Consider the following 144179-nt stretch of genomic DNA (forward strand, 5'->3'; position numbering starts at 1 on the left):
TGTGAGGCGACGGGAGCCGGCCGTCACCTGGCCGTCAGGTAGACGTTGTGCAGGTGTGAGTCATCACTAAGCCTGAGATTTATGAGAAGAATGAGCGGAACAGCTGTGAGCTGGCAGCGACAGTCGTAACACGCTCGTATAAAAGGACGGTGCTGAAAGGTGAAAAAGCAACAGTTAATCCTCCAGTCATTCCTGTGTTGATATGCCAGTACCTACATGTACAGCACAAACAAAATGATAATCTGACAGACGTTGGCTCCAAACCAACAATCTGATTCTACTTCTGGCTCCAACTGTCATACTGAAAGAACCTCAGAGTTTCCAAAAGGGAATCTCATTTGTTTCTGTGGTTAAGGTAATTAACACCTTTCCTGAAGGATCAAAAAGGCCCTAAATGACCAACGGCACTAAGTGACTAACAAAACTAATGACTCCCGTAACTAATTAATTTATATCTTGGATGAAAGTCCTATTTTGTTTGACCCACTCATCTCTCCAACCGCCTGCATCAATTATTTTTAGCAGGAAATATGGAAACCATATGTTTATACTGCCTACTTGTGCCTATAAATGGTGTCTCTGTGTGATCGGTTCAGGGCCTGTTCTGACAGAGTTCTGACAGAGCGTGTTTTGCAGATGGAAAAATCAAGGTGCATCTCACTTTTGTTGTAACAGAGTTTTTTGCAGTTAGCTGCGTCTTGTTCATTTATTGTTGTGAACAACAGATTTAGTGCTAACGTAACCCAAACCATGTGCAAGCCACCTAATAGTTCATACTACACTTTAAGTTAATGACAACAACTAACCCAAAATCTCAAGTACTCAGGGTGCAAAAATGGCACAATTCCCAGCGGCAAAAAACGATGCAATTCTCACAATTTAAGTAAATGTTTTTACAGAATTTATTCTGTGGTTTCAAATAGCACAAGTCTGAATTTGATTTGAGGGACCCAGGTTTGTCAGAGGAAGGTAAAACTGTAAATAAAAGCTGCATGGCCTACATGTGAACGGCCTCTAAAAACTCCTGCACACAGATTGAGGCTCCAAACATGAACATTTGACATAACAAGAACTGACAACCTCGTTATTAACATTCGTTCTGGCTGCAGGATCCTTATCTAACCTGTCACCTACTATGACATCACTTTTGGGGTTTGGCCAAAAGTGCCTAAACATGCTTGAAGAAAAGGTTCACATTGTGGTCAAAAAAGTAAAAGGATTATACGAACAATGAAACAGGTTATACCTGCTGTTATTGTTCATACTGGATCCCATCAGAAATCACTTGTTGTTTTCATATTATTTCTATTACGTCTGTTTTCAATCAGACTGGTTGTCGGCTTCTCTTAATGTCCCAAGGAGGCGTGTAAGAACTAGAAAACTGTTGGGATGTTCTTACCTCATTTATTTTCAAAGAATAAGGTTTGATTTCCTGTAGGGAGTAAAAGATGTGTCACTGCAGATTACTCACCGCTGCACACGTCCAAACTGAATATGTGGCAATGAAGGAAACGTGAGGGTGAATAATTCTCAACATCCCTCCTGTGAAATACCCTGCGGTGTTCTTCCTTGAGTTGTTTGTTTAACTGGAAACTAAAGAAGTGGTTTTGTTGCCAAAAGTATTTCACCATCTTTTATTAAACCTAACTAAGTATTTCACCATCTTTTTTAAATTAAACCATCTTTTATTAAACCTAACTAAGTATTTCACCATCTTTTATTAAACCTATCTAAGTATTTCACCATCTTTTATTAAACCTTACTAAGTATTTCACCATCTTTTTCTAAACATTACTAAAAAGAGAGAAAAGTTGTATTAGGATACGTTGTGTGATGACAGGAAGAGGCATTCTTTGTTCATGTTACAAACTACAACAGTTTAATAACCTTAAGAAACTTCACCTCTATAGAAACATACATTTAAAGGGCCAGGGTGGAGGATTTGGAGCCATCTAGTGGCGATGTTGTAGGTTGTATCCAACTTAAACTTCATTGGTGTGCCAAGAATGCAGAAGAACTCTGCAAAAGTCTCAATCTAGAGCCATTGTTTGTCCTTTCTGAGCTACTGTAAAGTCTCAGTAAAGAGATATACACACGTACATGTACACATGACACTTGAATAATATAATATACCTGCTTTAACACACTCTTATTTGTTTACTTTTTTACCATATTTTATTCTATATTTTTCATATTTCTATTTTTAAATTATGTATTTAGTATTGCACTGTTTTTTATTTACTGTACGCACCAATCAATCATCTAGCCCAATTCCTTGTATATGTAACGTACTTGGCAATAAACAGCTTCTGTTTCTGAAGTAGATATAAACGGCTCATTCTAAGATAACAAAAAGACAACGATTCAAATTTTTAGGTGGTCATACACTGAAGAAAACATACCTTTAACATCTCAATCTCCCACCCGGACTTTCTTGTTTCAGACATCATAGTCACCTGCTTCGTCTCGGAGGAGTGCGTGCTTCCCTGCAGTTTCCAGCCGGGCAGCGAGGAGACCATCGAGTGGTTCAGACAGGACGTGATGGTCTACAAGTTCAAGCGGGAAGATGGCGATGGGGACGATGGGGACGACGACGACGACGACAGCAGCGAAGAAGAGCACTTGGAGCACGAGAAGTTCGCCAGCGGAGTCTCCATTTTCCCTGACTTGATATCCCGCGGCAACGCCTCGCTGATCCTCAGGAGGATCGGCCTGAAGGACAGAGGAACGTACAGGTGTCACGTGACCACCTCGCAGGGCGAACACAACGCCAAGGTCATCATGAAGGTGCAAGGTGAGTTTATGACGATGGGAAAGCACTTTAGGATGCAGATGTTTGGTGCAGTTTGAATATTTGGTTTTCTTTAGTGTGAACGTGGTCATTGTGGTGTGAACTCAATCACTGAATACAGAAACAATCTCCTTCATAATTCTGCAAGATGATTTGCTAACACGTGTTGCATGGAGAACATACATCAGTTTATTTTTTTACTGATGTAACAGAAGGTGAAAAGTGGTTAAAACAGAGAAAAAGAGCAAACAAGCGTCTGCAAGGACAACCAAAAAAAACTTAGAGATGGCAACGGCGAAAGACAAATGCTGGAATGATCCCGTTTGAATTGTGCCATGATTTACACATATGACGTTTGTCAAATTTAAAAGATAATTTTGTGCATCAAGAAAGTCTCTTTTTGTAATAAAACAGTTGACGTATAAGACTGTAAAAATACGGTACTAGAAAGACGATACACCTAAAAAAGCTACGATACCTGTGTGTTAAGTACCAGGATGTTCTCTGAACAACGAGTGATATATATACCGGCTGATAAAAACAGTCTCTGGATAAAACACATCAGGTGAGATAACGTTGTATTTGTGTGTTACCTTAATTAGCTTGCTAGCTAGCAAGTCAAGCTAATGGCCGTGTTGGTGACGTACATTGTGAAAGACTAGAGATGTAGTTTAATTGATTTCACACAAACTAAATGATACGAGACTTTCTTTATGTTCAAAATGATCTTTTAAACTGACAAACATCATTTGTGTTAGTTGTTGACTGCACTACCCACATGGGACACAGGAAGGGGCGGGACTTCACCTCTTTATTTTAACAACAACTATGACAGTGCAGACTCCTTGTTTACTACCTGTCAGTCATTATTTATGACTGTGAGATCCAAGTGCAGTTATTAAAGTTATCATCTTCTCAGTCTGTTGGTTATAGGTGTGGTTTATAACAACGACAAACCCTCGTTGAGCAGCTCTGTTGTCTCAACTACAACAGAAGAGCAACAAACTCATGTTGTTTTACAGTGGAAGTCCTCAAAATTTCAAAATAAAAGTCCTGAATAGTACACTATTCCTCCTTTAGCTTAGTGGTGGTGACGTGAAGTCATGTGACTGTGGTAGAGTTTCTTTATAGCCTAACGTTATCCTTTACTTAACACTTCAAAAATCATAAAAGTGGTGTTCGTTTGTGGAGATTATCTTTATAAACAAAACCTCTAAATATCACAAACGCATAATCCACATATTTTTGAAGAGAGGAAACCAATGCGCTGCTAACTTCCTGTTGGCCTCCCCGCAGCAAACCATCAGCAAATGTTCGTATGCTAATGTGACCTCTGTGAGATGTCTCCTGGCTAAATGAACCTCTCGGAGCTGCTCAGACTGAAGGTAACAGCAGGTTTATTCCACATCTGCATTTATGGAAAAGGACAAAACGGTCATCTCTTGTGGACAACAGCGCATGCTCAGTCTAGTGGCAAATCCTCCGTCGCTATGAGGATTACCCATAATCCTTTGCTTCTACTACTCAATGCAGGTCCCAATTCACAACAGCAGGTGGCATAGTTTTCCCATTTAGCGGGATTTAACCTGAACCTTTTCAACTATGTTACACTAACAATAACTCCCTCCTTTTACTCTAAATATCAGGTGTGTAATTACTTCTAAATTACGTCAAGCCTCTCTGAAGTCCCTGCTATTATCTCCGTTCTCTCAGACGGCCCCTTTAAGAGGCTCTGAAGATGAAGGCTTTTAATTTAGTCAAGAATAAAGTGAAGTATTTCCAATGTTTGTAAGAACAGTGATGTTATGTGAACAGAGCTCTATTCTTATCGGTATGAGGCTGATGTCAGGCTATATTGGGCACTGGCACTTAGAGTCTGTCATCAGGGGCTGCTGGGAAGTATTTCAGCATGTTGAGCGTGTCTTTGTTTATGTGTGTGTGTGTGTGTGTGTGTGTGTGTGTGTGTGTGTGTGTGTGTGTGTGTGTGTGTGTGTGTGTGTGTGTGTGTTGGTGTAGCGCCCATCCGAGGCCTGTCTCTGGAGCTGTCCCGGCTGAGCGGCTACGAGGAGATGAAGTGCACTGTGGGTAACGTCTTCCCGGCGCCCCGTGTCAGCTGGGCGACCGAGCCGCCCACCTTTGAGGTCCTGCGACCCGTCACGCGCATGCTGGCCGACAAACAGGGTCTGTACACGGTGGACAGCCGCCTCAAGACGCTGGACGGGCAACCCAACCTCATCTACATCTGCAAGGTCACGACCTCCTTCGGGGGCCGGCCTGGAACGCCTCGTTCAGGGACAGAGGTAAACATACATTTCATTTAAGGGGGTGTTATGTAAAGGATGCTTGTCTGCAGGCAGGGCTGCAAAATAAAAAATATTGCACATCATTTTCCAAGTAAACTAAACATTTAATCCATATTTTTTATTTTAAACGATGCTGGAAGTGAACATAACATCAATTATTGATCAAGTATGAGGTTAATTAAAAAAAATAAGGTCTTGGAGATATCTTTCAAATGCTTTAATTTGTATGTGTTGATCTACTTACTGGAGAGAGTTTTCCTGTTTTCTCCTTCTTGTAGAAATAAAAGGAGCTGAAGGGAAAGACCTGACCATCCCCTGCTCCGCGCCTCCTTACCTGAACAAGCCCCTCCTCCACTGGAGCTTCTCCAACGGCGAGGACCCATCCCACATCCTCACCTACGACAGCCGGTTGGGGGACAGCGTCTCCACGCCGCCGTGGGACGACCACGTGGAGCTGGACGGCTTCAAGGTCCAGTTCGGGGACGGCTCCCTGCGGCTTATGGACCCCAAGCACGCCAAGCACACGGGCCGCTACACCTGCGTGTTCTCGCTGCCGCACAACACTCACACCGAACGCAACGACGTCATCATCGACGGACCTGTCGGTGAGGTCACAAACACAAAACACATTATCAAACAAATAGAGGGAAATAGAACGTTTGTAGGGGACTATTTTCAGGGGCGGATGAATCCACATTTGGTGCTCTAGTAAGTAATTAAGCTTAAAGATACTGTGAGGAGCTTCTAACTGGTCCTGAACCAGTCTCAGTTTAGTCCTGATCCTCTATAGACCTCCATCAGTAAACGAGACCATCAGAGAGAAGATCGTCTGTTTCTATAAAGTTATTCTTAAAGCTCGTCATCGGAGCCACCGGGTCGGATTCTGGAGAAACCAGATGAAATCATGAAGGTTCACCAGAAACTCCTTCAGACCAGACTCCAGCAGAGACCAGTCCATCGTGGACAGACCCAGATCCAGCAGAGACCAGTCTGAGAGCGGTTTTCTAAAGGGACTCTGGTGCTCAGAAACACTACCACTTCTGTCCACAGGGACCGCCAGAATCAACACCAAATAAAAGTTCCTCCTAGTAACTTTAAGATACAAAATGCTCTTCAGTAGGATCGATTCATTGTTGACAAAAGGAAAAATAAAGAATATCACCAGACATGATTGTAGCAACATTTATTTAAAGTTATGGGTGCTTGGAAGACTAAGACGAACACATTCAAAACTTAAAATAACAGTCAAAATGAATGCAAAATCTGTGAAGAAGAGATAAAAACTGGAGTGCAGTGCAGCTAGATGTAGCACCAAACATATATGCATTATATAACATGGAAATATAAAGATCACATGTTCACATTCACATAAAAAACAGCTGCTGTCACTTGTCATTTCCTGTTTAAAAAAATGTGTATTTTTGCTGATTAATGGGTATTTCTTTACCTGTGTGCAGATGAGCGGAGCACTTCAGAGGAGCCTTCCTATTGGTGGCTATTCGGTCTGGTGATTGCGGTGCTGGTCGTCGCTCTGGTCAGCATGCTGGCCTGCCTGAAGCTGAAAGGTAAACATGGACTCCAGCCGACGTGGACATTTACTAACAAAGAGAAGACCGCCTGACTGCACTGAGTTAGACAATTTACATAAACATAAATAATATATGAAGGGAGGGCAGAAACAGTCTGGGAGGTCTGGTTCTCATTGTTTATACACTTTACATGGAGGTCACTATGTGACATAAAAAGTTATTTAAGTTTTAAGGTCAACATGTTTGTTTGTTATTAAATTAAAATTACATGAAAAAGGCAATTCACCACTACTGTGGACACTATATCAGGAAAAGTCTTAATTCCTTTATGGTAAAAATGAACTGTTGAATGTTACAAAAATACAGCTTTTAAAAAAAAAAAAAAAAAAAGGAAAATGTCCAAAACTTTAAATAACAGTCAAAATGAATGCAAAATCTGTCAAGAAGAGATAAAAACTTGCAGAGCCACCAAATCCTTTAATTAGAAATAAATGCAGTTTTAGCACCAAACATATTCATATATAAAAAACATGTGCATAATATAAAAAAAATTTACCCTAGAAAGTAAAGTAAAGACCCTGCTTTCAAAATCAAACTCCAGTAAAATAACAGAAGTTTTATCAGCAAAATAAGCTTTACTTATCTAATGTGAAAATGTACTTTTTTATGCAGTAGAATGGTCCTCATTGTTACTTTAATATATAATTTATTACTACTGATGATCCTTATGAAATAAACTGAAGCCAACAGCTTAAGACTAATAAAGAAAATGTATTCTATGTATTTAAAACCATAAGAAAAGCATAAGTAGAAAGAACTGTTCTTATAAACTGGTGTGTGTGTATGTGGTGGGAAAAAGGGAATTTCTGCATAAAATATTAAAACCTGAGTGTAAAGTCAAGCTTCTCTGTCTCACAGTGAATGTTCAGAGTATTAAATCTTTATTATAATAAACATAGAACTACTTTTTCTTCCTGTAAATAATAAATAGAAAAGAAATATTCATAATACTGTAAAAGATAAATAAATATTGTATTATAATAATGAATATGACACCTGTTATAAAAGTACACGCCCACACAGGTCACAACAGTTTGCACTAATCACATCCGGGTCCCGCCTGGCATTCACCGGATTCAATTTAAGAAAATGTAGGCGGTCACTAAATGAGGGCGAGGCAAGAACATCGAGAAATAATTAAGAAGAAAAGATCAAAGAGTTTTTTTTAAGAATTTGTGATTCTTCAAATTTTTAAGACTGAACAGGTGCTTTTAATTAATGATTCTGTCTCTCTACATTTGTCCTCAGGAAGAACCTCAAAGCCCAGAACCGACCCCGAGCAGGTGACAGAGCTGCATTTAGTCAAAGGTTGGTCTTTAACTCTTTAAATATAACATGCACCTTCAAAACAGGACACTAGATGGAGCCACAGTTGTCCTCTTCTTCTAGTGAGGTAGAAAAAACTCTCAAGATGATGCAGTAAAATAAAAAAATAAAATAAAAACTACAGCCTTCAAAAAAAAGACAATTAAATCAATGAAAACCTCTCTTAAAAAAATAAAATAATAATTTAAACCTTCATGAAGGGAGGAAAAAACAGGTTTCTGCTCATGAAACTGCTTTATCGACTCACTTTAAGTCCTTATATTTAGCATGTATAAGCAGTGAAAACATCATTTATAAATTACCTACAATTATGTAACGATTATTTTCATTATCCACTAATCTGCTAGTCTGCTAAATGCCTGTAATGTAATGTAATGTAATCTGCCGATTATTTTGCTAGATTATCTTTTTGTCTTTAAAATGTCTGAAAAGAGTGAAAAGTGTGCAAGTTGATGTCTTTAAATGTCTTGTTTTGTCAAAAACCCAAAGATATTCTGTTTAATAATAAAAAAAATAGAGAAAAGCAGAAAATATCCATATATGAGGCTAAAAAAAGAATTTCCTGGCATTTTGATGATTAATCGATTAGTCGACTTATTATTGCAGCAGACGCTTTTTAATTGTTTATTTAAGGACAGTATTGGTTCGTTGAGTTACAACTACATTTGTGCGTTATAAACAATTTAATAAACTGCTTATTAATGCTGAATAGTGAGACTTAAGTAGTAAGTCTTGCTCTTTCAAATCTTAATTTTTTTTCTTGTTAAATTAATTATTCAACTGCATTTAGAAAAACATGTTTTAAACTGTGTTAGTTTTAGCTAATAGGAACCAATAAAATGGGAATTGATTGTAAATGATGCAAGCAGAGAAAAGTCAGAATTAGTTATTAAAGCTCGACTTTATTACCTTTGTTTCTTCATCCTCTCATCCAGAAACGTTCTCTCTCCCCTCACAGACTCGCCGGCCGACGCTAACCTGAACGAGAGCAGCCCGTTGACGGTCGGGGGAACCAACGGACAATCAGGCCTTTCAGACGGCTCTCAGTTAACCTGAGAACAAACAGAAACAACAAGACGACATCACCTGAGACTACCAACGCACTAAACAAACACACACACAGCTTCACACTGACGAGAAACAAACAGCGTCTTAGAAACTAATATATTTAAAAGTACTATTTTGTCATATTTGGGGGTTTTTTCTGAGGAACTACTTTTGTGATATTCCAGAGGAAACCCTGATAAACATGCTGCCGTGTAGAACATGCACTCTAAAAACTTCAGGGTCTCCATGGAAGGTTCGGGGACCAGAACATTGCAGCTATGAACCTGCTGTTGGTTCAGGAAGTCTTTAGGGAAACAAGAACCCTGAAGACGGATTCTGTTGAACCTTTAAAGCCTGGGACTGGGAAGGAACCGTTTTAAGAACTCATGATCAGTCATCACTTACCTGCTGAGTAGTTTTTTCTAAAGGCTAGTTTAAAGATCTGAGTTTAAAAAGCGGTGTTAAAAAACGTAAGGCAGGGTAAGGGTACCTTTAGGGTATCAAACAAAAAAAACAGTAGTATCGAAACTTCTCCAGTCAAACGATTCCTGCATTCTGTCCTTTTCGTACACATATAGGAAAAAAAATGCTATTTGCTTGGTTTTGCTTGCAGCTAACAGTGGTAACGATGGTCACAGTGCTAATGGAGCCGACAGTGCTAACAATGGTAACAATGGTAACAGTGCGGATGGTGCAAACAGTGTCAACATTGGTAACAGTGCTGACAGAGCAAACAGTGCTAACGTTGGTAACAGTGCTGATGGAGCAAACAGTGCTAACATTGGTAAAATGCAAACAGTGCTAACATTGGTAAAATGCTGACGGAGCTGACAGTGCTAACCATGGTAACAGTGCAAACGGAGCTTTCGGTGAAAACAATGTAACAGGGCTGGCAGAGCCGACAGTGGTAACCATTTTGGATTATCTGGCTCACCGCCCCTGAAAGGTCAGCACTGTCAAAACGGCAATCCACTAATAACTGTGTATATGCAGGTGTGACGAGGCCATTATTCAGACATGAGAATGTTTTTAATCTAATGTTTTAAGTTTTATGACACGGTTCTTTATAAGTAGTGGAGATGAAACAGGAATGAATACAAATGGACTTGTGGTTCCTGATTTAGTTGCTGTGGTTCAACAGTTCTTGGCACCATTTGGTAGAAAAGTGGAGATGCTGAGAACTAAAAGGCTGCCTCTTAAAGCTTGTGACTGTGAAGAAGAGCCTCTAAAATGTTTAAAACCAGGTGAGGATGTCGTCTTTTCTCCTGAGGCGACAGTCAATCATCACAAGAAGGGATTCAGTGTTCTGCTCTGAGACACAAACTGGATTTACAAAATAAAAGACTCCACGGTCGACAACCTTCACACTGCATTTAAACCTTCACTGAACTGAAAACATTCTGAAAAAAGGGTGAAGTTTCCTGCCTGGATTATAAAAACAAATGTGACTGAACAATACAGACAGAGACGTTTTACTTTATAAATATTGAATCTGCAGCAGACTGAAATAGTTTCTCTTTCTCTCTGCGCTACTGCACACACCTCTTAAACAAATGTGTCATAATTAATGTATTGTTATTAAAATGACTAATCACTGAAGGTTTGTGTCAGTGTGGTTTTTTCTTTTTACAAAATCTAAAGATCAAAGTCCGCTTACTGGCTTGTTTCTGGAGCTTTTAATCAAATCTCACAGCAGCAGATGACGTTGTCACATAGTTTTGCATTTTTGATGAAAATATCATCCAGAAACTCTGTTACAACTGACCAAAGTAAGATAAAAGCCTTAAAAAAAAAGGTTAGAAAATGGACCCTAGATAATATAATTTTATCAAAGTGCAGTTTCAAGATCAAAAATGTACTTTTGTGCTCAAACAGCAGCTGTTTTCTAGAAAAGTTCAGAGTGAGAAGTTGCATTAATGTAAAGATTTTAAAGGCTACCATCTCCGCAGTGGACTGGTCTCTCTTATTATTATGAAATGATCCATATTGGGATGGAACATTTTGCCATTCGCCCAGCCTTCGGATAAACATTTCCACTTGTTGACTTTTAAAGTTACTAAGAGGAACTTTAATTTAGTGTTGAGTATGGCGGTCGCAGAAGGTCAGCTGACTGCAGGGCTGATGAGAGAAAGGTTTCACTAATCGGGCCGACCAATCAACAAAGACAGGAAAACACAACAAAAATGAATGTAAAATCAGACAGGAAACAAGTGGAGAGTGAACTTACAAAATAAAAGCAGAAAGACTAAATGTGAATGAACAATGTGAAAGAAAAACAGGAAATCCTCTAAAGATGCAACACAGTCCAGTCAGCACAGACCCAAACTGCAAACAATCAGAGTTTCAGCAGTTTTGTTGAATTTTTCCTTTATAAACCCAATCCCCTCATAAACAAGATGTTAGATTTAGATCTTTGTGCTCATTGGAACGAGTTTAATGCTGGACGAGTGTTCAGTCATCAGTGAGTGATAAAACAAAATCCCTTATCTGTAGTAGGTGGAGCTTAGCTGGAAATTAAGAACAGTAAAAAAGATATCGAGCAACTAGTGAGTAATTGACTGCTGGCTATGAAGTATTATGAGATCAATGTAGGAGGAATTATGGGTAAATACATTTGGAAAATCCTCAGTTTGTCAATCATTTCCATTAAAATTTATGCAAAACAAAGTGGTTTAATTTGTCTTTAAATATGTACCAAGTATTTCACCATCTTTTACTAAATCTAACTAAGTATTTCTGTCACAGTTCTGCTTTCATACTCACCTCTCAGCCACTCCCACCTCACCAGCCTGTCACAGCTCTGCCCCTTCTCCACTGCCACTCTGGGTACATCCCAAGTCTCTTATTTTCTTGTCTCTTCGCTCCTCGATCCTCGCTTGAACCTGAAGTCGTTCTGCGCCGCCATATTGACGGCCGTCCCAAAGCTCTTATTTCGGCACCGAGGAGCCATGAGCGAGGATGATCCCGAAAATGCACAGTGTTTAGGAGAAACCATAATCATATTCTGGATTATTTAATAATGACATCACAATACGAATTTCAAAACATACAGACGTTAATAATTAATAAATAAGACAAACGCATTTCGCCGGTAGAAATCGGTCCTTATGAGCAGAACACAGAACACAGTATAAATACACAGAACACAGTATAAAAACACACAACACAGTATAAAAACACAGAACACAGTATAAATACACAGAACACAGTATAAATACACAGAACACAGTATAACTGCTCTTGGGTCCTATGTACAATCGTTACAATTTCACCATATTCCACTAAACCTAATTAAGTAGTTTAATTGCCTAAACCTATGAAAAGCCTTTGAAAAGACTGTACTCATCTAATGAGCGTAAATTGACATTTGTTGCTGGACTTTCACAGAAAAACATACAAAACATAAGTAACTGCTCTGTCCATTAGTCTGTCTGTCTGTCCTCAAAGCAGGAATCAGTGTCCTCCATTATTGATAAAGTTCAAATACAGGCTTTTCAAAATAAGAGTAGAGGAGACATCTGAAGTCTGACCTGCTGCATTTATTTGTATGTGAAAGTTGATTTTCCCATTCAGCAGCCTCCTTACGCTTGAAATCTGTAAATGTTTTGCTACATTTTGTAATCTTTAGAAGAATGTAACCTTTGTCCTTGTGGAAAAACGCTCACACTAACACACACCCTCTGACACACACACACACACACACACACACACACACACACACACACATACACACACCCACACCCTCAGAAACACACACACCAACTAAAGTCCTGTTCTAAAGTTAGAATGAGTCTCTCAGAAGCTTCAGCTGTTCCGTCTGACTCAAAGTAACTCTGACAGGCCGTCTTGTTTTTTTGGATTCTTGTCTTCTCAGGACGTGACGGGGGGATTTACCAGCCCGATGGCTTTGTGTAAACATGTGGTGTTTTTTGTGGTCTTGACCTTTCTGAGGACTTTTAACAGAGCAGGTGAGTGAGGCGTTCAAGTCCCATCTGTTCTTGATCTAAACTTCTCTCTACACATTTGTTTTTTAACTTGGTACTTCGGTACATTTTGGTTGTTTTTGTCAAAGTTTTCAGATCATTTATTGTGAAACTTTAGCTGCTACCTTGAAAACAAAGGAGGGGAATTGAGTTTACTTGTACTTTAACCTTTATGAAACACAGTGCTGTTGTGGAGGAGGAAATCACAGCACATTACTAGAGAGTGTATATAGGTGATCACCGCTAGAGATAAGTGAGAAAATGTGGTTTTTATGGGTGAATTAGCTCCTTTAACTGAAGCAGATTACTCAAAATCAACCAGAGTGGCCATGTTTGACCCTTGTGTATGGATAAAAAATGAAAAATTATGACAAAATGTAGAGAAGAGAAACACTAAAAGAATTCCATTGTGAAGCAGAAAGGCAAGAAAGTCATTGCCAATGGAATGTTGAAGAACCTGATCACATTCCTTCACAAACACCTGCTGAATGCTTTCGTTTTTGTTTCCCTGTAGTAAAAAAACAAAAGAAGATGTTTTACTTCTCACATCCAAACTAACCTGCCTCCTTCTCATCTCAAAGAGTGTTTCCATTTTGCTGACTTTTAAATGTTTTCTAAACTTTTCCTCCTTTAAATCTTCATGGACCAATTAAAAGCAGAGAGACACAGTTAGAGACAAGCCTGTGAACACAGCGAGTCAGATGTAGAGAGGTTAAGCACAGCCTCTTCCAGTTCACCACCATGGGAATATATGTACGGGAGTCAACGGCGAGAGAGAGATAAATACTGCTTTAATTGTGACATGAATTACACAAAGTCTGTTTGTCCATTTCAAATATAATTGTGCAGATCAAGAAAGGCTCAGTTTGTCGTAAAACTGTTGAAGTAAAATACGTAATAAGAACAATGACAAACCAAAAAGTGTCGTTGAGTTATTTTGAAGTTACCTAAGTGATGTTTGTGAAAGGATTTCTGTACTTATTTGTACATAGTTTCGTTGTTTACGTGCTTATTTTAAGCCCAAGTACCCATCATTACTATCATTATTATCATCATTTTTTTATTACTAATAATATTATTAATATTAATATTATTATCATTTTTATAATCATTATTATAACTAATATTATCATTATCAATATTAGTATTACTATTCTTTTTTCATCATTATTAATATTGCTATTTTTTTCACTTTCACTATTACTATTATCATCATTGTAACTATATTATTACTATTCCAATTATGATCACTATTAATATTCTTTTCATTATTATTATTTATTTTTTCTCCATTATTATTATTATTATTATTATTATTATTATTATTATTATTATTATTATTATTATTATTATTATTATCATCATCATTATGCTCCCACCAGATCACATTGTTCATTAACACAATTTATTGCTCTCTTATTATGCAGACGACACACAGCTATACAAACCAACGACTCCTTCTTCTCTACTGTCCTTGTCTTGTTAACTTATGTCTCATGTTCTTCAGTAAACAGACTTATTAGTGTGATATATATTTATATGGTCTCAAAAGTTAATAATCAGGCTTTTTCCCCTGAACTGAACCTTGATGGATGTCTCTTTCCCTGATGTTTTTACAGATGCTGTGGTCTGTGTTTTCATGGGGAGCTGCATCTTGCCGTGTAGTTTTACGTATGGAGAGGAAGTGGTCCTCCACTGGATTCAGGTGAAAACAGGAAACACTGTCCACTCCTACTACAACAACCAAGACCAGTTAGCCCGCCAGAACCAGGGCTTCAGAGACCGGACATCGCTGTTCAAGGACCAGATCTCCAGTGGAAACGCCTCGCTCCTACTGACAGGGGTGAAGATTCAGGACCAGGGCGACTACAAGTGCTACACCGGCACCAAGACTGGCAACAAAGATTTAATCATCAAGCTAAATGTGGACGGTATGAGAAACACACAGTAAATACAAAAAACACAAACAAATATCAAGAACTCATTACGTTTAAACATCCAGCTAATATTCTGACAGAGTACATATGTACATATCTTAACTTTACATATCAAACCTCCTTATATGAACCCAAACCAGGATCTTTTCCTAAACGTAATTCACAACATTAACCACATGTTTAAAACTGCGACCATAGGTCCTTATGACATGACAATGAAAACGAAGCAATAGATGCGTAAACCTGACACGCAAATGTCCTTAAAAGTGGCAGCTATTTCTATCCCTTCCAATGAGATTGTGTTCAGCCATCAGTTTAGGACAAACATGGCTTGGTTTCCATCTCGATGCAGTTCTCAGCTGTTGTGAAGCTCCAGTGTGCTCTTGGCTTGATTTAAGATTAAAGCAGGCTAAACTGTACCAGTGGAGTAACAGCATTATATTAATATATAACAAAAATAAAATATTGCATACCACTCCAAAGTGGTATTAAGTTAAGTGTGCTTTAAGTGTGAGTTAAGTGTTGCATTTGTCATTGTGCATGCTCCCTCAGTGACGTGTGGACGCATACTTAAGTGCCTAACTTTTCTTAAATTCAGTGAACTTGAGTTTCTCAAAACCTACTGAGCAGAAAACATGTATTTCAAAGCAACAGGTGAGGTACAGGACGTTTAACACGTTTCAAAGAATAAATACAAGATATGTGTTGTCAGATTGTTTCCTGTTGAGCTCTCTCAGCGGCCGGTCCTCCGGCTGATAACGTTTCACTCCCGGGGGAGGGAAGCCTGATATCCATTCAAGGCTGTGAGAATAAGGTCATCCAGTAGATAGGGGACACCTGCAAATGAAGCAAATCTCACCAGTTTTGTGAGAAACTTACTGTAACTATGCAAATAAAAAACATAGAGAGAATGTCTCCTGTGAAGAAGTTTGAAAAAAGTCTTCAAAGAGAAAGTAAAGAATCTCTGTGAGCGTCCACCCATTCGTCCACCACACTTTTCCTGAATTTATATATGCAGATAAACGTTACTAAACTCTCTAGAATGTTTTTATTTCATCCGTCTTGGTAAAAAAAAAAAATCTGACCTTTCTGAAAGTAAAAAGATAAATGTTGCATTTCTGCTTTGCTTTGTAAAAACGGAGGTAATGACCATGAGCAGCTATGGAAAAAACTAATTTAGTTTATATGAAGCCGAAACTAATCCTTGTACCCGATATAAGGTGATAAGAAACATCAGTGTGTGTGATCTGAATAAATTCCTCAGCTGTTTAAGGAGGCTGAAGTGCAAGTGCTGTAAAACTACTGCACTTATTCAGTCAAGGATGGATGCCGCCTGTTATATTTATAAAGTCATTGGCATATTTAAAAAAAAATGTTTGTGCAGATCCTAAAGGCGTCAGTGCAAAGAAAGGAATTAATTATAATTCATTATTAGTTCTGTTTGATTTGCAGGTAAATCTAAGCAGAAACAATGAAGCTAACAACACTTCAAAAACATTATTTTGCATCTTTTTTTGGACAGCTCCAGTTCATAAAGTCGACGTTCAGCAGGTAGAAAACAGGATCACCTGCAGCTCAGAGGGGATCTACCCTGAACCTGAGCTCACCTGGTCCACCAGACCTCCGTCCAACGTGATCCTGCAGAGCAACACCTCAGTCCAGCAGAATGAACAGCAGCTCTACAGCATCAGTAGTTCTCTGAGAGTTTCTGATCTGGACTACAGCTGCACCGTCAGCACTCCTAGAAACAACAGGAGAGCCACGTGGTTTAAACCAAGTAAGTGTTTTCTAAGAAGAAGAAGATTCTGAGAAAGAAATACCAGATATTTTATCTCCTCTTTTCATTTGTGTGTTTTCAGCTTCCATCACTGGCTCAGACACTGAAACAACAATCAACTGTACGTCCTCAAACACTCCTCTAACAGACCTCATCTGGAGGTTCAACCACAGTCAGATCATCCTGAAGCAGACCGGGACCGACAACACTGTCTCAGAGGAGTGGAGGCAGCAGGTGAAGAGTGTTTCTGAGTACGCAGCCTCACGCTAAAGGAGTTAACTTCAAATCAAGAGGGGATTTACACCTGTGAGCTCAGTAACGCTGAGGAGACATACGTAACCAACACCTTCCTGAGGATAGAGGAAAGTCCAGTAAAGGAGGCAAGAGGTGGGAACTTTATATTATCACTGTTATCATCTGTGATATCTGGTTTAAAACACCCCCATGTAAAAAGCTTATAGAGGGTAAGATCAATATGTTTGGTACAGTTTAGACCCTTTCTGTAATGAACTGACTTCCTGGGCTCAAACAGTTCCAGCTGCAGACATTCATTTGGAGGACTCTTTATCTTACAATGAATAACAACTAGGGGTTGAAAGAGCATCACCAGTTATTGTTTAGACAATGCAAGGTGATTGTTAGATTATTGCTAGGTGGTTGCTAAGCTATGCAGGTGTTTGTAAGGGGTTGTTAAGGTATGAGGGTGCTTTCAAGGGTCTCCCTAAAGGGTTGCTAGATGGATACTAAGGTATTTGGGTATTTTTAAGAGTTTCCCTCAGGGGTTGTAAGGTGGTAGCTAAGGTATGTGGGTATCTTTAAGGGTGTCCCAAAGGGTTTGCTAAGGTAAGTGGATGTTTGCAAGGGTGTCTCTAATGGATTGCTGGGTGCATGCACACACTCACACCTGACACACAGACCTGGACTCGGTTTATTCTAGTCGCCGTCCAAGGAGAGGAGAGACAATGTAAAAAAATTTAAATAAATGAAATCGTCAAAATAACTTTTTAATAAACGTTGCTACCAAACATTTGGATGCTTAGTAGTTGTCATTGCACTTGTGTAAGTTTGGTTTGAAGAAAGTTAAATTAACTAATTAAAGTGACTTTTTCTGTTTCAGACGCAGCAATTGTAGGCAGGGTGATTGGAGCCGTTGTCGTTTTGGCATTAATCGCAGCAGTCGGTATATATAAAAGGAGACAGAGGCAGTCAGGAGGAGAGGACTCTACAGCCGGTGACAGATCCAACGGTCCAAACTCTGTGTAAGTATGTCCTCTGTGTTGAATACAACAGCAGCTGCACTGTGGTGAACTCCTCATGAGTTATGAATTTGTCTTTTAATTCACTGCCAGTTTCATTTCCCAACATGCTGTAACTCATTTATTTAATCAATAACATTTTCACGTTTTAAAAGAGTTGAATATTATATATGCGTTTATTGGTAATAACGTATATTGAATTGGTAAGACAAAGACAAATTCACTCAATGCAACAATAAAAGTTCAATTAACCAGTTAAAATCTACCTTCACATTCTCATTACATTTGTCATAAAGATGAGCTAAACAAGTCAACACAGTTGTGGTGATGATATGAGAGATTATTTGGAGTTTCTGCACTGAATTGCATTTCATCTTGTCTACAGACCAATGGAAGAAATGTCAACAAATGGAGGAGGACCAAGTAACAGCGATCCACTCCTTAGAGAGGAGGCCACTACGACCCCCTGAAGTGTGACCGAGTTTAAATGAATGTGAACAAGCAGCCAAAGAGATCTGGAGCCAAACGAAGAGACAAACATCTCCACTGGGAAAATGAAGGAAGTGAATGAAGGACACTTTGGACCAAGACTGTGCACTACACTGCCTCCTCACTTAACTTACTATGTGCAGCGTTGCTTCCAGCTGGAGGTCATTTATGGACAAGTGGTTTTATTTGGTTTAAGAAACAGAAATGAAGGCTGTTACCGCTGTTTATGGGTCCATCCCAAGTCTCTTAATAACATCCCCGTTTCCCTCACTTGCGTCTTAGTCCCTCCCACCAGGGATGCATGGAGAGACGCAAGGAAACCATGTGAGGAGAGAGGAAACAAGGAAATGTGTTTTAAGAGACATGAGACGTCCTTTCCTCTGTAGCGTCATGTGAAGCCACGTCTGTTTCTGATGACGGCGGCCTCTGATCACAGCTGATCAGCTGACAGTCGGCTTTAACAGCTGGAGAGACTTTTGATTTTAGATTTTTCACTGTACTAATATTAATAATGACACAAAGTAATTATCATTGCCAGAGTATAAATGTATTTCTCTCTGCAGCCTGTTACCTGTTCGGCTGCAGCGTCCAATCAAATAACTGATGAACAATGAGGGGGCGTGTCGGCCCTCACAACACTTCCTGGTAGGAAGCTCTGATGCATCCTCGCTCATGGCTCCTCAGAGATCCCTCCTCACTCCTCAGAGCTGAAATAAGAGCTTTGGGACGGCCGTCAATATGGCGGCGCAGAACGACTTCAGGTTCAATCGAGGACCGAAGAGAGAGGAGATGACAACAATGACGATTCTTGAACTTGCTGCCTCTCACCTTATCATTTTGTCTTGTTTTGTGATAATAAATCCTATGGATTTGATTGTTTTAAATGTGTCTGCTGTGGTTGATCTGGTTCAATAGTAGATTCTTGTTCACCTAGAACGGCCGCCTAAGGGTGGGGTGTAACAAATGGGGGCTCGTCCGGGATCTGGACCTCCATGGGGGGAGGTAAAGGTGTTGTTGTCTGGGTCTAGTGGCCTTTGTTTGAGTGTGGCGGTTGTCCTTTTTGTTAGATCATTGTGGTTGTCTGTGCTTGTTTAATTGTGCGTTTGACTGGGTGACTGTTTCACCATCTTGAAGTTTTGAGCACCTTGACTCGGTAGCCTCCTGGTAGGTTTGAAGACTCTGCCAATTTGTGGTTTTGCCTTTCTTACCTTTGCTGGTAATCCTGAGTGGGTTACGCTTCAGTGAATTGCAATTGGCTACATCTTTGGTCTTCAGGGATTCATTGAGTTCAGCATTTAAAGTTGCCTCCAGCTTGGGGATACTGAAGACTAGCTCGGTTAGTTAGCCATCTTGACAGGCAAGTCAGGGTCTGGGTGCCTCTCAACAGCTTGTTTCCCTGTTTTCTTAATGCACATTGCACAGGAACTTGTTTGAGACTCTTTATGATTCATCATTTTATGTTGTGTAGCTGTGATAAATACCTTTGTAGTAATTTTGGTTTGTGACCTTTGGTTTGTGGTAACTGCCCTCCACATTTGTTGGGTAACTTCTGGGTTGCTGAAAATACTTTTAATAGCAATAAAAATATATATATATTTTCTCCATGTTTTTAGTGACAAAATGTTAGGGTACAAAAACCATAACTCAATAAATAACTAATAACACCATCAAACTTCCTCAGTTGATTACTGATAAATTTGGATCATAAATGTTGTTTTACTGCGGAGAATTTTCAGCTTTCACTTCCACATGAACTGCTACTACCTGGAGGTCAGAGCAGAACAAACAGCATTAATGGAGCTGCTTCATAAAACACTATTGATTAAATAAAGACATGAAGGCACAAATACATTCTTATATTGGAGCAAGAATGGAAGTGAAGTAGTTTTTTTTTCTTTCTGTATAAATGTGTACTTTTTAGTAACAAAAGTCTAGCTCATTGTTTATTTCATAAATCATATTTATTTAATTCTGTGTTGATTTTTTGGTATCTAATTGAAAATATTTTGGGGTTGATGGCAGTGAAATTAATGGATTTGTTCATAAGGGTTTGAGAAGGTTTTGTTTTTGTCTTTACTAGTGTTGCAATGTGGAAAGTTTTCATGGAAAATCATTTTCTCAGGCTGTAATTCATATGCAGATAAAAACAAACCCTTTATCATGTTCAGACATCATCCACTCATTTGCCAAATAAATCTGTAATTTTTCATCAAATACATACAGTGTGAAACTTGTCGTGTGGTGAATTAGCTAGCTAGCAACTTAACCAACGGGGGAAATTTAAGCCGACAACGTGGGCCGTGAGCAAACTTATGTTTTAAACCTATTTATAGAATAAATGTTTTTCGATAAAGAACGATTAGAAATAGATGAATTAGCTCCAGCTCAACCAAGCTACATCCCACATGGTAACAGCTGGTTAACAACAACTAGCAGAAGGTGTTAAATTACAAGCTATGTACTTTTTTTTAGGTGTCTGTCTATCTGGTGGTAGTGTTGGCTGCACATGTGATGGAGAACGTCTCTGTATGCAGACGATGTCATTCTGTTGAATTCCTATTTAATGGGATGCAGCTTTTTATGTGCATTTCACCCCAAATAATTTAGTTAGAATGTCAAACTTTTGAATCATCTTGTGAAACATCTCTATTTGTACAAGATGGCCGACTTTTCATCAGGTCAACATCTTAATGTGTCCCCTTCTTTGGTTTCTGACCAAACATCTGCAGAACTAATCACATCCCATCAGCCTCAGCTGGACTTTACTTTATAAAGAGGTTCAGAATATAAACTGTTCTTCAGTAAGGAGTCTCCTCTCAGGTGTTAGAACATCATGAGCACATCTGGTTCTGTGCTTTAGATCATAGTTAAAGATTACCAAGACTGGACAGTAGATGGAGTCAGAGGATAACTGCTCTCCGTCTCCTCAGTTACCCTCTTCATCAATCTTTACAGCACGAAGAAAGGAAAGCATCTGTTTCTCTTTGTTACTACTTTACTGTTGTTCTGGTTTGTGTATAAACCTCCTCTGCATGTTTACAGGTCTGTTACTGTTCAATTAAAATCATATGTTGGCAAAAATAGAGATGTAACCCCTCTGTATGTCCTGATAAAGCCTCGTACCAGTGACACAACCTTTATTATGAGAGGACGAAATAGAAGAACACAAACAAGAAGAACGACAACAAAACAACACAAAGAAAAAGAAAAACATGATCTAGAAGAAGAAGAAGAAAAAAATGAAGAGCAATAACAACAACAGGAAGCACACTTGATATTTAGAGATAACTGGTCAGACCAGTCGGGTGTTGTCGTCATATCCGCTTTGAATTCATACGCATAACATAACATGACATCGACGGAGTCAATTAAACATCAGGATGACCTGGACCAAGTGTGTGGTGTTTGTGGTGGTCCTGAGCTTTCTGCAGAGTCGTGCAAAAGGAGGTGAGTGTGTCTTTTATGCCTGTTTAGACTGGAATAAGATCAGACATGTTTAATCCTGGTGCATTGTGCTGTCATGGTAACTTATTAACCAGAGAAATGAGGCAAACGAGGACACATAATAAATGAAGAAAGAGAAAGAGAGTAGAGTGAAGTCAACTCCACTGACCTGAATGTGAAATATGTCTTTAACAGAGTGAATCAAAAACAACATGAAAACGTTTTAAAACAAAAGAGACATTAGACGCTGACAACACGGCAGCTAAAAAAAGCTTAACTTAAATATTATTAATATTCGTTTCATTCTAGAATAATATTTTCTTCCAAAATACATCAAGTTCTTACTGTATAATTGTCCATTAGGTTTAATAAAAACATGTAATATCCACAAAAGTATACTAAAAACCTTTAAATTGTATAAAATGTCAAAGATACAAAATAAATCTTGGATTACGTTTCGTCATTGAGAATCAGATATAGAGAACTACTTGTAGGAATCAAGATGTCTATAGTAAAATAAATCTGCTTTGAATAGGAAATGAGTGGAAGGATTATTTTTGTCATCAAACTGGAATCCTGCAAAACTCGTCTGGACACATTCTCACATTCTCTCTCACACACACACACACACACACACACACACACAGTAGTGAAACCTGAGTCACACATTTTTTCCACTAGTAGTTAATCAAAGCCTCTGGTACAGCCTGTATCTGTATACTGGTTCGTGTTTTAAATTCTTGATTGATGATTTCCTGGTTACTGAAGAATGTTCCATACTTTAAACTATACTTTTAGTATCACCATATCTGACCAGCAGACCCTTTAAACTGTACTTGTAGTATCACCATAACTGACTGACGTGCTACCTACCATGCTTGTACATCCTCAGTGGCATTAAAACAACCTTGGAGTCGAGACTTAAACTGGACCAGTTTCTCTCGAGAAATACTAGAGCGTTTGACTTTTTCATCAAAAGTTCATGTTGAACGTTTTTGAAACTATATTTGATTGTCATTATTTTGAGTGTGATAGTAGAGGGAATGATAATTGAATTATTTATCCTCAAATGATTATGGTGCGTTGTCTTTAAAGACAACTCACTTGGATTCTTCTGTCATTCTCCCTGAACTGAACTTGGACTGACGTCTCTTCACCTGATGTGTTACAGATGCTGAGGTGTCCTGTGTTTTCACGCGGAGCTGCATTTTAGAGGAAAGTCCAGGAAAGGAGGCAAGAGGTGGGAACTTTATATTATCACTGTTCATCTTTAAGGGCGTCCCAAAGGGGTTGCTAAGGTATTAGAGTGCTTTCAAGGGTCTCCCCAAAAGGTGGCAAGGTGGTTGCTAAGGAATGCATGTGTTTGCAAGGGTGTCGGTAAGGTGTGGCTAAGGTATGTGGGTACTTTCAAGGATTTCCCAAAAAGGTTGCTAGATGGATGCTTAGGTATCTTTAAGGGCGTCCCAAAGTGGTTGCTAAAGTATTTGGATGTTTGCAAGGGTGTCTCTAATGGATTGCTGGGTGCATCCACACACAGACCTTGGCTCAGCTTATTCTAGTTGCCGTCATGGTATCCAGGGAGAGGAGAGACAATGTAAAAAAATAAATTAAAAAAAAGCGGCAAAATAACTTTAATAAACTGTGATAAAGTCAATTTTAATTGTTACAAAACATTTCTATGCTAAGTAGTTGTCATTGCACTTGTGTAAGTTTGGTTTGAAGAAAGTAAAATGAACTGATTAAAGTGAATTTTTCTGTTTCAGATAATGTTATAGCAATTGCAGGCGGGGTGATTGGAGTCGTTGTCGTTTTCGCATTAATCCTAGTAGCAGTCTGTATATGTAAATGGCTGACAGGAGGAGGGACCACTACAGGACGATCAAGTCCAAACTCTGTGTAAGTATGTCCTCTGTGTTGAATACAACAGCAGCTGCACTGTGGTGAACTCCTCATGAGTTATGACTTTTAATTAATTCATTTAGTTAGTTTAATTTCCCCAAATCATTTTTGGGACATGACATGCTGTACTTTATTTATTTAATCAATAACATTTAGAAATGTATGGCTGCATTAATAATGTGTTTTGACAAGAGTTGATATTGTTACATGTAATGAAGTGATTTTGATTGGTAAGACAAAGACAAATTTACTCAATGCAACAATAACAGTTTATTTCTCAAATTAACCAGTTAAAATCTACCTTAACATTCTCATTACATTTGTCATAAAGATGAGCTAAACAAGTCAACACAGTTGTGGTGATGATATGAGAGATTATTTGGAGTTTCTGCACTGAATTACATTTCATCTTGTCTACAGACCACTACGACCACTACGACCCCCTGAAGTGTGACCGAGTTTAAATGAATGTGTCATATGTATAAAAGCACACATACAAATCTCAAACACAGTATATTTTGTCTATGCCTTCACATCACACTATCACTGTGCACATTGCGGTAAATGATTATAAGTTCTCTTAGAAGGTCAAATACTCCGGACAGGGCATTCTAGTGCCTGGCCGTACGATGGAAAAGAACAGAGACACTTAAAGAAGGAATGAGCTTTTACTGCAGAGAAACCAGATAACAGAGGCCCTTTTTACGACCAACTGATGAGACCCTCAGAAAGTCTAAAAGTCTAAACCAAGAGCCGCCTCTCTCTTTTTTGGACCTATCATATTCAACTCATAAAACATATATAACATGATGCGCACTCTGTATAAGCGCCTTTTAGTAGCTGAACTTCTCAGTACTGCTAGGCCCGTGCACGTATAACTGCTGGGCGATATACTCCTGTTATCCTACAATAAATGTCACATTTGTTTTAAGACGAATCTGGTGTAGAAGTCTCTCTTGTTTTCCACTCAACAAATGTGAACAAGCAGCCAAAGAGATCTGGAGCCAAACGAAGAGACAAACATCTCCACTGGGAAAATGAAGGAAGTGAATGAAGGACACTTTGGACCAAGACTGTGCACTACACTGCCTCCTCACTTAACTTACTATGTGCAGCGTTGCTTCCAGCTGGAGGTCATTTATGATCTACTGGTTTTTATTTGGTGCTAAGAAACAGAAATGAAGGTCAAATACTTGTGTGTCGTTTGCAGCTAAACGTTGTGTTTTCTCATTCATGCTTTTGGGGATGTGCTGTTACATTTATGTATTTCAACTTTTATTATTGTGTGTTTTTGTGTCCCGGGTTTTTTGCTTTTTTTCACACTTTGTTACTTTTTTAGTCATGTATATTTGATTTGTTTCGGTGCTTTGATGGATAAAGAACATAGACACAGTGCCACATTTCAATCACATTTTCAGTTTGAAACTAAATTTCAATAGTGGCAAGTTAATAAAAAAAACTGAAATGCTTGTTAAAGTTGCAAAAGTCGGCAAATTGCTCAACAAAAGATATGATAACAGGTTTATAAAGTAAACAAAATATATAAATGTTGCATGGGGTCAATTCTTTTTTTGTGTCATGTTTTCATAAATGCTATGTTTAAATATGCAAATTAGGCATTATTTTATTAAATATGTGCTAATATACAAACTAATTCAGAACAGAAATCTGAATCATTGGATAAGCCAGGTTCCAAATCTTATTTTCATTTTGTTGACATACTAGAGCCAAAGGTTTTTACAGAGGAAATTCATAATATATTTTTCTGTCACTCCATAAATCAGAAAAATACTGTCAACACTCGTAAAAAAAGACTATTTTTTGTGGTGAGAGACCCTCTCTCTCACCACACTCTCCCTCACTCATCTAATCAGCTTCATGCAGTGCACCTGTCTGCCACACCCACCTCATCAGCACAATCCCTCTCACCTGCTCACTCTGCTGCACCTCCACCCTGCAGTATAAATCCCCCACTCATTCACACGCGCAAGGCCAGATCGTTCGTTGTTTTCATGCTACACTTTCCAGCAATTTCCCGTGGACTGATTTCCCGTTGCCGACCCTGCCTGTCTGGACTTCCCTGCCTTGCCTGTGCCCCGGTCAACATCTCAGCCTTCTGTCCCAGACCACGGTATTCCTACCTTGCCTGTGCCCTGTTCCTGCCGACTCCTGACCCGTCGGCGTCCCCGCCGACTCCTGGTTCAGCAGCTCCCGGCCGACTCCTGGTTCAGCAGCTCCCGGCCGACTCCTGGTTCAGCAGTTCCGGCCGACTCCTGTCCCGTCGGCGTTCCGCCGGTGTTCCGGCCGACTCCTGTTCCGGCCGACTCCTGACCCGTCGGCGTTCCTGCCGGCTCCTGACTCATCGGCGCTCCTGCCGACTCCTGTTCCGTTGGCACCCCGTCAGACTCCTGTTCCGTCGGCGCCCCTTCCGACTCCTGTCCAGTCAGCGTTCCAGCCGATTCCTGTCCAGTCGACGTTCTGGCCGACTCCTGACCCGTCGGCATTCCTGCCGTCTCCTGACTCATCGGCGCTCCTGCCGACTCCTGTCCCGTCGGCGGTCCCCGGCAGACTCCTGTCCCGTCGGCGTTCCTGCCGACTCCTGACCCGTCGGCGTCCCCGCCGACTCCTGGTTCAGCAGCTCCCGGCCGACTCCTGGTTCAGCAGTTCCGGCCGACTCCTGTCCCGTCGGCGTCCCGTCGGCGTTCCGTCGGCGTTCCGTCGGCGTTCCGGCCGACTCCTGTCCCGTCGGCGTTCCGGCCGACTCCTGTCCCGTCGGCGTTCCGGCCGACTCCTGTCCCGTCGGCGTTCCGGCCGACTCCTGACCCGTCGGCGTTCCTGCCGGCTCCTGACTCATCGGCGCTCCTGCCGACTCCTGTTCCGTTGGCACCCCGTCAGACTCCTGTTCCGTCGGCGCCCCTTCCGACTCCTGTCCAGTCGGCGTTCCGGCCGATTCCTGTCCAGTCGGCGTTCTGGCCGACTCCTGACCCGTCGGCATTCCTGCCGTCTCCTGACTCATCGGCGCTCCTGCCGACTCCTGTCCCGTCGGCGTTCCGGCAGACTCCTGTCCCGTCGGCGTTCCTGCCGACTCCTGACCCGTCGGCGTCCCCGCCGACTCCTGGTTCAGCAGCTCCCGGCCGACTCCTGGTTCAGCAGTTCCGGCCGACTCCTGTCCCGTCGGCGTTCCGGCCGACTCCTGTCCCGTCGGCGTTCCGGCCGACTCCTGACCCGGCCGGCGTTCCTGCCGGCTCCTGTCCCGTCGGCGTTCCGGCCGACTCCTGTCCCGTCGGCGTTCCGGCCGACTCCTGACCCATCGGCGTTCCTGCCGGCTCCTGACTCATCGGCGCTCCTGCCGACTCCTGTTCCGTTGGGCACTCCTGTTCCCCGTCCGACTCCTGACCAGTCGGCATGGCCAGTCGGCGCGGCCGATTCCTGTCCAGTCCTCCCGACTCCTGGACCCGTCGGTCTCCGACTCTCCTGCCGACTCCTGTCCCGTCGGCGTTCCGGCAGACTCCTGTCCCGTCGGCGTTCCTGCCGACTCCTGACCCGTCGGCGTCCCCGCCGACTCCTGGTTCAGCAGCTCCCGGCCGACTCCTGGTTCAGCAGTTCCGGCCGACTCCTGTCCCGGTCGGTCTCCGTCGGCGGCCGTTCCTGTCCCGTCCGGCGTTCCGGCCGACTCCTGTCCCGTCGGCGTTCCTGCCGGCTCCTGACTCATCGGCGCTCCTGCCGACTCCTGTTCCGTTGGCACCCCGTCAGACTCCTGTTCCGTCGGCGCCCCTTCCGACTCCTGTCCAGTCGGTGTTCCAGCCGATTCCTGTCCAGTCGGCGTTCCGGCCGACTCCTGACCCGTCGGCATTCCTGCCGACTCCTGACCCGTCGGCATTCCTGCCGACTCCTGACCCTTCAGCGTCCCCGCCGACTCCTGGTTCAGCAGCTCCCGGCCGACTCCTGGTTCAGCAGCTCCCGGCCGACTCCTGGTTCAGCAGTTCTGGCAGACTCCTGTCCCGTCGGCGTTCCTGCCGGCTCCTGACTCATCGGCGCTCCTGCCGACTCCTGTTCCGTTGGCACCCCGTCAGACTCCTGTTCCGTCGGCGCCCCTTCCGACTCCTGTCCAGTCGGCGTTCCAGCCGATTCCTGTCCAGTCGGCGTTCCGGCCGACTCCTGACCCGTCGGCATTCCTGCCATCTCCTGACCCTTCAGCGTTCCTGCCGACTCCTGACCCATCGGATCCCCAGCATGTTTAATCCTGGTGCATTGTGCTGTCATGGTAACTTATTAACCAGAGAAATGAGGCAGACAAGGACGTATAATAAATTAAGAAAGAGAGTAGAGTGAAGTCAACTTCATTGTCCTAAAGGTGAAATTTGTCTTAAACAGAGTGCATCAAAACAATGAAAATATCTGAAAACAAAAGAGAATTTATATCTGCTGTAAATAGGAAATTAGTGTACACACACACACACACACACACACACACACACACACCCTCAGACACACACACACCAACTAAAGTCCTATTCTAAAGTCACTCAGAAGCTTCAGCTGTTCCGTGTGACTCAAAGTAACTCTGACAGGCTGTCTTGTTTTTTTGGATTCTTCAGTCTTCTCAGGACGTGACGGGGGGATTTACCAGCCCGATGGCTTTGTGTAAACATGTCGTGTTTTTTGTGGTCTTGACCTTTCTGAGGACTTTTAACAGAGCAGGTGAGTGAGGCGTTCAAGTCCCATCTGTTCTTGATCTAAACTTCTCTCTACACATTTGTTTTTTAACTTACATGTACTTTAACCTTTATGAAACACAGTGCTGTTGTGGAGGAGGAAATCACAGCACATTACTAGAGAGTGTACATAGGTGATCACCGCTAGAGATAAGTGAGAAAATGTGGCTTTTATGGGTGAATTAGCTCCTTTAACTGAAGCAGATTACTCAATATCAACCAGAGTGGCCATGTTTGACCCTTGTGTATGGATAAAAAATATGACAAAATGTAGAGAAGCGAAACACTAAAAGAATTCCATTGTGAAGCAGAAAGGCAAGAAAGTCATTGCCAATGGAATGTTGAAGAACCTGATCACATTCCTTCACAAACACCTGCTGAATGCTTTCGTTTTTGTTTCCCTGTAGTAAAAAAACAAAAAAAGATGTTTTACTTCTCACATCCAAACTAACCTGCCTCCTTCTCATCTCATAGAGTGTTTCCATTTTGCTGACTTTTAAATGTTTTGCTGTTTTCTAAACTTTTCCTCCTTTAAATCTTCATGGACCAATTAAAAGCAGAGACACAGTTAGAGACAAGACTGTGAACACAGCGAGTCAGATGTATTAATATTATTTTCATTATTATTATTATTATTATTATGCTCCCACCAGATCACATTGTTCATTAACACAATTTATTGCTCTCTTATTATGCAGACGACACACAGCTATACAAACCAACGACTCCTTCTTCTCTACTGTCCTTGTCTTGTTAACTTATGTCTCATGTTCTTCAGTAAACAGACTTATTAGTGTGATATATATTTATATGGTCTCAAAAGTTAATAATCAGGCTTTTTTCCCCTGAACTGAACCTTGATGGATGTCTCTTTCCCTGATGTTTTTACAGATGCTGTGGTCTGTGTTTTCACGGGGAGCTGCATCTTGCCGTGTAGTTTTACGTATGGAGAGGAAGTGGTCCTCCACTGGATTCAGGTGAAAACAGGAAACACTGTCCACTCCTACTACAACAACCAAGACCAGTTAGCCCGCCAGAACCAGGGCTTCAGAGACCGGACATCGCTGTTCAAGGACCAGATCTCCAGTGGAAACGCCTCGCTCCTACTGACAGGGGTGAAGATTCAGGACCAGGGCGACTACAAGTGCTACACCGGCACCAAGACTGGCAACAAAGATTTAATCATCAAGCTAAATGTGGACGGTATGAGAAACACACAGTAAATACAAAAAACACAAACAAATATCAAGAACTCATTACGTTTAAACATCCAGCTAATATTTTAGAGTTCAACCAAAAAATTTAAATCCTGACAGAAATCATGAGTTATTCTACGTGTCCTCCTAAAACTTTTCGTTCCAGGACTGAGCGGGGCAGACTGTCAGACCCTGCTGCATACTCTGGTGCTCAAACACGACCACTTTAGTCCACGGGGACCGCCAGAATCAACACTAAATGAAAGTTCTTTGTGGTAGCTTTAAGTAAGATTTCAAATGGAGGACTTTTAATTGTAAGTACATATGTACATATCTTAACTTTACATATCAAAACCTCCTTATATTAACCCAAACCAGGATCTTTTCCTAAACGTAATTCACAACATTAACCACATGTTTAAAACTGCGACCATAGGTCCTTATGACATGACAATGAAAACGAAGCAATAGATGCGTAAACCTGACACGCAAATGTCCTTAAAAGTGGCAGCTATTTCTATCCCTTCCAATGAGATTGTGTTCAGCCATCAGTTTAGGACAAACATGGCTTGGTTTCCATCTCGATGCAGTTCTCAGCTGTTGTGAAGCTCCAGTGTGCTCTTGGCTTGATTTAAGATTAAAGCAGGCTAAACTGTACCAGTGGAGTAACAGCATTATATTAATATATAACAAAAATAAAATATTGCATACCACTCCAAAGTGGTATTAAGTTAAGTGTGAGTTAAGTGTTGCATTTGTCATTGTGCATGCTCCCTCAGTGACGTGTGGACGCATACTTAAGTGCCTAACTTTTCTTAAATTCAGTGAACTTGAGTTTCTCAAAACCTACTGAGCAGAAAACATGTATTTCAAAGCAACAGGTGAGGTACAGGACGTTTAACACGTTTCAAAGAATAAATACAAGATATGTGTTGTCAGATTGTTTCCTGTTGAGCTCTCTCAGCGGCCGGTCCTCCGGCTGATAACGTTTCACTCCCGGGGGAGGGAAGCCTGATATCCATTCAAGGCTGTGAGAATAAGGTCATCCAGTAGATAGGGGACACCTGCAAATGAAGCAAATCTCACCAGTTTTGTGAGAAACTTACTGTAACTATGCAAATAAAAAACATAGAGAGAATGTCTCCTGTGAAGAAGTTTGAAAAAAGTCTTCAAAGAGAAAGTAAAGAATCTCTGTGAGCGTCCACCCATTCGTCCACCACACTTTTCCTGAATTTATATATGCAGATAAACGTTACTAAACTCTCTAGAATGTTTTTATTTCATCCGTCTTGGTAAAAAAAAAAAAAAATCTGACCTTTCTGAAAGTAAAAAGATAAATGTTGCATTTCTGCTTTGCTTTGTAAAAACGGAGGTAATGGTCATTAGCAGCTATGGAAAAAACTAATTTAGTTTATATGAAGCCGAAACTAATCCTTGTACCCGATATAAGGTGATAAGAAACATCAGTGTGTGTGATCTGAATAAATTCCTCAGCTGTTTAAGGAGGCTGAAGTGCAAGTGCTGTAAAAATACTGCACTTATTCAGTCAAGGATGGATGCCGCCTGTTATATTTATAAAGTCATTGGAATATTTAAAAAAAAATGTTTGTGCAGATCCTAAAGGCGTAAGGGCAAAGAAAGGAATTAATTGTAATTCATTATTAGTTCTGTTTGATTTGCAGGTAAATCTAAGCAGAAACAATGAAGCTAACAACACTTCAAAAACATTATTTTGTATCTTTTTTTGGACAGCTCCAGTTCATAAAGTCGACATTCAGCAGGTAGAAAACAGGATCACCTGCAGCTCAGAGGGGATCTACCCTGAACCTGAGCTCACCTGGTCCACCAGACCTCCGTCCAACGTGATCCTGCAGAGCAACACCTCAGTCCAGCAGAATGAACAGCAGCTCTACAGCATCAGTAGTTCTCTGAGAGTTTCTGATCTGGACTACAGCTGCACCGTCAGCACTCCTAGAAACAACAGGAGAGCCACGTGGTTTAAACCAAGTAAGTGTTTTCTAAGAAGAAGAAGATTCTGAGAAAGAAATACCAGATATTTTATCTCCTCTTTTCATTTGTGTGTTTTCAGCTTCCATCACTGTCTCAGACACTGAAACAACAATCAACTGTACGTCCTCAAACACTCCTCTAACAGACCTCATCTGGAGGTTCAACCACAGTCAGATCATCCTGAAGCAGACCGGGACCGACAACACTGTCTCAGAGGAGTGGAGGCAGCAGGTGAAGAGTGTTTCTGAGTACGGCAGCCTCACGCTAAAGGAGTTAACTTCAAATCAAGAGGGGATTTACACCTGTGAGCTCAGTAACGCTGAGGAGACATACGTATCCAACACCTTCCTGAGGATAGAGGAAAGATCAGGTAAGACGCAAAGAGACAGGAACTTTCATTATCACTGTTATCATCTGTGGTATCTGGTTTAAAACACGCCCAGGTATTTACTCACCGTTTACAGACAGTTCAGTTAGTCACTGCAGCCGGAAATCACACTCCTACACAACACGAGTAAAAAACTAAATTAATGACACACTTTTGAGGTGCTTGTACTTTATACTTCTACTCAACTGCACTTTTTCTGATAACATAAGTTACTTTACAGATTCAGATTATTAAAAGTAAGATAATTAATGCAGGACTTTTACACGTAACTGAGTATTTCTACTGTTCTGAATACTTCTTTCACCACTGCGGTGAGTTATCATGAAGAGGACAGTTAACAGAAATGTGTCGGATAAATTTCAACGTTTTAGTTTAATAATAATCATTTTATTTATAGAATTTGATCAGAGGATGCTGTCTGACTTAATGCAGGTGACGCTCTTTCTTCAGGGGAAAATGTTTCATGAAATGTAGTGAATCCAATGTGATATTAATATCATTTGTGACAGATTCTAAATATATTTTTACTTTAACTGTCAGCAATCCGCCCGTTGTAGCGGTTCACATCAGGCCGTCATGCTACAGTCGTTGTGCTTGTGGAGGTTTGTTTGGTAGAAAAATAAATGAACTTGCTCTTTTTATCGTTTCAGGCTCTTCAAAAGTTGCAGGAATTACAGTTGGGCTGATCGTATTCTTTGTTGTAATAGCAATAGTCTCATTTATCTGCTACAAATATAAAGCAGCCATTCTTAAAAAGTTTAAAAGGTAAATATTAATAATAATCCAGCCTTCACTTATTAATGCATTGAGTGTGTTTGGTTAATACTAATGATGATGTCTTTTGGACTCAGACAGGAGGAAGAAAATGGAAACGACAATCAATCAGAAGGTGAAAAATCCTTCATGTAAGTATTCTGTAATTACAACAGCACTGCTGCACTGAAAGACAAAACTGTCATTAACTTACATCCATTGATGTATTCTTTCCCACAAGACACCACTGTATGTCATACGTCTTCCTGTCTGCATATATAAAAAAACATTAAATATCTAGTTAAGAGCTTTTATTCTCTTTTACCAATCTTTCACAAAAACCTACAATTTCAGCCATACTGGCCTATTTATATGTTCACATGAAAACAGCCATATAAATCTTTGTGCATCATCAATATTCATCAAATAAATTATTATTTTTATCCTGCTAAACTAAGCATCGCACTGTTCACAGTAAAAAGGAACTCATTTTATATCGTTTAGACCAGAGGTCTTCAACAGGGGGTCGGGGTCGTGAAATCTTTGGTTGATTAGACAATTTTTAATATATTTTAAATATTTTTTTTGCCCCATTTCTTTCCCACAAATGTAAATGTCTTTAAATACACATTAACATGAATCCAACATGTTGTAGGAATGGATGGATGGAGGCAGAAGATGTTCTCTTTCAGTCATAAATGCACACATTCAGACACACAGACTCTCTCCAGGTTCACTCACAGACTAGTCTGGACCTGTCACTCAAAGAGAAGGCCCCCCCTCTCGCTGCTGAGCCAATCACGAGGCCGTATGTTACATGCTGGCTCTGTCAGGTTCCCCGTGATTGGCCGAGAGCCTATTCGGTCCCCAGCTAACTAAGATCCCAGACAGGAGGACGCATGCTACAATGTTATTTTGTAAAAAATAAAAAATGTGCAATCATTTTTGCAAGATATTCCTGGCTAAAAAAACTGTATTATGTATGTAGTATTTAATGCACAATAACAAGATATGTTTATACATGGCACTAGGCCCAGTTTAATATAAAACACAATTTTATACAATATATATAGTAGGGGGTCCCTGCTCCATCTCTCTATCAGTTTGGGGGTCCTTGGCCTGAAAAACGTTGAAGACCCTGGTTTAGACAATACATCAGAAAGATGCTCTTTTCCTTTTCTACAGTCAAGTCTATTTTACATTAACACCATCAGTCTGCAGCTCATCGCACGCTGTAATACATTTAATTAATACATAATCAAATAAACTTTTCTCCTCAGTATATATCTAGTTTAAAATGAACTGATCGTTTTTAGGCGTTATTTCCTGGAGGGCACGTCTGTTTCCTCGTTCAGTTGTCAACATAATGCATGATGTTAAAAATATAAAATGTCCTCATGTTTGGTGCAGAACTTGTTTATAGTGAAGCTAAACAAATAGGAGATTGTGAGCCTGATGTGATTTTCAGGACTTCTATTCAATTCTGTTTGCAGGAGAAATCAAACAGAGCTGGAGACGGACACACACCTGGAATCGAAGGATTAAATGATGTGTTAACTAACGTGTCCTCCAGAATCTCAGGACGGGATTTCCTTCCTTCCCTTCCTTCACTGAAAACTTGAGGTTGAAAAGACAAAACAGACGGAAGTTGTTGAAGTTTCAGTGGGAACGCGAGAGAACAAAACCTTCAGGTCGGTGTTTTGGAGAAGTTTATCAAACATCTTCATTCAGACTGATCAACGAAGAAGACTCTACAGAACAATTGTTTTATTCTTTTGTTTTTGTGAAGTGCTGCATACTGTTCCTCCTCCACCTCACGTCCTGGTGCTCCACATTTGGACCACATGGTAAAGAAGAAGTACAAAAAATAGATCCACAATAGAAATAAGTCTGTGACAGATGAAGTGAGTCACACAGAGACAAGGAAGTATCCTGGTCAGATTAGTAAGTGGAGAATGTGTGGATGCTGTCTGGTATGTGAATATCTAGAATCCACAGGGCAGTTTTGTTGTGGTATGGTTCTTCAAAGTTTTTTTGGTCTCTTTGTGTCTTTCTGTGGTTGTTTTGTGTCTCTTTGTAGTTGATTTATGTTTTTTTCAAAACTGCAAACACAGAAAGTATTTGTATCATAAATGTTGTTTTACTGACCTCTACTGGATGAACGTTTCGTCAACAGCAGTGATTTCAGAGCGTTCCCTTCAACATGAACTGTTACTACATGGGGCAGCTGTGGCGTAGTGGAGAGCAAGGTAGTTCTCCAATCAGAGGGCCGGTGGTTTGATACCCGGCTTCAGCAGTCGATGTGTCCTTGGGCAAGACACTTAACCCCAAGTTGCTCCTGAAGGCTTGCCATCGGTGTGGACTGGATGATGAATGTTAGTTAGAGTCTGATGGTGGCACCTTGATGGTAGCCTGTCATCAGTGTGTGAATGGGTGAATGATATGTAACATACTACTGATTGTAAGTCACTTTGGATAAAAGCGTCTGCTAAATGACTGTAATGTACCTGGAAGTCAAGCAGAACAAACAGCATTAATGGAGCTGCTTCAGATGATGAAACACTATTGATTATATAAAAACATGAAGGCACTAATATTTTAGATTTAATAAAGCACTAACATGAAGGCACTAATCAATTTTTATATTGGAGCAAGAATAGAAGTGTAATAGTATTTTTTTTTCTTTCTGTATAAATGTGTACTTTTTAGTAACAAAAGTCTAGCTTATTGTTTATTTCATAAATCATATTTATTTAATTCTGTGTTGATTTTTTGGTATCTAATTGAAAATATTTTGGGGTTGATGGCAGTGAAATTAATGGATTTGTTCATAAGGGTTTGAGAAGGTTTTGTTTTTGTCCTTACTAGTGTTGCAATGTGGAAAGTTTTCATGGAAAATTAAATGGAAACACAGTGGTTATTTTTTTGGACTGTAATTCATATGCAGATAAAAACAAACCCTTTATCATGTTCAGACATCATCCACTCATTTGCCAAATAAATCAGTAATTTTTCATCAAATACATACAGTGTGAAACTTGTCGTGTGGTGAATTAGCTAGCTAGCAACTTAACCAACGGGGGAAATTTAAGCCGACAACGTGGGCCGTGAGCAAACTTATGTTTTAAACCTATTTATAGAATAAATGTTTTTCGATAAAGAACGATTAGAAATAGATGAATTAGCTCCAGCTCAACCAAGCTACATCCCACATGGTAACAGCTGGTTAACAACAACTAGCAGAAGGTGTTAAATTACAAACTATGTACTTTTTTTTAGGTGTCTGTCTATCTGGTGGTAGTGTTGGCTGCACATGTGATGGAGAACGTCTCTGTATGCAGACGATGTCATTCTGTTGAATTCCTATTTAATGGGATGCAGCTTTTTATGTGCATTTCACCCCGAATAAGTTAATTAGCAGATCAAACTTTTGAATCATTTTGTGAAACATCTCTATTTGTACAAGATGGCCGACTTTTCATCAGGTCAACATCTTAATGTGTCCCCTTCTTTGGTTTCTGACCAAACATCTGCAGAACTAATCACATCCCATCAGCCTCAGCTGGACTTTACTTTATAAAGAGGTTCAGAATATAAACTGTTCTTCAGTAAGGAGTCTCCTCTCAGGTGTTAGAACATCATGAGCACATCTGGTTCTGTGCTTTAGATCATAGTTAAAGATTACCAAGACTGGACAGTAGATGGAGTCAGAGGATAACTGCTCTCCGTCTCCTCAGTTACCCTCTTCATCAATCTTTACAGCACGAAGAAAGGAAAGCATCTGTTTCTCTTTGTTACTACTTTACTGTTGTTCTGGTTTGTGTATAAACCTCCTCTGCATGTTTACAGGTCTGTTACTGTACAATTAAAATCATATGTGGGCAAAAATAGAGATGTAACCCCTCTGTATGTCCTGATAAAGCCTCGTACCAGTGACACAACCTTTATTATGAGAGGACGAAATAGAAGAACACAAACAAGAAGAACAAGAACGACAACAAAACAACACAAAGAAAAAGAAAAACACGATCTAGAAGAAGAAGAAGAAAAAAATGAAGAGCAATAACAACAAAAAGAATAAGATACAGAACAGCAACAGGAAGCACACTTGATATTTAGAGATAACTGGTCAGACCAGTCGGGTGTTGTCACATCCGCTTTGAATTCATATGCAAAACATAACATGACAGCGACGGAGTCAGTGAAACATCAGGATGACCGTGACAAAGTGTATTGTTTTTATGGTGGTCCTGAGCTTTCTGCAGAGTCGTGCGAAAGGAGGTGAGTGTGTCTTTTATGCCTGTTTAGACTGGAATAAGATCAGACATGTTTAATCCTGGGGCATTGTGCTGTCATGGTAACTTTTTCACCAGAGAACGGAGGCAGACGAGGAAACAAGAAGAAAGTGAAAGAGAAAGAGAGTAGAATGAAATCTACTTTATTGTGCTAAAAGGAGACATTTTCTTCGGCAGAGTGCATCAAACATCTTAAAACAGAAAAGAGGCATTAGACTTAACACAGCAGTTTTAAAAGCTGATATAAAGATGGATAGTAAAACTTTAAAATGTTGTCATTCCCGTCCTGTGTAACTCAGCAGCACATTGTTTGTGCTGCTGAGTTACACAGGTAGAGACAGGTAGAGACAGGTAGAGTTCTAGAAGGAACATTACTTTCAGTTAGATGACTTAATTTTTTAAACGATGTGTTTGATGGCTGAAATATTCTGAATGCCTCGTGCATCATTTAAAGATATATTTAATAGAGTTCAGATGCACAGCATTAGTTTTACTCCAGATTACTTTTAAATGTACATGCAACACATCCTCTGTTCTTCCCTCACATCGGCACAGGAAAAACTCCCCTAAAAAAACCTTTAACAGGGAGAAAAAAGGAAGAAACCTCTGGGAGAACGACAGAGGAGGGATCCTTCTCCCAGGATGGACAGAATGCAATAGATGTCATGTGTACAGAATGAACAGCATAACAGAGAAACAATACATTCAATGTATGTGACATAAATGATTAATATAATAAGACTACTTATAATAACAGCAGCAATTATTACAGTAGAATTATAGTTATGAAAATAGGGATAGTAATGTGATTAATAATAATAATGGAAGTAGCAGTGGGTGTCAGTCAGCTCACAGCAAGAGGCACGACTTTATACCATGGAGCAAACCTCCTTTCTTTCATTAGCTTCTTTTTAGAGGAGCTATAGAGTCCAGTGTCATTCAGTGAGCATGCAGCACTATCAACAAGATGGTCAATCTGAGACGGACTAAAGCTAGCGTAGGAGTCTCTGCTAGTAAAAATTCAAAAGTTATTAGATAATAGTTTAAAAGTGGACAATTACATTTTCTATTTCAATGCCATATAACAGAACAAGGTCGAGGCTTAAAACAGTGAACCTGGTTTATGTACACACTGACAGAAGCCAATAGAATCTAGTAATGAACTAAAGCAGTTATAAGGCTATCATTATCCACATCCACATGAATATTAAAATCCCCACAATAACCCTTTATCTGTTTTGAGCGACTAAACTTAGATTAGAACTCTGGAACTCAGATAGGAATTCTTAAGAATACAGACCTGGTGCACGATACACTTATAACAAATAGAACTGACTGTAATGATCTTTCCAGGTCGGTTTTTTTTGAAAGACTAAGAACAAGGCTTTCAAATGAGTTGCAGGTTTAGTTTATTAATAGGCTGGAGTCAAAGACTGTCCAAAGTATTAATATGACTTGGAGAGTTGATTCCTATTAGAGCAGCCAGGATAATAAGACAAAATAAATCTATGATTAGATGTATTAAATGCATGAACTAGCCTTAGATGACAGAGGTCTGATATTTAGTCCACATTTATTTGTTCTGATTTTGATGCAATGTTACGTAAATGAAAAAAGGTTGTCCTTGAAATTTGTTTTATATAAGAGTTAAAAATTGACAGATCCTGATCAGAGATAACTCCGAGTTCTTTAGGGGTTTGGGAGGGTAAGCAATGCCATCTGGGAGAGTAACTGGGAGGGTATCTGGGAGGTAACTGGGTGGGTCACTGGGTGGGTCACTGGGTGGATAACTGGGGGTAACTGTGGGTCACTGGGTGGGTCACTGGGTGGATAACTGGAGGGTAACTGTCTGGGTCACTGGGTGGATAACTGGGTGGATAACTGGGACACAACACACACACACACACACACAACTGGGAGGGTAACTGGGTGGGTCACTGGGTGGACAACTGGGAGGGTAACTGGGTGGGTCAGTGAAACTCAGTCACACTAGAGTTAATGGGTGGTTAATCAAAGCCTGTATCTGTGGGTACTGGTGGATAACTGGGTTTTTAACTGGGAGGGTTCTTGGTGACAGGGTGAATAACACAGATCCTTTGGGTAACTTGGATAACTTTCACTGGGTAGAAGCATCATAACCTGAATCTGACAGACACGCCATTCAGTGCTTTTTATTTGATTACCTGCCGGATCTTTTTCTGAATAACAGATAACATCGAACTTCCTGTAGTTAAGAAGATGTTTAAAGACAGCTCACTTGGATTCTTCTGTCATTCTCCCTGAACTGAACTTGGACTGACGTCTCTTCACCTGATGTGTTACAGATGCTGAGGTGTCCTGTGTTTTCATGCAGAGCTGCATTTTACCGTGCAGCTTCAAGACTGGCGAAGATTTACTCCTCCACTGGATTCAGGTTGAAGGAGACATTCCTGTTCACTCCTACTTCTATAACAAAGACCAGTTAGCACGACAAAACGAGCGCTTCAAAAACAGGACGTCACTGTTCAACGACCAGATCTCCAGAGGAAACGCCTCTCTCCTGCTGAGGGGGGTAAAGGTTCAGGACCAGGGCAGATATATTTGCTACATCAGCTTCAAGACTGCCACCGAGTCATTCATTAACCTAAAAGTGAACGGTATGAAAATGAGACACTTCACCACAATTTAATGTTTATTTCCCACATTTCCAGTTTAAAAACTATTAAAAAAAAAAATTCTTACTCGTCCTCACAGCTCCGGTCCGTAAAGTCGACATTCAGCAGGTAGAAAACAGGATCACCTGCAGCTCAGAGGGGATCTACCCTGAACCTGAGCTCACCTGGTCCACCAGACCTCCGTCCAACGTGATCCTGCAGAGCAACACCTCAGTCCAGCAGAATGAACAGCAGCTCTACAGCATCAGTAGTTCTCTGAGAGTTTCTGATCTGGACTACAGCTGCACCGTCAGCACTCCTAGAAACAACAGGAGAGCCACGTGGTTTAAACCAAGTAAGTGTTTTCTAAGAAGAAGAAGATTCTGAGAAAGAAATACCAGATATTTTATCTCCTCTTTTCATTTGTGTGTTTTCAGCTTCCATCACTGGCTCAGACACTGAAACAACAATCAACTGTACGTCCTCAAACACTCCTCTAACAGACCTCATCTGGAGGTTCAACCACAGTCAGATCATCCTGAAGCAGACCGGGACCAACAACACTGTCTCAGAGGAGTGGAGGCAGCAGGTGAAGAGTGTTTCTGAGTACGGCAGCCTCACGCTAAAGGAGTTAACTTCAAATCAAGAGGGGATTTACACCTGTGAGCTCAGTAACGCTGAGGAGACATACGTAACCAACACCTTCCTGAGGAGAGAGGAAAGATCAGGTAAGGAAGCAAGAGGTGGGAACTTTATATTATCACTGTTCATCTTTAAGGGCGTCCCAAAGGGGTTGCTAAGGTATTAGAGTGCTTTCAAGGGTCTCCCCAAAAGGTGGCAAGGTGGTTGCTAAGGTATGCAGGTGTTTGCAAGGGTGTCGGTAAGGTGTGGCTAAGGTATGTGGGTACTTTCAAGGATTTCCCAAAAGGGTTGCTAGATGGATGCTTAGGTATCTTTAAGGGCGTCCCAAAGTGGTTGCTAAAGTATGTGGATGTTTTCAAGGGTGTCTCTAATGGATTGCTGGGTGCATCCACACACAGACCTTGGCTCAGCTTATTCTAGTTGCCGTCATGGTATCCAGGGAGAGGAGAGACAATGTAAAAAAATAAAAAATAAAAGCGGCAAAATAACTTTAATAAACTGTGATAAAGTCAATTTTAATTGTTACAAAACATTTGGATGCTTAGTAGTTGTCATTGCACTTGTGTAAGTTTGGTTTGAAGAAAGTAAAATGAACTGATTAAAGTGAATTTTTCTGTTTCAGATAATGTTGCAGCAATTGCATGTGGGGTGATTGGAGCCGTTGTCGGTTTGGCATTAATCAGCAGCAGCAGCAGCAGTCTTTATATATAAAAGGAGACAGAGGCAGTCAGGAGGAGAGGACTCTACAGCCGGTGACAGATCCAACGGTCCAAACTCTGTGTAAGTATGTCCTCTGTGTTGAATACAACAGCAGCTGCACTGTGGTGAACTCCTCATGAGTTATGACTTTTAATTAATTCATTTAGTTAGTTTAATTTCCCCAAATCATTTTTGGGACATGACATGCTGTAGTTTATTTATTTAATCAATAACATTTAGAAATGTATGGCTGCATTAATAATGTGTTTTGACAAGAGTTGATATTGTTACATGTAATAAAGTGATTTTGATTGGTAAGACAAAGACAAATTTACTCAATGCAACAATAACAGTTTATTTCTCAAATTAACCAGTTAAAATCTACCTTAACATTCTCATTACATTTGTCATAAAGATGAGCTAAACAAGTCAACACAGTTGTGGTGATGATATGAGAGATTATTTGGAGTTTCTGCACTGAATTGCATTTCATCTTGTCTACAGACCAATGGTAGAAATGTCAACAAATGGAGGAGGACCAAGTAACAGCGATCCACTCCTTAGAGAGGAGGCCACTACGACCCCCTGAAGTGTGACCGAGTTTAAATGAATGTGAACAAGCAGCCAAAGAGATCTGGAGCCAAACGAAGAGACAAACATCTCCACTGGGAAAATGAAGGAAGTGAATGAAGGACACTTTGGACCAAGACTGTGCACTACACTGCCTCCTCACTTAACTTACTATGTGCAGCGTTGCTTCCAGCTGGAGGTCATTTATGATCTACTGGTTTTTATTTGGTGCTAAGGAACAGAAATGAAGGTCAAATACTTGTGTGTCGTTTGCAGCTAAACGTTGTGTTTTCTCATTCATGCTTTTGGGGATGTGCTTTTACATTTATGTATTTCAACTTTTATTATTGTGTTTTTGTGTCCCAGGTTTTTTGCTTTTTTTCACACTTTGTTACTTTTTTAGTCATGTATATTTGATTTGTTTTGGTGCTTTGAAGGATAAAGAACATAGACACAGTGCCACATTTCAATCACATTTTCAGTTTGAAACTAAATTTCAATAGTGGCAAGTTAATTAAAAAAACTGAAATGCTGGTTAAAGTTGCAAAAGTCGGCAACTATATTTTGTTTATAAAGTAAACAAAATATATAAATGTTGCATGGGGTCAATTCTTTTTTGTGTCATGTTTTCATAAATGCTATGTTTAAATATGCAAATTAGGCATTCTTTTATTAAATATGTGCTAATATACAAACTAATTCAGAACAGAAATCTGAATCATTGGATAAGCCAGGTTCCAAATCTTATTTTCATTTTGTTGACATACTAGAGCCAAAGGTTTTTACAGAGGAAATTCATAATATATTTTTCTGTCACTCCATAAATCAGAAAAATACTGTCAACACTCGTAAAAAAAGACTATTTTTTCCATGTTTTTTGCAGTAAAATGTTGTATAAATCAGGTTATGAATGATGTATGAACAAACCCCTCTGTAGAAACCTTCAGAATATAGAGAGGAATGAAGCTGTAAAGTTTGGTGTATGTAAGAGCTACTGAAGTGGAGATTTATGGATCAGAGTCTGAGAAAAAACTCATTTAGAGAAAACGTCCTTTAAAGATATGTTTAGTTAAATTACATACATGTTGAAGACTCTACAGGTGAATAGGGTAAAAAAATAAACTAATAGATATCAACATGAAACTTCACCAGTTGATTACTGACATTAAGACAATTGTGTTTTGTATTAGAAGTTTTCTGAAATGTTATGGTTAAATATGCAAATTAGGCACTATCTAATGGTAAAAAAAGACAATGTAAGAAAATAAACATCCAACTGTCTATTATGGATGTTTTCTTTCCACTAGTCTGATAAAGGACACAGAACAAAAATAGATACAAATCTCAACATTGACCAGTGCATGAAAACAATGTTCATGCCTGAAGTGTCCTTTTTAACATAAAGACAAACGCCTCTGCTGAGGCAACAAGGGAAAATATGGAAATACAGACAAGAACAGTTTGGTGACTTAATTATAAAGAGGTGATATATGAGCTTACTAGCAAGTCCAGAGAGTAGTAAGTTCCACAGGTGGAAAGGAAAGATTCAGGTTCAGGTTAACGTTTCAGGTTTCAGAGGCATGAAGTAACGATGACAATCTGCTAACTGACTGGAGAAAACAGGGCTGGTATGTTTGTGCTGACAAGGTGATTCTTATCGAGACACAGGTGAGCAGGACTGATGGAGGAAGTCAGAGGTGGACAGGTGGAGAATGACAATAAGTTATTTAGTTATTTAGATCTATCACAGAAATACTTTTATCTTTAAAGTTTTGGGCTCTGTAGAGCTAAAAGTTTCAACCTGGACACCAGAAAGAAAAGTACACTTGTGAAACAACGCCACAAATCAGATGTTGTGTAGCCAAACAATAAAACAACCATCCTGAGATTTGAAGGTTTTTAAATTTGGTATCGTTGGTGTACAGGGACGGCCCAAATCGACACAGAATTGAAGTTCCTCATAGTAGCTTTACACATCCATCCATCCATCCATTTTCCGTAACCTGCTTATCCAGTTAAGGGTCGCGGGGGTGCTGGAGCCGATCTCAGCTGTCAATGGGTGAAGGCAGGGTTCACCCTGGACAGGTCGCCAGCCTATCACAGGGCTGACACATAGAGACAGACAACCATTCACACTCACGCTCACATTCACACCTACGGGCAATTTCAGAGTCATCAATTAACCTAAGCTGCATGTCTTTGGACTGTGGGAGGAAGCCAGAGAACCCGGAGAGAACCCACGCTGACACAGGGAGAACATGCAAACTCCACACAGAAGGTTGTCCAGCCCGGGAATTGAACCCGGGCCCCTCTTTACACAATGAAAGTTTAAATTATAATTAGTGTACAAAAATCCTAAAGCTGTATTTTCTAACATTATAACCAGCTGAAACATACAAATCTTATTCATTTGGAGCCAATCATGTCTTTAAATTAATTATAATTGTCAGTTTTCATCATCAAATCTTTATTCTGTCTTTGAGTTTTAAAAACTGCATTATAACGTAATAAAACTGGAATATTTGACCAGACAACTCATTACAAACCATAGTCTCTGATCACTGCAAATGCTTCTGAATATTCACTGTTTGTTTTTTTATATATTGTACATATTATGATGTAAAATTTGTATGAGCTTATTTGAGATGATTTTCTGTTTTACTTGTTTTGTAACGACTTGCCTCTTGGTGCTGCCTTATTGGCCAGGTCGTCATTGTGAATATGAGAAACTGGTTCTCAATTGACTTATCTGGTTAAATAAAGGTAAGATAAATAAACAATAGGAACAAACAAATATGTAAATGTTTATTCAAACCACACAAATAAAATCAAAATAGTCATACACTGATTTAGTTATTCACTTCAAATTTAAGTTAAGAAAAAAAAACACAGCTTTGTCGATGGAAATAAGTGTCACAGCAGCCGTGGGTTCTCCTCTCTGTAGTCGTGTGAGTCTCCTTGGAAGGGCAGATGTGGAGGATGGTTACAGATCCCCATCAGGAAGATGATGATGGTGCCGAAGGTCATCACCGGGGTAACCAGGAAGAGACAGAGGCGGTCCACCGTGCGGGCGATGCCGCTCCAGTTATCTTTCTCCTGTGAAGAGAGAACTCCTTATTAAGACACGAGAGCATTTAACCCTTTTTTTCACCAAAGTTAGCATTCATATCAGGCGGTAAACTCCGGTTCTGAAGAGTGAAGTCAGTGTTGTCTTAAAGCTGCATTCTCTCTACTGTCCATCAGGGGGCGACTCCTCTGGTTGTATAGAAGTCTATGAGAAAATGACTCTACTTCTCTCTTGATTTATTCCCTCAGTAAACATTGTAAACATGAGTTTATGGTCTCAATCTCTAGTTTCAAGTCTTCTTCAATACAGCATGATGTTCATTTAGTAAATGATGCTCCATTTAGAGTCAAACAGACCATAAAGCAGGGGATGCTTTAGGGCGGGGCTACACACTGATTGACAGGTCGACACCAGAGACGTATACGGCGTCTCTACGTCACTCCTCCTCAGTCCATATATGGTCACTTCCTGTTCACTGGTTGCAAAAAGAACATGATGGCCACAGACATTTATTTTGCTTTTGTAGAGCAAGGTCAGCGAGGTAAAATGACTCTTTCTGTCAATGGAGTCTAGTGGCTTTGAGGAGTGAATATTCTACGTCTGTTTTAAGGTGAATTATTAAATTCTCTGTTCTTTTAAGCGCACATCATTTATCAGCATAATAATAAAAACCTAAATTCATAAAGCACTTTGTACTTTCTTTTTCTAGGAAAAAAAGATAAAAACAATAAAATACAAAAAATACAGCAATCAATAAGAGTCCGGGGGATAAAATTAAATAAAGTTAAAAAACAATAAATAAAATTGCTGATAAAACCTTTCCTATAAAGGATGTTTTAAGTTAGTCGTCCCGTCTCACCTCGTTGTAGTCGTTCTTGTTGCGCATGTGTTTGATGATGTAGTTTGCTCCGTCCACGGCCGGCTTCATCTCTGCATACAGCTGATCCGTCACTCCTCCCTCCTCCTTTGGCTTCACAACTACACAGAAACACAAAAATAAAACATTAATACATCAGTGATGGAACGATGAAGTGAGCTCTTTGAGGCATTTTTGTCCCACATAACTAAAACTGGACTCAATTTGGAATGTAGTCCATCCATCCATTTCCTTCCGCTTATCCGGGTCCGGGTCGCGGGGGCAGCAAGCTAAGGAGGGTCCTCCAGACGTCCTTCTCCCCAGCAACACTTTCCAGCTCCTCCTGGGGAACCAACAACCCCGAGGCGTTCCCAGGCCAGACGAGATATATAATCTCTCCAGCGTGTTCTGGGTCTACCCCGGGGCCTCTTACCAGTTGGACGTGCCTGGAAAACCTCTAAAGGGAGGTGTCCAGGGGGCATCCTGATCAGATGCCCGAGCCACCTCAGCTGGCCCCTTTCGACGCGAAGGAGCAGCGGCTCTACTCCGAGCTCCCTCCGGATGTCTGAGCTCCTCACCCTCTCTCTAAGGCTGAGCCCAGCCACCCTACGAAGGAAGCTCATTTCGGCCACTTGTATCCGCGATCTCATTCTTTCGGTCACTACCCAAAGCTCATGACCATAAGTGAGGGTTGGAACATAGATGGACTGGTAAATCGAGAGCTTTGCCTTACGGCTCAGCTCCTTCTTCACCAAAACGGTCCGGTACAACGCCCGCATCACTGCTGACGCTGCACCGAACCGCCTGTCCATCTCCCACTCCCGAGGTACACGGTCGAAGGCCTTCTCCAAGTCCACAAAACACATGGATGAGCAAACTCCCATGCACCCTCCAACAGACCTGCAAGGGTAAAGAGTTGGTCCGCTGTTCCACGTCCAGGACGGAATCCGCATTGCTCCTCCTGAATCCGAGGTTCGACAATCGGCCGGAGCCTCCTTTCCAGCACCCTGGAGTAAACTTTCCCGGGGAGGCTGAGCAGTGTGATACCCCTATAATTGGAGCACACTCTCCGGTCCCCCTTTTTGAAAATGGGAACCACCATCCCGGTCTGCCACTCCACAGGCACTGTACCCGACTTCCACGTGACACTGAAGAGACGTGTCAACCAAGACAGCCCAACAATGTCCAGAGCCTTTAGCATCTCCGGTCGAATCTCATCCACTCCTGGCGCTTTGCCGCTGAAGAGCTTTTTAACTACCTCAACGACCTCTGCCAGGCATATGGACGAGACTTCCCCTGAGTCTTCAGACTCTGCCTCTTCCACAGAGGACGTGTTGGTCGGGTTCAGGAGTTCCTCAAAGTGTTCTTTCCACCGCTCGACAATATCCCCAGTCCGGGTCTGCAGTTCTCCCCCTGCTGAGCACAGCCTGAGAAAAGCCCTGTTTCCCCTTTCTGAGTCGTCTCACGGTTTGCCAGAACTTCCTTGAGGCCATTCGAAAGTCCTTCTCCATGGCCTCCCCGAACTCCTCCCACACCCGGGTTTTTGCCTCAGCAACCGCCGCAGCTGCAGCCCTTCTGGCCAACCGGTACCTGCCTGCTGATTCAGGAGACCCCTCGGCCAACCAAGCCCGAAAGGCCTCCTTCTTCAGCTTGACGGCCTCCTTCACCGCTGGTGTCCACCAGCGGGTTCTCGGATTGCCGCCACGACAGGCACCGATCGCCTTCCGACCACAACTCCTAGCAGCAGCTTCCACAATGGAGGATCTGAACATGGCCCACTCGGATTCCCTGTCCCCAGCCTCCCCCGGGATGCACGATAAATTATTCCGGAGGTGGGAGTTGAAGACCTTGCGGACAGGATCCTCAGCCAGACGTTCCCAGTTCACCCTCACTACACGTTTGGGTTTACCGGGTCTGTCCGGCAGCCTCCCCCGCCACCTGATCCAACTCACCACCTTTGGCCTAGGGTGTTCTGGTACCAAGTACACTTATGAACCTCCCTATGCTCAAACATGGTGTTTGTTATGGACAGTCCATGACTAGCACAGAAGTCCAACAACAAAGCACCACTCGGGTTCAGATCGGGCAGGCCGTTCCTCCCAATCACACCCCTCCAGGTTTCTCCATCATTACCCACGTGAGCGTTGAAGTCTCCCAGAAGAACTATGGAGTCCCCAGTTGGAGCCCTTTCCAGAACACCACCCAAGGACTCCAAGAAGGCCGCGTACTCCGAACTGCCGTTTGGTGCATAGGCACAAACAACAGTCAGAGAGGCAAACCTCTCGTTCTCCGGGGAGAACTCCAGAACAGCGGCGCTCAGCCGGGGGCTTGTGAGTATCCCCACACCCGCCCGGCGCCTCTCACCCTGGGCAACTCCGGAAAAGGAAAAAGTCCAGCCCCTCTCCAGGAGTTTGGTTCCAGAACCGGTGCTATGCGTGGAGGTGAGCCCAACTATATCTAGTTGGTAGCGCTCCACCTCCCCCACCAGCTCCGGTTCCTTACTCGCCAGAGAGGTGACATTCCACGTCCCTAGAGCTAGTCTGTGATGCCGGGGGTCAGCACGCCCAGGTTCCCGCCCCAGCCTGCCGCCCAGCTCACATTGCACCCGACCCCAGTTAGAAACTTTATTGTTCACGTTTAAGGAAAATGATCTGTGGCTTCAGCACAGAAACAAAACAGGAAATGATGCTAATAAACTTCACACAGCATCAACAAACATGTTTTAAAATGCATAAATACATTAAGTCCTGACTTGGATCTGACATCGTCTCAGTTACCAACAACGAGTTTTAGAAAAGGGTAAGGAAAATGCAACCAATCGCATCTGATCGTGCTGAAATGACAAATGACAGCAGAATAGAGGAGAACGTTTTTAAAGTTTGACAGCAACGATGTGATTGGCTGAAGGAAACCGTGGCAGACTCTGGTTGGTTAACTTTAAGTGAAAACCAAAATAAGCTGATAGAGTAGTAGTCACGTGGAGAGAGTGACTGGGATTATGAATGACAAGGAGCGTAAAGATAGTCCTCCTGAATTGGACCTCAGGGAAACATTTCACCACAGAGGTTTACCTTCTCTGATTAAAGCTCTGAATAAAGCAGCTTCACTAAAAATATGTGTTTGTCCGAAGCTGTTCGTAGGACGCAGAACGTCCTGGAGGAGCTGAGAGAGGACAAAAATATATAGTAAAAATCACAAAAATCTAGAAATAGTATCAAACTTGAAACCAGATAAAAAAGTCAGTTCATAAAAGCTTCTGTTAGACGACCACAAAGAGCAGATGACGCCACTGACAGGTGATCAAATGAAACGCACCCTTACCTTTATTAAAATTACAGATTTCTCTGTTTGAACATTGTTGGAAACATTTAAGATAATGTTAATATATGAATCAACAATATAACACATTTCTAGTTGTTTTAAGACACTTTAATAAAAATATGTAAGATTATAAACCCTTTAAAGCTCATTGTGGACCTACTTGCTGCGTGCGTCGCTCTAGCGGTCAGTCCGTGCCTCTCCGACTGCCTCTCGAACATCAGCTCGCTGCGGGACTTGACGCTGTAATATTCCTCCGCCGAGGCGATGTAGCCCACCGAGCTGGACCGCCGGGGCAACGCCCCATCCCAGTACGGCTCCTCCTCCGAGGGGCGGGACATGTGCAGGAGGCGGGGCAACCGCTCCAGGAAGAACTGGAGAAAAAAAAAACAGCAGCACCTTTAAAGTCATGATGGGAACACTTCACAAACACACTGGAGTGTGTGTGTTATGTTAATGTGTTTATGTATTAGTGTGTTTATGTGTTTATGTGTGTAATGTGTGTGTGAGTGTGTTTGTGTGTGTGTGTAATGTGTGTGTGTGTGTGTGTGTGTGTGTGTGTGTGTGTGTGTGTGTGTGTGTGTGTGTGTGTGTGTGTGTGTGTGTGTGTGTGTGTGTGTGTGTGTGTGTGTGTGTGTGTGTGTGTGTGTTACCTTCTTGGTCCAGTCAGACATGACGTGTGTGCTCGGTGACCTGAAGTGCAGGTTGAGGACGACCACACAGTTCAACACCACCACCGTCACCAACACCATGATGAACATCAAATACCTGAAAGAAACACACACACACACACACACACACACACACACACACACACACACACACACACACACACACACACGGATATCTCAAATTTTGTTAAGAGATTTCCATATGTTTGTTTCTATATTTCTTTGTTATTTTATTGCTTTTTTATTTTGAAATCCAAACTAAAGACCTACCTGCTCACCATTGCTTTTAATTAATTTTCTTTTAAATCAAATGGTATTTATTTTGTTTGCTTGCCTTTATTGTTTTCATCAATATATGAATACATTTACTTTGACTTACTTAAATGTTATTTATTTTATGTATTCTCACACTTCCATCTGTGTCTCTCTCTGATTGTATTTTCTTTTTGTAACTTGAGTTACTTATAAATATTTTTAAAAACTCCAAAAAAAGAAGAAAAGAAAAGTAACGCATTGAAAAATAATATTTTATTGAAAAAAACTAAACTATTTTTTTCTGTGTGTGTTTCTTACTTGACGATAAGTGGAACAGACATGGACGTCTCCGGCAGCCTTTGAGAGATCAGCAGCAGGAAAACGGACTGAGCCAGCAGCACCGAGATGGACAAGGTCATCTTCTCACCACCTGCACACACACACACACACACACACACACACACACACACACACACACACACACACACACACACACACACACACACACACACACACACACACACACACACACACACACACACACACACACACACACCAGTTAAACCAGTTTACTGTTGCTGTTATTTGTTGATGGTGGTGGATTAGCACTGACTGTCAGCGGGCAGGTAGTAGACGAGCGAGGCCAGGAAGGAGATGAGCACACAGGGGATGATGATGTTGACGATGTAGAAGAGCGGCTTGCGTTTGATGACCAGGTAGAAGGTGATGTCCTGGTGCTTGTTGCTCTCCATGGGGATGTGCTTGTAGGTGTTTCTCTTGGCCGGCCGGTGGTTGATCTCCCACTCGCCGTTCTCTGTCGAAAAAGAAAAGGCAGAGGACACGAAACAGACAGAGAGAGAGATTTAGATAAAAGAAGATGGATGTGAGAATACGGGAGTTTCAGGTCTTTAACTTTGACTTTGGGAAATCCGTACAAACCAATTATTTTTCCTTTTTTATTTGATTTTTACATTTTTATCAATATGGAACAATCCCTGACATACGACCTCATAAAACAAGGCACATAATAAAAATAATAGCAGTAATAATGATATTAATAAAATCACAAAAAAGGCATAGTTATGTATGTCTTTTTTTCTTTATTTCTGTTATAATGTCGTCTCTCTGCCTTGTTTACATTGTTATTTATTTTATTGTTTCTGTCTTTAACATGTAAATACCTTTGAGTACCTTTTAAAGCGCTATACAAGTTTCACAAGTTGTGATGTCGGCAGATGATTTTAGAAATGTCAAACTCAGAGAAGATATATTAAAAAATGATCCCATTCATTACATTTGTTTCCTACACTTTTCTTGTTCCTGGTATGACATCAAAATGCAGAAAACACAATTTTATATAATACTGATATGAGATTTATCAACATTTATCTTTTTAGCCTTCTGCAACATCAGTAGCTTGTGTTATTGTGAAGAAACATGCAACAAACTGTAGCACCAATACAAACGTTTTTTTTTAATAATTATAATAAAGTAAAATATGCAAAGACAATGATAAAATGTTGTGTTATTATTAAGCTGAAACCTGCATGATATTTAGTAAAACATGAGCGATCAGGAGGACACGTACCCGTGAAGCTAGCCGGGTCAATGATGATCCACTCCACCGTCCATTTGCTGGTTTCATCCGCTTCTTCCTTCAGCAGCATCCTTATCTCTTTGGCGTTGTAGGTGAGAGAGCTGCAAAGCAACATGGGAAATGTTGTTTTTTATATCAGATTTCAGAGGCAATAACCAGAGGAATACTTTTACTTCATATATATTTGCTAAAAAGGACACGTTTGCATGGAAAACAAAGTATTTTTTGCTGCTCAAAAGTCTACAGTTGGTCTGAAATGTCTTTCTTGGTTAAATAGTATTTTGTTTAAACCTCATTGCTATAATCTTGTTTTAAGTCCTTGATTTGGTTGATTTGTGGTTTGTAAGCTCAGTTTTCTCATGTTTTTTTGTGGATTTCTGGACCATTATGATAAAACAATCGACATCTAAATCATCATTTTTTTCTCAGTTTGTATGTTTGTTATTCTGATCTGTAATCTGTAATCTATTCCAGATAATACAGTAAAAATAAGAGAAAGCACATTCACAATTTAACATGTGGAGCATTCTGATAAGTTGAGTTTTTTAAGAATATTTGGACACATAAGTGTTGAAATTCTGCCACAAAGTTGGAAGTTGTCTGTGCCTTGAATGCACCACATGACACATGTCTGTTTCAAGGCCTTACGTGAATTTGAGCGTGCAGTTCTGCCAGTCGAAGGGGAAGTAGTTGACGTTGATGGAGCAGGAGGAGCGGAAGATGGCTGGAGGTAACCAGTAGCAGAGACCAGTGGAGTCCACCAGTACGTTACTGTAGTAGGCCACCTGGAACTGGGCGTCGTTACTGGCACATAGGATTACAACACACAGTTTAGTTACAGGAGAGGGTGACCTAAATACATTCAACAATCTCAACTCAAGGTCCATTTAGTGGCCTTTCTGGAGCTTTCAGTAATTTAATGGAATTTACAGATAATAAAAAGGACTTTGAAGTGAGATTTTGATTTTATTAATAAGATAAGATAAGATGAGATAAGATAAGATAGATAATCCTTTATTAGTCTCGCATGGGGACATTTACAGGATTTACATCAGCAGAGAGGATAGTGCAAACAAGAGACATAGTAAAAAAACAAGATCAAAACAAGTATTATAAATAAGTAAATAAGTAATAAATCAGTAAAGAATATTAAATAAGTAAAAAAAAAAGTAAACAATTCAATAAACAATATTAATACAAGCAACATTCCACTTTCTCTATAACAAATATTGAAATGTTCCATGTAATCATTTGCATGCTGTTTTTTGCCAATTTTATTATGAATCTCAAAGTCTTTCATCTAAATCAAATATTACAAGATTTAATTTGAACACATCATGATAACCTCATAATTGACATAGCCCAATGCTCATTTTTACAGACTATAGAGTTTGAACTCATCATGATGTAAATCATCAAATGTGGAAACTGAATCTCACTTGTTTTCCAGAACGATCTCCGGCAGCCAGACCATGTTGGCCGGCAGACGAAGCATCTCGATGCCGTCAAACTCTGTCACATTCCACGACAGGCGGTAGTCAGTCCACGTCTGTCAGTGAACACAAACACATCCACAGTTACATAAAGTATTCAGAAAGAAAAAGTGAATTCAATGTAACACAAGAGAGTAACAATCATTTACGTGATCTATCCAAACGTTTGTCAGCAGAGTCTCGGTGACTTCTTTCTACAAATGAAAAACAAATCACAGATTAGACATTTCTAAGTACAAAGAAGATGAAAAAGGAAAATAAAACATATTCAAATAAGCAAAACAATAAATATGAATGTCAAAATATTATGGTATCAGCAAATATTCAAGGCAAACAGGCTTCTGCAGATTTCTATTTCCCCAAAATCATCAGTGTTTTTTAAGAGCAAAAGAGTTGAATTAACCCTTGAGCAAGATATGTAGACTTATTCTGTGAATGAATTTCTTTTTACTTACTTAGTTTACAATTTGCAGGAAAGATTCCAAAGAAGACTCCAAAACATCTATAAAATCTGAGTTTTAATGATGTTTATGTACATTATTGTAAAGACTGAAGTATTCAGTGACTTCTATATATTTATAGATTCTTTTTTCCATATTGGGGTTTCCAAAAACACACTGACAATTGAAATATTTAGGATGGAGGATATTTTAGTGATAGTTTTTAAAAACTAAAATCATCTTTATTGTTACAAAGTGGGCTGCGACAAATCATTATTTTCTAGATAAATGTATTCATAGTTTGGTCAAAACACAGTGAAAATATGAAAAAGGGGGGGATGTCTTTAAATGTGCTGTTTTGTTTAAAACCCAAAGATATTCAGTTTAATACAAAACAAAACAGACAAAAGCAGGAAATGTTTTCTGCCATTTTTGCATGAAAATACTTTAACTTTTATTGATTATCAAAATTTTAGGCTATATTTTTCTGTCAATCGACAAATCAATCTGTTCACTAGTTGTTGCAGAAACGTTCATGTTTCCTCTGAGTCTCTCTGTTGAGTTTATGTCACTCTGTTGTTTGTGTTTTAATTGAAATCCTTTAATATACCCTTAAATCCTCCACAGCAACAAACTGAACCACGATACTCTCAGCAGAAACAGAAGCTTTTGATTTGTCTACTTTTGTTTCATTATAATCAAAATAATTATAGAAAGAAGGGATTTGTTGCACAAGAGAAAAGAAAAACTCTGTTTTTTAATTAACTTGTTTAAGCTTCCGCCTCCATCGTTGTCATCAGAGAGACAGTCTCTGGATTATTGAGATAAAGAAAGAAATGTGTGATACAATCAAAGTTTAAAAGAAGGACACACATGTTGAACACACAATCAAACACACACACACACACACACGGTCCGTACCAGGGAGATGAGGTTGGAGAGGGTGAGAGCGAGGTAGACGTCCACGGCTTCCTGCTGCCTCTCGACCGGACGCAGCTCTTTGATGTATCCTCGTTCTTTAATCAGGTAGTTGATCAGACGCTCCTCCTCGTTCCTGCCCCAGCACCCTGACACATCCATCAAGAAGTTAAATAGACTGTTATATATATACATATATATATATATACATATATATATATATATATATATATATATATTTATGATGTTTCCGGATCAATATCACTGATACATTAATGTGTAATGTGTTTATTTAGCTGAAGAAGTAGGAGGATTTATTCAACACATAAAGGAAACACTTCTTCCTTCAGTTTATCACAAACATTCAACATCAACACAAAGTACAATATGTACCTCTGAGATGTAGAAAGTATGTACCTCTGAGATGTAGTAAAAGTACAACATGTACCTCTGAGATGTAGTACAGTATGAAGTATAAATCTAATACTTCTAGTAGACCCATTATTTCCTATTAACTGATTTAATACAACATAAAATACAACAACAACACACACACACACACACACACACACACACACACACAAACAACAAACAGTGTCTGGAGTGTGTGAATACTTTCATGCCGGTCGTATTTCAGGGCTTCATGCAGCTGCTGTGTAGTTCATAATACTACACTGCTGCTGTAACACCACCTGCCATGTACACACTGGGAGTACATTTCTCCTCTAAACACTCCCAGTTCACCACACGGCCATCTTTCTTATTTTTCTCTGATTTACTGACTTTTTATTAAATCAAAGCACAGACAGCGTTGTCTACTGGAGGATTCTCAAATATATACAATAAAAAGCTCTTATTGTTTACATTTTGTTTTGCAGTTTTATTCTTTTAACTTATTTCTGACGATGAATTCTTTATTTAAAGTCCTAAAGTATCGCTGCAACTTACAACTATGTTAATAATCGATGAATATGATGATCGATTAGTCTATAAAAAGTAATTTCATAAATATTAAAAAGTCCATAAAGCTCAAATTGAACTTATCATATTCAAACTTTTTTTGTTAAAATATTACTATATTACTATTACTATTACAAAGACAAATAAACTGTTGTTATTTACATTTCAGAAGCAGAAACCAGTGATTTTTGGGGTATTTTTGCTTTTTAAAAAGGACTTTAAAACAATAAACAAACGATCTAAATTCTAAAATGAAGTGAGTAAAAATTATAATAATTATTAAATTCACATTGCACACTTTAAAACACAAGCAAAAAAGCTCAAGGTGCTTAACACAGAATGTAAAAACTATTATAATACAACATTAAAACTAATATTACACAAAAGAACCACGCGATTATAAAGGGACTATAATTTAATTTAATTTATAAAGGTTAAAATAGGATCAATAAAAGCATTAAACTTGTGTTTAGAAGTAAATATAATAAAAGACTACATGACTTATCAACTAATAAATCAGTGTTTATAGAGCTGTAAACAACCTTTCAATGGAGAGTTTTAGTTTTCTGTATTACGAGAGGATTTTTAACCTTTAAAGCAAATAAATAGTAAAAAATGCAGAATATTGTGTATTTTATAGCATAGAAATAAAATAAATAGAGATATTTACAACTCAAACCAAATATTTGCTTCTTTAATACTTAAAATAGTCAAAAACACTCATCAGAAGCTCACTCTAACATTGGATCAAAGCAGTTTAACAACACAAAGTTTAAAAATAGTAAAAGAGTATGAAATATTAGAGAAACTCACCAGAAGAGAGCAGAGTGAGCAGGAGCACGGTGCTCAGAGCTGCAGGCCGGAGCTTCATGGCTGACTGGTGGAGAGAAGAAGTGTTCAGAATCCTTTCAGCCGTCGACCTTCTGCAGCAGAGTGAGTGACGGGAAGCAGCTGCAGAGACAGCAGAGGAGAGAAAATAGAAAAACACAGCCGGACGCTTCACCTCCACTCACACTGTGGACTGGAAACAGGAGGTCACAACCAGGAACAACAACACTGATGTTTCAACTGTGATTTAGACTCCAATTAAACCTTCATTTAAGAGAAGTTTATAATAAGTAATAATTAAAACGTAAAATGTCTAAATTATCATTTTTTTCCCCTTTCTATACAATTGGACTTAAAATCCCATTTTAGAGCTAATATTAGCATTAAATATTTACATTTGAGTGTAGCATCTCAATTATTGCCTATTCATTTTGTCAATTGACTACAAATTAATATAATTAAAAATTAGACATTTAACCAACAATTTACTAAGATATAAATTGTGGCCTTTATATATTGTCAATCGACTCAATATAAATAATGATTGTGATTTATAAAGCACACATTTCAGAGCTGATATTAGTATTAAATATTTACATTTGAGAAATGTAAAAAATGTAACCAACAATTAACTAATATCTAAATGATTGCCTATTCATTTTGTCAATTGACTACAAATTAATATAATACAAAATTAGACATTTAACCAACAATCAACTAAGATATAAATTGTTGCCTATATATTTTGTCAATTGACGAAATATAAATAATAAATTGCATTCATATAGAAAACATTTTAGAGCTAGTTTGAGTATTAAAAATGTATAAATAAGCTGAAACCAGTGAAGTTTTGGTATTTTTGCCTTAAAAATAAAACTTTAAACCAACATCTAAATTATTGCCTATTAATTGTGTCAATTGACTACAAATTAGACATTTAACCAACAATTAACTAAGATATAAATTTTTGCCGTTATATTTTGTCAATTGTCTAAATATAAATAATAAATTGAATTTAAATTGCACATACTTTAGTGCTAATTTACTGGTTTATGATTATATCCACCGTACAATATATATATAATCTGTGCAATGTTAACAATCATTATGTCCATCTTTTTATATGATATTGTAGTTATTGTAGTTTTTTACATATTTATTATTCTTTATTGTGTTATTACTTATTTAGTATACCTGTTTTTTTGTTTTTTTACTTATGTCTCTTATTTGTACTATCCACTCTGCTGATGTAATCCTGCAAATTTCCCCGCTACGGGACTAATAAAGGAGTATCTTATTTTATTTTAATAATTGGTTCCAAAAAACATAGATAGAACTTTAAACACAAAAAAATGAATCAAAGGAATAAAAGTTATTTATAATTAAGAAATAACTAAATATAGTTTCTAGATCAGCAACAGTTATGTTTACAAAAGCAAAGTCACTATATGAAGTAATAATCAATTCACTGGAAACAAATCTAACATGTCAAAGAAATCACTAACATTTCTGAGTGAAGTTTATAAATGATAATAATCAATAACGAAGAACACATCAGATTGTATCAATCATTCCTCTTGTCCTCCAGAACAAACTAAGATTAACAGTTAAACTACAGAGACATTGTCCATTGTCTCCACCGCAGCCTTCGAATAATCTTCATCCATTGTCTCCACCGCAGCCTTCGTTTCGTTTGTGGAGTTGGAGTTCAGCCACAGAGAGCAGAGGAGATGCTCGCTTCAACATATTTAATAACACCAAAATACTAATAAAAGAACACCAGTAACGTCAGGGCTTATTAACACTTTGGTCTTTAATAATTTAGTTTGAGTTCCAGGAGCCATCTTCAACCTTTATTTAATGTAAAAGAACACCAAAGTCTCTCGTTATATTCATTGTCTGTTATTGTTTGTCCCTTCTGAGCTAAATAAAACACAACAGATTCTTAGTTTAAGGTGATTAAAACATAGTTATGAATGTTATATTCCATTTCCACCAATTAATCCTTCCTTTAATAATAATATATCGGCTCTGACTCACCATCCAAAGCAAACACACACAAGTTTCATCATTTCATCTGGATTTACGAATACAAATCCATCATTTATTTACCTAACAATAAAAAACACAGATTTCATCATGACTTTAAAAATACAAGTTTAGTTTAATAGATTTCATTAAGTGTAAGAAGTTTAAAAAGTTAAAATCATAGTCCATGAAGTTTTTCTTCCTTCTTAAAATGTTACTTTCCTCGGTCAGAGCGACAGGTTGACGTCGTTCTTCTTGCCGCTGCTGAGGCTGTGGATCATGGCGATCATGGACGAGTGTTTGCTCAGCTCGTCCTCCCTCTGCTTCAGCTTCGTCTCCAGCTGACTCTTCTGCAGCTCCAGAGACGACGACTGGGCGAAACAGGAAACGCATCATCAGAGGGTTCAGTGTCTCTCTTCATATTTCATATAACAACTAAACTTTAGTCCTTTAAGTCCAAAACTTAAGTGTAGATAAGAGAACATTTGTTTCTGATCTTCTCCTCTGTCTTATTTCTTTATTTTAACTTGTTCTTATTATTGATTGTTTTGTCTGTTCTCATTTGTTTACTTTTTTGTAATCACTTTTTGTTTTACTGCTATTGTGTGAAGCGTCAACAATTAGTTGATTGACAGAATAATAATCGCCTCCTACTTTGTCAATCGATTAATTGTTAAATTCTCATTAAAAAAAATGGCAGAAAATGCAGTTTTCATTCTCTCAGATATGTTTATTTCATATTAAACGGAATTAGAGCAAAAATGTATCAATTAATTGTCAGCTTATATTAAATTAATTATTTTTTTAAATGTTTTCTTAATCATGGGTCGAAATTCTTCAACTGCCACTTAAAATGCTTTCTTCTAAAATGTTTTCTGTTATTTATATTTTAAAGGTACAGCACTTTGAGCTACATAGTCTGTTTTGAAATGTGCAATACAAATAAAGATTACTATTATATATTATATATATTTTAAACAAAAAATGTCAGAATTCTCTGATTCCAGCTTCTTAAATGTGAATATTTTAAGTTTTTTTCTAGTTTAATAACAAAGACATTTGTGGACAGCTTTGGGAAAAGGTTTTCAGACATTTTATAGACCAAACAATTAATTGATTAATTTAGAAACTAATTGTCAAATCAATGGGTAATGGGAATAATCATTAGTTGAACCCTACTATTGTTTAATTCTGTTTTACTGTTTGAAGAGTCAGTTTTGTTTTTCACTTAAAAAAAAAATTTGATTGATTTATGGCGTCAAATAAAGATAAAATATTAAAATATTAGCCCTAAATCTAAAATATTAAAATATTAGCCCTAAATCTTTAAATGCAGAAGTTTGTAAGGAAAAGAAACAGACTACAGGAGAAAAATAAACTAACATGAATTAACTGTAGAAGTGCTACATTCATGTCTGTCTGAAGACCAGCGCCCTCCTCTTCCTCACCTTGATGCTGGCGTCCTTCCTGGCCTGCTCCGTCTTGTTCAGCTCCTTCCTCAGAACATCCACCGTCTCCTCCAGCTCTCTCCTCTCCTGATCCCTCTCCTTCAGCTTCTCCTCCTCGGCCTTCAGCTCACCTCGCAGACCTGACGGGGACGAGGACAAACATTTATTGAAGAAGATTTAAAAAATAAAAAAGGTTTAACTCTTTCTACAAAATCTGATCCCCTTTCTCGGGAAAAACACCTGCAGGAACCTCTTTAGCAAGACGCCTTCTCCACACTACAAACTAAATGACAAAGCTGTAGTTCCACCTTAAAATGTTGTTATTTTGGTAATAGAACTGAATACAAATCAATCTTTGTGTGGTTTTATTTGGTGGAGAAACTCACACAGATCTCTCAAAAATAACAAAAGCTTAAATAAATGTTGAGCTTTGCCTTTTTCATCCAAAATGTTCATTAAAAAGCAACTTTTAACATGATTAATGCAGGGTCTGTAACAAGCTAGATTAATGAGTCTTTATATAAAGTTATGAACATGTATTTCAGGGTTTTTGCAGACAGTTCTGTTTCTGTTTGTTGCCCAACAACTGATGTTGTGTAGCATCATTTCCAGATTTTAAGCAGAACAAAAGTTTTTTCAGACCTCAAATTTCATCTCCTGCCTGCTGACATTGCTGTTCTATGAATGCTTATGTCATTATATGATTTTCTGCAGCTCTGTGGCTCAAATCAAATTGTATTTATGGTGAGAAATCCCTGGAAAAGATATATTAAAGTAGAACCAGAACCAGGACTGAGAGGGTCAGACTGTCAGACCCTGCTGCAGTAAAATGAGGTTTTCTAAAGGGACTCTGGTGCTCAGAAACAATACCACTTTAGTCCACATGGGGCGCCACAATCAACAACAAAAAGAATGGATGTTGATGTCAGACTAACCTGTGATGTCGTTGTTCTTCTGCTGTAGATCTGAACGGAGGGATCTGACCTCCTCCTCTCTCTGCTCCAGCCCCGACGCCATCCTGAGAGAGACACAGAGTTTAGAGAGGTCGCTGCAGCCTGAACCTTTGATGGAAACTGATGAATGAAGTATCAAAGTTTGCTTCCTGCTGTATTAATGTAAAAATAATAAAGGATGCAGAGTTGTGTTTATTACTTGTCGTGCTGCAGCTGCAGAGCCTCGTGGTTCTTCCTCAGAGCGTCGTTCTGCTTGGTGAGTGAGATGTGAGACGACTGAAGCTCCTTCAGCAGCCGCTCGCTCTCATTGAACCTGAAGAGGAAAGAAACTGTTAAGACACTTTAAAAACACACCCTTGATGCTGACGCCTCAGGGTGCCTTCACTCCTACAGTTGTTTTTCTTGGCCAGAACCTCAATAGAACGGTTGACTCCTGGATGTTGCAGCAAGGTATCTCATGTTTATTTAGTTATCATTAAATAAATAAAATGAAGATATTTCAGGTGATATCTGATTTGATTTTCACCCAAAAACTACAAAAGACTTTGATGACTGGGGAGTCAAAACAAATTAGCCTTATTTAAAAGTGTTGACTCTGTTTGTGCTCTTCTTCTCTGATATTTCTAACAGAGAGAACACATGAAGTAACGGCACAGATTTCATTTCGTTTGGATCAAAATGAAGATCTACCGGCCGATAAATCAACATCTGTTTTTACCCATGAACCCTTACAGGAATGTCGAACCATAAAAGTACTAATCACTTCTTTTGGCTGCTTAATTTGAGAGTCTCTGCTGTTTTTACCAAATGAAAATAAGACTTTTTAAATGTAATCCAATCCTTTTTATCAGTCATATCAATCACAGAACAACTCGAACCCAGCAGTGACAAATAGATGTATAAAAATGGAATTCATGGTAAAATAATAGATAAATGAATGTGATGTGGATCCAGATAAGTTCCAGAAAATTCATGGATGCCTTAATAAATAAAAAATATATTTCATTCATATATTATAATGTATACATTAATTGTAATTATTAAATAAGTAGTTTATGCAACTAATGTGAAGACCGTAAATTTAAGACATTTTAAAAAAGGCTTATTTTGAGGAAACGGACTTGTAGATCCACTAAATGTATTTCCCTGCATGCATCCTGCCTCTGACCTGTTGAGCAGGGCGTTGTAGACTCCCTTGAGGGCCTGGTGTTTCTCAGAGTCCTGCTGCAGACGGGCGTTGTGCTGCAGCAGCTCCTCGATGTCGGCCTTGGAGAGCTCCACCTCCAGCACCTGGCTGCTCAGCTCGCTCTGCAGATCCTCACGACGACGCTCCGCCTCCTTCAGCAGGCTGCCCAGCTTACAGGCCTGTCATAATAAATAAATAATGACTATTAATTAATAATACATTTAAAAAAAATTGGCATAGTGAAGTCTAAGTTTCATTCTCCAGCAACAGTTAAAATCTGGATGATTATGTCAGTACTTTCCGAACAGGACGTTGATGGTGTTTCCAAGCAACCGTAAAGGTTCTAGCCCCTGATGCTAACGTTAGCTAGCATACCACTGTTGCAAACTACTCACCGAAGACTAGCAAACCCTGTGGCCTTTTCTCATCTGGACTCTTTTAAAAGTGTTTGCATGTTGAAGATTAGAGAGAAGCACATCTGTGAGTTATTATCCCTATGTGTGTGATGCAACCTGAGTTTAAAATCAATTAGGAATTTAAATCTCCTTTAGTCTGAGCCCAGTTTAAGGTTAGGTTTAAGGTCTAGGATTAGGATTAGGCTGGTAGCAGTCATGGTAGGGGATAGTGTACGTCTCCAGGAAATTAATTGAAGTCAATGTAATGTCCCCAAAACTCATGAAAACACGACTGTGTGTGTGTGTGTGTGTGTGTGTGTGTGTGTGTGTGTGTGTGTGTGTGTGTTTTACCTCAGCCTCAGCTTGAGCTCGTTCAAAGAGATACTGAGCGATGAGACGGTCGGCCTGAGAAAGAGCCAGAGCCTTCGCCTCCAACAAGTCCTGCAGACGACTCTCCTTAGACTGATGGGAGACACAGAACCCAAATAATAATATATATATATATATATATATATATATATATATATATATTCAACTGAATGACCCACAAATGTCATCACCCTAAAATCAATAAAGATGCCAAAATTTCTAATCTAGTTATCTCTTTTGCAAGAAAAAATATTCAAAGTATCAGAAACCTTCAATCAAATGCAATTTACCGCCTAATAATGTAGAATAAAAGTATTTTTTTTTGTATATTTTTGTGCCATGTGTATGAAAGAATGACACTTACAGTATTAGAAACAAAAAATGTTATGCACCAAAAAATACAACATCAGCCTAAACAACGGCAGGATTAAAGATACAAAGCAAGAGAGTTATTTCTCCTTCAATCACTAAGAACTTTTACAACATTAAAAACAGTTTAATGTAACATCTGCTAGTATTTGTCAAAGTTTAACACACTCACCGAAAACGCTGCGAGCTTCTGTTCATAAACATCGATGATCTGCGACACGTGTGAGTCTTTAGCGTGTTCCTGCAGCTAGAAAAGAATGGACATGACAGTGAAACACAGGAAGAAAACAGTTCATTTGAATACTTTCACTATTCTGTTTGGCAAAAGAAGATCTAACAACGTTTGGCACAAAATGGTTTTATTAGAAAGGGTGAAATGTAGACCAGTCGATCCCAGACTTTTTAGCTTGTGACCCCTCAAACTGTTTTATGTGAAAAAATGTTAAGGCCCCAAAGAGATAAAAAGATCCAGTAACTCACTAAAAATAATCAAAGTTAGAAAAACAGTTTCTCCACATTTCTTTTGCGACTCCCAAGGAGGTTAACTAACTACGGAGCAAACAGTGTTAATTATATGTTGAATATAAATGACACACTATAAATTACTACCTTTTATTCATCTGTGTAATATATGACTTTTTCATAACAAAGTTCCTGCTGCTTTAAATAAATTAAAATCTACATAAATAAGTCAACAAAAAAAAATATTTTAGTCTTCTGCAGATTTCAAAATAAAAGATGAGCACAGATGTGTGAGGGTGTCGAACACACTTAAAAGCACTTATAGTTTCTTTATTATTTAACCAATAAATGCATGAATATTTTTTTAAAACACTGCAAGAATTTGAATGATGCTAAAGCTAAAAAAACAAATAGAAGCAACCAAAACATCTTCCTATAAGACTACTGAAATAAGGCAATTGAAAAGCTTACACACAGACACACACACACACAGACACAGACACACACACACACACACACACACACACACACACACACACACACACACACACACACACACACACACACACACACACACACACACACACACACACACACACACACACACACACACACACTGACACTCTCACTCTCACACACACTCTCACTCTCCCTCTACCTCTAAGCCATTCTGCATCTTGTCTGTCAGACTGTGGATGCTCCTGCTGGAGCCACTAGAACAGTCCAGAATGCTGGAGGGCGGGACTTCCTGCACGGCAACGCGTTTGACGGACAGCTCAGCCTCCCTCTGGCGGTAGGCGTTGTTGGCGGCCATACTTTCTCCAAGACTGGAGAAAAACATTGTTTAATTATTGATTAAGGGAGAGCTCCTCTGTTTCACATTTACACAAGGTATATTAACATAATCCATATTATAGAATTATCTATATAATTATATATCTATAAGAAAGAAATATAACATTTATTTTTACAATAAACACTTGATGAAAATGATGAAAGCTCTTGAAAAATGACAAAGTAGTACAAATTGTTAACCATACTTTGGTGTCTTATTTTTACCTCTATACTTAAGATTTCATTAAACTTGTTTTTTTTTTTTTCTTTTTACAAAAAAAAACTTAAACACTGGCAATGAGGGAGATTTAAATACATATAAAAATATATAAAATATATATATATAAATAAATAAATAAAATATATATATACATAAAAAGCTGTTTGTTGCATTATTCTCTAAAACAAAAACAAACTGTGAAGAATCAAAAAGACAACAAGTGTAACCATCAAAACACCATAAACCAACAACCTCAAAACAGAGGAAGGATTGTAATTATCTGTAAACTCATATCTCATATTTATGGACTATTTTATTGCCTTTTTACAAACCCTGTAAAGAAAGAAGTCAAGTATTAAATGAATATGTATAAATAAACAAAGGGTAAATATCCTGTAAACTATTTGATTTGGCTGAAAAATATTTACTCAAATGTAGATTTTTAAAACCTCCTGTTTCTAAATCATCTAAAGATAATTGTCCTTCTTTGTAAAATCCCTAGACAAAATAGTAAATAGAGTTTTTCAGGCTGTGATTACGTCAGTTTCACTCACACCAGAGAGGGGAAGTCAGGGAGGGGCGTGGCCTCAAACAGCAGAGACAGTCCGGTCTGCACTCGCTCTCTGTGGTGGGACGTCAGCGCCAGAGAGAGGGGGGTCACTATCCTCTGGTCCTGAGACGACAAGACAGAGACAATCAGAGGAAACCACAGAAGAAGACATGACGTGATGAGTGTGTGTGTGTGTGTGTGTTTACCTGTAACATCCTGTAGAAGCTGGTCTCCATGTCCTTCACCTGTTGTCTCAGTTTACTCATCAACTCCAGAGTCTTCAGCAGAGCGTCTGCACACACCTGACTGAAAACACAAAGTAACAAGTTCCTCTGTTCAGCATAGTATCTCAAATAAATGTCAAAAAAAAAAAAAAATACTATATAATTTCCACTCATCTGATCAGAACTACATCACTCGCTCACCTGAGATCGTTGTCGGAGCCAGAGGGGTGGCAGGCGAGGGGGCTGTTGCCGTGGCAACAGGAGAGGAGGGATTCGACCTGCGAGAGGACGAGCTGAGCGCTCACCTGACGGGCCACCAGGGATCGGGTGGAGTCCTCCGCGCACAGGGGTGGAGGAGTTAAGGCTTCAAGAACAGACACATAAATAATAATACAATATATAAAAACACACACAGAGAGACACAGCTGATATTTGGGTGGAGGTGGAGGTGGAGGATATCGAGCAGCAGGCTGGTGACGTGTGTGACGCGGTGGCAGTGTTTTCTCAGGTGAGCGTCTCCTTGTGCAGGATCGAGGCCCCTCAGGAGCTCCAACAGGACGGGGAGCAGCACCTCCACGAAGCCCAGCACACATTCAGACACCATGTCAGCTCCCAACGCCTCCTGGACCGACAGAGGAGGAAACAACAGGAGGTTAGGACTACAAATACACCCTGAGGAGAACTACAGAGATGAACATGAACATTAGAGCATCAGAGATGCATGCAAGTTTAGAGGGTAAACAAAAAGGCAGCAGTTAAAGAGGCAAATATAGGAAATTATGGGATATAAATTGACAAAAATAAAAGCAGTGAACCAGAAGAGAGAAAAGAAAAGTGTAAAAGAGTCTAGGTATCAAACGTCAATCAGTTTTTGGTGCTGACAATAATGTTGGAATTGTATTTTTTGATCAGATATTTATTAATTGAATCCATAATTTCACAGATTTATTTATTGGCTTGATGTGTTTGAAAGGGTTGTTTTTGTAGGAAAATGATTTATTTTGGGTATTAGCACTGATAATCAGGCGTCACATCTGCACTACTATCACAACCATTTTTGAAAAACAAACTTTGCTACGGCATCACGTTACCATGACAACTTCGTAACATGTTATGTACAATTGTGGGTAGTTATTGTATACTTTTTACCCCCTGATTTGAACGCCTTCCAGGCTCTTTCCTTACTAGACTGGAGGTTATTGTCAAAACAGCTTCAATGACAAAAAGAAAAGAAATGTTTTTTAAATGATTTAGGTGTGTAATAAACAGGGAGCACTCTGAAACTCTTTTTTTCTCACAAAATAATCAAAAAGAACCTTTACAAGTATCGTTAAGGAACCGAACCGATAAAGAGTGATAAGAGTACTAGTATCTATGAAACCCTAATGATACTCATCACTACTCCCAGTTCTGCTGCCGTACCTCCAGCAGCTCGTTCAGCAGCTGCAGCGTCTGGAGCGAGCAGGACTCGGCGCCCTCCACAGGCGAGCTCAGCCACTGCACCAGGGCCAGACCGGACTCGGCTTTGCGTCCGTCGTCCGGTCCGGCCGCCCGCCTGCTGCGTCCCGCTGCTCCCAGTTTGTGTCCCGCCACCGGTCTGAAAACCACCTCGCACAGCAGCGGACGCAGACCAGAGACACTGCACATGGCCAGGAGGAGCTCCAACACCTGCAAACAACACACAGGTAAAGGTGGAATGAGTTTAAACTATTCTATGACATATATTATTGTTGTTTTTCATTTTATTGTTTTTTTTATTTGTCTACTATTTGTCTGTCTATTATTTGTTGTTGTTATTAATATTAAGTCTTTTTTTTACTTAGGTATTATCATTATTTCTGTCTCTCCACGTATAGAGGTTTTACCTATGTACATTTATACGTCTGAAAATTGGCATTGAAACTGAACTGCTGATCAATTTTTGCCCTAAAAACTACCATAAACAACACTTTGAAAAAAAAAGGGACAAAAAAAGACTAACATCTGTGTGCTGCAATATATAAAGATATGAACATTTATTGACATAAAAAACAGTCCAGCTGGTTTCAGTGTCTTATACACAGCATATAATAACGTGTTTCATTTAAAATAGCGTGGGAACCTTTGCTGCAGAGTCGGGGTCTTTTGATTGAAGCAGTCCCAAAACTTTAGACACACACGCTGAGAAGTGCTGATACCTAGAAATGGGAAAAAAAAGTGGTTTTAATTGAGGTCAACAGAGTCTTAAAGCAAACGCTAAAGGTTAACTGCTCTACTTGTGTGTGTGCGTGCGTGCATGTGTGTGTGTCCACGCGAGAACCTGGTGAGGTATTCTGCTATCTTGGGGTTCTTCAACAAGTCAATCAAAAGGTCAACAGAGTATTTTCGTGTCAGAGTGCCGTCGCCGTTCACAATGATGTTGAACACAAGCTGGAACGTCTGGTGGATGTTTTTAGCATCAAAGAGCTGCAAGACAAAAACACACACACACACACACACACACACACACACACACACACACACACACACACACACACACACACACACACACACACACACACACACACACACACACACACACACACACACACACACACACACACACACACACACACACACACACACAGAGGAGATGGGTGAGTGTGTGTGTGTGTGTGTGTGACAGAAGGTTTTGGCCCATATGCGAGTGGATCTCAGCAGCGAGTGTTTTTTCCACTGACCTTCTCTCCAACCTTCTCATTCAGAGTGAGGCTGGCCAGGATGGACAGCGTGAAGACGACCACGGTCAGACTGTTGTGAGCCAGGAAGTTGATCAGAGTTCGGTAGAAAGGCTTCACGTTGTCCTGCAAGAATATAAAATCAACACATAACATATCTAAAACTAGCTACAAACTGAAAAAAACTTGAGTTAGAGCTCAACAGATAAACTTTTAAAATTGTCTGATTGGGCTGAACAAAATGTGGCAATCACAAAAAACTTGATTGAAATCCTGTTTACATTAATAACAGCAGTGCTCCAATGCACAACACTTTTGTTTATGTAACTGTCTCAAAAGCGTACAGCTACTTTTACACATCACCAGACATATTTTTGTTGCTGCTATTATTATAAAAATGATAAAGTAGTACTTTTTAGGATTTATCTAAACAATGCTTTGATGAGCATGTTTATATTGCTTTTGTTTCTCGAACGTCTTCAAATGTGTTGTTTTGTTCGATCAACAGTCAAAAACCCAGAAATATTCAATCTACTTTATCACACAACAAATAAATGCAGCGACATTTTATTCTATTTAATCAATCATTAAAACAGTTCCCAATTAATTTATGCCCATCAACTTATCTAAGTAATCTGTAAAAGTGTGATGCTGTTAAAACAAAATGCTACTAAATACATTTTTCATTCAGACTCACCAGAGACTTGATGTGGCGCTGCACGGAGCGGTTGTCCCGACACAGGTTGACCATGAGGCCGAGGCACGGCATGATGAGGTCGTCATTGTGAGACTGGCTGTGATTTAAGACCCAGAGTAACAGACATGCTGGTTAATTTAAAAGACAAAAGAGACAACCTTCAGCTTCATTATGTCAAACTGGGCTGGTTGGTTCTTACATGTTGGTGATGAGAAAAGCGACGAGCTCGTGGATGTAGTTTGTGGACTGGAAGACGCGAGTGTTGTAAGTCAGCTTCTGCAGCACCTGCAAACACTGAATGATACACACGAGACAACAGATTATTTATAATGAATGAATTTATAATGAATAGATAAAGGTTTTTTTCTGGCTAAAAATTGCTAGAAGATAAGACAAATGCTTTATTAGTTTATGGCATGTCAAAGTTAAAGTTCCTGGTTCTGTCCTGGATTACTTATATAGGTAATTAATGGCCAGTTACATCAGCATAATCACAAAATAATTGTGCAACAAATCGGCTATTTAGTCACAGTGATGATTAAAGCAACAATAGATGGGGGCTGTTTAAATTAAAAAAGGTCTGGAAAAGGAAAATAGGATCATATCATAGGATGATCCACTTATTTGGTTCTTATGGCATATTTGTGTTCTCCCACTCCGTCTTTCAAACGCCTCTTAGTGCGCCAAAAGTCAAAGATTGCACCAACCATGACCAACTATTACTTTATGTATTTTCTTTAAACATGTACCAGGTTACATCTGTATGCTCATCCTTATTTTGACAAAAATACACAATATAGAAGCTTTGTTAACAGGGGAGTTAATCCATACATATTAGAAAAAGATTTTCTAAAAGACAACGTCATCTGTTACTCAAATGATGCTCAAAACATTCTAAATGTAGCACTTAAAATAAATACGAGAACGCAGTCATATGTTGATGAAAAGGGTTTGACCTACCTGCAGTACCAGGGGCTCCTCCGGGGTGGCGCTGTGGCAGTGGACGACAGACGCCAGGGTGCTGGTGAGGTTGTATCTGCTGTTAAGAATCTCCAGACTGTCATCATCAAAGGCTGAAGGAGGAGAAGAGAGAAAGTTGGGTTTAAAACACAAAGATCTGGATTGACACTGGCTCCTGTTCCTTTGTGTTGCCACCAAGAAAAAACTGCCATTTAGGCTTTTATGTGCATGCGTGGTGGTGTGATGGGGGATATACGTATGTAACACGTACAGAATTGCGCCAGCAGAGAGACGATGGAGCTCGTCAGGGTCGGGCTGGTGTTCGGGTTTCCAGCCAGCTCCACCAGCCCCCTCAAACACTCGCGGGGCAGAACCTGGTCTGAGGACAGCAGCTGGTCGCATTTAAGGCCCGACACCTCCTGCAAACAAACACAAACAGCATGAACATGTAGGTACACGGTGTCAATGTACACAGGGACAGTATGCAACATTTTCAACAGACTTTCAGTAAAGCTACAACAAATTTACCGATGTTTTGGCTTGTAATCACGAGGCTAACGCAGACTTTCATTCTGGTTTAATCCCAGTTTAGAGTGCATCATAGCACAGAGAGAGCGCCGGTGAAAATGACTAATGACCTTCTAATGACACAAGACAAAGGACTTGTTTCTAGACCTCCGTGTATCAAACTCTATTACAGAGACTAGAACATTTGATTGGCATTAAAGGAACCGCACTAAGCTGGTTTAAGTCCAATTTATCAGATCGATCCCAGTTTGTGTATGTAAACAACGAATCCTCAATGCACATCAAAGATTGTCACGGAGTTCCACAAGGTTCTGTGCTTGGACCAATTATATTCATCTTTTATATGCTTCTATGAGGCAATATTATCAGAACAACACCACATAAACGTTCAACATTATGCAGATGATACCTTGTTATATCTATCGATCAAGCCAGACGAAACCTACCAGATCACTAAACTTCTATCATGCCTTAAGGACATAAAAACAGGGATGGACTTATTGGATGGCAATGTTTATATTGTACAAGTAATATGTATATTATATTATTTAACTACCCCCTCCTTTGTGCTCTGAAGGTAACTTTAAGTGTCCAAGTTTGTGTCAAGGCATCCTCCTCATATAGTTTCCCTTTATGTATTTATGTTGGTATGTGTTTGTACATATTGCTAAAGTGTTCTCCTTTTTGACAATCAAGACAAAGGACTTGTTTCTAGACCTCAGTGTATCAAACTCTATTACAGAGACTAGAACATTTGATTGGCATTAAAGGAACCGCACTAAGCCGGTTTAAGTCCAATTTATCAGATCGATCCCAGTTTGTGTATGTAAACAACGAATCCTCAATGCACATCAAAGATCGTCACGGAGTTCCACAAGGTTCTGTGCTTGGACCAATTATATTCATCTTTTATATGCTTCTATGAGGCAATATTATCAGAAAAACACCACATAAACATTCAACATTATGCAGATGACACCTTGTTATATCTATCGATTAAGCCAGACGAAACCTACCAGATCACTAAACTTCTAGCATGTCTTAAGGACATAAAAACAGGGATGGACTTATTGGATAGCAATGTTTATATTGTACAAGTAATATGTGTATATATATATATATTTGTGCTCTGAAGGTAACTTTAAGTGTCCAAGTTTGTGTCAAGGCATCCTCCTCATATAGTTTCCCTTCATGTATTTATGTTGGTATGTGTTTGTGCATATTGCTAAAGTGTTCTCCTTTCTGACAGCCTTGATGCCAGCAGGAACAGGCACATTGTTTATTGATCTGATGATGTGATCAGGTATCGATCACCTGTGCTCACCTCCACCAGCTTCTGTAGCTGTGCTGCGTTCTGAGCCGTCCTCCCGTCTCTGTACTGCTGCACAGCCTGCAGCAGAGACTTCAAACACGTGGACACGTCCATCCTGTGGGGGGCATAACAGTGAGACACGTGGTCAGCTAGCAAAGCAATGCTAACGCTAGCTCACAAGTGTCCTAACAGGGAGGGATTTAACACATTAAAACGTGCTGTAACAGTCCTGACAGGTGCTTGTGTGCTTTAAAGGGTTAACGTGAGTAGTGTTCGGGCTGGTTTGCCGGTGCCAGGCTACCTGTGGAGCTTCTTCTTCCCCAGAAAACAACAACAACAACCGGCCGCAGCAGCTGCTCGTCCCGCTTCCAGGTTTGAACTGGAACGTACCATGTAGGAGGGGGGGGTCATCTACATCTATAAAGCTTATATTAATTATTACATGATATAAATTATAAATTTAAGATATTCTATCACTGAATTGATTATATTTTTACATAGAACAGAATTCGTAAGTTAACTGTGAGATTTTTAGATAAATTAAGTGAACTAAACTAATATTTTACCCCTGTTGCCTGACTTGGTCGACGCCATGCAAATCACGTGACGTAAGGGGGCGGGGCATAACCAGCCGCTGCAGTTAATACAGTAAATGATATAATGTAAAATATAGGAAAATAAAATATAATACAAATAATAAGATTTGATCAAATGTTTTACTATAAATAAATTATAAATTATAGCAAAATAATTCAAATAGAATATAATAATCATAATAAAATGTCATCAGTAAATGTAAATAAATAAATAAATAAATAAATAAATAAATAAATAAATAAATAATATATACAGTACCAGTCAAAAGTTTGGACACATCTTCTCATTCAATGGTTTTTCTTTATTTTAATTTTTTTCTACATTGTAGATTAATATTGAAGACATCCAAACGATGAAGGAACACATTATGTGGTAAAGATAAGATAAGATAAGATAATATAATCTTTTATTAGTCCTGCAGCGGGGAAATTTGCAGGCTTACAGCAGCATAGAGTAAAGTGCACACAAGAGACATAGTAGAAGAAAAACAAGATAAAAATAAAAATGAAATAAAAAAACAAGTATTATAAATAAGCAATAAAAAACAGTAGAAAATCAACAATAACTGAAATATCATATTTACAGACAGAAAAAACTATTAAAGCTATAATTGCACAGTGTATTGAATTGCACAAAAATGGCTGATGCTACCACAGAGTCCTCAGCAGATAGAGTCTCTGACCCTTTTTGTAAAGTGCGTTAGTGTGATTAGTCCAGTCCAGTTTATTGTTCAAGTGAACACCCAGGTACTTATAAGATTTCACAATCTCAATGTCCTTTCCCTGGATGTTCACTGGTTCCGGAGGACAGTGTTTACCCCGGCGGAAGTCCACCACCAGCTCTTTGGTTTCACCAGAGTTGATCTGGAGGTGGTTCCGCCGGCACCATCCTATGAAGTCCTGGTTCAGTTCTCTGTATTCCCTCTCATCGCCGGCGGAGATGAGGCCGACGATGCAGAGTCGTCAGAGAACTTTTGCAGGTGGCAGGTAGCAGAGTTGTATGTGAAGTCTGATGTGTATATGGAGAAGAGGAATGGAGCCAGAACGGTTCCTTGTGGGGCCCCCGTGCTGCAGGACACCCGATCTGACTCACACTCCCTATCCTCACATACTGTGGACGGTTGGTGAGGTAGTCCAGTATCCATGCAGTGAGGTGGTGGTCCACCCCGGTCTGCTCCAGCTTGTCCCTCAGAAGCAAAGGCTGGATGGTGTGAAGGCACTGGAGAAGGACTCTCACAGTGCTTCCAGCCTTTTCCAGGGAGAAAGCATCTTTGTAGCAGGTAGAACATGACTGCCAGTGCTTCCTGAAGAGGGTCCAAAGATGAGATCACCAGGTGCACAAGGAAGCCGCTCCAGGTCTTCATCAGGTGGGATGTTAGCCACCGGTGAAGATGAAGTCCTTGGTCCCCGGGGTCTTTGGGATCCACCCGTCTTCCACAGCTGTGGTACCCTCCCCAGCTTCAAGCTCAAGTTAAAGACGTGCTCCACTATCCCGCACAGCTGGTCTGCGCAGGATCTGAGTTGAGCTGATGCCGTCCGGACCCGTGGCCTTTCTCACCTTTATCTTCTTCATTTGTGAGGGACAAGTTGGGGGAAGGGGGCTGTGTGTTGTAGGTTGTTGGAGTGGGGGTGGGGTGCTGGTGGAGTGCAGTGTTTGAGAACAAACAAATGACAAACAAATGCTCAACAAACCAGAATATGTTTTATATTTTAGATTCTTCAAAGTAGTTGAATGAGAAGGTGTGTCCAAACTTTTGACTGGTACTGTGTATATATATATATATTAATAAGAATAATATTTTATCATCAGTTATCAGCTCCCTGCTTAGTAGTGTTGTATGAGTGCATTATATTGACGTTTTTTAATGTTTTTTTATTTATTTATCCTATTTAAAAATATATATTTACACGAACACTCAAAGTTATGGCCTCAAAACTGAAAAAAAAACTTCAGCTGGTTTGTCTGCCACAAAAATGTTTTATATATATTAATTTCACACAAAAAATGTACTGTTGGGCTGTTGTGTATTATATACGAGTACTGTTGTGTTTTATTGTATCACACTTAACAGGTGAAACTGATAAACTGATTGTTTTCCATATAAGAAGTGACATTTGGTTATTACATTTTGATAACTAACAATGGGTCAACATATTGTATTAGCTCAACCCAAACAAAACCAGCATTCAAGACCAATATGGATATTTCAGAGTAAAAAAAACTATATTATAAACTATTCTATAACTATATATACATTGTCTGCCTTAATCGAAAGCATAAACAACACATGACCCCACAATTTGAAACAGTTCACATGAATGTCACCAAAGAATTGTGGCCAAGATACGTGCTGAGTGTGACAAAATAAACCCTTAAACATATATTTAACCTTTCCGTGCTGCCTTAGCTTTTCCTTTTTATTATGCCATTTTGCCTTCATTAGAAAGTTTCATCAGATAGAAGGGTATGACATGCACAGAAAGCTCCTGGCATGCATGTTAACCCAATTTGTTCGTACTCATCAGCTTGTCATGGTAATAATTATGATTTTCTGCCATTTCCGACCCATGGTGGGCGTATTTGCACATGTGGTGCTGTAGATAGCTGCTTCTGTCTCTGAGCATGGAAACTGTGGTTTTGACCAGATGCTCATACGCTTAAAACCCACACTGAGCTTTTCCGCTTTTTTTTTGGGTCGCTTCTCACGTGTCTTTGTTGTTTATTTCTGCACTTATTTGGTCAGAAACTGCACCGACACACATTAAACAGACAGAAGCATGCATTTGCTTCAAATGTGCAATACATCCCTGAAAGAAAAAAAAAATCAACAAAGATATGTGCTGTATGTCTCAGAAGTGTCTCGTGAGCAGCTTCTAATGGTGTGAAAGCAGACACCGGATGTGTGGGTATGTTGTTGTCCACACAAACACAGAGAAGTGGTATGATTAAGTTCAATTTTTTGTTCGTCTACTTTGCCTCCTCGAATGTTGATCTGCAAAGCGAGAAAGTCACGTACAGTGTTAGTGTTTCAGATTTCTTGCATCTGCACAAGATTAGAAAAACAGTTCATATTTACAAAGCATGTGGGTATTTACAAGGACTTGGTTGCCTCCTTTAAAACAAGAAAGATCTATCCCTGTGTGCAAAGAAATGCATTTCAAATATTTGTATTTACCATTACACTGTTTAAAACTGAAATAAAAACAGATGTTGGGCCACCTGCAGTGCAGCAGACAGACCACATGTCTCTGCTGCAATAAGGTAAAGTCCAGAAAGGACAGGAGGGAAGCGATATACGATCAGTCAGGTGGTTTCAGAGTGAAGTTTCATATCTGTCAAGGTAACGGAACTTCTTAAATTTGAGGTGACAGGTTTGTCCACACTGAAGTTTTGTTTTCTGTTTCTTTACATTCACTTTTCCTTTTACAAACTGATTCTACTTCAAAACGAATTCAATTACAGGCTCACAAACAGTTTGACAACATGACCTGAGTTCAGATCTGATTTAATTATGTGTGAAGGCTCATTTTATCAGTAAAATTATTAAATTAATCTCTGTTTGAAACATTATATAACATGAAATAATTAAATGTCCTTATGCTGTTTGAAAAAGCATCATAGCACATCCAACAGTTACCACTATTAATAAAAGTATTCTATGTGATAAGGCTCTTTAAGATAATACATTTAAAAGCCCCGGAAATCTTAAGTATTTATTTATAACATAAAATAATCCAACATAATTATCACAGTTACAATTAGTTTATTTTGTATAGCCCTGAATCACAAATTACAAATTTGCCTCAGAGGGCTTTACAATCTGTACACATGCGACATCCTCTGTCCCGGAACCCTCAGTTCAGTTTATCACTGGATTTAAACATTTAGGCCGTCAAAAAACCCAGATAAATCTATTTTGTAGCTCAATATCGTCAGAAAGACAAATAAAAATTGGAAAAAAACATAATTTTCTGATTAATTTTGTAAAATCCCAGGAAAAAAACATAAACAACACTGCATGTATCTACTAACAAGTATTGTGTTTGATGTGTCTACTTCTTCTTTTCCATAGAGCTCCATTAAACACACCGTTAAACACACCTGTAGTTTATTTTGACTCAATCACACATAGAAATACTCACTAGAGCATCAAATGTGGATTCATCCGCCGCTGAAAATAGTCCCTAACAAATGCACTATTTGTGAGCTGTCTTTTAAATATTTTCCTCTTCAGTAGAAACCAATGGTTTTGGAGCTGAGAGCCAGAGACAGGAAGTAAAACTGTATTGAGCGACCGACTGTCTATAAAATGTCAGAAAACGTGACACGTTTCAATATCTTGTTTTATTGGACCAACAGCCCAAAACCCAAAGATAATAAGTTTTAAAATCATATAAAACAGAGAAACAAGAATCCTCACATGGAAAAGGCATGGACAAACAATTAACCAATTATCAAAAAGGTTGACAATTCATTTTCTAATAAATCAACTGATAGTTTGAGCTCCAAAACCAACAACAGAATGAAATGAAAGGAAAGGAGAGAAACAAATATTTAGATAGAAGTGGACACACAACAATATATATATTGGAACGGAAAAACAACAACATGTTGAAGTAAAAAAACATTCATGACAATAAAAAAACAACATGTAGGCTGTAACATCCAAAGAAACATCATGTGAAGAGTCTTTAAATATGTTAATTTCCCCCATAATGACAAATGAGTTTGCATCAAAACTGTAAATTGTGCCTAAGATCTAAAACTCTAAACTGCTGATAATCAGTTTGAATTTCCTTTGAACTTCTTTAACAAAAAAAAAAAAAGATGTGTGCAGCCATTGACACAACTGGAAACTACAAATTTGTTGAGAAGTGGAAAAATAAAATACGAAGAAAAACTGCCACATTTATGTTTTCATTTTCAGCCACTTGATGCTTCTGGTGCTTTTGTTAATAAATAAGAATAAAGTAAAACCTGACATAAAGCAACAGTTCTCATCCTTAAAACATTTTAAAACGTTTCTGTGGGTTTCTACATTCATCTAGACTCTGAAGACCAACAAATAACCTGTTTAAGCCTGAAGCTACAAGTGGTTAAAGTGGTTACATTACATTACATTACATTACAGTCATTTAGCAGACGCTTTTATCACAAAAAAAAAAACCTGAATCTGTCCTTGTGTTGGATGACTGGACGGCAGATCTTTTGATATCTGAGTGGAATTTTGTCCTTTAACAAGTCAAGAGTTTTCACATGCATTAAAGTTTGGATGTGTCATATGCATCTAATAGAGAGCTGCAGGAATGAGTTCCAAAACGCAGATATGAGTCAGCATCTTTTGCACTTCCTGTTTGTTTTTTCAATGTGTTTTTGGTTCGATGTCTGAGGTAAGGTCTTTGCGCCGTGGCTGCAAGTGTCTTACTACTTGCATTCTCTCAACTATCCAGCAGGGGGCGACTCCTCTGGTTGTATAGAAGTCTATGAGAAAATGACTCTACTTCTCTCTTGATTTATTCCCTCAGTAAACATTGTAAACATGAGTTTATGGTCTCAATCTCTAGTTTCAAGTCTTCTGTCATGATGTTCATTTAGGAAGATATGGTCCATTTAGAGTCAAACAGACCATAAAGCAGGGTCTGCTTTAGGGCGGGGCTACTGTGATTGACAGGTCGACACCAGAGATGTATACAGCGTCTCTACATCACTCAAAAAAAAAACAACAACCGTAATCCAAGATGGCGTCAGCACATTTCCCAAACTCAGGGTTTCATAATGTCCACCTCTTATAAACAGGCAGTGGTTTTGAGGGCGAAAAAAAACCACGACATGTGAACGGCCCCTTTAAGTGTCTTACCAAAAATGTCGAAATTAAGAACAATAGTCCTCCTTTAGCTCGTTGTGGTGAGGTGAAGTCATGTGGTGGAGTTCCTTTATAGGTCAACGAAAGCTTTTCCCTTCTGCTGATTGTATTCAAGCTTCAAAAATCATAAAAGAGGTGTTCATTCGTGGAGGTTATCCTGATGAACATATGACGTAAATATCATAAATGTCTGTATGACACAGGGATATTTTCTGCAATAATCCAAAAACCAATGGAGGAACTTTGCCTTTTGTGAGGCAAACCAGTGAAGCTAACTTCCTGTTGACTACAAAAACACCAGTTCCCATCAGAACTCTGTTCACTCCCTACTTGATAAGCCAGCATCTCATAGTTGGAGTCAAAGATATGTTTCAGTTCCCTCATACTAAACAGACCTTGTACGGATGTACAGACGCAAAGCAGCCGCAGAAATAACAGAAAATAAAAGAGCAGTTATTCTTAGAACTAGACTGAGAGTCTGCAGCTGGGCATGTATAAAAAATGTATAAAAAATATGTACACCTACTCCATTTCATACAAGATATTAAAAACAGAATTGAGGATCATTTGTGCGTGACCAAATTATTTGAAGTTTTCCATTTGAAGTCCAAAGCAATTGTCCTTTTCTCGGCTTTTACTGGATATACATTTTGTCTAAGTGCCTTCATCCATTATTCTGAATTGAATCCAGTCTGTGAACATTTAGACACTTTTTTCATTCTCCTTGACGCTGAATGTCAGAGATGTTCAGGGAGGCAAGACTTCGACGTATTCAGAGTCAGGAACATCTGGAGGAACATGAATAAAAAGGTCAAATACTCCACAAGATGCTGTGAGAAGGAAAAGACAGGGACGTTAAATAAAGACGTACTCTCATAGTCGGGTTCCTCCTCAGACGAAGGCTTCCTCGGTGACTCCGGTGTCTCAGGAGGTTTCTGGGGTTTGATCAACAAGGCCGTCTTCCGTTTGACGGAGTGGCGCAGGTGCATGGCCAGGCCCTGGTTCTTCTTCTTATAGTGACGGACCAGATCGTCCAAAGTCTTAAAAAATGTCTCATTTAAACCTCCCGCCGTCTGTAGGAGCAACGACAGCACAGAGTGAGGACAAAGGTCTCAAAGGAGGAGAGAAACACATGAAGAAACAGGACCAGTGAATGTGAAAGATAGCAATGAACGTTTGTCTATAAAATGTCATAAAATAAATAGTGAAAAGTCCAGTGTGACGTCTTTAAATGTCTTTTTTGTCCGACCAACAGTTTAAAAACCAAAGATAATCAGTTGTAAATCATATAAAACAGAAAGAAAAAACAAATCATCATATTAGAGAGGCTGGAAGAAACTATTTTTGTTATTTTGTATTTTATTTTATCTTGACTCAGTCCCACATACACCATCCTGCTGCCACAAACACTTACTAGAGCATTAAATATGGATTAATCCGCCGCTGGAAATAGTCCACAACAAATGCACCTTCGTTTGTTTAATAAAAACTACAGTGACCAGCTGTTTAAAAAAATGTAACTATATATTTGAGAGCAGTTTTTCCACTTGAGATTTACGTCTCAAGTAGGAACCAATGGTCTTGGAGCTGAGAGATACAAACAGGAAGTCAAGCAGATAATAAGATAAGATAAAAATTCCACTTGAACTTCTTTTTGCTGTCTTTTTTTTGTCAGACCAACAGTCCTAAAACCCAAAGATAATCTGTTAAAAATCATATAAAACAGAGAACAAACATCCTTTGGAGAGACATGAACAAACATTATCACATCTATTATCAAAATAGTTGAAAATTCATTTTCTATCCATTGATTAATCAACAACAACATGTGGGAAGCGGAAAAATGAAAAGGAATGGAAAGGAGAGAAACAAATATTTAGATAGAATTGGAAACACAACAATATATATTGGGAGCAGAAAATGAAAACATGTTGGAGTAAAAAAATAATAACATGGAAGACATAAAAAGCTGTTTTTTAAGATGTAACTCGCCCCAAAAACTCTGAACTTTTGTCTTAATCTAGATCTGTAACAGCTTGAACTTCAGTGTGAATTTCCATTTCCTTTAAACTTTATGACTTCAAAAATAACTAAACAGAAGCGTGCAGCCATTCACACATCTGGAAACCACAAATATTTGCAATCAGCGCTTGTGCAGATGGTATTGATACTTTATGCTTTAAGTGGAAAAAGGGCCGAGCTATGAACATGCCAAGGTGGTGAGTGTTTGTCTAAACACACGTCAGAGGAGTTTCCTGTGACGAGCTAATAACTGCTGGGTTTCCAGTATGGGGTTGAAATGTTCCTTTAGCCCCAACTGATCTGATTTCAGTTTGAGGAGGAGGAGGAGGAGGAAGAGGACAAACATGTTTTTGTCTCCAGACTGAAAGTACTGACAAATACTTTAGAGTTGTTAAGAACAAAGCAAAGTATTTGTTGGATTGTAAGGAACTTCAATTGTCCTCCTTCTTTCTTATTTCCAACATCAGAAAAGAGAAAAATACAAAAAGTGCAGATTAGGTAAATTCAAAAGTTATGTTTTAGTCAAAAACTAGATCACAGCCTGAACATTTACAGATGGTTTTTTGTGTTAAGATCAGCTGTTTATGATCAAATGTATAGAGACCAAATAGTTGGACAATATGAGTGAAATTAATGTAAAATGTGAGGTGCTTTAAAAAAGTGTTACACTAAATTATACAGTCGACCTTATTTTTAATACAAGATTTATCTTTTCTCTGCTCCTTTTTAATCAAAACGTGTTCATAACATTAAGTTTGGGTTCGAAGTGCTTATCAAACTTCCTGCTACAGTCTCCATGGACGACCACATTTTTCTCACAAGGTGAAAATGAATGATGGACTCCAACACGCTTTGAACGTTGATGCATTTTAAGTGATAAGATAAGATAAGATAAGATATACTTTATCGTCCCGCACAGGGAAATCTATCTTTGGAATGCATATTGAACATAGATCATACATATACTCATGCATAAACATGCTTAAATAGACATGTTACAAATAATAAAACCAGGTATGATAAACCCAGGTAATAAAAAGTCACAATATAATAGTCCTGAATAACATCACATCATATAATACTAGAGCCACTCATATGAATGTCAGTCTGTTCAGCAGCAGCTCAGTGTGGCTGCGGCACTCAGTTTGCTTTCATTTTGAATTGTGGTTTTACTGCATGCGGAGCTGTTGAGGCCACCGAGGAGATTAAGGTCAAGCCATATTTTTCTCAGTAACACTATTAGAGTTTTAATCTTTTTTTTAAATTGTGTATATCTCAGAATTTAACAGATAAGAGACGGCTGGGAAACAAGATCAAATCTAATAAATCTACTTTATTATCCATGCAAAGGAGGGGTGTGGATCCTGGCTGTGGCCCTAAATGTTCTAGTAAAGTTTATGTGTCTGTTTGTGTGTGTTTGTGTGTGTGTGTGTGTGTGTGTGTGTGTGTGTGTGTGTGTGTGTGTGTGTGTGTGTGTGTGTGTGTGTGTGTGTGTGTGTGTGTGTGTGTGTTTACCATGAGAGTATAGTGTCCAGTGTGTGTCTGCAGCAGTCTGTACGTATACACCACCATCTGTTTACTGCAAAGACAAACAACATGCATACATGACATTTGCAGGACTTTTAAATTAAATAAATGATTGTAATGAGTAGAATTTCAGCAGCAGTTTTAGCTGTGGTTGATGCAAAAGTTCCAAAAACAAAGCATGGTGCTGATGAAGCGGTCACGTGACTCACTTAAGACACTTAACAGTACTCACACTAAACTAAACACACTAAACAGTACTCACTAAACACACTACTCAGTACTCAATATACATACTAAACAGTACCCACTATACACACTGAACAGTACTCACAAAACACACTAAGAAGTACTTACTAAACACACTTTACAGTACTCTCTAAATACACTAAACAGTACTCACTGAAGACTTAACAGTACTCTCTAAACACACTAAACAGTACTCAGTAAATACACTAAACAATACCCACTATACACACTGAACAGTACTCAATATACACACTAAACAGTACCCCTTATACATACTAAAGAGTACTCCCTAAACACACCAAAGAGTACTCACTAAACACACTAAACAGTACTCACCCTACACACTAAACAGTACTCACTAAACACACTTAACAGTACCCACTATGCACACTAAACAGTACCCACAACACACACTTAATAGTGTTTACTATACACACTAAACAGTACTCACTAAACACACTAATGAGTACTTACTAAACACACTAAACAGTACTCACTAAACACACTAATGAGTACTTACTAAACACAGAGACACATGGCTCCCTGGATGGTCTCGCTGTCTCGGATCAGGTAGGCTCCGTCCTTGTGTTTCTTTCCCAGCAGCTCCTCACACTCCGTCTTGGTGATGGCACCGTGGTAACACACCGGCAGAGCTGCTGCCATGGTTCAGGAGAGACATCCACCTCAAACACACTGCAAACACACGTCTCAGAGCAGCTGCATTTCTAAGAACAGCCGCTGTTCACTCCCACTAAGATTTAATACTGGGGCCATAGAAGTCCAGATATGCTGATGGTTGCTTTTGATCTGTAGCCGCTCTGATGGTTAAAGGAAGAGAGGTCAGCACTCAACACATGGAGGTTGTTCAGCCGAGTGCATCGTGAGGGAACACAAAGACACAAGAAAACCACTGAGGTGGCATCACAGTTAGACACAGGAAGTGAAAATATGAGAGAGAGCGAGAGAGAGTATCTGTGGGAAAGAGAGCGAGAGAGAAAAAGAGTAGTGTGAATATCAGCAATAGCATCAATACTAACATAATTATTTTAGTAGTATTATTTGTAGGGGTTAAACAATAGTATGATATAATAATAATAATAATAATAATAATAATAATAATAATAATAATAATAATAATAATAACTTTATTAACATAGCACCTTTAAAAAGAGTTTTGACGGACAAAGCAGCAAAAGCAAAGCAATAAAACAACAGAAAGTGATTTTTTTTTCAGTCATTATTAATAAATTTATCATAATAAAATCAATTATTCTTTACAATTATATTTAAATTAATTATTGTCATAATCATAATTTGTTTTCTTTCTTTATTTACATATTTTTAATATATTTTTTGAGTTGTGCTCATTGCTCCCGTTTTTTTAAATTATTATTAGAATGTGTATAATTAAAGTTTATTTATCCCAATTCTATCTTTTTATAATCATTTATTTTTATTTAAATTCATATTCTCGTCTCTGTGTACCGTTATGTTGAGTACATCTGCATTGTTTGCACATGTGAATTATTTTCCTTCGTTAGCACGCCATCATCCACCTCTCTATGCGTTTGTTGTCGGTAGATGGAGGAAGGAGGAGTGGCGGTGTGTTGCTGTACGTGGCCTTCATCCTCTTCACCCTCTTCATCCTCTTCATCCTCTTCACCTTCCCCCTCACAGCCTGGATGTGTGCTAAGGTGACCCGGGACAAACAACACCAGGAACCCTACCCGTAAAAACACACACTAGTCATACTAGTTACTGCAAATGTAAGGTACTTGTACTTTACTTGAGTACTTACATGTTCTGCTACTTTCTACTTCACTACACCTCAGAGGTAAATATTGTACTTTTTACTGGACTACAGTACCAGTCAAAAGTTTGGACACACCTTCTCATTCAACTACTTTGAAGAATGTAAAATATAAAACATATTCTGGTTTGTTGAGCATGTGTTTGTTTACCACATAATTCCATATGTGTTCCTTCATAGTTTGGATGTCTTCAATATTAATCTACAACGTAGAAAAAAATAAAGAAATAAATAAAGAAAAACCATTGAATGAGAAGGTGTGTCCAAACTTTTGACTGGTACTGTACTTCTCAGAGGTACATATTGTACTTTTTACTCCACAAAATCTCAGAGATATATATTTTACTAAATAACAAATATAAACGTAGTTTAAAAACACCATCACAAGTTCCCAAGGTGAAGCCTTAAAATCCTAGCAACAGTTGAAAATCCAAAGATATTTAATTCACGATATAAAACAGATAAATGACTTAAACTACAACATACAAAGATAGACACATAAATAAATATATATGCTGTGGTTTCTGTCTGGCAGGTCATCCAGGATTATGAGAGGGCCGTCATCTTCAGACTGGGCCGCGTTGTTAAAGAACACACCCTTCTATCCTGGAGGTTTCTCTTTACTCCACAGTATGAATGTAAAGATGGAGTCTAGTTTTGATCCCTATTTATCCAATCATATTATTTGTATAAATCTGCAGAAATAAAAACTTTTATCAGTTTATAACAAAGGAACAAACCAATAATGTGATAAAACTTAGAAGCCCCGACTGTCTGTAACTTTTATTAAAAAAAGTTGTAACATAAGATAATAAAGCTGAGCAACAATCGATGATACAAAAGCAAATAAGGACCAATAAAAATAAAAATACTGGTATGGAAAAAAAGAAATGCAGACTCAATTCAGTTAGAAAAAAAGGAAGTAAGACAATTGTTCCCAACAATTCCCCTTCACCTTTTCTAAATGGTATTATTGTCTGCGTTGCTGATGCAAACACAACCGTATCTTTTCTCTGCAGAGCCTAGCGACCAGCCACACACTGTGTTCGGTTATCCACAGTTACCCTCTCACCTGTGTTCGTCTCTGCAGGTCTTCATCCAGAAGGTCAACCTGCAGACTGTCTCCTTTAACGTTCGGCCGCAAAAGGTCAGCAGCTTCCCTGCATGAAGATTATAAAGGGGAATTAATCCACAAAGAGCAGAACAGGAAGATAACGTCTCTCACCATTTCCTGTGTTTACTCACCTCACTTCACTCAGGTTCTAACCGCAGACGGAGTGCTGCTGAAGGTGGATGCTGTGGTGTGGATCCCTCCCTCTGACAACGCTGAGGGCCACGCTGGGAATATTTTGATAATAATTGATATTATTATCATAACATCTGTTTCATTTAAAGAAAAAATCCCTTGAAGTCTTCTTTTAGCATCATTTACAGGTGTTATGAATCCTGAAAGACTCACCTGACAATCTGGAAAAACTATTTTCTAAACCCATTTCCACAGTTGGAACTCTATTTATTTACTTTTTTAACATTTTACATTTCATTCCAGAGTTAAAAAAACATGGGAAACTTTCAAAAAGTGATGCAATTTGTAATGATGATTAAAAACTGATTAAAAGATGATTAAAAGCAAATAAAACACAAATGAATAATACTCTAAATAAGACAAAAAGACAAAGATTCTAAATGTAAATATACAGAAAAGCGGAATATCTTCTTGCTAAGTTTTTAGGACGAAAGAAAAACATAAATGTATTACTATATAAGAAACAGAAACAAAATTAGAAAATAACATTATATAGGTACTTGTACCTGATAATAAAAGTTTTCTACTTCGTAGTGTCTGTTTATGAAAATAAAACCTCTTTTTAAAAAGATTTTAAAACAGGACTTCCTGTTTTTAAATAAATTATGAAAACATCAGACAATTACACAGTTATGTAGTAGTAGCTAGTACTGGTGCTTCCCTCAGTACTAGTATAAATACTTGTTTTACCCGCATCGTCCTGCAGGAGGTGCTGCACGCTGCCTCCGACCGTGGGGCGTTCAGGTGGAGCGGGTGGAGCTTAAAGACCTGACCCTCCCCCTCAACCTGCCGAGGCCTCCAGGAAGGCCAGGGCCAAGGTTCCTGTCTGGACAGTTATAAAACACACAGGTGTGTCTGAGCTCCGTCCATCTGTTTCATTTAATCAATTTAAGTTCACTGAACGCTCATTCGGACGCTCAATCTCTGAATTTTTGCTTTCGGAAGTGATGCGTTTTAAGTCGGCCAGCCAGAACTGAAGGAGGGAGAGAGTTCTGGGTTTAGTTTTATGGAGAAAATAATTAGCAGATACATTTTTTGTTTTAGTAATAAAGTGGAAAAATTTCCTTCGAAGTTTCGCATTGAATATATCCAGGACAAAAAGACTAAACTAGAAGAAAAAACATCAGTCATGTGTTTAATCACTGTATGTATACCAAAATGTTTTGGGTGGTTGTTCAACTTTATTTAAAAAGGAAACCTGGACAATTACATTTCAGGATAAAGACATTTTATATGTTTTTAAGGTAAACAATTAAGTGTTGCATAACCATGAATTAGGTGGTCTTAATTACAAGAGTTATAAATACCACAGTGTTTTGGTCCTATTACAAGCCAAACTCTACATTCTACTCTACACTTCCCATAATGCACCTCTTTAGTGTCTTTCAATGCCCACATCCCTCCAACTCCACTTCAGATCATTTTCATCAGACTTGACTGAAGCTCAACTGAGTCGTACTCAGTAGGACTGAGAGAAATCACAGTGTGAGATTTGTGATGGTTAAAATAAATAAATAAAATTATATATTATAATTAAATATTGTATATTAAATTCATAAGAAAGAACATAGTACAAAATTTTAGTACTCTGTAGTTTACTCCTCTTCCTGCATCCTGTTTTAAGGCCCCTCAGATGTTTGATTCTTATCTTGCCTCTCTCTCTTCTGTGTGTGTGTTTGTGAGATGATTTTGGCCGGAGGAGAGTTGAAGTCGTCTCAAGCTTTACAGGAAGCGGCGTCAGGACTCCCCCCTGTGGCGCTTCACCTCACATACCTGCAGTCGCTGTCTTGTCTTGTTTTCCGCACTACATTTCCCAGAAATCATCTGTCAGCTGAGATATTTCACTTAAAAAAAAACGCAAATATGAACCTAATGGTGCCACTAGAATAAAAGTCAGTGTGATGGAAATCTCTCAAAGTATTTAACCCTCCCCAGACCAGCTAAGTTCCGCTATATTCAAATAGGGTTAGTTCTAAATCAGCCTGGCAAGTGTGAGGATTCTATTGGATATAAGATCTAAACAAGGAAATACAAATACAACAACATAGCCTCTGTACAGTCTCTCTTATCCAGCGTCTCCAACCAGACGCCAGCCTGTTGAGTCCAAACCGAATACAGGAGGTTTCAGCTGACCTTGGCCTACCAGCTGCCAGAGTCAGCTCTGCCTTATCAGAAGCACATAGAGTGAGACAGGCCAAGAGAGACAGACAGTTGACCTGACCTGTGAAGCCCTGTCTTAAGTTACCTTTAACCTACATGAGGGAAGTTTAACATGCAATAAGGAAAAATCCTTCACAGTCAGAGGATCAACAGTCTTTTTTTCCTCTGGGGAACATGACTTTATGCACCAAAGATCTCACTAATCCATCAAAGGATTGTTGAATAATTATTTAATACAATACATGTGATTGATTTAAAAAAAAGAGTATTTCTACAAGGAGGTAGTTCATCCTGACCAAACGTTGCTGGTTTTATAATCTCTTCCATAGTCCTCTCTGTTATTTGCCAAGTCATGTGACCGAGGAGCGGCCTCACAGGTAAGCTCTTTATCTGGCCGGGACATCGTGACCTTACGCCGACCTTTTACCTGGCTGCTCACCTGCCAATCAGTGTTCACTCCTGGTCTGCAGAGACACAAAAAAACACACAAATGTGAACAGAAAAACTCCACTAACACCTGTTGCATTTAAGTATTTCTCTCATTGTTGCATATTTCAGGTTTTTTGGATGCATTTGGTCAAATTGTAAAAGAAAATAAACTTGCGGAGATTTAAATACTGCTAATCCATCACACCAAAAGAAACATTTAATCAGACATGGTGTTTACTGTAAAAGATAACTTAACAAGCATGTTTAAAGTCCATTCTCATTGTGTAAATACAAAGAAATGACAAAGACGGATGCTTGGAAGGTAGAAAAAATGCGTTCAGAAACTTAAAATAGCGTTAAAAACCTTCATCAACCACACCGTTTTTCAAAAGTCTACAATGGATATCCAGACAGTGATCTGATGGATGAACCAATAGGATCGATCCTCACCAAGAAAGCAAATAAGTAACAAGTATTTCCCAAAATGTCAAACTTTTCTTATAAGAATTGAGTAGAGGGGAGATCAATTTAAAGAACACTAAATTATACATATTTTATTGTCTCTTTACAAACAAACTAGTATCAGAATTTATAACAAAACCTTGGAATCAGCATCCTGAAATAAAGAAAGATTTAACATAAAATAAAGTAGTATTCATTCTGATAAACACATTTTGCAGAGCTCTCTCTCTATGTTTTTAAAATAAGTCAAACTCAGCTCTTGATTTTACATTTTTCCAGCGTTCACTCTGACATTACTGTAACCCAGCTCAGTTTCTCTGCTTTTGAAGAGTGTTTTTCAGTCCCTGGATGTTAAATTACACGATGAATGCAGTGAGTACAGGGCAGCGTGGGCTGGGTGCCGTGTGGTCGGACCGGAGGAGCTATTAATAACTGAACTGGTGGAGGCTCCAACTTTTTATGGCACAATCACACAGAAACCTCACTAAACAGAGAAAGGGAGCTCAGATCAGGGCCACCTACCTACATTTACATGAAAAATAAACAAGTTGACAAGAAAATAATTTGAATATTCTTGTAGTAAAAGTGGTAAATTTATGAGAAAAACAAACAAATGTACAAGAAAAAAATAATAATTTATATTCTTGGTGATTAAAGTGACAAATTAACAAGAAAAAAAGAATAATATTCTTGGTGATTAAAGTGATAAATTAACGGAAAAAACATACATTTACAAGAAAAAAATAATGAATATTATTTGTGACTAAAGTGGTAAATTTAAAAGAAAAAAACACAAAATTTACAAGATATAAAAATGAATTTTCTTTGAGATTAAAAAAGTAAAACATTTTGCAGGAAAAAAATGTCAAAAATGTGCCTAAGTTGATTTAAATTGCTATTGAGTTAAAAATGGCATGTTCCTTCTGTGTTATTTTATGAACATAATGCTGACATCGGTATGCATTGCACTTTACCCCTCATGTAAGACCTCTTGTACGTTACATTTTGTCAATATGTCATCAGATAAATCCTAAAGACTGCAGTTTCCTTTGAGTGAGTTCAACGTCCTGAAAGATACATATATGTTTCATGTTCTTTCATAAAAATAAATACTAATATAATTAACATAATTTGTATCTGACAGCTCACTTCACAACAGGGTTTAATCATTCTTAAATATTCAAGTAGGAAAGGATTTCTCCATTCTTGTATCTCCTCTACTGTCTCTTTTCTCTTCTTTCCTTTTCATCCTCCACTCCCTTCGACTTTTCATCGCTATCTAAACACTCCCTTTCATTAAATCTTTTGTTTAATGTCCATTCTATCTCCATCCTTTAAAATGGTAAATTTACGAGGAAAAAAACTAAAAATTTACAAGAAAAAAATGAATATTCTCTGAGATTATAAAGTAAAAAAATTGTATGGAAAAAAAATCAATTGTATCATTGAGATCTGAGCGAGTTGAAGGTCCTGCAAAAGATACATAGATGTGTTTTCTTTCATGTTATTTTTGTGTACTTTTATAAAAAAATTATAAATATTGATATTTTGCACTCTATGGCTCACATTACAACAGTGTTGAACATTAATATTCAATTAGTAAATGATTTTTCCATTTTTTATCTCCTCTACAAACCCTTTTAATCCTCTTTCATCAATATCTGTCTTTTCCCTCCTTCTTCTCCGTCTGCATCCTTCTAGAAACCGATCCTTCCCGTAGGTGAAGACACCACCTCTCCTCCCTCCCTCCCTCCCTCTCACAACAATCCCTCCCTCCTTCTCTCCCTCCTTCACTCCCTCCCTCCTTCATTCAGAGCTCCTTCTCTCTCCCTCTCCGTCCTCACCTCCATCATTTCCCTCTTCGTCTCTGGTGGTAGGAAGGATGCTGCCCTGCAGACTGCTCGGTCTGCTGGGTCTCCTCGCGCTCTGCAAAGGTAAGAACAACACAAACTGCTGTTTCATTCAGCAGAGAAAAAGTGCTGCTCACTGTTCAGGTCTTATTATTCAAGGAGGGATTGATTTATTACAGAGGAACTGAGATTTAAAAAAGTAGCTGACCAACATTTAAATAAAGTTTGTGACATCTTAAGAAGGAACAGATTATTTAAAGTCAATCTGCTCCACTTTGATGTTTAAGTTAAGGCCTTCTGTTTCTGTCTGCTGGTATATATATACACTATGTCACACACACACACACACACACACACACACACACACACACACACACACACACACACACACACACACACACACACACATGGTCCTCAGCTATTCATAGTGTACTAATGTGTGCGTTTGGGTCTGGATTGGGGCCGTTTCCTCCCTCTGGTGTTCTGGGTGGGCGGGCGCTGAGGGGATGAGGTGTTTTTATATAACAGCCTGATCCTATTGAGGGCAGAGTGTGTGTGTGTGTGTGTGTGTGTGTGTGTGTGTGTGTGTGTGTGTGTGTGTGTGTGTGTGTGTGTGTGTGTGTGTGTGTGTGTGTGTGTGTGTGTGTGTGTGTGTGTGTGTGTGTGTGTGTGTTTGCTAATTGCAGAGCAGGGATCGCCACCCGCCATGGGAGGTCGGGGGCCTTCCGGTAGCCTTTATGCTACATGCTAACCAGCCCATGTTTGCAACAACACTGTAAATAACTGCTTAGTTGCTGAGAGTTAAGTGGAAAAGATGGATGCCACTTTAAGCTTGAGACAGGAGGCAATTAGTGAAACAGCTAGTCTGAAGTCAGCCTACCAGCACCTTTAAACTCACTAATTAACACGTTATATCTCGTTAATGTAAACCGTACAGAAACCAGGATGTAAAGACGATAACTTGTAGTTTTAGAGAAAGAAAAACTTCTATGAAAAGCTCCTGGATCTGCATGAAACTCTCCCAGTGAAACTGCCAGCACATAATGTTCAGAACTGCATTAGAAAATGATCTGTTTCTTTTTATAAAAAGGTTAAAGGTACAAGAACTTCAGATGTGAGGCTAACTACGACCCCCATGATGCACTGCAGCAACAAACATCCAGTCAGCAAGATTAAAATTCTGACGGGAAACAACTTTCTTGTCGCAACATATTTGCTCCTTAAAAATGACGTTACCACGGCAACAAAACTGCATTCTAGAGAACATTTTGATGGAAGCGTATTTTCTCCTGCAGGTTTCAAAAAGTTTTAAACACGTGGTTAACGTTGGAAATTGAAAACAAACAAAACTACTGTTATTAAAAGTATTACTTGAACAGCGGTCTCCTGGGTGAGCTTCCTGTGTTTGACTGACTACAACGGACTATCACTGGAAAACAATACGTCAAAAACAATCGTGATCCGGAACAAAAAACATTATTTTTAGGAGAAAGGGCTGCAGCGTGAACGCAAATATAAGGACATCTTAAATATAGTTACTGCCAAAAGTTTAAATAACGTTTTAAACAAGTTGTATGGACTCAGAAGAGGCCACATGACATATCTTAATGTTGTTTAGATCATTTACAGGATGAGAAGGATGATAAAAACATATTTCTGCTGCATAGAATTATGATTTTTTTCTAATCTTTTGTTTTCTAGTGAATTACTGGATAACTTTACCTCTTCAGTACTCTAAAAAATAACTAAGAGATGTCTCCCCGCAATGATAAAACATCACTAAATCTTCTTTATTGCAACATTTATTTCTCTTTATTTAATTAAAGGGACAGAGATAACTTTATCTGAGAAAACAATGGACTTGTTGGAAGATACTGTTTGTGTTTTATTAAACTAAAATGTAAAATACTCCAGTCAGTGGGGATTAATTGGTGAGAAAACAAACACCAACCCGTCTTCAGCCTGTTTTTTTATTTACAGTATGTCGGCTAAAGACACTCTAAATAGGCTAAAGAGACTCCCAGTTTAATCCTCACATGGAGCTAAAGACGTCCTAACGTCACTGACCAGACAGAGAATTGACCCCAGCAGCGTTTACAGTCAGCGGATGAGAAGTGTGGAGAGGTGAACTGGGTCAGAGGTTTAAAAACAAGTCAGCAAACATCAGATAAAGAAAAAGGACTCAAGAGTCTGACTGCTGTTGTAATGTTGTCACAGATAGAAGCAGATATCTGCTGATCGATGAATAGATTTACAGATTATTGAAGTTTTGTCTTGTTTGTGCTTCAGTGACCTTTGACCTTTGTGGTACCTTCCACTTTCTTTTAGTTCATCTTTTTCTTCTTTTATTTTAATTTAATACTGTTTTATATCTATTTCTTGAGTCTTGAGGACAGACATCTAATATTTTCTATATATATTTAGTCTCGTTCTGACTCATAAATGTATTTTTCCCGTGTGGTGCGTCCAGGCCAGGAGGAGAGCGGCGAGGGCGAGTCCTGCGACAACTTCACGGACCTGAACCTGTCTCACTGCTTCATGGGAACCAGCCTGTACGTCCGTCTGCTGCTCTACACCCGCTCCAACCTGGGCTGCGGCCGCGAGCTCGACCACCACCGCCCGTCCTCCCAGCCGCTCTTCAACACCTCCCGCCCCACCGCCTTCGTGGTCCACGGCTACCGGCCCACCGGGGCGCCCCCCATCTGGATAGACCACCTGGTCCGCCTGCTGACGGAGCAGCAGGACATGAACGTCATCGTGGTGGACTGGAACAAAGGGGCGGCAAACCTCAACTACTTCACCGCCGTCAGCTACACCCGGGAGGCGGCGCACAACCTGACCAGCTTCATCGTGACCATGCAGGTACGAGGGACGCCGGCACCGACCCTTCAGCCTCTTTTAGCTCCTGGTTTTGGTTTTTCAGCACATTGTTAGACAGTTAGAAACAAGCTGATGGACATAATGGAGCTTTTAACAGCTAAAGAGACAGATAAGTCACTCAGGAGGTGGTGGAGACCAAAAACGGAGCTAAAAAGAGAGGGAATATTGCACTTCATAAAGTTAAAATATGTCAGTTTTGATGTTTGTCAGGTTGTTATTCTGCTCGCAAGAGGCCAATTTATTTTTACTGCAGATTCAAAGAAATATATCAACAAACTTGAACATAAAACAAGCAGAATATTTTATTTTTTCTGACATTGTGTGGTCCCGGGGAGGCCAAAGATCACAGGGAGTGCTGTAAAGTTGTCAATATTACATTTGAAAGATGTATAGCTAAAATCTAACAAAAGAAATACACTTACTGGATAATTTATACAAAAGTCTGTCTATAAAACTATTTAAAAAGATACATTTCAATTGTCCTTAGACAAAAAAAGTTGCACACATTCTGTTTAAACCTGGAATTGAATCAAGAACATCATTGAACAGAGGTGGCTGTTTATACAGTCTATAAATAGGCTATTTTCATGAGTCTAAGTTCCCACAATGAGCCTCTCCATCCTGACAATTTTCCAAATTTCTTATTTATTTAGTTGTGTTAAATAAAAAATCGATTTCTATAAGAGAATCCAGGCTCTCCAAAATCCTTACTACCTCATTTTAGTGGCTTAAACATTTAAAGAGACAACATGTTTCGACCCCTGGATCTTTTTTAATGATTTTGTTACTATAATAAAGGCTTTTTTATATTTTCCTCGTTGCATTCCTGTTTATCCAAATGTTTTTCTCTGTTTTCTAAGAGCATCCAACATGTTTTGATCTACATTTCTTTTTCTCTCCTATATATTTCGTAACTGTATTTCCCAAAAAAAACATCTTAATGATATTTTATAACCTTCTGTACACAGCCAGGAGTGAAAAGTTGCTGAATTTAAGTATATAATCTTAAAAAAGATGGACTCAAAGCCTGCAAGTTTCTATATCATCACAGTTTTTATTCTGTCTATTGTTTAAAACGGTACAGATTTCATATCCATGCATGAAATAAACCAAAATATCTTCCTTAAATGTGACGGACTCTCTTAACGTCTTTGTGTCTGCAGGAGGAAGGAGCCTGTCTGAGCTCGGTCCACCTCATCGGGGTCAGTCTGGGAGCTCACCTGGCTGGGTTCGTGGGAGCGAACCTGAAGGGGAAGATCGGACGGATCACAGGTAAATAAAACAAAGAATTCTTTATTATATGTATTCAGAATAAACAAATAAACAAAATGCAAAAGTAAAAAGCATAATTAAAAATAGAAAATGTGAAAATTTACAATAACATATGATAAACAAACAAATTAAGAGATTTAAATTCACTGATAAATGGAGAAAACAGAAACCAGAGATGGAAGACTGTTTTTAAAACATTTCTTGAAGGCAGAAAAAACATCAGAGCAGCAAAACTTAATATATTAAATGAAAAGTTGCAAATAAATTCTGCTAAAATCATAAATAAAACATGTTACTGAACATATAAATGTTTTTATTTTCAGTAAACGTTAACAAAGACAGACACATTTTATATAGAAACATATTTAAATCAGTGAGTCCGTGTTTGTAGACATAGTTTAAGGTTTTAATAACCCTGAGTTGATCCTCCGTCCTCGTCCCCTCCAGGTCTGGACCCGGCAGGCCCGATGTTCACCAGCGCCGGACCAGAGGAGAGGCTGGACCCGTCAGACGCCATGTTTGTGGACGTTCTGCACACAGACATGAACTGTGAGTTCAGTTTAACCACTTTATTTATTGTCATATTTAACGTTTTGAACTCTTAAACACACCATCATCATGTAGGGAATTAAATACATTTCAAATATTGGATATGTAACTTCATCAAGTTATAAACCAAAACATTGTCTTTTATCTGAGATTCTATTCTGTGTTCAAAGTGACAGAAACACTTTATCATTTAATCGTTTTCATAAAAACAATTTATTCCTTATAATGCTTCCAAATGCAAAATGTTTTGTTACTGTTTTGAAACTAAACAGCTCAAATTTGGGGATTTTTTTAAGGGACACTTCAACTAAATGAGTGAAGCTGTAGTCCATCTGACAGACCTTTATCAGCTGGTGATTTAGTTGTTTTCATTTATTAAAAAAAAGCACATAATCAAAATAAAATGGCTATGGTTCATTTAGCCAAGTTATTTTATTAAGACTAAAACCTCAGAGGCACAAACATGGTAAAAACGAATTTTCTCCTTATTTTTTAAATTTGAAATTAAGTGTATATATATATAAAAAAGTAATATTATATATTATATAATTATTATATATATAATAATATTATTATATATATATATTATTATATAATATAATTATAATTATATAATTATTATTATATTATTATATATAATATTAGTATTATATATAATAGTATTATATATAATAATATTATCATTATATATATTATTATTATATATATTATTATATATAATAATATTATATTATATATAATAGTATTTATATAATTATAATTATATAATTATATTATATATTATTATATTATATTATATATTATATTAGTATTATATATAATAGTATTATATATAATAATATTATATTATATTATATATATATATATATTATTATTATATATAATAATATAATTGTATAGAATAAGAACTAAATATTTGTTTCACTGACACATATTCCAACATGTAACCTGAGATGAAGATTCATATTTTCTGTCTCTCATGTTGCAGCATTCGGTCTGAGAGGAGCTCACGGTCACATCGACTTCTACGCCAACGGAGGAGCCGACCAACCGGGGTGTCCCAAGACCATCTTTGCAGGTCAACACACACACACACCCACCCACACACACACACACACACACACACACACACACACACACACACACTCATAAATCCACACTGACTCATTGTACTGTGTTCTCCTCCTCAGGTAAATCCTACTTCGTGTGTGACCACCAGCGCTCCGTGTTCTTGTTCCTGTGCGCTCTGAACCGGACCTGCAGCCTCACCGGGTATCCCTGCTCCTCCTACAGCGACTTCCTGGAGGGCCGCTGTCTGCAGTGTGAGGCCTTCAGACCGGCCTCCTGCCCCGTGCTGGGTAGGTTCTCAACCATTCAGACTGTGGGGGGGAATACTAGACGTGTCATCAGGTGATAAAAACACATAGGAGGAGAACTCTAGATACAGAAACAGATCCTTTATTGGATCGATAACTACGTCTGGGCCGGGCCCAAAAATATATATATATTTATAGAATAATTGTCTTAGCCGTAGATCCTCAGGTGAGCCCTTCTGGTTGATCCAAAGTGGAAGCTTTCAGAACAACCTGCCTGAAGAAATAAGGCTTTTAAATCTCTTCTTAAATCCATTTGTAAAGACCTTATTGGCTTTTATGTGATGTTGTCGCTTTACAGCTTGATTTTATCATTAAGATTATCATTTTATTTAACTGAATTATTATTATTCATTCATTTTTTGTTCTTATTGTATCGATTGGTTTTATTATTTCATATATTATACTGTTTTATCAGGGTTTAACTCTTATCTAAGTTTGTCTTGCTCTGTTTGTTTTTAAAGGTGCCATATAAATAAAGTTATTATTATTATTATTATTGGCAAATACATTTGATCCGTGCACACAGAACCTTTTTTGTTTCTGCACTGGTTTTTGTTTACTACGCATTTATATTTATAAATGATGTATGTATTTATTAATCGCAATCTGTCTGATCACCTGTGTTTGTTTGTTTGTTTGTTTGTGTGTGTGTGTGTTTGTTTGTGTGTTTGTTTGTTTGTTTGTGTGTGTGTGTGTTTGTTTGTTTGTGTGTTTGTGTGTTTGTGTGTGTGTGTGTTTGTTTGTGTGTTTGTTTCTCCCCTGCAGGGTACGATGTGAGTCAGTGGAGGGAGACTCTGCTGCAGCTCGGACAAACCAAAGTGTTCTTCAGCACCACGGCGACGCTGCCGTACAGGAGTGAGTCAGACACACTGCAGGGTTACAAGTACATTTACTCAAGTACTATACTTTAGTACACATTTGAGGTATTTGTGCTTTACTTGAGTATTTTCTTTTCATTCTACTTTCTACCTCACTACATCTGTCCCACAGTTTATACAAGTACAGCTGAAGCTAAAATAAACTTCTGTCCTCACAGGAAACAACTTAATTAGGTTTAGGAAAATATGGTGAAATCAGTGAACAGAATATGAAGAAAACAGTTCAAAGCTTCATTCATAACATTCGAGTTCTAAATGAACAAACTCATATTTACACATTGTTAGATTTCTGCTTCTACGTACAGTAAATGTGTTTTCTTTTATGTCAGAGCTGAACTACAGAGTGGACATGGTGACCTGGAACCAGTACCTCCGATGGGGGGTGGTCTACATCCGTCTGCACAGCGGGAGGAACTTCACGGAGGTCCGGATAGACCAGTGAGTCCGTTATTTAATGACCTGCATAAGTTCACACAACACAAACAGAAATAAATCAAAACTAAAGGTCTTTGTTTTTCTCAGAAAGCTGCTGCGGTTCGAGCAGTACACCTCCACGAGGCTGCTGGCCCAGTTCGATGAGGACCTGAATCCGGTCCAGAAGATCTCGATGCGGATCAACACCGGCAACGTGATCGGCCCCCGTTACAAGATCAGACTGCTGAGGATCCGCTTCACACCGCTGGATCGACCACAGAGGTCAGTACTGAACCCAGAGTCCTGAACCCAGAGACCTGAACCCAGAGACCTGAACCCAGAGTCCTGAACCCAGAGTCCTGAACCCAGAGTCCTGAACCCACAGACCTGAACCCAGAGAACCCACAGTCCTGAACCCAGAGACCTGAACCCAGAGACCTGAACCCAGAGTCCTGAACCCAGAGACCTGAACCCAGAGACCTGAACCCAGAGACCTGAACCCAGAGTCCTGAACCCAGAGTCCTGAACCACAGAGAAGTCCTGAACCCAGAGTCCTGAACCCACAGACCTGAACCCAGAGTCCTGAACCCACAGACCTGAACCCAGAGACCTGAACCCAGAGACCTGAACCCACAGTCCTGAACCCACAGACCTGAACCCAGAGTCCTGAACCCAGAGTTGGTTGTTCTCAAAGTTGTTTTACCTACAATTTATTTTCAGTAACAAGTGATAGAGCTAAGTTCTTCTTCTACCACTGGCCAACAGTCCGAAACTCAGAGATAATAATAATAAAGATAATAATCATAATAATAATAAAGATAATAATTATAATTATAATAATCATAATAATGGAAATAATAAAAATACAATAATGATATTAACAACAATAATTATGATGATAATGATACAATTATAATAATAACAATATAATAATAATAATGATATAATTATTATTACAATAACTATAATTAATTATAATAAATATAATAATATTCATAATGGTATTAATAATATTAATAATAATAGTGATGATACTATGAGTAATATAATTCTGAAAATAATATTAATAACAACAATAACAAAATAATAATAATGATAATAGTTATGTTAATAATAATAATAATAATAATAATAATAATAATAATAATAATAATAATAATAATACATTTTATTTAATAAGCGTTTTTCCAAAGTCTCAAAGACATTTTAAATAGGGGATAAAATTGAGATACATTTTTCTGATTGCAGTAAAGGGAGGCGGGACCTCGTTAATGTTATTGATTATTTTACAGTTAATCATCTGATCATGTTCTTTCTTCCTCTCCGTCAGGCCTTTAATGTGCCGTTACGACATCATCATGGAGGAGAACATGGAGGTGGCGTTTCGACCTTTACCCTGCAACTCCCACCTCTGACTCCCCAACCAGCACCTCTTCTTCCTCTTCTTCTTCTTCTTCTTCTTCTACATCCTTCTATGGAAACACATCTGAACTCACCTGAAACCCAGACGTCCTCTGGGTGCTACAGGGTCTCCTCCAGGGGCCAGGCCTGAGGAGCTGCAGCCTCCTCCTCACTAGATGATGAAGACGACCCTCCTGGTTACTGGACGGTCGACATGTTTTTACTTATGAAGGTTCTGCTGGTGCTGATGTGGACTTCTGGAGAGATGAGTGTTAATCTGTGAGAAACAGCATCTGTGACCAGATTAAAGGAAACGTCTGCAGCAGGAGAGACGACGCAGTGAGATCAGCTCTCTCCATGTACAGAGTCTCCTATGAAAGCATGTTAGAGCCATGAAGGGAGAAAAAAATGATAATTATAAACCCGGGAAAGGGGTTAATATTTAGAGAAAAAAAAATCAGATTTTTTTTAAACAAAAGTTGTAAATTTAGAAGAAATACATTGTCAGAAATGTATAAGAAAAGTCAGTTTTTTAATATATATATTTTCCAAATTAAAATGAAAAAAATCAAAAAGATTCTCAGCATAAAAAAAGCTGAGCTTAAAAAGGTACATTTATGAAAAACAATATCATAAATTTACGAGATTAATAACTTGAATTTTCTTGGAGATAATAAACTCATATTTTTTTGGTCAAGTAATCACATCGTTTCACTTTTCGAGGTCGAATGAACCTCATCACACATCATATTACCGCCACCAACTCCATAACTATCTATTTTCTTACCTACAATGATTCAAATTAATTCCTTTTTATTCAAAAAAAAAACTTTAACATACAAATTTGATTTGTGATAAAAAAAATAAACTAAAAATGTATTTTATTTAAAAAATAAATGTTGTGCAGGCACCCCTTTATTTTAAAAAAACGAAAATGTATTAACATTTCTACCTGGATTTAGACCCTTGGAGGTTTAAACTTACTGTGTTTAAAACTATTAATATGCTGGATTCATTTTGCATTACCTTTTTTCATTATTGATTGAAAGTAATTTTTGGTGAATTCCCACAGTTGAAAAACATGAACACAACTTTGTTTGTTAATCTGAAAATTACAAAATGTGAAAATGTTTTTAAAATAAGCTCTTGAATTTTCAAGATTGTGAAAGCATCAGATGTCCTGTTATTGATCCGTCTCAGTGAAGTTACAGAGGCGACCCTGAATGCAGCTTCTTACCTCCGTGTGCCTTCATCAGCAGTGAAACAGAGACGCTGCTGACGAGTTTGTCCACAGCTCAACAGGAAACCAGTCATAAGCTGTTTTACTTCAGTATTGTATTCATGTAAATTGTGAGTTTTATTCTGAAACAAGTGTTTTTAGTTTGTGAAATTGAAGAGTTTAAAACTTGTTGAAAACTTAACTGTTGTCTTTTTTATTATGTATTTTCACCCATGGTTTGAAATAAATATTAATTTGACAATAACTGATGTGTTTTTTTGAGGTGATTGGTTTGAATTTAACTCAAAAGTTTGACTTTTAAATGTTTTTCAGTCAGATTTAAGGACATTTTTAAGATATTTATTAGGAAACACTAGCTCCATATTTTCACAGATAAAATACTCACTAATGCATTTCACAAAAATACTAATTACAGTTAGTACAATATATAGAAATTACCTGCCTGTTGTGTTTACATGCGTCCATTATAAGACATGGAAATTGAATATCTGAATATCCTTTAGAATTAAAAGTTCATTGCTTTTTTTAAAGGGTTAACTTGCATTATATTATCAATATTATGGGCATAAAATGATCTTTAAAACAACAATATTGTGTTTCGCAATTATTTCTTGATCAAACATGATCAAACAAAAGTAGTTATCGTGTGAGTCACTGATGTTTACACACTTTGCAGGGGAAAATTACATTTACTTGTCAGACCATAACAGACGAAAACTCACGATGAACAATAAAATCGAAAGAATATTTCATGATATTTATCCGAATTTTACAAGTGCTATAACAAAAGTGACATCTCACAATTCCATCTTGAGCTTGAAAGTTTGTTTTTGACCTCAGAAATGTGAAATTCTCTTCACTAACCTGTTATTCTTTTTACTGCGACTAGTTCAATGTTGTGAATAAGACTTGATTTAACTGTTTCATTGTTAGAAATCCATATTCTTTTGTTAAAAATGACAAGTGACTTTGAAACACCACAATGAGACTCTATAACGACAAAATCTAAATCAAAGTGTTTTATTTATTGGTGGTGTTAGGATGTGAAACTGAGGAGGACAACAAAAACATTAAAGATAGAAGATCACAGTCATTTTAAAGTCTTGTTACTTCACACGAGTTCAGTGTTTTTAATCAATTTCATCTTCCGTTTCTGTGAGGTCTACACCGATAAAACTGTAGATGCTTCAAACCAACGTAATCCAGATAAACGATGACTTTTTGATTAAAAAAAATAAAATATTGTTTGAAATCAAGACCAAACATCCATAAAGATAAAGTGTGAAAAGGGAAAAATAGAGACATCATTGTTAGAATGACACAAATAAACAAAGATGGAAGGACTGAACAGGTGAGAATGTCAATCTTCTTCACAGTTTGATACGACGGCGACACAATTCGGCCCCAAAACACTTTTTAGGAGCAGTTTTTAAAAAGGTAAAACCAGCAGCATCCAAACAGGAAAACCTTCCCAGTGTCCGATCACCAGTTAGGACCTACGAAAACCAGAAAGAGAGCGGAGGTCAGAGGAATCCAGGTCACGGCCGACGGGTAGAAACACAGAAGAGGATTTGGATGTGAACGGAGGGAGAGGGAGAGAGTGAGAGAGAGAGAGGAGGGAGGAAGATGGGATTTGGACCGGGTCAGGTCCGATTAGGAGCTGACCTCTGGAGGGGAAACCCTCCTTAAAAACAGTCACGTGTCAAAGGAGAACGTGGAACTATTTAACCGACTGCAGTGTGAAGCTGCCAGAGGAAAGACGGCGCTTACACAACGGAGTAAACCGGACTAAATGTGTCACGAGACAGCAGCTGCAGGGAGGGAGGGACCGGGACACACGATCAATAGTTTATGATGTGGATGAGTAAAAAATATATATAATTATTTATCCTTTTTTGTTTCATTATTTTTTATTTATTTAATTATTTTTATTTATTTAATATATTTTTTATTTTATTTAATATTATTAAATATGTATATATTTATATCTAATATTATTATTTTTTTAATATTATTTTTGTCAAGGATATATGCGATTATGTCTTTATTGTTTAATTTGACCATATGTGTTTGTGATATCCTGATTTGTTCTGTTTTTCAGTTTAATAATATAAAATATATTTCCATGAAAGAAAAGTTACAAAAATGATCTTGTACTTTGTCAATTATAGTTCTTTGGGGGAAAAAAGAAAATCAGTAGGTCAGACTTTTAAAAAAATCGGATATCGGCCAGGAAAATGCAATTTGTGCTTCTCTATTTATTTTTAATTTATATATTATTATAGCTACTTAATCTATAACGTGATCCTGACACAGAAATGTGAATCTGTTTTAGTTTAAAGAGTTTATTTACCTGCCGGGTTGTTGCGGTTGTTCGGTCTCCTCATCGGTCCGATCCGGCTGACGGGTCGAGTGTTCCTGCGTTGGGAGGCGAACGGAGCTCCTCTCCTTGGTCCCTGAAGACGGAGACAAAGAAAGGGGTTAGAGTCATGTGATCCATCCATCAGACGGATCACATGACTCTGTGACGCTCACCATGTGTGTTTCTCGTCTCCGGCTTTGCTCCTCTGGCCAGCTGGAGAATCCTTCGTCCTCCAGCTGAGACATTTCCTCCTGGTCACTGTAGTCGAAGCCCGGATCACTGACGGACACATGAACACAAAGTACAGAATACTTTAGTAAAATATAAGAAAACACACTTTAGCTAGTTTTATTTCTACTTTGTGTTTATTTGATGAGCGTTTTTGTTTCACTGCAGCATAAATAATCACAGTTTTGGATAAAAATAAAGTGATTAATTTATATTTTTGTGCGAAAGAACTTTGTAGCTTTGTTTTGAAAAGCTCTAAATAAATAAATCTTTACTTATTTAGCATGAATGAATACATTTTAAAAATCTTAATTTATCAACTTAAAGTGTGTTGGACACTTTTTAATACTTTACCCTAAAATATAAGTTATTTAACTTATCAGAAAAAACTGATCTTCCAAAGTTTTCACATAAAAACTTCATAGAACTCAACAGATTTATAGAGTGCTGCAGGAATGAATCAACATTTATACACGAGACGTGAAGTCATGTGATCTAGTGGAGTTTACCGTTAGCTTCTTACTTTACACTTCATTTGTCAAGATTATATTGATGAACAAAACCTGTAAATATCAGAATCATTTGTTTCACACTGAGATTATTTTGTGTAATGAAAATCAAAAAATCAAATGGAAGAATCTCATCTGCTGTTTGTGTGATTCTGACTTCCTGTTGGTCTACAAAAATAACTCACCCCTGCAGCGCTCTATAATGACAATGTTAAGTCTGTTAAACAATGACATCAGGTGGTGAAATGAGTGTAATGTCACCTGATTTGCCCAAGGGGGCGCTGTGACACGCTGCTCCCTGATATCGTGACTTTAACCCCCTCCAGCCTCTCCTGTCTCCTCCTCTCCAGGTCGTGTCTCAGGTCGCCGGGGCCTCGAACCGGCTGTCATCAACAACAAATCAACAATAAATGATTAACGATCTATTGATTTCAGGATGCAGAGTATTAAAGATGGAGTCGTTTGTTTACCTGCAAAGGTCCGAGTCTGGAGAACAGAGGCTCGTCGTCGTCAAGCAGCGAGTTCATATTTAAGCTGAAGCCTCTGCAGAAGAAGAAAGAACTTTAAACTCCTCCAGTATTTAGACATTCAAAAACGACAAACTTGACTTTGTTAATACTGCAATTAAAAGAACAAACAATACAGCAAGATACAAAAAAACTAAATAAAAACTTTGCTCAAAAGGCACATTTACAGAATAAATGTAAATATTGCTATAAACCTTTTACTTTTGTCCACCAGGTTTAAGATAAACATAAACAGTAACTCCGGTCCGTCACCGGGCGACGTACCGGTTTGAGCTGAACCTCTCGTCCAGCGTCAGCTCCTCCGTCTCCTCGTCGGAGAAGCCGCCCGTTTGGGGCGTCGAGAACCTCTCGGTCAGGGTGACGCCGTCGTCTCTGAAATACTGCTCTGTGGACGCAGACAAGAAACACTTTCACGCCTTAAACATGGTGAGTATTTGTGCTTTAAAATCACAATCCAATAATTGGCCGTGGAGTTTCTCTTCATATAGTTTGGACTCATTTGCTTTTTCCCAAAAGCAGACGTCTTAATAGAAAACGTTTTTAAGTTGCATTTGTTATATACCCAGTATTTCATTTAGCACAACATTTATAGTGCTTTTATTTTGAAGTCTAAGCAAGAAGAAGCAGCATGCACAGACAATTTAATGCTCCGTTGAAATATTTATGCCGCTCTAAATAGACTATAATTTGGTTTTAAGGACACCAGAAGATTATTCCCTTTTGCTAAACTTGCAGAAAACAAGTTTGTTTTTCTGTATCTTACTTTGGTGAAATGTTATTCCACATGCTCTCTGTATTTTCTAATCTAGAGCGTGTTAATGTGAGGTTTTCATGGTGGATTTGGAGGAAAGCTTTAAATAAACCAGTAGAAAGAAAGCAGCTTCTGTCCGCCTGTGCTTTAAGGGAATTACACAATTAAACATTATAATTGATAGGACGAGTTCTGATTAGACATACTGACAATCTGAATGCCGTAATCGTACATTTTAAAACAGATTTCTGTTGCGGTGCTGACCTTTCACATGGTGCACCAGTGTGATGATCTCCTGGGCGAACGTCCCGGTGTGCGTGGACGACTCCCGGTACGTGCCGGAGTGCTCGAGCATCGGCAGGAAGTCCAGACGCTGCCGACCCACGTTGACCAGATCCAAAGAGAGCTGCCGGTCCGAGGAGTAACACAGCGAGCTGCAGAGGAGAGGAAGAGGAGAGGAAGAGGAATGAAACCAACAAATGAAACCTTTGTTTGCAGGTTTTAGGATCCTTAAAACACAGGAAGTTAACTTCTACTGCTATTTATATTGATATCCTATATTGAAGTCTAACTCGTTCTGTGACTGATTCAGTCTCTTTGCCACAAATGACTATAGCTAAAAGACAAGTCGTTTAAAGTCCTGTAAAGACAGAATATTAATGTTCTAATATCCTGTAATATTTGTATATTTTAGCCAGAATACTTAACATCACATCTGGATAAATAAAAGCAACATCTTTACCTTACCTGAGAAACTTACCTTTCCTGAGTTCCACAACTGATATTGTTTACCATAACTAATCCTACATGAACAGTGAAGCCTGCTAACATATTGTTTGTTGTTTTACCTTTCTGCAGCACTTTGGGCAACTTAAAAAATAAACTTGAGACATCTCGCTTCCTTCTTGAGTTGAATATGCTCAGAGAGGATTGGACTGTCGAGAGAAAATGGCGGCGGGTAAAGACAGAGTTTATGAGGTGTAGTAATTATCCCATAAAGAGGAGTTTAGTTGGGCGGTGTTGGAGACGATGTGGAAGAAACTCCAACTACGTACCGTTGAGTTTGTCGCAACTTTGAGAGCAACACGGATAAAACATGACAATTGATTCAAGTCTTTAGTGTTATTTGATAACAACTAATAAATAAAAGAATTTGAATTGCAGCAAGTAGATTTCTGACCCACTTGCTCGGTCAAAATCATTAATGTTGAACTCTCTGTGTTGAATAAAAAGGGGAATCTGACGAGTTCATAATCCTTCTCATGGATGTTTATAAAGACTCAAAGTGAAAACCAGAGAAGTGAATAAGATATCTCTTCTCTCTGTTTGAACAGGTGAGATAAACGTTGGGTGAAAGTTCACACTTCTTTTCTTGTTTGATCCATTAAGTCTTCAGTGTGGTATCGTTGGTCTCAGCCTCCTGTCATGTTGTTCGGCTGCTCTGTGGAAAACTTGACATTTGAGTCATCATCTTGTCCGATGTTGAGCAGTGATGTTTGTTAAAACTTGCCTCTCAGTTCGTCTCGATTTGACTGATCCTCTTTTAGCTTTTGGTGCCACTTCCTGTAATTTTCATCTTTTAACATCACTGAAGACACTTTCGTTTCTCTGTTGTTTTTTCAGTTTGATGATGTGAATGTCGAGCACTTCCTTTTTTCTTTTCAGCAGTTTCTGACTTGAATTTCTTTTATCTTTCCAGGTTGACGATATTTATGTTTGTGGCTTCAACTTCTTCCATTTTCCAGATATGTTGACGTTTATGGCTTTGACTTCTGATTTTGTTTTCCAGAACTGATGACGCTGTAATCTCTCCTTCATCAACATCGATATTTATCTTCAAAGGTTTTGATTTCATTTCTCGTAACACCTCCTACGCTGCTCCAATTTAACAGCGTTGATGGTGTTTTTGCTCAAGGCTTCAAGGCTCCTTTTAACAACATTTATATTTATTCTCATTGCTTTGCTTCCTCCTTTCGATGGCAGTGATGAGGCTGCAATCCATTTGTTGAATCCATTTATCATGACGATGACGTTCATGGCTGTAAATTTCCCAATTTTTCTGTATTCTGTATTGTATTTTTCTCTTTGCAACAGCATTAATGATGCTTCGATTTCTCCTTTTTAACATCATTGATGTTTATGTTCATGGCTTCAATTTCTTCTTGAAACGGTGTATGACATCTTGAGTCAGTGGTGTTGTGTCTGTCAAGGTTTGTGTTTGTCTTCTTTATCAGCTGCTCCGACAAGTTACCGATCATCACAGTTCCTATAATTCGATAAAAATCAGCTGTAGGTCGTTCATTTTCTTTCTTTTGTTGATCCATACGTCCCTGAAGTACGCTTTAGTTGTTCAGTTCATCTGGACTTGGATGCAATTCAGTATTCACATTGTGGACATGCTGTGAATCCTCCTCCAGAGAAAAGTTTCCAATAACATAAATGCCGCCATTTTTCCACAGAGTGGGAAATCTTGTCAGAACATGTTGTTGACATAGCCGGTGTTGTTTGTCTTTACTTGCTCCCTCTGATAAATGTATGCAGGCTCTTTTTCTTTCCAAACCTCAGACTCGGCATGTGGACAAACAGCTCCTGTAGAGCTCAGAGACGCTCTCATCTTCCTGTCACATATCTTGATTTATGTCGTTAAAATATTCCAAACATTTCCTCCCCCTTCATCGCACGGCTTTTCCAACTTTAACAATTCCTCTCTCGGTGTGATCAAGTGATGTTGCTTTATCGCAAAAAAAAAAGCCAGAAATGCAAATCCAGTTCCTTCAAATGATTTAGAGAATCATAAACACCGACTGTGGAAATCAGCTCAACCTGAGGCAACTCCAGTCAGGAGGTTAACGGATGGTGTGCTTCCATTTTCAGTCAAAAATGTTTACATGACAAACTTTTCTTGAGGTCCATGACATGCCAAGGACCTTTCTTGACTGATGACACCATGCAACACCCCTTCAAACATCCTTCTCTTCTTGCAGGGTGTTTCCTTTTACAGCAGCTTTCGGGAAAGCAAACTTGAGTAACAAAGAACCAAAACCTGCTTCAGGCATTTTCAAATTGATCTTCAAGATGTTTCTTCGCATTGACTTGTTCATTTCCTTTAGAGTCTTGCTTCTTCTGAGGTCGGCCTTGGGGTGCATGGCCTCTGACTGAATCCTGCTAGGACGACCTCTCATATGTCGTCTTCTCCATCTGCCTCCTAGCTCGCTGAGACTTTGAATTAAAGGCCAAAAAATGTAAAAACATTTGAGAAGAACGTACTTGTTTCGATGGTTCCTTACCATCAATCATTCAGGTTTAAAATCCAGACGTCTGCTGTTGGAGGTGCTCTCCTGTTTCTTGCGTTCTGCATCTCATCAGATCATTAGAATAAAGATGTGTGAGAGTTAATGCAGAGTTTAAGTTCCCAGTTGGTGAGTGCCTCCTTTTGTTTTTGTAGAATTATAAAGAGGAATGATTTGTAAGTGATTCCACCTTGAGTATAACAAGGTCACTTTCCCAAATACACCCCTTACGTCTCTTCAGTAACTTCAACTGGGGTTTGATTTCTTCTGGAGGTGTGAACTTTTCCTGGGCTTCTACTTTAAAAGCAGTAATGCGTCTCTTCCTGATGTTTGGAGAAACTTCTGCGAGGCATCCGATGCAAAAGGAGAAATATGATGCTTGTACGGCGGGGGACACATTCGAAGCAGAGGTTCAGACTGCAACACATCCAGTTTGATGAAAATGTGTCCTGTGATTCTCAACAAGCCTCCACACGACGGTTTGTTTCTTCTTCCGTCAGCAGCTTTCCATGAACTCAGAAAGAGAAGTGTGAACTTTCCCCTCCCACCCTTCAGAATTAGAATTTTTTTATTATTAAATACTCTACCTGTTATTGTTTACGGGTCGGCTCATGTCCACTTTGATGGTTAGCGTTTCCTCCGTCGCAGCCTTCATGTTGTTGGTTTTCTGATCGCTCCATCCTCGCTCCCTCTGACGGGGCATTTTAGGGTCCAAGTTGCTCCTCATCTGGGGTCGCTCCAGACTTCCAGGCCTGCGAGGCTCCCACTGCTGAGGCGGGTCTTCCTCGGCCCAGTCGGGCTCCTCTTCGATGGGACCCTCGTAATCATCTCCCCTGAAGGGTCGGTACCCCGGTCTTTGCTGCTCTTCGTGAGGAAGATCTTGGTATCCTTGTGAGGACGGCTGTATGCGTGGTTGGCTCCTGGGCGGTCCGGTCTTTACACCCTGTCCGCGGCTGAACTGGCCTCTCGGCGGGTGAGGACCACCCCTCCCCCTGTGGTTCACGGGACCCCCTCGATTACTGTATCTCACGGGGTTTGGTCTTTCTTGTGGCGCAGGGTTCCTCCGAGTTTCTTGATAGTTCGAGTCCCTCCAGTTGTCTTGAAAATGCCGACCTCTCGCGTCTTCCCGATCATCCAACCGGCTCTCCGACGTCCTGAAACGCTCCTGAGAGGAGCCCGACGGACGGGGACTCCTCTGTCGCTCAAAGTCGGGGTCGAGATCTCTGCGGCCGTCAAATTGTTCCCACCGTGACGGCTCCCTGCTGTCTGTGATGCCGTGATCGTGTTCAACGACGAGTGGTCCCGAGTGCCGAGTGTCTCCGCGGGGGAGGCTCCCCTGAGTGTCTCCTCCAAACATATCTCTGGGTGAGTTCACCGAGTAACGCTGTCCCCCAAAGTCCTCCTCATCCCTGAACCTGTGACAGCATAAGAGGAGGTGACATGGTTCAACAATCATTCATGCTCGTTATTCAACTTCACATCTGGTTTTTAAATGTTGACATTAGCTTTGGACACATCAAATATCTGATTCATCGCCTCTGTAGCATACATTTTACTTCCTGCCATTTGCATCAACGACTAGAGTGTTTCCAACATAAGACATGCAGATTTGTTTGTTTAAAGAATCAGAAGAAGTTGCAAAGCAAGAAGAGTTTAAGCCATGCAGACTACTAGTTAGCCTAGCGTTTTGAATTATGGAAAATAAGGTGTGATGACAAACAGTGAGGGATTTTGCACTATGGGAAAATTAGAAAGATGAGAATCCTCTGCATTCTTCGTTTCCTTTTCGACAGTGCTGCAAAGCATTTTGCTTTAAATTTACCCCAGGTGAGTGGCGTCATCCATTTCCCTCCTTTGCCTTTTAAAGGTGGGGCTCCTCTCCTGATGTGAATCCTCTCTTCGTCTGCCTCTATTAGGACCCTGAGTGGGCCTCCTTCCTCTTTCCCTACCTGCTCCGCCTCTTTGGTCATCCAACCTCACACTGGGACTGAGGTCCCTGAACCTCCCTCGACCTCTGCCCTGCTCCTCTCTCCTCCAGCTGATCCCCGGCTCTCTCTGTTGGTGGTCCGAGTGAGATCTCGGCGTCGGCGGCAATTTTTCCCTCATCACCTTCGGCGGCGGCTGAGGCAACCTCTCCCTGTTTTCATATCTCTGAAAGAGCTCTCTAAACCCTCCTCTGCGTCGCTCTCCATGCCCTCCTCCTCTATCATGCTGTGGAGAAATCCTCCGGTCTTCATCAAAGCTCGTCACGCTGTGATGTGGCGACGGCCTCCGGCGGTAAAACTCCTCCTGGTTCGGATGGCGTTGATGCCCAAACTGACGGTCGTCTGGGAAAGGAGGGGTTCTCCTCTGGGCGTCGGGTTGCATGTCTTCGGTGAAGTAGTCCCAGTGCTCTTCAGGATCTTCTCGGGAGCGGTGGCTCCTGTCCGACGGATTCATGTCGAGTTCTGCAACGACTTTATGAGGATCAAAGTCCGGTTCATCCCACGGGAACCTCCTGAAAAAGATAATGATGATAAAAAACGTATGTCACAACCTCAGTAGAAAATAAATCAGCATTCACTAAAAAAAATGTGTATTTTTTTTATTTTATTCAATAAACCAGATATTTTTCTATCAAAACAAAACTAAAGATCATCATGTAAATGAAATAATGGAAATACAATTACCTGTAACGTGGCGATCGGGACCGTGGTCTTGACATTTGTCAACCTTTAAGGAAAGAAGAGTTTTTAGTTTGAAGATTTAAGCTGCAAGCAAAACAACACGTCACAGAAAAAGGCAGCTATAACTGAACAAATAAAGGTTTTCAAGGATTATTATATTATTTATTTTATGAGTATGACTGACAATTAACTACACCATCTAGTTTCTGTCAAGAGGGAAAAGTTTTATAAGATACTAGATTCATTAACAGTGAAGCAGTTTAAAGAGTGAAAATACAAAATACAACATAAATAAGTTAAATTCATCTTAAAACCTGATTTCTCTACAATAGTGGACACATTTTGGAGACAAATGATTAACTGCAAGACGACTATGCTGATTTCACTCTGATATGAGGGTATTTTGACAAATAGGCAGCATAATAAAATAACAATTGTTTATACTTTAATTTGATTACTGCATGACGGATGAAGGATCTTTCTGTTTATTCCTCTAAAGGTTTGTTTGAATCAAAGGTCTAAAGCACAGATTGATTGTCATACTGGGCCATTTATTAAATAAAAACTGTGTTAATTCTCTATTTAAATGTCTGCAGAATCATATTATGATGATATTACCTTATTGTATTGTTCTGTAGCTGCATTTCTGAGTTACAACCTAAACACAATCATATATTCAAGACATCTTATAACATTAAAACCTTCCTAAAAGGAGGATTTGTTGCAGAAATGTTTATTAAACTAAATTAAGTGAACTTTTAAATAACTACAGGTTGTCTTTCTGATCCACATTTACACAATTTAACATTAAGCTGGACTTCCATTGACATGTAAAACACTAAAAGCACATTTTAGTTGATTTGTTGACAAACTTCCACTCTTGTTATGCTAGCTTCACACGTGTTTTTAGCTAGCAAACAAGCTAACTTTAGCCTCAATCTCCACTGTGTTATATGGTGACATTCATGACCATAAGAGAGCCAGAAGTGGGGATTAAAATATATCACTTTATAATACCCAAACAGTCCAAACGTAAACAAAACCCCCAGGAAGCTAGGCTAACCTTTAGCATGCTAACGCTAAAGCTAACTAGCAGCTCACGTCACGCAGCTCTTACCGTCGTTGTGTTACCCGCCAGGCTAACGCGAGCTAACGCGAGCTAACGCGCACCAAAACCACGCAATATAACACTTTATGCTTTTAGAATTAACCCCTATTTATTGTAAGATGAAAACCTAAAAGCCAAATGTTGTTAATTTCACATTAAGTCGGCAAAAACGTGGCTGTCGTCCATCTTCAACCTGCCGTAAAGTGTGCTAGTTCGGCGCTTTCAGAATAAAACTATTAGTTGTAGAAAATCCACATTTCAGCAAAAACAAAAACACATAACGCTACTTTATTAATACATCGTGTGAATATAAATATAATTATTATATATTCATATGTTTTTTTAATGGTATTACTGTTCAGTGTCAGTGACAATTTACTGTGTTCGTTTTATTCTGAAAAGGTCATATGCTGCCCTGCCATTGGCTAATAATTAACTCCCATTTATTCCACTGTCCTCTATGCAGGAACGGTGTCTGCACCCAGACTGGCAGTGCAATGTTGGTTTTACAAACTAATTAAAGTCCTTAAAGTGACACAGCTTCTCTTCAAAAATGCATAATCAAAAATATATTTAAATTTAATTTGTACAAGGCCCCTGAGGTGGAAGTTGCCCTTTAATTCAGCCTTGCATGGGTTGTACTGGTTTTGCAGCTTTTAACTAGCACATAAATCTGCATGTCATTTCCTAAAGTACAGCAGACCAACCAAATGCAGTGTGATATAATGTACATTTGTTTATAGTAGTTTGTGTGTTCTGGACATTTAGATTCAAACATTAAATTAAACTGCTCTAGTGTTGATAGTGTGTATGATTCTACCAGGAAAACTTAAAAAAAGATGAATTTACGCCCGTAATCTTGACATAGTAAGTAAAAAGTTTGATTTATGTCATAATTCTGACTTATAATTAGTTTATTTCTGGCTGAAACAGGGATATGTTCCCTGGAAAACATTTATTATGACTGAAGTGGGGATTTATAATGATCTTTGGCTCAAATATTAGTACTGAAAATAAATAAATGTGATGGTTTACATACAGTCAATATGTATTACCTGTTTTTATTTTGAAAGCTGAACCGCTTAAGCTGTATTCTGCTCCTAATAATATGTAAATATAATAAACTATCTCATATCATCAGAGCAACACATCTGTGCAGGAATCAAAAGTAAAAGAAATAATGACTCACTTCAACTTTTGCAGATCAGTTTTAATTTCAGTGCAGCATAAAGTCAACACACAGTGAGATATAATGATAAATAAAAGTGGCTGCATTAAGCTCTACACTACGTTTGTCATTTCATACGTCCCTCGTTATGAATGTCAAAGATTACACATCTTATACAGTTTTGAATCTTTACCATTTCCCTTCATTTCCTCAAACCCAAAGTGTCTGTTTGCCTTTATTATACTTTTATTCATTTATCCAGCTCACTGACACAAATGGCTTGATGAAGTTTATTGTTCTTTTTTTTTTCCAGCAGGTATCCATGCACCACATCTACAATGATATATTCCACCAAGCTGCAGTGTGTCACAGAGTTAAATAATAATCGGATAAACATTGTGTCCCTTTATTTTTTTTACTTCATATACAAGGATTAACCGGGAGACCGATTGAGCTTCAGCAGAATCTGGAGGAATAACGAGCTGACACAGCGAGAGAGGGAAGTCGGCAGGAGAGTGAAAAATAAATAAAACAAAGTGCTGAAGGTTGCAGAAGTGACGAGAAAACACTTTTTCCCTCAACGTGGCATCTTAGAGGAGCAGAAGAGACGCTTTCCCACAACAAGAACTTTCTTTCAACCAGTCCCTGTGACTGAAAACACTGAGGACAAGTCTTCAGAAATATTTCTGGACATTTAAAAGGTGTATTTATAATGGCATGAGAAGAGTTTTTGTTTACTCCATGATGTATTTTCTTTAAGGCGGATTCAAATATTTTTGGACTGCTTTGAGGCAGAATAAAAACATTAATTCAATAAAATAAAAAAACTAAAGAAATGTCATAATCTTAACCAGGATGGCATACATGGCACCAGACCATAATGTCATTGGACAGTGGAATTGTTTGGATTTTTAAAGGCCGACTTACATATCTTGTTGACATTTTTTAGCCCAAAAAACTCAATTAATTACATTGTAAAAACGAAAATAATTTAGTATTCCTCACCAGAATAACATTGGACCGTTATGTAAGGAGATACTTTAAAATTAATTTAAAAATATGTCTGAATATTTGAATAAAATCAGATTTTCCTTAAATATTTAGAAATTGGTACATAGTTTGGTTGATTTTGTTTAAGGAATTTCGAATTTCTCAGCAGAACAACCACCTGGCACCAGAGCATAATGAAGAGATACTGCAAAGTGTACTCATATATATATATATATATATATATATATATATATATATATATATATATATATATATGGAAAGAAATTTAATGTGATTTTCCTTAAATACTCAGAAATTTGTATTGAGTTTGGTTGGTGGCTGGTCACAAACACTAAAGGAATTTAGTATTCTTCACCAGAATGACATAGCTGTTACCAGAAAACAATGAAGAGAGATCAGATTTACAAAAAAAAACTACATAAATTGAATGCAAGTTTCCTTAAATACTCAGAAATTTGTATTGAGTTTGGTTGGCGGCTGGTTATTAACACTAAAGGAATGAAGTATTCTTCAACAGAATTACATACATGGCAATAGACCATAATGTAGGGGGATCAAATTAACAAAAAAAAACAAGAACAGGATAAATTGAATGTCATTTTCCTTAAATACTCAGAAATTTGCATTGAGTTTGGTTGGTAGCTTGTTGTTTCTCTTCCTCTCGTCTCTTTTAGTGGAATAGGGGCTTTAAAACAGCAGAAGGTGTCACATGCTGGATGACAGCACAGAGGACGGGTTTCTTTGACTGCACAGAGGTTTAAGGCCTCAGAGGTGATGAGAAAGGTGGAGACGCCTGTTTAACACCAGACTCTGTTCTGAATAGGTGAGGTATATTTTAGCTGTGGTGGGGGAGGTGGAGATACAAGCGTCTTCAGAGCAGAGAAAACACACGACTACCGTTAAGTGTTCACTATAAAACTGCAGCTAGCGCGGTGACAGTCAGTGCCAGATGAATACACAACACACTGTGTCAACATTCCCCCTCCTGCAGATAAAAATACAGATAATTCGACGGATTTATCTCGTCCTCGCTGTGGATCGTCCACATCACGTCCAGGGACGAGCAGCAGGAAAACAAAGCGACAGGCTAAGTGTTTATGATGTCATCAGCGGGTTATAATATCAGTCGTTGATGGGTGTTTGTTCTCCGGGAGAAATCTACAGCAGTTTTTATGAGTTTAGTAGAGTCGCTTTCAGCAGTAGAGCAGATCTGAATTGAGATAAACACACAGGACCCATCGGACAGAAAGAGAGAAGACTCCCACACACTGTATTCAAGAACACGGCTACGACCATTAACAGCTCAACTAGTCCTCACTGAAGATGCTACACGGGATTCACACAACAGTGTTTTTCTTTTTGTCTTTTTTTCTTTTTAACTGCTTCCCCTCCAGATAAACTGCTACAGAGTCCACCCAGTCGGATCTATTTACACAATTTTTACAAAAAGCAGATTAAAGCAGGTGATACTTTGAGTTATATTTTGAGGCAGTGCAGCGGGGCAATGCTTGCTTTAGCAGGAAGAGGTGAAATGAGGAATGTCTGGGAATTTTGTGCAAGTCTTAAATGCAAAAAAAGATGTATTCTGTTGAACTTTGGGGATTTTTAAAGGCTTTGATGACAATTTTTAGCCCACAAAAACTCAAAAATCACATTGGAAAAACTACAATTATTTCCTTTTCCTCACCAGAATTAGACACCTGGCACCAGACTATAATGTAGGGAGATACTACATTATGTTTATTGCTGAATATTTGAATTAAATGAGATTTTCCTTAAATACGCAGAAAAGTGCACAGAGTTTGGTTAATGGCTGGTCAAAAAAATTACACCAGAATGACTTATATTATACAAAATAATCGTGTGATGAGATCAAATTTACAAAAAAAGTTATAACTAAATACACAGAATGTGTTTTTTCAGAGTTTGGTTGGTGGCTGGTCATTAAAAACTTAAGTAGTAAATCGATGTGCAGATTTAAGCAGACAGAATTTAATCCTCGTTCCTTCACAGTAAGTTTTATAACATGATAAAGTTTTCAGCAAGCGTTCTTTAGTCGTTTTACCTTCCAGAACTTTTTCCTTTGACAACATGCAACAACTTCCTTCTCCGTCACAAAACCATGTCATTAAATATATTTCACTTTACTTGCATGATTTTTATTAAACTGTGTCTAAACTGCTCGTCTGCACTGCCTCAAAATGTGGCCAGAAGCTAAACTGTTAGGCGAGGATCGGTAATACAGATGTGAAATTAGTTATTTCTGCATTCGTTCCTTGTGGAAATGATGATTGTTGTTGTTGTTGTTGTTGTTGTTGCTGCAGACAGAAGTGGCGGTCTCTTGGTCTGTTCATCCCGTTTCTACAGAAACCGGCTGGAGAACGTCCTGAGAGAGAGAGAGAGAGAGACAGAGAGAGAGAGAGAGAGAGACAGAGAGAGAGAGACAGAGGGAGAGAGAGAGACAGAGAGAGAGAGACAGAGAGAGAGAGAGAGAGAGAGAGAGAGCGGAGAAAACTGATGAAAAAAGAAGATACATTTTGATAAAATCTGAGAAATTAAGATAAAGTAAGATAAATTTTGATAAAATCTGAGAAATTAAGATAAAGTAAGATAAATTAAGATAAGATAAATGAAGATAAAATAAATGAAGATAAAATAGGACAAGATAAATGAAGATAAATTAAGATAAGATAAATTAAGATAAAAAAATAAAAAAAGATAAATTAAGATAAGATAAATTAAGATAAGATAAATTAAGATAAGATAAATTAGGACAAGATAAGATAAGATAAATTAAGATAAGATACTTTTTTAATACATTTTGATACATTTTGATAAATTAAGATAAGCTACTATACGATAAGATAGGGATTCATTCATCCTGAGGAAAGTTGTTGTGCAGCCATCCCGGCAGAATGAATGTGAAATGTGAATAAAGGTGCAAAGCATAAGAACATCAATGAACATCTAAAACAACCGGCTGTTAGAGAGGCTGGAGTTTCTCTACCTGGCTACTGGACGTCCAGTTTGCTCGGCCCGACGCTGTTGATCAGTTGGGTGGATTCAGAGGCGGCGCTGTACGCTTGAATCAGCAGGTTCTTGTTGAGGTCTCCGACCCCGCTGCCGGCCTGCAGTTTGGGGTAGGGGGGCGTCTCGGCGGCCTGATGCTGTCCTTGGCTGTGGGCCTCCAGCTCAATCAGCTGCTCCAGGGTGCAGCCGTCCGGACCCTCTGTGAGCGGCGAGAACTCATGAACGCTGGGCTGCTCGTCCCTGGACACCGGACTGATGGAGACAGATGGAGAACTTAAAGACACGATGATGACAGAGACAGGATACACTCATTAATTAGCACTTTCATTTTACACATTTGTAAAGGTTTCTTTATGAAGAGAAGTGCAACAAAAATGAGATGGGGATGAAAGCAGCCTCAGGTCCTGCCGAGCGAAGCCGATATGGAAGTGTGTTAAAGCTGCATTCTCTCTACTGTCCACCAGGGGGCGACTCCTCTGGTTGTATAGAAGTCTATGAGAAAATGACTCTACTTCTCTCTTGATTTATTCCCTCAGTAAACATTGTAAACATGAGTTTATGGTCTCAATCTCTAGTTTCAAGTCTTCTTCAATACAGCATGATGTTCATTTAGTAAATGATGCTCCATTTAGAGTCAAACAGACCATAAAGCAGGGGATGCTTTAGGGCGGGGCTACACACTGATTGACAGGTCGACACCAGAGACGTATACGACGTCCCTATGTCACTCCTCCTCACTCCAAATATGGTCACTTCCTGTTCACTGATTGCAAAACAAACAACCAAGTAAACCAAGATGGCAACGGCAAAATCGCCAAACTCAAGGCTTCAAAACATCAGTCCACAAACCAATGGTGGACGTCTTGATGACAACATCCACTTCTTATCTACCATATGATTTGGACAAGCTGCATGTGATGACAATGAGATGCAAGACTGGAAAAAGGAAGCTAAAAAAAGCTGATTGGTGTGTGTGTGTGTGTGTGTGTGTGTGGAGTCACCTCAATGCAGACGAAACTTCACCTGAAATTCATTTTGTTTTACTCACAAAGACATGCAGACTCAATGCTACAGATTGAAGTATGACGTTTTGCACTGTGAACAAAGACGGAGACGACACTTTGGAGACGCATGGGACGGCTGAAACAGAGACAATCAGAGTCGTCTCACCTGACGTCCATGGACTGGACTCCGTCAGACAGCTCGTCCACAAAGCTCTTGTTCTCCAGCGGTCCGAGCATGATGACGGGGGCTTCGGCCGGAGGCGGAGCGTTGTCCTCAGACGGGGCTGCAAACACACAGCGTCCTTCAAAAGTTATTATTAGATTATTATAGAGGTGATGTAGAAGGCAGGATTCAGGGATGCCTAAAGAAAAACAGACTCAGAGATAGAAAAGAATGTTTTGATCACCAGAGGAGAGAAAGGACAGAAATAATTACAGAAAAATATAGAAGAAAAAATGAATAATTAGAGGTATATAAAATTAAAACAAGAATACAAATTAAAGAGCGATTAAACTCAAAACTATGATCGATATGATTAATTTAATAATAGTGTAAAAATATGTGTAAAAATATGTAATAACATATAACGTTATAAAACAAGTCATCCTCTTCTTTTTTATTAATTTAATGCCTTTTTATTAACTCTTTGCAGTGATGAATTGTTGTCATTTAATCAATAAATTAATGTACGAAGTTGCTGGTGACTTAAATTGATCCATATCATTAAAAATGTATAATTCAATTAATTAAATACTAAATCTGACTCTCAATAATAAATAATTGTTTGTACATATAAAGCCTTACAATATATTCTGATATTATGTTCAGTAACTGGCTGCTTGTATAAAATAATGTTTCATTTTTTTATATATATTTTTTGATTATTTATTAGTCAGGTTTTATAACTCTGAAACTACCTGAGCTGATAAACAGCAGTAGTTTGAAGCCTCTTTGGGGTTCAGAGTGTTCAATCAATGCTGCAGTGTTCTTGGTGTTGCTTTCTCTTTGAACCACCAGGGGGCGCTGTTCTCCTGCCTGAACTACACTGCTGACTCACTGCAGCTGAGACTCATTTCATTATAGAGAAAACTAATTATACTGGAGGAAAGAAATGAAATAAGTTTTGTAAGAAAAGTTCCCAAATACAATTCATAGTGAAAATGGATTTGATCAGTTTAGAAATGAGCAACAAAACAAATAAATAAAATCATTAGGGAGCTTAATAGTCTCCAGAAGGGTTTGTTAAATACAAGTATTGTTCTTTTTTTTAACCTAAAGATATTGTCTTTTATTATGCAAATCCAGATGATGGCGCTCTTGAACATTTGATTACATATTTTTTTTATATGCCAAAGTTTTTGCTTTTTCTCTTCAAATTTAACTCTCATTTTAACAAAAAAGTAGAAAATGATGGAACCTTTTCTCCTAATATCTAATATTGAGTTGTGTATTTAAGTATATACTCCTTTTTTGTTTGTTTTTTTTTTTTGTGTGTTATATGACATAAATATGTTCTGTATGTGCAGCTAATGTTTACCTGAATTCTTCACATTTTGTCAATAAAAAAAAAAGGAGGGTGATGTGTTCAACATTCACCTGCAGCTCCAGTCAGCGGCTCCGCTTCACTCTTACGAGTTCTCTTCATGATCTCCTCGATTCTCTGTGAAAACAAAATCACAAAAACGAAAGCTGAAACACACTTTGTTTTTAACTTTTTCAATATTTTCTGATTGTCCTTTTCACCAAATTCAATAGACATATATGTGAAGAGGATCTGTGATACCTTCTTCCTCTGCAGCCTCTCCTGCTCCTCCTGCATGTGCAGCAGCTCTCTTTCCTGCCTCTTCCTCTCGGCCTCTCTCTGAGCTCGCAGGAAGGCCTCCTCCCTCTGAAACACAACCAGTAACACCAGTCAGTCACTTCCTCTTTATATACTTCACTCTGAATGTGAAGGTGGAGTATAGATGAGTAGGAGTCAACATCAAAGGGATAGCTAACGCAGTAGACCAGCAACTCCTGTGTTCTGAGAGGTAAAAGTTCTGTTTCTTTGTATTTTTCTTCAATTTGTTGAGTTTTGTGTCTCTTAGTTATCTTAGTAATTTATTACATTAACTTGTATAAAAATGTGCAATGGATTTTGAAGTAAGGAATTGTCTGGAAGATGATGAAAGAAACATTACAATAAAGTATAAATATATATTATAAAGGGATTTGATTCTCTGCCTTTGAAAGAGTAAAAAATAAACATTTCCTCTTTTAAATCTTTAAATCGACATTTTATAAAGTCCGGTCTTATTTATGTAAATTAATAAAGAAACATCACTAATTTCTTTTACAAAAATATTAAATGTCATTGTTTATTCAAGTTTTTTTAATGTATTTAATATTTTATAACTACATGTCGGTGCCCAGATTTTGGTTTTGTTTTGTTTACTTTTATGTAATTGTTTTCTTGTGTTGCATTATGTTGTTTATCTACTGGAAAATAAATCACATGAATTTTATTTATTTTTCTTTGGATTTGTTGTTTCCTGGTTGTGTTTTTGTTTATAGTTTTTCCAAAAGTTAAAGATACAAAAAGGAAAAGAAAGAAACCATCACATAAAGACGTCTGCGGACAGAATGAATTACATTTAATTGGACAAAACAACACAACAACACATAAATAAATAAATATATGTCCTAACACATTTATGTGTCCTGACCTCTCTGTCCAGCTGATCCTGCATGTCCTTCCATCTCTGCTCCTTCTGCCGTCTCTCCTCGTCCTCCCGGTTCCTCCTCTCCTCCTCCCTCCTCACCCTCTCCTCCTCGGCCTGCAGCGCCGCTCTCTCCTGCCTCTCTCTCGCCTCCTGCTGCCTCCTCTGCTCCTCCTCGGCCCTCAGCCTGGAGGAAACACACGGAGGTGTTTGAGCTGTGCAGGCCACCGTACAACGAACGCACCAACTAGAGAATTATCATTTTCCTTTCTTTTTTTACAGACCAGTTTTTGGAGAAAGTTGTTGGTTTTAGATGTATTTTTTTGTATTTGTAAATTTGGACTGAAGCTAATATTTTGGACAAAATTGATGTTAAATGTTAAATGATGGGACACTACATTGGTCCTCATCCATCACAGATATCGTATGTCCAAAACTGTAAATCCTGACACTTTTATTGTGAAAATTAACAGTGAGATTCATCCTAAAATAATAATACATTTTTGTTTGTATAGTGCTTTAAAAGGTACTCAACGGCACTTTACATGGTAAAAACAGAAGCAATAAAAGCATTATAACAATATAAAAAAGGCAGAGATATGATATTATAAAAGTAACAAACTAAACAAAAACATACACAACTAGCATCACATGTTAAATAATAATTGAAATACTTGAAAAAGCAGCTTAAAAAATGTAAATATTAAACCAGAATGCGGTTCATTGCCAAGTAAGTTTTCACATACAAGGAATATTCCTTGTTAAGTTCTTATGATCTTATTGTAAGAAAAAAAGTCAGAATAAAACATGATAAAAATGTATATAATATAAATATTTTTTAATGATAAAGGTTATTTTCATAATTAATATATACTAACATTAAATTAAGATTTATTTTCTTCCATTTCATATATATATATATATACAATTTCCCAGGTCCAAAAGGTGACGTTTTCAAATGTTAAGTTTAGACTAACGTTCAAAAATCCAAAGATGTTAAGTTTACAATCACATAAGACAAAGAGAAGCATCACATTTGTGGAATATCTTAGTTGCTGATTAATTCAAATGTAAACCTCCACCCACCTCTCCTCCTCCTGCCGCTGCTTCTCCTCCAGCTCCTTCTGTATTCGGGCCAGACGGCGTCTCTCGGCCAGCAGCCTGGACGCCTCCTCGGCGTCCGTCGTCCCTCCGACACTCCGGCCCGTCGGCGTTCCAGGAGACTCTGAGGGGTGGAGACAAAGACGGAGCAGCAGTGTGACTTATCAATATAGAAGAAGAAGGTTGAGAAATTACAGCCCGGCCCAATCGGATTCAGGCAGAGAATGTGTAACTACACACACACACACACACACACACACACACACACACACACACACACACACACACACACACACACACACACACACACACACACACACACACACACACACACACACACACACTGTGCGTTTACCTGCGTTCAGTTCTTTGCTGGTGGATTTGGGGATCTTTTTCTCCGAGGCCTCAGACTTGGTGGATTTCCGCTCCAGGGTGCTGTGACCTTTGACCTCGGGATGACCCTCTGTCGTCGGTGCCGGGGGTGGTGGCCCTCCGCAGAGGGGAGGGGGAACTGGCCGGGGAGCAGGGCGACTGGGCGCGGCTCCGGTTTGACCTCACCCTGAAAAAACAGCAAAACCACGTCAGGTCACCTGGACTGTAATCCAGGTCAGGTGTGTGTGTGTGTGTGTGTGTGTGTGTGTGTGTGTGTGTGTGTGTGTGTGTGTGTGTGTGTGTGTGTGTGTGTGTGTTTTGTACCGTTTGGGTGTGGCGGGGCCCTTGCTGTTGGCCCTGAAGGAGTTACTGCGGGCCGGTGTGTTTGGATTTTCCACCTGCAAGTCACATTTACAAATATTAACAAGAGCAAAAGTTATAAACAAGTAGTTGAGTGTTCATAATTAGAAAACATAAAGTGTATTGAAGAAGACTTGAAACTAGAGATTGAGACCATAAACTCATGTTTACAATGTTTACTGAGGGAATAAATCAAGAGAGAAGTAGAGTCATTTTCTCATAGACTTCTATACAACCAGAGGAGTCGCCCCCTGATGGACAGCAGAGAGAATGCAGGTTTAAGACACTTCACTTTTTAAAACTGGATTTTTTTAACATTTAAAAAAACAAACTACTGATGAAAAATTAGCTGCCACAAAGATTGATTGTGTCCAGGCAGATGTCTCTAACAACGACTCTCTGTGTCTGAATTGATTCACGACTCGACCGAGACATAAAAAACATGCTGTAATACAAGATGCTCGTGATAAGATAAACAGATTAATCACAATCTAGATTTTATGACAGAACAAAGTGGTAAAGGAAATGAAAATAAATTGCTGATTAATGCGCCAGAGTCTTTCAAATTTAAAGAATAATAGACTCTGCAAAAGAAAACTTTATGAAGCAACAACTTACCCTTTTCTTCTTTAAATATAACATATAATATAACATAAATTATATTCTGACTGCGGCAGACGGCAATTAATACAAGAAAACCTTCATCCCCAGCAGTAATACCTTTTTTTCTCAAAATAAACCAACAGAGGATTGTGGGAAATGTGGTCTTTTTATGAATAAACAACAACCTGTCACTCAACTCAACAACGTGTCTTAACAGTGATTCTACATATAGTAGGACCTTTGAATCTCTGGTTAACAGCTGTGGGCAGTCCTGTGTTAATGTGCATGTCACGTTGTGTGTGTGTGTGTGTGTGTGTGTGTGTGTGTGTGTGTGTGTGTGTGTGTGTGTGTGTGTGTGTGTGTGTGTGTGCTGACCGTGGGTGTTTTGGCTTTGGACATATCCTCTGGGGGTCCAGCGATGCTCCTGCGGTTGGAGGAACTTCTGTTCGGTCTCTGGTTGCTGGGGGAAGCTGTTCGATGGGACACAAAAGACACTGACGGGTCACGAAAAGACACAGACACACGAACACACACAAAACACAAATGGACACAACATGACGATGACATAAGAATCAGAAACTCCATTAAGTGAAGAGGAAACACTTGATCAAAGAATTCACAACAAATAAAAGAGCTCTCTTCCTGTTCCTGTAACCCGAAGAGATGGATGTATTTGACCAGTTCTAGTAGTAGTAATAGTAGAAGTACTCCTCAAAGACAGTAGCATACTCTTAATGCAGTGGAGGAAGACACAATATGTCTGAAGTCTGAATATGTAATTTTATGTCCTGAAAATAAGTTTTCACAAAACAAATAAAAATAAAATTGGAACAAGATTTTTCAACTTGTTTTCAAAACATGATAATTTGTTCAAATTTATTTAAGAAAAAAAAGTTTTAGACAAAAAACAAAATACTATTAATAAAAGGTAATTAGTTGTAGTTATTTTAATGTAAACAATCAATTAAATAATAACTAATAGTGTTTACTATTGCTGATATTTATCATACAGTACGTTTGTGTAATAATAGTTTATAAATTATTTTTTGTAGCTGATAGGAGACAATAACAAGTACGTTCTGATTATATTAATATACTATTAATTAACAGTCTATTATTAAATGTATATAAATGTAACTTTGGGTATGTTAAGGTGTTACAGATGTTTTCAGTGAACATCTCTTACCTCTCTCTGGTGAATGGAGGGCGGCTGACGAGTTGGAGAGCTGCTTGTTGATTGGCGGATCCATCCCGGGTGGAGACAGGAAGTCACCAACTGATTAAAAAAACACACTAGTGTCACACTAGACACATAGATGACAGTGAACCAGAGGTGTGACTGCTGCTGTGTTAAAGGATGATGTAAATGTCACGATCAATGAACGCCTCCCGAACCCCGGGGAAAATAAAACAACACGACAAACACAAAACTGCCGCCTCACACAGAAAATAATCCTGCCGATCGATAAACAGAATGAATTAACCTTGGTGATGGGAGGCAGGAGTGAAGCGGCGGAGCAGAGAAACCTGCTTCGTCATGAAATGGAGGATGAATATACAGAGGCAGCCGCTGCAGTCCCACCAGACCCAGAGGGGAATGTTTCCTACGGCTCCTGAAGGCACCGTGAAAACATCCACCTGATCGCTGTGAATCAGCAGATTATGATTACAATTAGATTTCTGTACAAATTGAACAGTTTCACCAAAACTCTGACGGCTTTGTAATGATCAGGAAACATGTTTATAGTGCTCAAAAATATTAATATCGTCCTAAATATTATCATTTCTATCAAAAAGAGTTCAGACAGTTCTATTTAACATCATTTTCCCCTCATTTATTTGCTTCTATGCACATGTACAAGGGGTGTCCTGAATTATGTTACTACTTTTATTAACATTTTCTCTTCTTTTATTGTTTCTGTAACCTTCATAAAGGCTAAATAATGCATCATTTTGTAATAATATTCTGTTTTTAGGGGTGACTTTGAAACATCTGTCTAGGGATACAGATGAAAAATAGCCTCTCAGCGCATTTACAGAAATGTTTTATTAATGTGCACTGTCCCTACCAAATAATCCAATAAAAAAAATTAAAATGAAATAAGACATTTCTGGTTTATTTGCTTTAGATGAGGAGATCAATACCACTGTCATATCAGGCAGCAGCCTTTTAACTAAGCTTAGCACAAACAGATATAAAACAAGATATCATTAATATTGTTAATTAGGGAGATTCTGCTACTTCAGGACATGCTAGCTGTTTCCCCCTGTTTCCAGTGTTTGTGCTAAGCTAAGCTAAGCTAACCAGCTCCTTTTTACATTTTATATTCCATTATGTTCTTTAGTGTATCTGATAGACGGACAGTGTAAATGGAAAAACATTACATTATTTATAAAGAATTGAGTAAACTTTGTTGTTTTGCAAAGTAGAATCGGCTTTAAAGATTTTTTTGGATTTGGTTTTTAGTTCTTCAGGAAGAAAACTTGTTTTTAGTTCTTTAAGTATTTTCTGTCATTAAAAAAATGAATATGAAAACTAGTCTTTGTTTTTGAACACAACACTGTCATTTAACCAATAAATACATTTTAAATTAACAGGGTATAAAAGTAGAAGTAGAAGTAAAAGTTTTAATTGGCATGCTCTATTTTCTAAATTTATTTGATAAAATAAACAGTAAACACGGCAGTTTATGTAAAAATAAACATTATCATATAAACTAAATTTTGTTAGAATTAGATTTTTCTTAACAATTTAATTAGTTTCAACGTGATTTAAAAAATCTGGTCACTCTTTAATCTGATTATTATTCTTGTGCATGTAAACAAACAAACTGAAAATATAAAATGATACATAAATGTTGTATTAATGTAACATAAATAATTGATATTTTTCTGGGTTGAGATCATAATTAGCTGAAGTCTCGGCTCCTTTTCCTTTACTATGATCTTCTCAGCTTCTTCTATAGCTTCTAGCATCTGTGCTGTAGCCAATTCTTTCTTGTTTTCAATTAAGTACAAACTGAATATGTTTTATAAAACTAATCTTGTGTCTTAAAAGTATAAACTTTGGTGAAACCGCTCGAGGGTTTGGAGCAAAAAATGCAGCAGTTCAGTGTAAAAAAATAAACGGATTTCTGCAGCAGCTGCTTCTGTAATATAGACTGGAATGATGGGAAATGTGTGTGTGTGTGTGTGTGTGTGTGTGTGTGTGTGTGTGTGTGTGTGTGTGTGTGTGTGTGTGTGTGTGTGTGTGTGTGTGTGTGTGTGTGTTTTAATCTGAGCTCTGCCTGTGCGTAGGTGGGGTGTAATACGTTTCACAGACAGCTACAGGGTGAATGTCTGGTATGATGTATGGTGTGTGTGTGTGTGTGTGTGTGTGTGTGTGTGTGTGTGTGTGTGTGTGTGTGTGTGTGTGTGTGTGTGTGTGTAGAGAATGATATGTATGCATCACCAAACACGGCCCTGGGCCAGGAAGACAGGAAGTGGAGCCGCCCTTTGTTGTGGTAAGGGTGGGGAAATGTGTGTGTGTGTGTGTTTATGTGTGTGTGTGTGTGTGTGTGTGTGTGTGTGTGTGTGTGTGTGTGTGTGTGTGTGTGTGTGTGTGTGTGTGTGTGTGTGTGTGTGTGTGTTTGTGTGCACAGCGGGGGCTCCAAACCAGACACTCATTAGCCACACAGGAGAAATGGAAATACTGCATGTGAACTGTGAACTATTTATGAAAATGATCAACAATAGCACCGATGTTTGTCTCTCTGCTACACACCAACACGCACATAAATACACAAACACACACACGAACACACACATAAATAGACAAATTCAGTGTGTAAATGAACATTGTTTGTCTTAAAGCAAAAAATTCATTCATTGTATGGATTTAAATCGCCTTAATATTTATTTTGTACTGATAAAGCTGCTTCATTTAAAACTCTAGAAATAAATTTTTCTTATTAAAGAATGTTTAAAAAATCAACACGAGTGGCTTTTTCCTCATGTGACTCATGTTCATGGAAAGATAATTGATCTTTGTTATACTCAGTCAGCTCAGTTGGTTTTTAAAATCACAGGTTTATAAGTAATAAAAGAAAAATAATATCTTCCTTCACAGTATTTTGTTTGTTTTCAAGACTTTTTTCTACTTACATTCAAGTGACTTTAATCACTGAATACATTTTAAAAATACAGTAAATAAATATATATCAGGATTTGATTTGTTTAAGAAACTTAATTAACAAGCATCATTGCACAAAGCTCTGTTAACAGCAGACCTATGGGCTGATTTGATGTAACAAGTATACATTGTTATGTCAAACCAACTTGAGAGATGATGAGTCATCCAATTATTTGATGGAATAAGCAGGAAACATTTATTTTAAAAACATCATCGTTATGTTCACTTGATTTTATCACAATGAGATTTTCCGAAACAATTAAAAACTTTTTAACAACGACAAAAAGTCCAGGCTCTCTATAATGTGATTATTATTGTGTGGAACTGCATCTACAGATTTCCACACGTCTGCAATTTTACTGACAAGTGACGTTGCATTAATAAAACTAGACTGTGGAGCAAAACTCTGCAACAGAAACCCAAATATCTCTGACGATAGGAACCATTTGTAGTCGAGATTTAGGAAGAGAATCCGTGCAAAAAGCAAAGACGTTTATGTATGTTGTGTGTGTGTGTGACGTTTTGGCATTTTCTAAAATTAAATAGTAAATATATTGAGAGAAAAAGAAGATTTAACAAGCAACACTGCAATGACCTGATCAGCAGACACAGAACATTAACACACTGCAGGACGACAGCACGGCCGACGTTACAAAAACATGCAAAACAGAGGAACAGCTGCAGGTGAGAAAGCAGGATTCATGGTGCGGGGGGGGAGCGGTATGAGCGTGGCACACACAGAGTCATGTGATCTGTACCGTTACGGGTTTGTCTGGCGCTGGAAGCAGCAGGAAGCTCATTGGGCTGCGCGGAGCCAATGGCAGGGCAGGGCGGGGTCTTAGGGTTACCTGGGCAGCAGGTGAAGCAAGAGCGGAGAAAGCAAAGCGTTACACACTCGCCTCGCACACACTCCTAACACCGGCGCCGCCGACACACAAACGGGTGACAACACACACACACACAATGACAGAAACATCTGAGATACAACACGCTCCACACAAGATTCCCAACAGGAAGTGACACGTCAAAAACCTCGTTGACACGTAACCAACATGCTGGATCATCATGCGAAGAAGCCGTGAGTCAAACAAAGACACAAGGGTAAACGGAGCCTTCAGAGGGAACAAAGTCTGCACGACATGCTTGGCTTTGAGGTTATTTTTAAAGTTGTGAGAAAACTGTTGCTAGGCGACAGACAAACACAAGATGTTGCTGGATGAAAAGGTCAGCGTATCACCAAAGTCTGCAAAGAGCATGAATGTCCGCACCAAAATGCAGACACCAAAATGCAGACACCAAAATGTCCGCACAACAGAAACTTCTTTCTGAACCTGTTAACCTCATGGTTGGCGCTAGGGGAAAATGATTCATCCTCAGGGAACCATGAACGTCTCACAATGTTATGAAAATCAATACAGTAGCTATTAAGCTGAGTCTGGACCAAAGTGGTGCAACAACAACTCTGCAAGAATGGCTGAATTTGACCCCAAAAAAGTCGGGTTTCAATTACAGGCTTGAGTCTCTACAGTTCCAGGGGTTTTAGGAACATCCACATATATCACAACTCGTGAACTCAGAGGTTCATCAGTGAATAAAAACAAACAATCATGTAACCCTTAAGATCTTCCTGTTTTATACTTTAATTTATCCCACTGTCTGATAGTATCTTATATGAATTTAATGAAATGATCCTACGTTATTTTAATGCCTGTATCACTCCGTTAAATGTCTGAAGAAGTTCATCCTGACAGAGTTGGTTCCTTTGAAAACTTTGGGATCTCCCCTAAAATTCAAAACAAAGTTCTGTTGATTGAACACTGACTACGTTTACATGCAAACTAATGAATAAAATAGGATATTTCTGAATTAGGCCTGATTTAGAATGGAGCATCTACGGATTAAAACATGGAAAATATGCCGATATTAATCTGGTTTTAGATGCATTCTATGGACAAATATAGGCCGCATTCAGAATATGCATCATGATTGGGGTATTTAAACCACATTGTTGCTTGTTTACGGAGTCTGATTATGGTTCATAGAAGTAAAAAACTCAAGATTAAAGGACACAGTTTTGCAAAACCACAAGAACAACAAGACTGAAGATGGAAAAGGAGGTAAATTTAAGTTATTATAAGGACGTAGACGTGGGACATACGACATTGGAAAAATCTCAGTAGGAATATTTTCTTTTTTGGATAAGGGGCAATAAAACAGAATATTTTATGCATGTAAACGTAGTCAGTGTTTGCATTACTGACATGCTGAAGTAGTCTGACACAGCTGGTAGATTTATAGCCACAAAGGACAGAATATTATTGGACGATCAATTGCTTCCATCTTTCTTTTAATATTCCAGAACATAATTCATGTGAACAGGAATGAGTCAAAAACTACAAGTGCTGCCATGATGGATTGAACATCTAAATAAACTGAGTGAAGGCAGTTTTTTTCTGCTTTTTAAGTGGACTACACTGAACCCAGAGAAAGATACGCAGCCCACACACACACACACACAGAGACACACACTTTAGTGAGTCCCTGTCCTTTAATCGAGCCGAGCTGTAAGACGAGATGCTGCTGTTTCTGCTGCAGTGAGCGTTCTCTGCCGGGGGCCCCGACTGATCCCAGAGCAGCCTCTCTGCCAGGCGGCCCGGGGCCTGGAGCCAGACGGGCTGCTGGGTGGACCCTGATCCCGGGTCAGTGCCAGGACGGATAGGGCGTATGGGGTACTGTGAATAATTGATGGGTGTGATGAATGCACCGCAGGACGTGGAGACGAACTCAGGGCCTCGCTGAGATATGTCGTGAAGAAAAAAGGCGAGGACGACGTGAAAGAGAGATAAACTGAGAGATGGACGTCGGCTCAGTGAGACGCCTCATGTCGCACTCCGTCTGTGTTTATGTCAGCGGCCTCCGTGTGTTCAAGGTTAGACGGGTAACTCTTCTGGGAATAAGAGCGGCCTCCCAACAGAACAACACACATAGAAACACACACCTGTAGCACATTAAACCAAAACCAGCAGCTAACACCAGCTTAAGCTCCAGTGTGTCTGACTACACACAGACGGTAAACACACACACACACACACACACACACACACACACACACACACACACACGTCTCCTAACCCTGATGAGGTTTACAGACAAAGCAGCTCCTGCATTGCAGCCTCCACACCCTTTTCTGTCCACTGCCCTTCTCCTTCCTTCACCTCCATCACTTCTCCTCCCATCCTCTGTTCATCCTCATCACACATCCTCCTCCGCTTTGTGGTCCCCACCCTTTCATCCCACCATCCCCCCTCACCCTCACCCTCCAACCTCCAGTCCTCCCCATCCAAAACACCTCTCCTCTCCTCCCAGCCCCCATCAGTATCCGCCCGTTTGCTCTCTCCTGTTCCACATATCAAACCAACCTTTCCACTGACATCATCACCAACAAAACCAGTGGTACTCACCCTCTACTCCGTCAGGCGGTCCTCCCCACGTCCAGCGTTTAGGCCTGTTATCCAGGTGGTCTCGAGCCTCCCCTCCTCCTCCTCCGCCTCCTCCTCCTCCTCCTCCTCCTCCTCCTCCTCCTCCTCCTCCTCGTCTCTCGGCGCCTCCAGCTCTCCGGCGAACCAGGGCCTCCAGCCTCTCCTGCTCGTTGCGTTCGGAAACAGGGAAGAACAGACACTCTCTTACCGAGCCGTCGCTACGACGACGGGTACCCGGCGACGCGCAGGGAGACGGCTGCGCCATGGTTACCGCATGCAGCAGCCTCGCCCCTCCGTCCTCCATCGCTCTGGTGCTTCTCTCTGTCACCGGAGCTCGATCGCTGCTCGACCGTCACTCAGTGATACATAACAGCACTGCTCTCTCTCTCCCTCTCTCTCTCTCTGTCTGCCTCTCCCTCTAGGTAACACCGACTCCCCCTACCTCACATTTAGCCCACCCCTCCCTCCCTCCATCCCTCTCTCTCTCTCTCTGTCTCTACCTCGATCTCCCTCCCTCTCTGAGTCTATTTCACAGAGCAGTTTAGTCAGAACTGTCACCAACCCCCACACACATGCATGAACACACACACACACACACACACACACACACACACACACACACACACACACACACACACACACACACACACACACACACACACACACACACACACACACACACACACACACACACACACACACACACACACACACACACACACACACACACACACACACACACAGACTGGGTGGATTGGATATTGATACTGGTTAGAATGGTTTTATCTCCTGTGCTCTCTCACTCTCTCTACCTTCCTCTGCCTCGTCCCTCTACACACACACAGTATAAAATACTGTAAAATACACACTTACTTCATAAAAATACATACAAAACACCACAACAATACAATATACTTGATATGTGAGAAATAATACATTAACTAAATATTTTTATTGTGTGTTTTTTTACCTCAGTGAACAAATGAACTGGTATATTAATCTTAAAGAGCAAAAATAATTCTAAAGGTCCTTCTCAAATTTCTGCCTTTTGATTCAGGATTTCATCGTTTAATAGACGTCAGATCTTATTTTGTCAGAGCCGGTCCATCTATTATTCATACACATATTAATATCAGATAATTAAAGAGATTTAATGGGTTATTCATGTTTCTGCGGGTTTGGATATAAGGCCTTTTTAATACCACATAAAAATTTTATTCAACCCTTTTTTTATTTTGCAGCATATTAATCCTAATGATAGGATTTATCAAAAGAATGCAACCTGGACCCAGAAAAAAAGAAAAAGTATTTATTTAGATTTATATAAGCAGGCCAGAAAAATATTCAAAAAGCGTTTTTCTTTATTGTGACTAAATGTAATGCTTTTTAGGACTTTAAGACCTGCAGATGTTCTGTATTATGTCTTATTATTTATTTAGTGGAGAAGTCTCCACCTTCTTTGTTCAGTGCTGGGTATTGATTGATTCCTATGTAAATATCTGATAACCTTGCGGCGTGCAATGACAGTTAGCTTTAAAAGGTCACCACCTGTCTTTTTGCCTTTTGTAGTAGTTTTCAAATAAAAAGCATTTTTTATAAATAAATATTATAAACATTATACAAAATCTGTAAAAACGGATGTTACAGAGTTGTTCCTAAGGTTGTTTAATCTGCATATTGTTCTTTTTTTAGACATTTAGGTGTTTTCTTGATTTATTTCTACCGAGTATTTAGTGATGTGTTCATTAAATTATATATAGAAAATATTATTTTACTATTTGTTTGGGTTTATAGGTATTATTTCTTTATTTCTATTTTCTGGTCACACAAACAAAACAAGAGAAAATAAGAGACTATTTAAAGACGACTCTCTCTTTCACTTCCTGTTATTTATTTACAACCACATCCCATTCTGGTTCTTCAACGTCCATTAATGTGAAGATGTTTGTGAGCAGACAGCAGTTTATAAACCGTTTAGGCTGAATATAAAGCCGATACACTGCTCCAGTCTGTATATATATATAAAGGATGGAAACCTCAGCATTGTAAAGAGAGGGGGGGTGGGGGGTTGCTGAAGGTGCATGCAGAGTCACGCACAAACTGCAAGAGGGAGGAGAGACGACGGGAGGAGGAGGAGGAGGAGGAGGAGGAGGGAGGAGGAGGAGGAGGAAGGGGGAATTAAAAAGAGACAGCAGAAATGTAAGATGGGGGGTTTATACTGAAGATATAGATCAGAGAAGAAAAGCCGGATGCAGCAGAGTCATTTACTCATTTTTCTGCAGAAAAATATGAATTTCTATGAGAAGTTTTGGTATTTCATTTGTTATTTATTCTATTTGTAAGGGTAATTAAATAACATTAATTGCAAAGTAAATAAGGCAGAGTTAATTCATAATCGAGTAGTATATCTGACACACTACAGTAATTATTACAGATGACCAAGTGAGCTCTCTGACAACTAGAGATGACCGGTACACTTAAAGATTCAGCCAAGAAATCAATAAATCCATCAACAAATCAATACCCCAGCAGGTCCTGACATTAACAACCCCCCCGAGGTGAGAACAATTAATGTTTGCACAAGTGGAATGCTTTATGCAGCTGTCTGATCGGGCAAGTGAAAAATAAATTAGATATTTAATCGGGATTCCGATCAATATCAGCCGATATTTAGTAAAAAATATGTGATCGCGTTAATGCTTTCTAGTCGTAAGTCCATGATAACGTTGTGTTGTGATCCACAAATCTGTATTGTAATTTATTTTTTAACAATAATTTGACATTTTTAAGTAAATTATCATGCAAAAAAAGCCAAATAATCTCTGTTTTATATCATTGTATACTGGATATATTTGGGGTTTTGTGTTATTAATCAAATACAAATATTTCAAAGTCACCTAGAGCTCTGGGAAATTGTGATTTATTATGTTTTTATACATTTTACAGGCTAGAAAATGTAAAAAACTGCAGCTAAAGTAAGAAAGCAATAACCTTTAGAACACCGGCCTCTTCTAATAAAACACTAAATCATTTAACTCACACATCGACTGTGTTTCCTTCATTGCAGCACGTTGATTGTGTGGATGTGTCGTTTCCTCTTCAGAGGTGAAATATGTGCTTGTCACAGCGCTCTGGAGCATCGACTGCCTCTTCCGGTAAACGGCACACATGATACGCCGCCAGTGATGTCATCGCCCCATGAGGCTGACCAATCATTATGTCATTAAGTTATGCATAATGAGAGGGAGAGGAAGGGAGGGGCTGCTAGCAGGCAAACAGAGGCTTTAAATCAATAAAGACGGTGGTGAACTCTCTGAGGACCAGACCTTCATGGGGGGGGGGCTTGTTAACCCTTCATGTGCTGCTTAGCGTTTCAACAGACACTAATTATTCATGTTCTGGGTGGAGCTGAAAGGGTTACTGCTGATAAACGGTGCTGGATGATGATAGCAATAATATGAGTCAATGGTTCTCAGCCAAGTGATGCCCACTCATGAGTTTATTTTGATGCGTCAGGCTGCTGCAGTTCTTCATGAGAAAAAAGACTCTAACTATGAATAAAACAATCTAATTTTACCCCAAAATCTTTATTTTTTTTAGGCTTTTTCTTCTGTTAACTGTGCACTTCAAAAACTCAAGTACACTCAACACTGAGCCTGAAACAAGAGGCAACCTGAGGTGCTGAAAAATGAATGTCTTAAAGCTGCATTCTCTCTGCTGTCCACCAGGGGGCGACTCCTCTGGTTGTATAGAAGTCTATGAGAAAATGACTCTACTTCTCTCTTGATTTATTCCCTCAGTAAACATTGTAAACATGAGTTTATGGTCTCAATCTCTAGTTTCAAGTCTTCTTCAATACAGCATGATGTTCATTTAGTAAATGATGCTCCATTTAGAGTCAAACAGACCATAAAGCAGGGGATGCTTTAGGGCGGGGCTACACACTGATTGACAGGTCGACACCAGAGACGTATACGGCGTCTCTACGTCACTCCTCCTCAGTCCAAATATGGTCACTTCCTGTTCACTGGTTGCAAAAAAATCCAAGATGTCCACGTTCAAAAAGCCGAACTGGAGGCTTCTAAACTGTAGTCCACAAACCAATAGGGTTATGACGTATTGATTTCGGTGTCTGTGTGCTGTGGCTTTAACTCTGCTGCAGTAAACCCAGCTGAACTTTTCATGCTTCAGTTGGATGCACACAATTGGTCGGCTGACAGAAAGTCGTTAGAGCTCCTGCATTAATTACTTGTTATTCTTTTAAACTCTGGTTCGTCCCAACAACAAACAGAAAACACGGTTATGGATCGACAATCAGCAGAGAGAGATCACAGAGAGAAAAAGAGAGAGAGAGATGGTGGAAAAGATGATCCAGTGATGAAGAGGTAAGAAGAAGCAGCAGCTCGAACAGAGGAAAACATAACAATGTGGAGGTTATGCTGCATTCATGTCATTTTAACTTATGTATAAATGAGTTGACAACTCGGGCTTGGGGTGATAATTCAGTATTGTTTATTAAAATAATGTTGAAAGATAATAATCTTTTTATAATAAAGTCAAACTAATTGTGAGTAAAAGTTAATAAAACAAAGTTTTCAATTTGATTTTGTTTTAATGATTGTTTAATGCGTTATAAAATAACTCTTTTTAAATATTTTATATGTGATTTTGCAAACATTTTGGGATATAAATACTGTATATTGATATCTGAAACATTTCTATTCATATCGTTATGATTTTTATATTGATTATGTGGCAGCAAAGGCAACAAACATGATATCAAACCGATCACATTCAATGTATTATAATTCATTTAAATTACAAATTTAGCAAGTAAAGACGTTGGTGGAATTGGTTTTGGGAGTATTACATCTCCTTATATTTTTATGTATTAATTGTAATAAGTCACTGGTCAGGTCATTAGTCTGGTTGACTTCATTTAGAAGGAAGACCGCACTGCATAATATGTGTTTTCTGACTTGATTCAGCTTCCAGTTCAAGTACTGGTACTAGTTTAATGTCTCTAATGTATTTATTCTTGGATCAATATTTCATTACAGTATTTTTATTTAGTCTATTTTGGATAAGGGGGTTGAACAGCCTCTAAAAAAAAAGCTTCTAGACTCTAAACTCTTTTAACACGACTGTTGAATTATAATTTTAGTGTCTTTGGATGTCATCCTGTTCTCTCACTTCCTCTAATGCATCACTGATCATTGATATGTAATATACTACTGATTGTAAGTCGCTTTGGATAAAAGCGTCTGCTAAATGACTGTAATGTAATGTAATGTAATCACTATTGTGCTGCGACCTCTGACCTTTTCAGCCTCTTGCTGCTGCCGTCTCTTCTCCCCGGCTGCAGCCCGGCGCTGCTGCTCCTTCCTCTTCTGCACCTCCATCTTCCTCCCTCGCTCCTCGGCGCAGCGATCCAGCTGCTGCTGAGCACGGCGCTCCTTATCGCGCTTCACCTCCTGTATCTCTGAACACACAGGACAGAGGTGGGAAATAAGTATATTCTACTGTTTCTACACTAAATTTCAGAGAGAAATATTGTACTTGTTACTCCACCACATGGCAGGGTTAGCCTAAATATACCTGCCAGAAAAAACAGAATTAATAAAGGTTTTAAAAAGCCACTCTTAAAAGCTGCATTCTCTCTCCTGTCCATCAGGGGGCGACTCCTCTGGTTGTATAGAAGTCTATGAGAAAATGACTCTACTTCTCTCTTGATTTATTCCCTCAGTAAACATTGTAAACATGAGTTTATGGTCTCAATCTCTAGTTTCAAGTCTTCTTCAATACAGCATGATGTTCATTTAGTAAATGATGCTCCATTTAGAGTCAAACAGACCATAAAGCAGGGTCTGCTAGATACTTGAGGTCTTTCTACTGCTAATACATATCTATTAAATGTAGGATGAGTAACTGAGTATTTTTTTTTACATTTCTACTAAAGTAAAGGATCTGAATACTTCCTCCTCCACATGCGAGTACACACCCACCAACAATGTGTGTGTGTGTGTGTGTGTGTGTGTGTGTGTGTGTGTGTGTGTGTGTGTGTGTGTGTGTGTGTGTGTGTGTGTGTGTGTGTGTGTGTGTCAGTGACAGATGAACAGGACGGACCACACACAGCTCCACCAGATGGACAGTTACTCAAACCTCATGTCTTCTCTCGTTCCTCCCGTCGCTCTATTGCTAAATGCAGCCGAGAGCCTTTCAGACAGTCGAAAGAAAAATGTAAGGTTCCTGTAGATTGTGCTTATGTTTTATATTCAGGGGTGGAAGAAGTATTCAGATCGGTTACTGAAGTAGAAGTAGTAATACCACGCTGTGAAAATACTCTACAAGTAATAGTCCTGCACTCAAAACCTTAAAGGAAATTGCTTAAAGTAAAAGTATTGATATATCTGATGTTTCTGGACTATTATTACTGTTGCATTAATGTGTATGTTGCATTTTAACTCATTTGTATCGTGTTTTCTAGTTTAATCTACATCAATTAATCATATTCTGAAAGATCATCACGTTTGTAGCGTCGCTGTCCTGTGAGAACCTCGTATCTCTAAAAAGATTTTCTCAACACATAAAGGAAACACTTCATCCTTCAGTTTATCACAAACATAAAAGTAAAAAGTACAATATGTACCTCTGAGATGTAGTACAGTAAAAAGTACAATATGTACCTCTGAGATGTAGTACAGTAAAAAGTACAATATTTACCTCTGAGATGTAGTGGAAAGATGTACAAAATGGAAAAACTCAAGTAAGGTACCTCAAATTTGTACTTAAGTACTTGAGTTAATGTACTTAGTTGGCTGTTTTCATATTGTATCGTCTTGTTTCATCAGTGTGTGGATTTGATGTCAGACCAGAATACGTTAATAAGTTAATTTGTCATTTAAATTAAATAAATATTAAGACTCAAGGGTAAAAAACACATAAATATCATTAACACATGACCAATTAATTAGAGGCAGACCCTAATGTCAATCAAGCACTTCATGCACTTGCAGTATTGCCATTTCTGCGTTTTCCACATCTCGGTGATGAAGACATTGGCAGCAAATGTAAAGGGAGTAATGTGATGAGAAGTTTTACCTGGAGGGTTGCTGTGATTGGACGGTGATCGAGCAGGAGACGCATTCCTACTGGTGACCAGCGGAGCAGGAGGAGGAGCCAGGGCTGTGTTTGGTTTTTGGGAGGAGAACAATCATGTCATGATTCATGCTTCACTGCCCCGAGAGGAAAAACACAGATAAACAAATGCAAAGCTGGAGAGGAGAATTGTTCCGTCAACGGCGTCTAAATGCAGTAAATCTGTCAGTCTGTCTCCATACTGCCTCTGGGGTCAGGGGTCACTGTGAGCTGTCACCACAGGACCCCTGGGTGTGACCCTCAGCCTACTTCCTGTTCTTTTATTTCTTAAAGTGGCCATAAAAGCATCTGTGCTGACACACATAAACACACTTATAAGATATGCAAATGCCTGCAAAGTGCTTCATCTTCACTCAAATAATGACATCATATGCAGAAGATAAATCAGCTGGATCACATGGTTGTTTCTTTGTTTTTTACAGGCGGTTATTAGCTGATGTCAGTGCAGGAATGTGACATAAAGAAGCTGCTGCATTAATTAAAGAAGATGGCAAATTGAAGGAACATCCAAAAGAACATTTAGCAGTCTGGTTACAGAACAACACATTATGTTGAATATCAAATGGAACATGTCATGCAGTACATGCCAAGACTGTATATCACAACATGTTCTCACCAGACATCCCTTATTTTTTATATATATCATTCAGAAAGGCTGCTAAATGTTATGCAGCAATAACATATATATGTTTACTATGTGCTGCAGATGTAAAGGCTTCAAATGCACACATGCTGCATGTTGCACTGCAGTATCCATGACAGATCAATACAAATATATATATTTATATATATATGCAAGATGCTTTACCATTTTAGAGGATTTTTTTAAATGCATAACACATAAAATGACATTTAGGAGGTATATAAACTATATTAAATCCACATTATTAAAGGGCTTGTCCATCACCTTCAAACTAGGTGTGTGCATCCGCATGCATGCACATAAAACACTCAATGCATGCACATTTAATGGGGATTACATTATGAATGATATGTTTTGCTCACCTGTCATGTCCGTGCAGCTTGGAGCCACTTCAGTCATCTCAAATGTCGAATATGTGCATGAGACGCACCTGACAGGAGCCAGAGAGCCGATGGACACCACGAAGTAGTCCGCCGGTGCTATTCAATGACTCAGGGAAAGGGCGGAGGGACATGTGATGCTGGAGAGGGGAGGATGTGGTTGGGTCTACTTTCTACCTAACCTTAAAAAATACCCTGCGACATAAAAATAAATAAATATTTTTAAATATGAGGATGTGAGTGTGTATGTTGTTTTATGGAGGAAAAAAGGGTGTTTTATTCCTGGGAAAAAAAAATTATATATATATATTTTTTGAACCCGTTCATTTGGGCTGTCAACAACCTGCGAACCGCTTCACTCATTTACATATTAATGCGCCGTTACGCGTCGCCTAGCAACCAGCTGCTCATGTAAGTGCAGAAAAAACGACCGTTTGAGTAAAATTACATTTAATTATTATTATTATTATTTATTTATTTATTTATTTTTTACATGAATGTCACAAATCTTAAAAATGAGGTAATTTCAGAGAATAAAATAAAGTCAAATAAATAAAATAAAATAAAATAAACGATCACTCACGTGCCTTAAATTGCTCCTTTGGCTCGTGACGGAGCGCACGTGCCAGGCACAAGCGGCAGAATGACGTCACAAAAACACACACACACACACACACAAACACACACACACACACACACACACACACACACACACACATACACACACACACACACACACACACACACACACACACATACACACACACACACACACACACACACACACACACACACACACACACACATACACACACACACACACACACACAACACATACACACACACACACACACACACACACACACACACACACACACACACACACACACACACACACACACACACACACACACACACACACACACACACACACACACACACACACACACACACACACACACACACACAGATGGACTAAGCTCTAAAATAACTAAATCAATTATTATTATTTATTATTATTATTATTAATCATAAAAACTATCAGGAAAACATACTGAATATATATAAACTAAAATAAAATATAAATATATATATATATATATATATAGTATTATAATATATTATATTATATATATATATATATATATATATATTATATATATAGTATTATATATATAGTATTATATATATAGTATTATATATATAGTATTTATATAAGTATATTATAGTTTCAAATACTTTATTTATGTAAAAGTACTAAATAACATTCTGTAAAAATATTCCACTAAAAGTAAAATGTCTGCACTGAAAATGTTAAATAAAAGTATATAAATATCTTATGCATATTTATATCTAATAACATTAAATAGTATGAGACTAGATTAGATTATTACTTATGCATTAGTGTTTAATTGTTCTCGTTGGTTGAGGTAAAACAAGTTTTAACTGATTATTATTAGTTTATTTTTAAGTTTTTAACTCATAAACTGATAAGAGATGCCGTCAAATGTCCCAATTATTCTATTTACTGTCATTTAAAACAAGGAAAAACAACAAATATTCACATTCGAGAAGCTGAAACCGTGAGAAATGACCTCAATAATTAATCAGTTATCAAAAATATTTCATTATGCGTCCATATTTTCAAAGTTCTTCATATGTTTTTTAAATAAAATCTCACTCTGTAAAGTAACGACAGCTGTCATGGATTGTAATTTATTTATTTACATTCCAGGCTTCATAAAATAATTCACATTGATTAGAAAGAGCGTTTAAAACAGATTATGGTAAAACACGAGGAAAAAACATTGTTTTTCATGATTAATTGTGATATTTTGGTCTATTTTGCTTCCATAACACGTCTTCTTTCAGATTAGTGGAGAGAAATCAACAAAATACACATTCAGGTTTTAATTCACTACTTTTGTCTGTTTGCGTCTGTAGATTTCTCCTAAATTCACCAAAAGTTACCACTACCATGCGAAATTTGCATATTTAAACATAACATTTCGGAAAACTTGTAATACAAAAAAGAATCATCTTAATGTCAGTAATCAACTGGTGAAGTTTCATGTTGATATCTATTAGTTTATTTTTTTACCCTATTCACCTGTAGTGTCTTCAACATGTATGTAATTTAACTAAACATATCTTTAAAGGACGTTTTCTCTAAATGAGTTTTTTCTCAGACTCTGATCCATAAATCTCCACTTCAGTAGCTCTTACATACACCAAACTTTACAGCTTCATTCATATCTATATTCTGAAGGTTTCTACAGAGGGGTTTGTTCAGATATCATTCATAACCTGATTTATACAACATTTAATTACTGAAAACATGGAGAACAAATCCTGAATACCTCTAAAACACAGGTAAATTAATAACACATTGATTTTTTTGTAATATCTGTATCAGGCTTTTCCTACTTGGGCATCAAAACAAAAATTCTGAATAATAAATTCAGAAACGTGGGCATGTTTTGGTAAAGGAAACATTATATATATAAATATATATTAAAATACATATTTCCCACTCTCTTATAGGGATATAAATAGAACAAATATATATAACTTTAAATAAATAAATAGATTTATATTATATGAATATACATATATATAAATACAAATATATTTATACAAATAAATATATAAATAAATATAAATATATATTTACAAATAAATATAAAATATATATAAATGAATGTATATATAAATATATATTAATGTATATAAATAAATATAAATATATATATATAAACATATTTACAAATAAATATAAAATATATAAATACATATATAGATAAAAATATATATAAATGAATGTATATATGAAAAAAATATATATAAATTAATGTATATAAATAAATATATTTATATATAAACATATTTATATATAAATAAATATATATATATATAAATAATGTATATATGAATAAAAAAAATATATAATGTATATAAATAAATATCTATATATTTCATGCCATTCTATAAGTAGAGAAAGTGAAAGCAAACAGAAAAACAGACCAGACGTGTGGGGGATCAGGCTCAGCTGCCCCTGGAGGGGGTTCAGCACTTTGCTCAAGGACACATCACTAATAATGTCTGTCTGTCCTCCCTCTGAAGACAGAAATAGCATCAGCACGGACATATTGTGTTCCGCCAACACCCAGCAGCCTCTGGACGCTCTTTGGTTCTTGAGCTCTGAAGGGCGCGAGGTCACTTCATCAGAAAAACCCTCTTCAGCTCAATGACGCCACCTTCAGGCTTCCCCAAAAACCACTTAACGCCAGGTCAGTGGAGTTAAGATCTTTATTGGAAACCCAGCCTTCAAACATCATAGTACATTGTTTTTTTTAAATCTTCTATTAATTCAGAGTCACAGCGACAACAGCGACAGGCCTCATGTGGTCTAGAGCGGAGGTTCCCAAACTGAGGTGACGTTACCAGAGAGAGGTGATGAAGAGGAGGAGGAGCTTAAAGTACTTTATATCTGGTATTTGATTTTCTAGAGGTTCAGAGAAGTCGTAGCAGTGATCTGAGGTGGTTACCGGTGTGTGTCGGGGGGTTGGAGAGGTTTGGGAACCGCTGGTCTAGAGAGACCGTGACGGCACGTTGAGGCCGCAGATCGAGCAGCGAAGAGTTCAAAAACAAAACACAGAAATAAAAAAACACAAATAAGGGAAACGATAGAATACATTTGGATTCTTTTTGGAAAATTTCAAGGGAAAGAGGGGTCGCCTTCATGGTTCCATCCCCAAAAAACAAGTTAGTGGAATATGACATTAACAAAAAAAAAGTGTTATTGTAATAAACAGCTACAATGATAGACTGGAAAATAAAAAATAAACACAAAAAAAATGGTTTATCTTTTTATTGACGAACCCGGAGATTCTGTACTTGTTGCTAAGTTCACACAACAGTGTGAAATCAATATAAATACATTTGTTAAAAAGATGACGCATTTTATCCTCTAGATTAAACGTGTTTCTTGGAGAGAAAAAAGTGAATGTATTTTGTTGATGTTAGAAGCAAAAAAGAAATACAAAATAAAAGGTGAAAATCTAGTAACGCATCCAGATGTTCAACCTAAATAAGATGCTGTTGATCAGCCTACTCATGATCCTCCGATCCAAACTCGTACTAAAGCAGCGTCTCATTCTCATTCATGTCAACGATAAACTCAAAGCACAGCTGTCGTCTCTTTTCCTTCCCCCTCGTTCTTGAAATGCACTTCTCCAAAAAGAACAACAACAACAAAGACGTCTACTGATGGTGAACAAACTGGAATAGATTGAAACGTTTTAATTAACTGTATTGGATTGGCATAGGCTGATCTAAAAAAAAGATTCGGTATCGGTGCGTTGTATCGGCTCAAAATATTCCAATCGGAGCATCTCTAGTAAAATCCAACCTTCCCTCCTCCAGTAGCAGGTCTTTAGATCTGGAAAACAGAGAAAACAGGATTATTAAACTTTTATTCTGCTCTTTAGACTTCTGTCTTTATGCTCAGTTCAAAGATTGTTACGCACAATTTGTATTTGTTTATATATTCAACTTCTTTTAGACCGTTCTTAATCACCTTACATGTTCAAAACCTCCGTTAGCACAAACTATTATAGTGACAGCTCTCTGTAGTAGTTCTAGTTCGCCTTTATCAGCAATAGATTATGGTGATAATTCATATACGCATGCAAATTCATCTTCTTTGATATAGCTCATCATGCTAAATACGATTTCCGTTCGGGTTTCCACACACGGCATTGTAGTTTGAATGAGGCGCCAACAGATAACAGACGTTCTGTTGAGTTACATTATGGTGCGTTCAGGCTCCATTTAATAGAAACACATATTGGGCGAAGGTAAAGTTATGATGATGCTTTCAAATTTCATCTTGTAAAATGTAATTTTTGATAACAATGAATAAATCCAGATGTTTGAAGGTTTTTTACATTGATATAAAATATATTAGAGATGAATTATGAGCTGTGTAACTTCCTTACATTAACTTTAAAACAGATTATAATACATCATTAAAACCTCTCATAACAAGAGCTTTTTTATTTCCAAATAATTTAAATTGTTGTTTTTTTTAATGCAACTAGCCACTAAAGATGACTTTAACAAAGTAAAAGCACAACATTTAGAATTTGTGACGCTATAAACTGACTTCAGAGTGGTTGAAATAAATTTGGGACGATGGACCAGCTGCTATATCAAAATAAAAACAACTTAAATGATCCCAATATGATAATATTCTATCAGTATTAGAAATAAATATATATATATATATATATATAATATATATATTAAATGACTGTTCAGAGTACTTGTTGACTCGTTCTTTTGTCAGATAGAACTGATTTAAATCAAAATGTTGCCAATTTAAGACTGTTTTCTTACGACTGCTTGAGTTTAGACCACATAAAGTTCCTTTTAAAGAGAAGCTAATTTCTTAAAGTAACGTTTATAGAAAAACTACTACAAATATATTGAACATAGACACCCAGGAAGAGCTAATTATGAAATAAAGAAAAGGTTCTTACATCATCAATGTCCTCATCATCGTCGCCAATGTCATCAAACTGGATCTCATCATCGTCTCCGGGCCCGAAGGTGTCTGTCTCGTTGATTTTGGCTGCGAGAAGGAAGACGGAGAGAAAGTGTTAGAAAAAAAAAGAAAAAAAAAGAAGACGATATACATGTTCATATGCAGAAAAACATATGCATTTTTTGGATCCAGCAGCAGTGCTGTTCAGTTTAACTCACCGTGCTCGGGCAGCTCTCCGTACGCTTTCAAACTACGAGCCTCGTCTGCGTTGTACTTCAGGATGACGTCAGCTTTGTTGTCCTGAAACACAAGTTGAGGCGTTAATGAGATTAAATGATTTAGAACTGTTGAA

At 38.6% G+C, this 144179-nt stretch overlaps 8 protein-coding genes across 8 annotated transcripts in view; 2 read left to right on the forward strand and 6 right to left on the reverse strand.

Annotated features, from left to right (window-relative positions):
- Positions 1-9853, forward strand: part of LOC129111073 (uncharacterized) — a 17766-nt gene extending 7913 nt beyond the window's left edge. Inside the window, exons 2-7 of the mRNA XM_054623368.1 lie at positions 2444-2794; positions 4933-5091; positions 5373-5699; positions 6552-6659; positions 7932-7991; positions 8968-9853. Coding sequence (XP_054479343.1) covers positions 2444-2794; positions 4933-5091; positions 5373-5699; positions 6552-6659; positions 7932-7991; positions 8968-9065 — 1103 coding nt within the window. The 3' untranslated portion in view covers positions 9066-9853. The remainder of the gene's footprint in view (positions 1-2443; positions 2795-4932; positions 5092-5372; positions 5700-6551; positions 6660-7931; positions 7992-8967) is intronic.
- A 34753-nt stretch (positions 9854-44606) lies between these two features.
- On the reverse strand, positions 44607-56188 carry chrnd (cholinergic receptor, nicotinic, delta (muscle)). Its single transcript, XM_054623140.1, has 12 exons — positions 56131-56188; positions 54361-54506; positions 53149-53193; positions 52946-53055; positions 52155-52310; positions 51498-51607; positions 50523-50723; positions 50228-50339; positions 49637-49751; positions 49147-49357; positions 45669-45787; positions 44607-44838 (listed from the first exon to the last, which is right to left on the reverse strand). Exons 1-12 carry the CDS (start codon positions 56186-56188, stop codon positions 44656-44658), a joined length of 1566 nt encoding a protein of 521 aa, XP_054479115.1. The 3' UTR covers positions 44607-44655.
- Positions 56189-57982: 1794 nt separating this feature from the next.
- On the reverse strand, positions 57983-71760 carry cip2a (cellular inhibitor of PP2A). Its single transcript, XM_054623006.1, has 22 exons — positions 71678-71760; positions 71389-71491; positions 69808-69955; positions 69537-69649; positions 68776-68870; positions 68577-68673; positions 67883-68005; positions 67483-67628; positions 67285-67360; positions 66606-66851; positions 65643-65805; positions 65385-65532; positions 65166-65265; positions 64964-65082; positions 64014-64182; positions 63066-63140; positions 62507-62617; positions 61743-61939; positions 60774-60887; positions 60557-60639; positions 59622-59761; positions 57983-58544 (listed from the first exon to the last, which is right to left on the reverse strand). The coding sequence occupies exons 2-22, from the start codon at positions 71488-71490 to the stop codon at positions 58401-58403; spliced, it is 2709 nt and encodes a 902-aa protein (XP_054478981.1). The 5' UTR covers position 71491; positions 71678-71760; the 3' UTR covers positions 57983-58400.
- Positions 71761-75780: 4020 nt separating this feature from the next.
- Positions 75781-82477, reverse strand: si:ch73-264p11.1 (uncharacterized protein LOC100000923 homolog). Its single transcript, XM_054623169.1, has 4 exons — positions 82152-82477; positions 81374-81437; positions 78708-78909; positions 75781-78624 (listed from the first exon to the last, which is right to left on the reverse strand). The coding sequence occupies exons 1-4, from the start codon at positions 82292-82294 to the stop codon at positions 78584-78586; spliced, it is 450 nt and encodes a 149-aa protein (XP_054479144.1). The 5' UTR covers positions 82295-82477; the 3' UTR covers positions 75781-78583.
- A 7203-nt stretch (positions 82478-89680) lies between these two features.
- On the forward strand, positions 89681-98432 carry lipib (lipase, member Ib). The gene is made up of 10 exons (XM_054623287.1): positions 89681-89732; positions 92119-92510; positions 93692-93800; positions 94248-94349; positions 95338-95427; positions 95540-95707; positions 96491-96580; positions 96933-97041; positions 97126-97299; positions 98348-98432. The coding sequence occupies exons 1-10, from the start codon at positions 89681-89683 to the stop codon at positions 98430-98432; spliced, it is 1371 nt and encodes a 456-aa protein (XP_054479262.1).
- A 2230-nt stretch (positions 98433-100662) lies between these two features.
- zgc:112982 (uncharacterized protein LOC503771 homolog) lies at positions 100663-111292 on the reverse strand. Its single transcript, XM_054623172.1, has 11 exons — positions 111109-111292; positions 109995-110037; positions 109148-109822; positions 107913-108740; positions 104300-104469; positions 103549-103669; positions 103228-103300; positions 103019-103140; positions 102194-102299; positions 102012-102114; positions 100663-101154 (listed from the first exon to the last, which is right to left on the reverse strand). Exons 2-11 carry the CDS (start codon positions 110027-110029, stop codon positions 101141-101143), a joined length of 2247 nt encoding a protein of 748 aa, XP_054479147.1. The 5' UTR covers positions 110030-110037; positions 111109-111292; the 3' UTR covers positions 100663-101140.
- A 2304-nt stretch (positions 111293-113596) lies between these two features.
- Positions 113597-138298, reverse strand: map7d2b (MAP7 domain containing 2b). The gene is given in 17 exon segments (XM_054623192.1): positions 113597-115664; positions 116286-116560; positions 117479-117596; positions 118910-118973; positions 119097-119201; positions 120019-120199; positions 121099-121237; positions 121469-121572; positions 121574-121672; positions 121810-121883; positions 122824-122942; positions 123635-123724; positions 130081-130261; positions 135420-135580; positions 136261-136314; positions 137200-137283; positions 138262-138298. Coding segments are annotated over 16 exon segments (1881 nt in total). The 3' UTR covers positions 113597-115664; positions 116286-116289.
- Positions 138299-142135: 3837 nt separating this feature from the next.
- eif1axb (eukaryotic translation initiation factor 1A X-linked b) overlaps positions 142136-144179 on the reverse strand; it is a 7292-nt gene continuing 5248 nt past the window's right edge. The window contains exons 5-7 of the mRNA XM_054622640.1: positions 144046-144127; positions 143823-143914; positions 142136-142720 (exon numbers count right to left, since the gene is read on the reverse strand). Coding sequence (XP_054478615.1) covers positions 142715-142720; positions 143823-143914; positions 144046-144127 — 180 coding nt within the window. The 3' untranslated portion in view covers positions 142136-142714. The remainder of the gene's footprint in view (positions 142721-143822; positions 143915-144045; positions 144128-144179) is intronic.

Source organism: Anoplopoma fimbria, chromosome 21 (assembly GCF_027596085.1).
Source record: "Anoplopoma fimbria isolate UVic2021 breed Golden Eagle Sablefish chromosome 21, Afim_UVic_2022, whole genome shotgun sequence".
NCBI classification, from domain to species: Eukaryota; Metazoa; Chordata; class Actinopteri; order Perciformes; family Anoplopomatidae; genus Anoplopoma; species Anoplopoma fimbria.

What these genes read in the sequence shown, in the direction of transcription:
- chrnd (XM_054623140.1), bottom strand. Translation starts at nt 56,188, where the DNA reads ATGAAGCTCCGGCCTGCAGCTCTGAGCACCGTGCTCCTGCTCACTCTG. An exon ending in GAGATCGTTCTGGAAAACAA is followed by an intron (nt 52,311 to 52,945) that starts GTGAGATTCAGT and finishes CCTATGTGCCAG; the next exon opens with TAACGACGCCCAGTTCCAGG. An exon ending in TGACCCGGCTAGCTTCACGG is followed by an intron (nt 50,724 to 51,497) that starts GTACGTGTCCTC and finishes CTTTTTCGACAG; the next exon opens with AGAACGGCGAGTGGGAGATC.
- cip2a (XM_054623006.1), bottom strand. Translation starts at nt 71,490, where the DNA reads ATGGACGTGTCCACGTGTTTGAAGTCTCTGCTGCAGGCTGTGCAGCAG. An exon ending in AGGAGCCCCTGGTACTGCAG is followed by an intron (nt 68,871 to 69,536) that starts GTAGGTCAAACC and finishes TGTATCATTCAG; the next exon opens with TGTTTGCAGGTGCTGCAGAA. An exon ending in AGAAGCTCGCAGCGTTTTCG is followed by an intron (nt 62,618 to 63,065) that starts GTGAGTGTGTTA and finishes GTCTCCCATCAG; the next exon opens with TCTAAGGAGAGTCGTCTGCA.
- si:ch73-264p11.1 (XM_054623169.1), bottom strand. Translation starts at nt 82,294, where the DNA reads ATGGCAGCAGCTCTGCCGGTGTGTTACCACGGTGCCATCACCAAGACG. An exon ending in CTGGACACTATACTCTCATG is followed by an intron (nt 78,910 to 81,373) that starts GTAAACACACAC and finishes TTGCTCCTACAG; the next exon opens with ACGGCGGGAGGTTTAAATGA. An exon ending in GGAGGAACCCGACTATGAGA is followed by an intron (nt 78,625 to 78,707) that starts GTACGTCTTTAT and finishes ATGTTCCTCCAG; the next exon opens with ATGTTCCTGACTCTGAATAC.
- lipib (XM_054623287.1), top strand. Translation starts at nt 89,681, where the DNA reads ATGCTGCCCTGCAGACTGCTCGGTCTGCTGGGTCTCCTCGCGCTCTGC. An exon ending in GCTTCATCGTGACCATGCAG is followed by an intron (nt 92,511 to 93,691) that starts GTACGAGGGACG and finishes TTGTGTCTGCAG; the next exon opens with GAGGAAGGAGCCTGTCTGAG. An exon ending in TCTGCACACAGACATGAACT is followed by an intron (nt 94,350 to 95,337) that starts GTGAGTTCAGTT and finishes CTCATGTTGCAG; the next exon opens with CATTCGGTCTGAGAGGAGCT.
- zgc:112982 (XM_054623172.1), bottom strand. Translation starts at nt 110,029, where the DNA reads ATGTCAAGACCACGGTCCCGATCGCCACGTTACAG. An exon ending in GAGAGGTTCAGCTCAAACCG is followed by an intron (nt 103,301 to 103,548) that starts GTACGTCGCCCG and finishes CTTCTTCTGCAG; the next exon opens with AGGCTTCAGCTTAAATATGA. An exon ending in CCAGACTCGGACCTTTGCAG is followed by an intron (nt 103,141 to 103,227) that starts GTAAACAAACGA and finishes TGTTGATGACAG; the next exon opens with CCGGTTCGAGGCCCCGGCGA.